This window comes from Acinonyx jubatus, chromosome B2, assembly GCF_027475565.1.
Source record: "Acinonyx jubatus isolate Ajub_Pintada_27869175 chromosome B2, VMU_Ajub_asm_v1.0, whole genome shotgun sequence".
NCBI lineage: Eukaryota > Metazoa > Chordata > Mammalia > Carnivora > Felidae > Acinonyx > Acinonyx jubatus.
In genome coordinates, this window is record NC_069385.1 from 36,776,242 (window position 1) to 36,891,525 (window position 115,284).

At 38.2% G+C, this 115,284-nt stretch overlaps 2 protein-coding genes across 9 annotated transcripts; both read left to right on the forward strand.

Annotated features, from left to right (window-relative positions):
- The first annotated feature begins 5,433 nt into the window (after window positions 1-5,433).
- SOGA3 (SOGA family member 3) lies at window positions 5,434-49,792 on the forward strand. Of its 4 annotated transcripts, XM_027056955.2 has the most exons (8): window positions 5,438-6,293; window positions 8,224-9,424; window positions 9,884-10,108; window positions 12,137-12,295; window positions 41,175-41,246; window positions 47,051-48,226; window positions 48,987-49,025; window positions 49,654-49,788. In XM_027056955.2, exons 2-7 carry the CDS (start codon window positions 8,330-8,332, stop codon window positions 48,996-48,998), a joined length of 2,739 nt encoding a protein of 912 aa, XP_026912756.1. In that variant the 5' UTR covers window positions 5,438-6,293; window positions 8,224-8,329; the 3' UTR covers window positions 48,999-49,025; window positions 49,654-49,788. The 4 variants fall into 4 exon arrangements, with proteins under 4 accessions (XP_053078237.1, XP_053078238.1, XP_026912756.1 ...); XM_053222262.1 differs by lacking the exon at window positions 48,987-49,025 and having other exon boundaries at window positions 5,434-6,293; window positions 47,054-48,226; XM_053222263.1 differs by lacking the exon at window positions 48,987-49,025 and having other exon boundaries at window positions 5,436-6,293; window positions 47,051-48,217; window positions 49,654-49,792.
- Window positions 49,793-49,817: 25 nt separating this feature from the next.
- Window positions 49,818-84,409, forward strand: KIAA0408 (KIAA0408 ortholog). Of its 5 annotated transcripts, XR_008298346.1 has the most exons (7): window positions 63,046-63,600; window positions 68,812-69,050; window positions 74,017-74,379; window positions 74,469-74,548; window positions 76,741-78,061; window positions 79,271-79,570; window positions 80,842-80,976. XR_008298346.1 is itself a non-coding variant. In XM_053222266.1 (6 exons), the coding sequence occupies exons 2-6, from the start codon at window positions 68,916-68,918 to the stop codon at window positions 81,013-81,015; spliced, it is 2,073 nt and encodes a 690-aa protein (XP_053078241.1). In that variant the 5' UTR covers window positions 49,818-49,960; window positions 68,798-68,915; the 3' UTR covers window positions 81,016-84,409. The 5 variants fall into 5 exon arrangements, 4 of the variants coding, with proteins under 4 accessions (XP_053078241.1, XP_053078242.1, XP_053078239.1 ...); XM_053222266.1 differs by lacking the exons at window positions 63,046-63,600; window positions 79,271-79,570 and adding an exon at window positions 49,818-49,960 and having other exon boundaries at window positions 68,798-69,050; window positions 80,842-84,409; XM_053222267.1 differs by lacking the exons at window positions 63,046-63,600; window positions 79,271-79,570 and adding an exon at window positions 49,822-49,960 and having other exon boundaries at window positions 80,842-84,409.
- The last annotated feature ends 30,875 nt before the right edge of the window (window positions 84,410-115,284 follow it).

The following is a 115,284-nucleotide window of genomic DNA, read 5'->3' on the forward strand; positions in this document are numbered from 1 at the left end:
AAAAGCGTTTTTAAAATGTGCTTAAAAAGAACACACTTTTAATAATAGCATAAAAATATCAAATACTTAGGAACAAATCTAATAAAGCATGTATAAGCTTTTTGGGAAAACAAAAAATTATTCATATTCAGAAAGACAATCTAATTAAATAAAAAGATGTACTAAGTTAATGTAAAGGTAAAATTAATATCATAAAAATTATAATCTTTTCAATTGATTAATGTGCAATTCCAATGAAAATGACAATAGAGAAAATTCATTACCAGTGTTGAAAGTAATATCTCAAAATGTATGCTTTTTCTGAAAATGGAAATTTTAAGATTTCTATCACATATGAAAAATATGAGTTGTGAGAAACAGTAATTTTAAAATCTTTGAGTTCTTGATCATATTGTTGCTTATTTGCTGCATATCTTTTTTATTTATTTATTTATTTTAACTTGTTTTGTTTTTTATTTTTTAAAATTTACATCCAAATTAGCATTTGGTGCAACAATGATTTCAGGAGTAGATTCCTTAGTGCCCCTTACCCATTTAGCCCATCCCCCCTCCCAAAACCCCTCCAGCAACCCTCAGTTTGTTCTCCATATTTATGAGTCTCTTTTGTTTTGTCCCCCTCCCTGTTTTTATATTATTTTTGATTCCCTTCCCTTATGTTCATCTGTTTGGTCTCTTAAAGTCCTCATATGAGTGAAGTCATATGATTTTTGTCTTTCTCTGACTGACCAATTTCACTTAGCATAGTACCCTCCAGTTCCATCCACGTAGTTGCAAATGGCAAGATTTCATTCTTTTGGATTGCCGAGTAATACTCCATTGTATAGATATACCACATCTTCTTTACCCATTCATCCATCGATGGGCATTTGGACTCTTTCCATACTTTGGCTATTGTTGATAGTGCTGCTATAAACATGGGGGTGCATGTGTCCCTTCGAAACAGCACACCTGTATCCCTTGGATAAATGCCTAGTAGTGCAATTGCTGGGTCGTAGGGTAGTTCTATTTTTAGTTTTTTGAGGAACCTCCGTACTGTTTTCCAGAGTGGCTGCACCAGCTTGCATTCCCAACATATCCCTTTTATTTTAATTGAAGTATAGCTAGCATATGACATTTGATTAGTTTCAGGTGTAAAGCATTAGTAATTTGACAATTACATACATGACGAAGTGCTCACTATGATAAAGTGTAGTTACCATCTGTACCATACAAAACTTTTACAATATCATTGGCTATATTCTCAATATTGTACTTTTCATTCTGGTGACTTATTTATTTTATATCTAGAAGTTTATACCTCCCAATCCCCTTCACCTTTTTTGCTTATTGCCCCATTTTACCCCCTCCTTCAACCAACAGTTTGTTCAATTTATGACTCAATTTCTGTTTCATTTGTTTTTTAGATTCCATGTACAAATGAAATCATATGGTATTTTTCTTGCTCTGTCTGACTTATTTTACTCTGTGCTGAATCTTATATTTGACTACTTTGAATTTGCTCTCCAACCAGGAGAAGCAGGCATGAGTGGATCCACATCAAATACTTCCATAGTCCTCTGGATTTAATTGGTTCGACCAAGGAGAGCCCCAGCAGAAGACCAGAGGCAAGGAGAAGAGTCAGGTCATCATGAGCTGACTATGTCACCCAATAGAAAAATCACTGTTCTCCTCTTTAAAAAAAGAGGGGGGTGGGGGTGGGAGGAGCACCTGGGTGGCTCAGTTGGTTGAGCATCGACTCTTGATTTCAGCTCTGGTCATAATCCTAGTGTTGTGGGATTGGGCCCTGTGGTGTCAGGCTCCATGTTGAGTGTGGAACCTGCTTAAGATTCTCTCTCTCTGGGGCGCCTGGGTGGCGCAGTCGGTTAAGCGTCCGACTTCAGCCAGGTCACGATCTCACAGTCCGTGAGTTCGAGCCCCGCGTCGGGCTCTGGGCTGATGGCTCAGAGCCTGGAGCCTGTTTCCGATTCTGTGTCTCCCTCTCTCTCTGCCCCTCCCCCATTCATGCTCTGTTTCTCTCTGTCCCAAAAATAAATAAACGTTGAAAAAAAAATTTTTTAAAAACGATTCTCTCCCTCCCTCTGCCTGTCCCCCCAGCTCGTGCTCTCTCTCTCTCAAAACAGAAAAGAAAAAAGAAAAGACAAAGAAAGAAAAGAAAAGAAAAGAAAAAGAAGAAGAAGAAGAAGAAGAAGAAGAAGAAGAAGAAGAAGAAGAAAAAGAAAAAGAAAATCACTGTTCTCAAGTGGCATGCTCTACACAAAATTCTTTTTTCTGGGTTCCAATGATCACTCTGTTCTCTTATCTTTTTAATACTATTGTCAATGGTAACTTGATTTTTTTTACAAAGTGTGTGGATAGCTCCAGCCTGGTATTCAACCCCAAGTTATTGAAGTATCCATTATGGTTTCCCCTATATCCAATCTACATCTTATAAATAATCTCATTTAAAAAAACCCCATTGAGTGAAGAATAAATCAAGTCAAAGCAATCTAGGCTCATCAGATAAAAGAATGCCCTGATTTTTGCATAGCATATTATAATATCCAAAACTTTAGTGACTAGACATTGAATAAAAACCTCACTGACATTTAAGAACAACAAAAAACTGCATACTAGATCATAAAATATAGGTGGGATTTTCCTTATTTTTCTATAACTGGATCAAATAAATGTTAAAATATTATTTTTGCAGCTTATTTAACAAATAGTCAGCATATAATAACATAAAAAAAGAGCAAATCCATTTGCCATTAGTAGAATCTTTTCTCTATTATGTCTATGCAGAGGAAGACACTTAGAAACTTTTTTTAGACAGCATGGGGGAAGGTAGGAAGTAGAAAAGAAAAACTTAAACTAAAATTTCCTAATGAAGTGTAAGGTAGTTTAGGATGCCATTCTTGTTGGTTTGGCATAATGAGAATTAGCCTACTATATTTATATTAGGTCAGTTTAATTATTGATGAAGAAGGATTTAGGGGTGAGGTAAAGAGTTATTAAGACATTGTTATAAAAATGAATGATTTTGATATTAGGGGAAATTTAATGGTGATTTTAAATATGTATAGCATTTGCATAATAACTAGCAGACTTCTTAAAATTTTCCACTGAGATTAAGATTGACAATGTGGCTATGTTGAAATCAGACATCTGACAGCATTTCGGCTATGATGAGTGCCTAGACACTGGTTTGAATTACCAAGGGTGAATATTCATGAGCATTTATAGAAGTAATGCAACAGAATTTTGAGTATGCAATACCTAACTGCAAACTTACACAACAGCAAATGCATGAGTAACTAAAGCATTATTGTAGAGTAGCAATTTCTGCCATTCACAAAGCAGCCTGAATCCAAGATATGAATTAAACTACTAGTTTTTGGTCACAATGTTAAGTTACAACATGCATATATTTACTTTGAGAAATTGTAGACTAGAAATTAGACTAAACAATATATAATATGGTGGATAATCTGTTTAGAAGGAAAAATGTGAATCATGATGTTTACAATGCAAGGAGTCTAGGATTCATAAATCATTATCTGAAATGTAGTCCAGAGAACAAATGTGACTTGTGACTGCATACATATGTCAGTAAAGGTCAAGACAATAGCATATCTCCAAGGTAAAGTACTTTCTAAAAACAGAGGATGGATCTGAAAATATCACCTTTCTTCTGTCACTTGAAGCCTACGAATAAAAATCCAGCCCCTGTACTAACTATGTGCTAGAGATAATGAGAGAAACAAGAGTATTATTTGAAAACATTTACTACATTTACAATTAATTTTTAGTATAATTATAGTTAACATATAATATTACATTACCTTGGATGGACAATTATAAAATAACCCAAGACTAACCAAGTGTCCTTAAGAAATTCAAGAATGGGAGAATTTGTGTAAACTAATGTAATAATATCCTGAAAATATGAACAACAATAATAGTTAACATTTAATGAGAGCTTACAGTGCCAGGCACATAGTAGTTATCACTTATAATTTGTTAGGATTAGTACATGTCCCATGCATTGTGATAATAATTACCTTCACCAGGACGCCTGGGTGGCTCAGTCAGTTAAGCATGCGACTTCGGCTCAGGTCATGATCTCATGGTCCATGAGTTCAAGCCCTTTGTCAGGCTCTGTGCTGACAGCTCAGATTTGGATTCTGTGTCCCCCTCTTTCTCTGCCCCCTCCCCACTCATGCTCCATCTCTCTCTCTCAAAAATAAACATTAAAAAAATTTTAATGATATTATTTTATTTGTAAAGATTAATGTGAAAAAATATTTTTATCCAATTTATCCAGTTTGGTTGAATGATACCTGTGGATCTTGGTATTTCTTAAGGAAATTACAACTCAAGTTTGGGTACATAATGACAAATTGTCTACTATAAATTCCAAATAAATTGTGATTGCATTTTACTTTGCTTTTTTTCCCTTTATATTTAGTACCCTAGTTGAGGTCTGAACTATTCATTATAGATGTCACAGATACTGCATTTCCACTTTCAAAAAGTACTCAAAGGATTATATGGAAATTATCCTAATTCCTTTCAATATGCTGGAGCCTCGTTTCTTGTTTTAATCTTTGCATATTTAGCACCTTGGACAGTGCCCAGCATATACTAAGCACTTCTCTATTCTAGAGCAGATGAATACATGAATGTTTTTGTCCTGATACTACATTTGTCTTATAGATGGCTGGAGATACTAATCACCAGGACTTGAACATCTTTTTATTTTGCTGTAATTATGTTACTTGTATGCAAACTACTCCTAAATTGTTTTTATTTTATTTTTAGTGCTAGATGTTACGCTCAGAAAATAAAATGTCTTATACTAAAATTCATGTTAGCATAAAAAATTATTAGTTCAATATATTGAGCTCCTTATACCTACAAAATCACATATGAATATGGGAAAATTTTTAAACAAAAAATACCCTTTCTAAAGCAATGTTTACTTTTATTCTCCTTGAAGATGAGAATCACCAAGTTCACGATGGAATCCTTTGAGGTAGGAGGGAGATCTTCATGCCAACCCCCCCCCAAAAAAAAAACCAGGAAAAGAATTTCTATTCGGATTTTTAAAAATATTACTGTGGAACAGTATGGATTAGTGTACATTGTAAAGACATATATTCTGAATTACCTCCTTCCCCCATGAGTTGCCTTTAATCTCACATTTTATAAACACATTGGATGATTCCCGTTAATCACATGCACTACGGTAAAGATTATGGATGCTAGCAATTACGCCTTGTATTCACAGTTGAAATTAGAACTCAATAAAGGAGAGAAGGAAATGTACCGAGGACAAACCCGTCTGTAAACGATCTCTGTAAAGGGATATTTAGTCGGTTTGTACTAAATTGGTCGAGGCATCACAAGAGCCCTTTGTCTGTGGGACGGTGGGTCTGGCAACCATTATCTACTGGGGAAAGCGATGTGTGATGACTCCGCCCGGGCTGGGGGTGGGGAGGGTGCACCGCGTGGAGAGCTCTACCGGAATTGAAGTGAGCGAACAAAGAGAACTCCCAGCAGCCGTCCGCCAGCTCCTCGCAGCTGCATCAGGAGACGTCAGTCACGCCAGGAAGGCTGTTCGAATACGCCTCCCTGAGAAAAGAGCTCAAGTAAATAATTGATGGAGATTGATCGGTCCAGGACAAAGCTTTGCAGAAAACCAGTGCATCCGATTTCGAGCGGTTTTGGAATCTTCTGCCAAGTACGGGATATGAGAGCGCAGCACGGACTTCGAGCGCAGCCACGGATCTTCCATTTCGGGTGTGGCTCCGGCCTTTTTGTCTTCCTGCCACCTCCCCTACCATCCTCCGCCCCCGGCCCGTCCCCGCCTTCTTCTCTTTCCTCTTGAAAGTAGCCTCTCTTTGGTTACTTCTAAGCTATCCTCCCTTGCAATCCCGCCCTCTCCCCTGCCCAGTCCGGTGAGGTCAGCTCATGAATATCAGTGCACTTCCTGGGGAGCGTCTGGCACGGCTTGGTACCTCTCGTGTTCGCCTGCTCGGAGCCGCAGCTCCAACCGAGTCACAGGCTGCGGGAAGTAACCGGCTCTGGGGGCCGCCGAGTCTGCACGTTAACGCCATTGTTTGGAGAATTGGGTGTGGAACTGAGGCAAGACAGCCCAAAGTCGTGCTCAGCCAGAAAGTCGCATATAATACCACGAAGTTAAACTTTCCTTGTCTTTAAAAGGCATAAAAATAAACCCTGAGGTCGCCGGAAGAACAGAAGGAAAGCGCTGTTCATTTGCATCAACTTCGAAACATCGCGTCTGCTGAGAAGTGAGCAGTTCTTCTGGATTTCTAAAAGGGTGGGGATGAGAGATGGGGTGGGTCGGTGGGCTGATAAAATTTGAGATTAAAATTGTTGGTTTGTGCCCATCCGGGGTTGCGTGGTCGGCTATTTCCACGGGGGAAGCCTTGAAGGGGCACAGCATCTTGTCACTTTGTGAGAACCACGTGACAGCGTGGTACCTTTGATTGTGGGAGACGAGTTCCTGGAACCTGAACTTTCTCCTGGGTTAAAGCAGTCTGAGAACCGAGTTTAAACGTTGTCTGGTGGCTCTCAGCTCCGGAGTGATTATGCCTAATACAAAACAAAAATAAGGTTGCTTTGGCAATATAACTTGTGTAGGTGGTCCATATTAGTGTGACCCATGACCATGAACTAGGCCAGACATTCTAGGAGCATGAGGCTCCAGAGAACATATAGAAAATAAGTTGGTGGATAACTTTTCTCCCCCTAATGTCTTCTTTATTCACTATTATTTTTCAAATTGAGTTGGAAGGAGACCTTGAAAAAGAAAGACAGGTGGAGAAGGAAACTTCCAGTAATATTTCTTCATAAAATGAGGAATTGATGCATGTTGACTAAGTTATGATACTTAAAATAGGCCATAACAGGAATAATGCTAGTAAAGTAACTGGCAAGCATCTCCTCTGCTCATCGGAGGAATTTTTTAAAGCAGAACTTTCTGCCTAGTCATACTCTTTTCAGTGTGTTAGAGAGAGATGATATTTCTAAGGAAAAAGCACCAAACTGACTAACTAGGTAGATGGATCACTAGGGAGAAGAACCTCATAAAGCAATGGCTTGCTATTTTCCGGATTTTAAAAGCCAGTGATGGATTTATCTTGTAAAAAAAAATATAAGTATATAAGTATATGTATATACTTATCTTACCACCATGAGTGAGGATGCACCAGGTTTCTGGGGTGCAGGGTCATTCTGTCTCAGAATTTGTCTCCATAGAAGGAACTGGGCACTTTAAAAGTACAACTTTATCTATGATATATAACATGTAATAAGATGCTTAAGAATGAAAATATTTTCTATTTAGCAATTACACTTAAAACCAAAATGACTCACAAAAACTATAAAATTTGGATAAATATAGATGTCATCACCTATAATTTAAGAAATTGTGCAGAGCCACCAATGAACCTTTCCAAAAGTATATATATTTTTTAATTATTTGCCAAAGCTTAAAGAAGAATACCTTTAGGGGTACTAATAACTACACCATATAGGTGATTCTCAATGCCATTACTTTCTTGAAACTGAAGTTGATTTAAAGTCATTCATTACTTTTATTTTAGCTCTAGTCTAAAGGAAAATGGGTGCATTTCTCTAACCAAGAACAACATGAAGAGTTAAAGGTGTCTGAGAAAAGTACCACATATCCACGGAAAATTTTCTCTAGAAGCCTACATCATGACCCTTTTCCTCTAATTGAGAATAATAATTAAATAAAACATTTTCTACTAAACTAGGCTTTAAAATACAGATTGAATGACGAGGAAATCCAAAGTTAAAAAAGGGGATTCACCTTTAACATGTGGACACATCCTTTTCCTTCTGAAGATTTTGCCTGACTTAAACCCCTAACCTTTTTCTCCCCTAAATCTCCCTTCCTACCAATTCCTTTCTGATCCATATCTCAGCGTTGCCAGAACCTGCAACCATGAGAATGTTACATTAAGCTGCTTTCAGATCGTCACCATTTTACTGAGATGGAATTAAATGGAGATGGCGCCTCCCTGGGCAAAATGAGAATTGACAATTCTGCACCTATTTCTGAAGTCGGGGTTTCTATTAAGTGCTTTTAAAATCTCATTATTTTCTAGGACTTCTCTTTTCTAGGGAAATCACCCTTTGCTCTGTAACAATGCAGACATGTTGTGTGCTTCCCTTCTTTTGTTTCTACCCCAGATTAGAAAGGAAGGTTGGAGGACTTGAGGAGGGAAGAGAATGAGAATGATCTGGTGATGGACCATTCTAAAATAAATCTCATCTGATAGACTCTTCCTAGACCGCCATGAGTCAGCCACCGACGGGGGGCGCTGCCCCTGCCACAGCTACAGCTTCTGCCGCCACCTCTGCCACTGAGGCTCGCCTGCACCCAGAGGGCAGCAGCAGAAAGCAGCAGCGTGCACAGTCACCTGCTAGACTAAGGGACAATTCGGTCCGGCAGACAACTACGACCACCCGGTCCCCTGTGGGGACCGGCACTAAACTCAATTCTGTTCGACTGCAGCAGCTGCAGCAGCAGCAAGGCAACAAGACCGGGAGCCGCTCTGTGCCTCCGGCCAGCGCCCGCGGAGGCGGAGGCGGGGCCGAAAAGGCTGCGCCCCTGGCGCCCAAAGGGGCCGTGCCGGGAGCTGTCCATCTCGCGGCTGGTGCTGAAGCGGCCCCCGCGGCGACCCTGGCCCCGGTGGGCGGCAGGAGGCCTGGCCCGACGGAGGAGCCTCCCCGGGAGCTAGAGCCCGTGTCCGCTAAACTCGGGGAACCCCCTCCGCTAGGGGAAGGAGGAGGAGGGGGTGGGGAAGGAGGAGGAGCCGGCAGCGGCTCCGGGGAAAGGGAGGGGGGCGCTCCGCAGCCGCCGCCGCCGCCGCCCAGGGGCTGGCGAGGGAAAGGCGTACGAGCTCAGCAGAGGGGCGGCAGCGGCGGGGAGGGGGCCTCCCCTTCACCATCCTCCTCTGCGGGCAAAACCCTAGGCCCCGGCAGCAGAAACTCCGGAAGCGGTGTTGTGGGGGGTGGCAGCGGTGGCGGAGGGAGCTACTGGAAAGAAGGATGTCTGCAGTCTGAGCTCATCCAGTTCCACCTCAAGAAAGAGCGGGCGGCAGCGGCGGCAGCCGCGGCTCAAATGCACACTAAGAACGGCGGCAGCAGCACCCGCAGCTCCCCGGTCTCTGGCGCCCCTGCCATTTGCGAGCCTCTTGCAGTCCCTTCCGTCTCCCCAATGGCGGCGGCAGCGGAGGGCCCCCAGCAGAGCGCAGAGGGCAGCGCAACTGGAGGGGGCATGCAGGCGGCGGCGCCTCCTTCGTCGCAGCCGCACCCGCAGCAGCTCCAGGAGCAGGAAGAAATGCAAGAGGAAATGGAGAAGCTCCGAGAGGAAAACGAGACTCTCAAGGTGAGAAGGGTGGGGGAACCCGGCTGGGGGAGGGGAGGTGTGGGCTTTGGAGGATTAGGGCGTGTCTCGCGAGGGTGAGAGACTGTTAACATGTTAGGGAGCCTTAAAGAGGGAAGGGAACAGGAAATGAGAGGAGGGGGTTCCTAGGCCTTTTCCAGATTTAAAGCAGCCTAAGATCAGGAGCCTTAGGTTTAATTTAAATCCAAATTTGGTCCTTCGTTTCTCTAATTATCATGGGTTGTCCCACTTTGTCATGGAGAGAGGTTGAGTAGGAGAGCTGGGGAAGGCCCAAAGAAGGCCCGTTTTTATAGTTTCTTCTTCATGCAGCTCTGTCACTCCTGTCTTATGGAGAGGGGGCAATAAAACGGAGAATTTGGAGTTGGCATGGGGTGTACACTTTACCTGTCCGAGTGCCGGGGGGCGAGGTTAATTTTGACCCGCGGCCTGTCACCGCTTCAGAACGAGATTGATGAGCTGAGGACCGAGATGGACGAGATGAGGGACACTTTCTTCGAGGAGGATGCCTGTCAACTGCAGGAAATGCGCCACGAGTTGGAGAGAGCCAACAAAAACTGCCGGATCCTGCAGTACCGCCTCCGCAAAGCCGAGCGCAAAAGACTCCGCTACGCACAGACAGGGGAAATCGACGGGGAGCTGTTGCGCAGCCTGGAGCAGGACCTCAAGGTCTGCAGCGCTGGGGCTGGGAGGCGCGGGGTAGGGGCAGCAAGTGGGGACCTCTTTGCTATGAAAGGCCTTCAGTGGTCATTGGCAAAGACACGGAGTTTCGCAGCGCTGACCACAAAGTATCAGGTTCCGGGCAGGGGAAGGGAAAGAACAGACCAGTGGGTCTGAGGGGTCTAGGGTGTGTGGAGTGCCTCGCGGAGAGCGAGCTCTGGGAGCTTTCTAGGGAGTCCCGGCGACTCTTCCAGAGACGGTGGCAGAGGGCGTCTCCCCTCCCCCCCCAGCAGAAACGCGGGTGTGGCAGAGCGCAGGCTCTGGCGTCGACCTGGCCTCCAGAGGCTGTCTTCCAAGTAAAGGCCAGGTGAAATCGAGAGCAGCGGGATGTAGACTCCTGCGGAGAGAGGAATTAAAGCCCAGAATAGGAACAGCATTGGGACGATATCGTAGTTAAGGTCTCTCTCAGCAAGTCTCCCTAACCTCCTTCCTTTCTGTACTCACCACTTTGCTAACTCCCTGAAAAGAAATCTGTCCCACTTGCCGCCCCTTTTGGAAAAGTAAAGAGTGCAGTAAGTGAAAGAACCTCGTTTTTAATATGAAGTTGTTCCTTTAGAATTTCCCCCAGTGGAGAAATTTTAACCTTGAAATAAGTTTTGTAAGTAGATGAGGTCTGTTCAGTTCAGTTTGACTGTAGGCAGATCCACTGACAATGCAAACCCAATGTTATCTTCATAACCTTGGACCACCAAACATAATTTTAATTATGTTAACCTCATCAATATATAAAAATCAAGTGTAATTTTCCTATGTTTTAAAGAAAGATGTGAGAAAACATTTAATGAAAGTCATTGTATTATTTCTTTTTGTTTTTTCTTTTTCTTTTCCTATCATTTGTTGAGTGCTCACTATGTCCCAAGTACGGTGGGAAGCATTGTTATATACATTAACATTAGTTATCTATCTAAATGTTAGCTCAAGATTAAAAAAAAAAAACAAAAACACCCATGAGGTTAGGATTAGTAATCCTATCATCATCTTATACAGTAGCTGAACCTTTTACAGAGGTTATAAGTGCCCAGTCCCTACCCATGGATATAGGCTAGTAGGTGGCCAAGCTGTCTCCTCACCCAGTATAAAACCACAGTCTATGTCCTGAGCCACTACATCATACTACACCATAGGGTTTTGTTCCAAACCCTAAATTTCCAAGATAATCTCAAAACAAAAGGCAAAAAGGTACACTGTAATCAAAAAACAAAAACAAAAACTTAATCTCAAGGACTGACATATTTCTTAAAAGTAAGCACCTGACATTATAGGATTAAAATTCAGGTCCCACTCCCACTAGAAAACTTTGTTTTCTAGTTTTTAAAAAAAACTCCTTAATGTTTACTCATTTTTGAGAGAAAGAGAAAGAGCAGGAGAGGTGCAGAGAGAGAGGAATACACAGAATCCAAAGCAGGCTCCAGACTCTGAGCAGTCAGCCCAGAGCCCTCCACTCGGGGCTCAAACTCAGGGACTGCGAGATCATGACTTGAGCTGAAGTCAGACACTTAACTGACTAAGCCACCCAGGCACCCCCGTTTTCCAGTATTTAAAATGAGTGATAATGGAAACATCTTGTTTTGTTGTAGAATTAGAGGAGATATGTGAAATTTCTATACACATGATAAAGCACGATTGAACATCTATTACCATGGTGTAGTGTAGAGGTTGAGGAAACAGAGTGGAGAGCCAGACTACTTGACCACTTGTTAGCTGTGTGACCTTGAGCGTATTACTTCACATCTCTGAGACTCACTTTCCTCACCTGTGAAATAGGAATAATAATAGTACTTATCTCATGGGATTGTTGTGAGGGTTAAATAATTTATATATGTGAATGACTTATATGTAAAGCATCTGGAAACATGCCTGGTATAGTATAGAAACTATTTGTGTATTGGCTTTTAGTACTTTTAATGTGAGTATAAGTTTAGCTCACTTATTGTACTGTCTTTAACTATATTTTATTGTTAAAACTCTTCAATTTAGGTTGCAAAGGATGTATCTGTGAGACTTCACCATGAATTGGAAAATGTAGAAGAAAAGCGAACCACAACAGAAGATGAAAACGAAAAACTGAGGCAACAGCTTATAGAAGTTGAGATTGCAAAACAAGCTTTACAGAATGAACTGGAAAAAATGAAGGAGGTTAGTATTTGATTATCTCATGGTATGCAACATATATATTTAGCTTTTTTTTTAAGTTTATTTATTTATTTTGAGAGGGGGAGAGAGAAAATGTGGGCAGGGGAGGGGGAAGGATCCATGAGATCATGACCTGAACCAAAATCAAGAGTGGGACGCCTAACCAACTGAGCCACCCAGGTGCCCCCATATATATGTAGTTCTTTACAAAAGAATCCCCAGGACTAAAATGACTGTTAAAATAATTCTGTTTTTTAATGATTATAGAACAGTTCATTGTTCTCACCCAATATGCTAACAGATACATGATTTCATACTAATTAATAATTAGCAAAGGAAAACTGACCTCAGGCCTGCCTCTTGTGTAAAATATATGAGCTCTGACTGAGGTTTCATCCTGTCATCCAAATTTGTGTTAAAGAAGTTACACAGCTATACCAGACACGCAGGATGTCAAAAGTATGAAGGACTAAGCCTTGTGTTAGTTGAGAGGAAGAACTGGTCCTGTGATTATTAATGAGTTCATAGAACCACAGACTTTTGGGGTAAAAAGACCATAAAAAACCATTGAATCGAATTGAGTCAAATCATTGCTTCAATCCTCTTTATAACAAAGCCCCCAAATGATCTAATGCTTAAAACATCTCTTGCGACTAACCTTTAAGATCTTTTGCAGTATCCAATTCTGTCACAGTGTATCTCTGTTTAAAGGTTTTCTTTGTTTTGAGTTGAAATCTATTTCATTGTAACATTAGCCAATTCATCTTAGTTGTTTCTCTTTGGTATAGAAGAGTCAAGAGTTCTCTTCCACATTAGGTGTTTGAAGTTTCTACCATATTTCTCCTAGATCTTCTCAAAGAACAAAACTAGTATCAAAGGAAATAAATCGGAGGAGAAAAGACACAGAAAAGATTTATGAAGAAGTAATTAGCTTTGTGATTAGTAGCAATTTGAATTAAAATAATATTATTTGAAAACCGTCTGAGAATGCAGTGCATTTGTGGAAGCTATTATTGAGCATTAGCTGATACACATGTGGTCCTCTGGACATTTCCCTCTGCTTAACTGTGAAGAATTTAAATGAAAATCTGAATCTTTCCATGGACTAAATGAGATATTGTACCTTTCATTGCTATGCTTATGTCAAAATGGTATAAATATATATTTACCATGTAACAGTGAAAATAATCAAGTCTGCTTAAGGTCAAGGGCATGCCTGCGTGGCTCAGTCGGTTAAATGACATACTCTTGATCATCTTGGCTAAAGCCATGATCTCACGGGTTTGTGGGATCGAGTCCTGAGTTGGACTCTGCTGAGAGTGAGGAGCCTGCTTGAGATTCTCTCTCTCTCCCTCTCTCACTGCCCCTTCCTTCCCCATCTCTCTCTCTAAAGACATAAACTTAAATAAAATATGTCAGGAATTTGTAGAAGATGGTTTCAGTGGGGTAAACTATTTTGTGATCTAAGTTTCTACTTGTTGTTATATTATCCTGATTTTAAACATTTTTTAACATGACAAATTAGGGAAAAACTATTTTAATGATATATAATTCTTGGTTAATGCCTAAGGATGGTTGTATGCTCCAATATGGAAGCTGGGAGCCATGTGACTATCTTCACCAATAACCAATGGAGTGATTTTAAAAGGTTTCTAACTTGCCTCAGTTTATTCAGTTGTAAAATGTTGTTTTAATGATTCTCAACATCTCCTGAAGCTATCATGACTTTTATCATCAAATCCAGAACATTATCTTTAAAGAGTAGCATAGATTTTTTTTTCCTGAAGTTAAGAGATCAAATATGAAATTATATATGTACAAGTATATGTTTCTTAAACAATAATATAGAGTTGAAGTGTGTCAAAAAATGAAAGTTTAATTTGCAGGAAAAAAAAAAATGAAGTAGGTGACTATGTTAGTTTGCTAGGGCTACCATAAAAAAACACCACAACACGTTGTGTGGTATAAACAATAGAAATTTGTTTTCCTCACTGTTTTGGAAGCTGAAAGTCCAAAATCAAGGTGTAGGTAGGGTTTACTCCTTCTGAAGTCTGTGTGGAAAGGATCTGTTCCAGGCCTGTCTCCTTGTAGATGGTCATCTTTATGTTCACACTGCATTCTCCCTATATCTATGCCCAAATTTCCCCTTTTCTGGACGCCAGTCGTTGTAGATTATGGCCTACCTAATTTTAGGTTGTACATTGTAGATTGATTGCTTCTGTAAAACCCTATCTCCAAATAAGGTCACATTCTGATATACTTAGGGTTACAGCTTCAGCATGTGAATTGAGGAGATACAATTCAACCACAGCAATTAAACAAAGGAAAGAGAAAGTTCTTTCTTCTTATAGGAAAGCAAAGAGAAAGTTCATTGTCAGTTCCATTAGGCTTCAAGTCAGAACAAACTTCATTTGATTACTAAGTATAAAAGAGAATTACTTTGTGATTTGATATCATGTAAATGTTTTTTAGTGAAGATCTGGAAAGTTGGATTTAAGAATGGTATAAGAGCTTTCTGATTTTATTCTGTTTCCAGAAAAGGGGGAAATGCCTATAGACTGCTGTCCATTAGCCAGACACATGGGACCTCTTCCATTGTAAATAAAGCCAAAACAATCTGGCTACCAAGGAGAAGGGCTGGAACCTGAGAATGTCCTCAGGAAAATCATTATAAAAATACATTTCCTTGATTCTGTTCCCTATGCTTTGCCTTATAACTATTTCCTCCTTCAGGGCTCTAACTCTGATTTGGGAAAACAGTCTTACAGCACCAAGCAATGTGGGTATAAGTTCATGCCAAAAAGGAAACTCACATTCTCTTGGAGTTATAAAAGCCAAACTCCAATCCCTAATTGGAAACTACAACAAGAAAAGTATAAGGAATGTAGGAACATATATTGGGGATGTCAGCATTTAAAGTAACCTTTTATTAAAAAGATGGGCTCTAAACTAGCATTCCCAGTTTGAGAAGGTGGGTGGCAGTCAGGAAAACATAGAAATAGAGAGGAAAGACAAAAGAGTGGAAGATAAATATCTGGGGGTTTCTAAATGTAATAAAGGAAAAATGGAAAGTATCCTGGCAGGAAAGTTCTGTAATCATTTATCTGAGGTTGACATTCATAGTGTCTAGAAAAGTGTCAGGAATAGAAAAGGTAGTTTTATTTGGAAATCAAAAATGTTTCATTAAAATGGGATGTTTGTAATGGTAACTTTGTTATCTGCCAAGAAGATGAATATTGAAACTGAGTTTCAGTAATAAGTGGCTCACTTTGTGGGGTAGGAGGTGTGAGTTTGAAGCCTAACTTGGCCTCGTATAACTGTGACAGCTTCAGTTAATCATCTGCTTCCTTGGTTGTAAAATGAAAACATATTCAAGTCCTTGGATAGGGTTAAACACACAACTGTCATCCCTTTGTGGCATTCTAATCAGTGGAGAAAATAGAATCAGGCCAAGCTTTGCATTATGAAGAAAAGACAAAAGTTATGGAGTAAATTATAAAATGGTAAGTAGGATATACTTGAGAGAAGCAATCCTCTAACTCCCAGTTTTTAGTTTCTTATATGGAGTCATATAGATGTTGAACTGCGCAACTGGGACCAATAGGCCATCTGCTGGAGTTTGGAAACCATTTACTAAGAGTTTAATTGGCTTCAAGGGTTTTGACCAATTGCTCTCAAGGCTAGTGGTTGCACAAGGTCCTGTGCACCTGCTCACATCCATCTGCTTATCTTCTTCCTCTGAGAGTATGGAGTAGGCACTGGGGGGTAAGAAGAGTTGTGTAGAGGCAGGATAGACATAATTAGTTGAGTCTACTGCAACTCATTGCTTGTATTGAAACAGTTGGTTGTCTGCCAACTGCAAACAAGAGGGACCTCTTAGGATGCTGCCTTAGAATCTTAATGGTATTTTCATCCGATTACAAAACATTGATTGCTACTAGCTCTATGCTTTCTTGCAGTAGAAAAATGCCTTTCTTTTATATAACCTGGCAAAAATGATGGTCTTTCAGCATCACAAACACTCAGAGACTGGTTTTTGCAAAAGTTTTTTCATGGAAATTATGAATAGCTTGCAGTTTGAATTCCTGGACAGGTTAATGTACAAATAGCATAAAGTGAGGAAGGATATGGAGAAAGCTCTGTGTGGCATGGGTCTCTGCTACAGTTAATGGGAGGTCACTGTCCTTCATGAAGTCCTTCTGCTGTAGGAAGAAACTTTGCTTTGAGAGCTTTGAAACACTGTTCTCTTCAGAAGGGAGGGGTCTTCTCACATCACCTTTAAGATCTGACACTTGGAAAAGCATTGATGACAGACATTTGAGGGAAAAAATAACCAGTAGAGACCTTTGAAGATGGAAAGGAAGAAAGACTGAGATAATGATGACAAATGTTTATTTGATCTTTTTACTTTAAGAATCTATACTCTTTGTAATGTTTTGTCCCTTAACCTCATGCAAGTCTTAAAGTAATCTTCTTAACTTTTCCTGGTCTTTGCTCTAGAGGGCTCTTAACTTGCCTACTGCAATAGCACTATCTATCTTGGGACGTTTATTTTCTGTGCACTTGGTTAATATATCCTATCTATTACAATGAACTCTCATTCTAGAACACAAAAATAATTGGTACCATAAATTTCAACAGTAGCCTCTCTCTCTCTCTCTCTCTCTCTTTTTGAAAAGAATATGTCTGCTCAGACTCTCTTTATGGACAGAACACTTTAATAAACAAATGCTTGTCTTGCACATTTACCATTGCCTATTTATTTTCTTATATAAAATAATGAATTGAGTATAACTTTACTTGGTTTTGGTAGGGCATGTTTATCTAAGTTATAAAGTGCAAAAAAAAAAAAAGCTGGGTGATAAATCAGCAAAGACGCAGCCCTTTAAGGGGGAATTTCTTTGGCATTCAAATATTTTTCCCCTGGTTCTGTGAGTTATAATTTGAAAAATAGAAGAACAGTCATTGACCTTTTTAAATGAAATTACCATAAATATTTTTAAATGTATCAATTAAACACTATTATTTTAGTCACATCTTTTCAGAGGTGGTAGTTTGTTGAATAACACAGGAATGAATAATACAGACTAAATTAAAAGCAAAAAATAATATGCCAGGTAAACAGAGGAAAGTTCGTTTTCCAGGTTACTGTATGTCGTGACTGTATTTTCAAAGTCGTATTTATTTAGGACTCATAAACTCCGTTGGATTTTTTTTTTTCATGAAATTGCATATGCAGCTGTATGCACAGTGAAGTGATTCCCAGGACTCGGTCCTATGTAAATGGCTCTTTTCTCTCACCCAGATGCCAGGCTCCCAGCAAAAGCAAAGTAGTATACACAGATAAGAAAATCAATGTTGGTGGAGTATTTTGTGAGACATACAGAACTTTTATTGGAAACCTCAAATTTCTGTATATTTATGTGAAGAGCACAAGGGTTTCAAAGCTTGGAAAGTAAAGGTTCTTCCTACAGCCAGTTTGTGTGTTGGCTGGAATTTTGCACTTCACATTCTTGAAACAGTAGGGCACTGTATGAATATAAGTCTTACCTAATTAGGCATCTCCTTTTGGTTACATATTAGGTTCCCATTTCAAATATCTACTAAGTTCAATGTTTGCAATGGCATGGCTTCACAGAAAATGTTCAATAAATGCATGTTGAAATGTTTGTTGCATTTGCTGATAAACCATATTGATGAGAGCTAAGTCTCCAGCCGTGGACTCTGCCAGTTTAACAGGGGTCCTGGGGCTCTAGGCTGGACTTTGAGTGATCTGCATGTAAGAGATGAGCAGCTTAAGTATGTTTAAATATCTCCATGGGGCTACTTTAGCTACACAGGTATTAAAGAGTTGTTCACCTCTCTGACTTCTTTCTCCCACCTACCTTAAAAAGGAATTTGAAATGGTTCTCAAAAAAATCATAACTGTTGCAATCAGGGTTTAAAATGTTGGTCAAGTAAGAATTCTGGGAAGATGAGGAAACACTTACTCCAAGAGGTATGCATTGCTGGGAAACAGCTCTGAGTTTAAGAGCAATCAAGGTAGGGAGAGAGATATTGAAAGTAATTCTTTCCTAACTGTGACTGGATATGGAGGCAATACCAAGTTTCATAGCAGGTCTTCAGAGCAATCATGAACAAAATTAATCATAAACAGACCTCACAGGACAACCAGTGGATGGCTGAGCCTTCATAACAACTGTCAATTTTCATTTATAGAATCAATAAACTAAGAATTATAGTTTTGCAGAAAATAAAATTTAGACATCTTGTCATTAGCTGTGAATTTGAGTGTGGCTTGTTAGAAAGCACATATGTCATGAAGTCTAGAAACTGACTTTGAAGCCCACTTCCCATACCCTGTGACTTCGAGCAAATATCTTGAAATTTATAGGCTTTGGTTTCTTTTTTCATAAATGTTGAAGTTAAACTAAATACTCTCAAAGGCTCCTGTGAAAATGTCATTTTCTGATTTGTCATTTACTCATCTCTGTTCTCCCCGTTTTATTTATAGCCAGGTATGCCAGTCTGTTTCACTACTATTATTTTATTACTATAATTATTTTCTTTCATTTATTCAACCAACAGATATTTATTGAATAGTAACGTATTACCCACTGAAGTATGGCCTACAGACACCACAGAGGATACAAAGATACAGATATCAGGGTGTTGCATTACACAGACTTTGTACTAAATGAGTACTGTCATCAGTGAAACATCCAAACGTTTTTATTTTGCTATTATTGAAATAATATGATTTTTCTGAAGGTGAAAGTCTTTATGTTTCCAAAAACATAATAAAAAACTCTTTGAGATCGTTAGGCCTTTGTATGTGTGTGACAGACAAAACCCTCATGTAGAACGGATCCCCATTAAACAACCTAGTCTTTTCCTTATGGGACTCTGATGGGTGTAGCTGTGACCTAACTGGTTCCCGTGATGCCTATAGTTTTGGGGGCTGTGGTTAACACTATTCCCTACCACTCCCCACAACCTTGGCTGCCTGATAAGGGCTGTGCTTCTAGTGGTGGAGAAAATTGCGTCTGCTGTCTGTCTCAGCAAACCTTTGATGTGACTTTAACTTAGCAAACATTTACTGAGTGTGTATATATATTACGTATAACAAGATAACAGTGTAACTATGAGGGTAGTCTCTACCTGAAGTTAATTACTTATAGAAGGTGTACTTTGACAATATTTACACATATACATTACTGTACTGAATACTTTGATGTTCGTGATCTCAGAAGGGGAAACTCTTATAACTAGATGAGGCCAACACCTGTTTTGTTCACTGTGGCACCCTCAACAACCACTTCAGTACCTGGCATGTAATCAGACCACATTCTTCTGTAATACTATAACAACTGTTATTCCATATTTAATTTTTAAAAATCTTTTTCCCACTCTAGACTGCAAATCCCTTGGGAGTAAGAACCGAATCTTGTCTTACTCATCATAGTGTCCACAACAACCAGAAATTGTTGACACAAAGTTGATAAGCGCTAAATAATTTTGAATGAGAGAATGTAGTTAGGAGAGGTGTTTTGTGGAGAGAACAAGAACTATGGCTCAGAAACAAGGCTTTTTTTGTGGGGCTTAATATAATACAAACACGCTACAAAGGAGCTCCAGCCTCACCCTGCTTCCAGAACTAGAGATCTCTTGATACTGGTATCTCTTAGAAACTTCTAGTCCTCTACCATGCTTCTCCCAAACCCCAGTAATTCCCCAGAAACAACAAGTCTTCCCTAAAACAAGGTCTTATAGGCTTCTCAGGATGGGGAATGAGTACAAGGGCTCAAAAACGACAGGACAACTCTGACACCCTAGACCTCAGCTCTGCATCTGACTTCTGTATCCTTTGGTGAGACAATATGAAATGCTGCTTTACAGAGTAAGAGAAGGCTGCAGGTCTTGTCATTCCCAAACTATTTGCTTTAAATCTTCAGTGTTGGGATAGTCAATTTAGCAGTTAATTTGACTGGAGAACTAAGGAAAACTACCCCAGGGCCGCCGCTACCATTGATGAGTGCCAATCATTGTGCCAGATATTGTAGGTATAGTTATGTTGCTAACAGTTTCATTTTAGAGATAAACACTCAAAGCTCAACAAGGCTAATGGCACTAGTAAGCTGGCACGGTCCATACTGATCCCCCTGCCTCCAAGCCCATGGTCTCCATCGGCCAGTGCTGCACAACTGCACTATTGGGACTCAGAGTCCCCTCCGCATAGCCACTTCTATCTTCCTGACCCACAAATGACATGCCTTCTTTAGAGACCTCGATTCTCCTAGAATCTCCAAGTCCTGAATCTCTAGCACACATTTAGAAAATGCATGGAGCAAGGACTTCCAAGGTATCTAAAGGGAAACTATTTTATCCTAAAGAAAGGAAGTCTTTGGAGAGAACAAAGAAACTGGGACCATAGGTCTAAAAAATGTGTTTTCAGGTCTGTTGATGCTGTCTCTTCTTTTTATAGACTTAATACGTGTGTTATTTCAGATAAGTCACTTAATAGCTGACTCTCAATTTAATCACCTCTTAAAGGAAAATAAATATTTTCCCTAGGCAACCCATTCACAAGGGCAACAGAAGATAATATGTGTGGCGTGCTTTATAAACCGTAAGGTCGTGTGGACGTCAGACGTTCTTGTTATCACATAGTTCTAGATGAGCTGATTAAAACTTAACTCTGCGAGAGAATGTTTAAATCCATGAGAGTGAAATTTTGGATTTACCCAGGAGTCTAATTCTTTTACAGTGGGCTTAGAAACACTTTTCCTTTCTCTTTCCCCATGAATGTGTATGACCGTGAAGTTCCTCTTTATAGGTCACTTCACTGTAGAGCCATTCTAACTTCTATGTATCCTGTTTTGTCTTCCACAAGACATGTCCTTAGTCCTTACTGCTTCACCATCCAGGACCTTACATTTGCAGAGGTCTCAAGGGAGGTGCAAACAATGCAGTTACACTGTCTGCCCCTGCACTCGCTAACGGGACTGACCACTGATTTGTCTGGATAAATGCCTCTCCTACCTTTGCTGCTCTATAAATATTTTTCTTACAGAGAAACATCTTAGCAGAGAGAGGAGGGCTATTGTATTCAGGTTCAAGATACTTTAGATTGCTTTGTGTGTTTTAGTGACTCCACAGCTAAATTCTATGCTCTCTGAATTTAAGAACTGTATTTCTATTTAATTCACACACAAAGACTGCTATTGATACAAAAACTGTAAATGCTTGGCCAAGAGAAGAGGTGTTTAGGAAGATATGATTGCTGTCAGAGGAGCTCATCTTTAGCCCTTAAATTAGAATTTACTCGGTTCCTTTGTTTTCCAATACTTGTGTTACATTGGAGTAAATATACCATGCAATTTCGCTGTATATTAGGAAGTATTTTCCAAATTGAAAATTCAGTTATATCTTGAAGATTTTAGACTTCATTGCATTTTAATGGAAATACAATCACTTATTTGATGTCTCCATTCTAATTCCATTTTTACATTTCAGGGTCAGTTAAACTGATCTTTATCCAGATGGTAAATGACATTTGGAGATGACATTTAAAGATGTCATTTAGCTTCTCTCCTGACATTTTCCATTTTATGCTTATATATTTCACTTAATGGGGTCATTTATATTCAGCGTGATTCAACTCAGAACTGCTTAAAATTAAAAATTCAAAGTATTCTATATTCATCTGCTGGCTAGCTCAGTTATTTCCAATTTGTCTAGCCAATTAATCATGGTGGTAAGTGGTTAATAAAATTAACTACATTATTTTTTCTTTCCTTCACAAAGTAAGCGTTCTTACCATTACATTGGCCAGCAACCTTGAATAATAGCAGAAATAACTAGACAGCCCAATTGATTATTGTATTCAAGTGCATAATGAGTGGCTAATATGTTGGTATGTGGTTGTATCCACCACGCCCTCGCATATAGTAGAAAAGATTTTCATTCAACTTTATCAAACGGTAGCCACCTGTGTGTATTCAAGAGGATCTGTTTTATGTAAAGTATTGTTTTTCAAGGATAAAATACAGCTTTCAGGTTCATTTCTTTAGAGACATGGCTACATTTAAAATAGAATAATTATGTTCTACAATGATTTGGAAGGTAGTTATTCTGTTATTACTTCCACTAGTATTAACCCTAAGGGTTTTTTGAGGTGTTTTTTTTTTTTTTTTTTGGTAATACATGTATGATTCTCAATTTTCTCAACTACTAAAATCAAGAATAAAATAAGGAATTAAGAGTTATTTCAGTTAGCCCAACCCCTTGGATTACTGTCTGATCTTTGTTAACATAGGATTATAAGATAAGATTGTTACTATTATTTATTGTTACAGTATATAGTTTGAATTTAAAGAATGTCTTTTGCTTCATATGTAATTCAAACAATATACATTCAGTTTCAATACTTAACTATCAATGATTTTAAACTACAACTAAATTTCTGAAACCTCAGTTTTAAATAATCTTTAATTGATTAGGTAATGATCTTGAATTTTTTTTTAAACAGGAAAAGTTTGTAGAGGATATACTTTTTCTGAGTTTTTGTACTTTTGAAAAGAGCCTTTGTACTTTTGACCTGACACAGGAATGACAAGATGGCATTACTGAGTCAAAATTTTTTCTTTTCACATCATACACTCTGCTCCATTATCTTCTGGCATTTGTTTTGGAGTGAAGAAATATGAGACTAGTCTGACTTTGATTCCTTTGTGGGTCAGATTGTTTCCTCTCTACATATTTATGGATATTTTGTCTTTACCCTTTCTATCAATCAGGATCCTCCAGTAGATGGATCATGTAAATAAGATTACTCACAGTGGTGTGGGCAGGATTAAGGGAACATGCTCTTAATTTGGGCTGGTGAGGCATTCAGAGAAGACTGGCAACACATAGAAACCATCACCACCTCTAGATATAAAAATGCTGCCAAGGAAATGATGTTACAGGGGCTGGTGTAAGCTGGAACTGTGGAGGAGGGGCTACCTGGTGGGAGTTGTCCTCTGGAGGGTTCTCAGCAAGATATGGTGTTGACAAAGTGAGGGAGTGAGGAGAGATACTGTGAACTATCTCTCCTCCTACCCTCATTGCTCAGCATTTCTGCCAGTGCCTTCTATTGGCCAAACTCAACCAGAAGGCATGTGGCAGGGAAGAGAGCCTGGGCAGAAATATATGCAGAGGGCAGCCTCCTGAAGCACAGAGCAGGACAGAGAAGGGGCAAGAATGAGTCTGGATACCTAAGGAGAATAACCAGTTCAAAATTATTGCCGGGACATATCTAGGTGATGGTCTTTGTGGACTCTTTAATCTGAAAATTAACATTTATTAATTATCTCAGAGGAGCGTTCGTGTAGTATAGGCTTGTCAATCACATATACTCTATTTTCTCTCCTTCACATTTTCTTCACTTTGTGCCCCTTATGACTATCTTCTCATCCATTCACCTTCTTTTTGTCCTTTTAACCTGTGTCCTTGGACAATTTCTCAAGTTTGTTCTCAGTATCAGGGAGTTTATTTTCTGGTATGTCAGTCGTGCTGTTTGAAGACTCCAGTGCAAAATTTGATTCTTGCATTGAAGCTGAGTGTTCTCTGTGAGGTTTCTTATTCCCAACACCTTCCTATTTTTCAGATCTTAATCTCCCCTATCATCTTCTACTTTTAGTTTATAGAGGCCATGTTCATTATCTTATTAAGGATACAATATTCCTAAAGCTATCTTCTGTTTTCCAGAGTAGTTTTTAGACATATACTTTTTGGGTTTTTCCCCCCTTTCTCTTTAACTGAATACCTTTTTCTTACCTTCCCCAATATATTTTATTGCATACAGCTTTATTGAAATGTAATTTACATACCATAAATTCATTTTAGGTATAGAATTTAATGCTTTTTAGCAAATGTGCAGGGTTGTGGAACCATCTCCATAATACAATTTTAGAACATTTCTATTGCTCCCAAAAAGATCTATAGTGCTCACTTGCAGTCACCTCCTGTTCTCACTCCTAACCGCAATCAAGCACTAATCTGTTTTCTAAATCTATAGCCTTGTATTCTATGAATATTTCATACAACTGTAATCATACAAGTTTTGGCCTTTTGCATCTGGCTTCTTTCACTTAGCCTAATGTTTTTTAGGCTTACACATACCTTGTAATGTATATCAGTACTTTATTCCTTTTTTATTTCCAAATAATATTTGAATATACATGTATACATACACCACATTTTGCTTATCCATTCATCAGTCGATGGACATTAGTTTTCCCCCCCATTTTTATGAATAATGCTACTGTGAACATTCACATAAAAGTTTTTGTGTGGACCTCTGTTTTGGTTTCTGTTGGGTAGGTATCTAAGAGAATTTATGGGTCATACGATGAAGTTACGCTTAACTTTTTAAAGAAACTGCCAAACTGTTTTCCAAAGTGGCTGCATCATTTTACATTCTTACCAGCAAAGGAGGAGGGTTCAATTTGTCAACACCCTGGCCAACTTTTGTTGTCTATCTTTTTTATTACAGCTCTTCTTTTGAGGTTTATTTACGTGGCATGTCATTGTGGCTTAAATTTGTGTTTCTCTAATAATGTTGAACATCTTTTCCTGTGCTTATGTTCCATTCATGTATCATCTTTTGTGTAATATCCATTCAATTTTTGGTTCATTTTAGTTGGATTGTTTGTCTACTTATTCTTGAGTTTTAATATAAACTTCATATATTCTGGATACAAGTCTTTTATCAGATGTGTGATTTGCAATGTTTTCTGTGTCACTTGTCTTTTCACTTTTTTATGATGCCATCTGCAGTGCAAAAGGTTTTTATTTTGATGAAGTCCAACTTATGAATGGTTTTCTTATATCATTTATGCTTTTCATGTTATATCTAAGAAATCTCTGTCTAACCTGCAGGAAAATGACTACTGTTTTTCTAAGAGTTTTACTACTTTTGGCTATTACATTCAGGCCTATGATCCATTTTGAGTTAACTCTTGTGTATGGTGTGAGTTAGGCATCTGAATTCATCTTTTTGCATGCCAATCTCCAATCGCCCCAGCACCGTTTGTTGAAAGATCCTTTCTCCACTGAAATGCCTTTGTCCAATGCACTTTTATCTCTTTGTCTACTTCTTTTTCCTTTTAGAAAATATCGTTGAATGTCAAACTTTCTTTGTAAATTCAGTGTTGGCTTCAGATACTCACTGTGCAATTTTTGCTTCGTTCCTCTCACTGCTCGCTTTCAGACCCAGAGCTATAGCACAACTTGATATGCACAGCCCTAACTCAACGTCCGATGGCTGGTAGACATCTATCTAGTTCTGGCCTTTTCTGAAGGATTATGAGAAATTCTACTACTGTAGCGCTCAGGCATGTTATGAGGAAAATTTGAATCTTAGAAAAATTTGAAGCATCTTGTAGTTGTTCTTTTCTTACCTTCAGTATGTGAAAAATAACAAACCCCAATTTGGGTGTTCCCAAGGCTTTTCTGCCTGTGTTTCTACCCGTGAAGCCCTGAGTAGGAAAAGAATATATCTGGGGCGCCTGGGTGGCTCAGTTGGTTGGGCGGCTGACCTCAGCTCAGGTCATGACCTCTTGGTCCATGAGTTCGAGCCCCGAGTTGGGCTCTGTGCTGACAGCTTGGAGCCTGGAGCCTGCTTCAGGTTCTGTGTCTCCCTGTCTCTCTGCATCTCCCCCACTCGCACTCTGTCTCTCTCTCAAAAAAAAAATAAACATTATTTTAAATATATATATATAATGATCCATTGCCCAATTAATCATCTAGCTCTTTCCCTGCTAGAGTATTGGAGTATTGCAGTTTTAACAGCCTGAGAGCTGCTGATTGCAAATGAGCTGAGCTCTTTCTCCAGATACATGATAAAGCAGTACCTATGCAATATCTATGCATGTGCTGGGGCAAGTAGGGTTGGCCTCATAATATCTCTCATACCCACTTACTGTTAAACCCCATCCTTCCCTCCCTCTTGCGACTCCAGACAACCATGAATCTGCTTCCTGTATCTATTGATTTGCCGTTTCTAGACATTTTATATAAATGGAATCATACAATATATGCCTATTACATCTGGCTTTCACTTCACGTAATGTTTTTGAGATTCATCCATGTTATATCATGTATCAGTAGTTCATTCCTCTTTACTTTTTAAAGTTTATTTACTTACTTTGAGGGAGAGACAGAGGGTGTGAGACAGAGAGAAAGGTAAGGGCAGAGGGAGAGGGAGACAGAGAATCACAAGCAGCCTCTGCACTATCAGCACAGAGCCTGATGCGGGGCTCGAACTCAAAACTGTGAGATCATGACCTGAGCAGAAACCAAGAGTCAGACGCTTAACTGACTGAGCCACCCAGACATACCATTCATTTTTTAAAAAATTTGCTGAATAGTATTGTATTGTATGGACCCATATTTTATTTATCCATTCACCAGTAGGTGCACATTTGGGTTGAGCTATTATGAATAATGCTTCTAGAATATTCTTGTGTAAATCCTTATGTGAATACAAGTTTTCATTCCTCTTGGGTATATACCTGAAAGTGGAATTGCTGAGTCATATGGCAAACTTGTGTTTAACCTTTTAAGAAACAGGGATGTTTGGTTTTGATTGGTCTGCATTTCCAGTTCTGTTTCAGACAGTAAAGATTACACATAGATACATTATGTTTCTTTGTTGAATTCCACTGATGCTACTGTTGAAGGAAATTTTTCTCAGATTCTGGAAAATGCTTGACTGTTAACCTCAGTTACCAGTGTTACTGCATCTATATTTTTATCTTTGTGTTCAAGTATATCTTAGTAGAGAGAAAGTGATAAATTTGTGTTATATTTGGCCAAAATTCTTTTTTTATTGTTGTATTTACTTTTGAGAGAGAGAGATAGAGAGAGGGAAGAGGAGGGTCTGAAGTAGGCCCCATGAGCACGATGTGGGGCTCAAACCCATGGGCTTGAACCCATGAACCCCAAGATCATGAACTGAGCCAAAGTCAGCCACTTAACCAACTGAGCCACCCAGGCACCCTTATATTCACCCTAAATTCTTTCTAATTGACCAGCAATGTAAATGGTAAGTTTTCTTTAAAAAATAATACCTGAGGGAGCACTTAGTCTGTTAAGCATCCGCCTGTGGCTCAGGTCATGATCTCACAGTTCGTGGGTTCAAGCCCTGCATTGGGCTCTGTGCTGACAGCTCGGAGCCTGGAGCCTGCTTTGGATTCTGTGTCTCCCTCTCTCTCTCTGCCCCTCCCCAACTTGTGCTGTCTCTCTCTCTCTCTCAAAACTAAAGAAATAAACATGAGAAAAAAGAAAGTTAAAAAATAATAATACCTTAAGAAATGAATCTGGTTCATCTGTGATTCCTATCCATAACTTCCTTAATATATGGAATATTTTATTTTTATTCCATTTATATCTCATGCTCTTATATTCATGCGTGTATTCCCCCTAGGTAGGTACTTATTTATTATTTATAGAGGCACTACTGTGTGTGTAGCTGTTAAGTTGTTCTCATGTCTAAAAAAGATGCATGTCCACATGTGTATATCCTTTAGGATTATATCAAGGGACTAAGTAGATTTACTTAGCCTAGACTATGGTCCTTGTTTTTGTTCAAATTCAAATTTCAGAAATCTAGTGATTGTCCATTTATTCCAAAATTACTTTAAAATGAACTAATTTGGTCAAATACAATACAGTTCCAAAGGATATTACAGTACCTCTTAATATGAAGTAAAAGCAGATTGTAACATTTCAATGAGTATGTGTTCTCTAGTGATGTCTATAATAGGTTTCAAATTGTATGGTATATAGATAGAAGTTGCAGAGATTCTGTTTGTCCCTGTGTTTTATAATCCACTGAGCAGTGTTTAAGATATGCTGAAATTCCTTCCAGGACCTAAAACACATACGTATACACACGTGTATGTTCCAACACATATATACATATATTCACATATGCACACAGACATGCACACATACTCATACTCGTTTGCTCTATGAATGTGAACATACACATAAACACAAAACACACTCCATGGATGTATTATTTGATTTTAAGAGCTTGGGTTCAGTTTTTTCCTGTATCTATTGATTTGCCTTTTCTAGGCATTTCATATAAATGGAATCTTACAATATATGTCTATTATGTCTGGCTTCGGATGAAGCTTTTTAAAACATACTCTGTGTTTTTTTTTTATTAAACCAATTACTTCTGCCCTTACTTTCTCTGTCCTTAAAAATGGAAAAGGTCCAGTTCCCAGAAATAGTTCATTGTCACTGAATTAAACCATGGAAACAAGATTTTTCTTTTAATCAATTTAAGAGTTGCAGAGAAAATTCTTGTAATCATACTTTATTCATGATTTTTATTTTCTTGGCACATCAGAGAGACTATAAAGACTGTGATTGTCATGCTTTAGTCATAAATATTTTCATGTTTTCATAAATTCGTTAAAAGAAATTAACTCAGTCTTCTTTTTTTTAAACTTAGTCTTTCTTCTTAGGCCATTTGTTTTCACATTATTTCAACTATGTCATAAATACCTATTATACTCTAAAGCATATCTAAGTGGAATCCTCCTTAGTAGCAATCAAGAAAGATACAGGCAGGGGCGCCTGGGTGGCTCAGTTGGTTAAGCGGCCCACTTCGGCTCAGGTCATGATCTCGCGGTCCGTGAGTTTGAGCCCTGCGTCGGGCTCTGTGCTGACACCTCAGAGCCTGGAGCCTGTTTCAGATTCAGATTCTCCCTCTCTCTGACCCTCCCCCGTTCATGCTCTGTCTCTCTCTGTCTCAAAAATAAATAAACTTTAAAAAAAATTAAAAAAAAAAGATACAGGCAAAGACAATCAGAATGATGTCGACATAAGAGAGTGCATATTAATAAGATGAAATTTATATGAATAAATGTGGAGGTCCTATAATGTGATTTTTTTTTAATTTACACAAATACAAAAGGATAGAAATATAGCTATTTACACAAAAAGAGGCGAAGGGAGTTTCATTGACCAAAAGCTATGTGAGACCATGTCATATGATGAATGCTTAAAAGAACTGGGGAGTGGGGTGCCTGGGTGGCTCAGTTGGTTAAGTGTCCAACTTTGGCTCAGGTCATGATCTCGTGGTTTGTGGGTTCGAGCCCCACATGGGGCTCTGTGCTGACAGCTCAGAGTCAGGAGCCTACTTTAGATTCTGTGACTCCCTCTCTCTCTGCCCCTCCCCCGCTTGCACTCTGTCTCTCTCTCAAAAAAAAAAAAAAACATGAAAAAAAGAAGAACTGGAGAGTGTGTTTACATATGTATATGTATATATATATACATGTATATATGTGTGTGTATATATATGTATATACATGCAGTATTTATGTATGTATATATATATACACATACATAGATACATACACACACACAGACACACACAGAGTAAAATCTTGGATTGCAAGTAACTTGTTCTGCGAGTGTTCTGCAACTAGCAAACATTTCTAATAAATTTTAACTTGATAAACGAGCCATGTCTTTCAATACGAGTAGTACATGAGGCCAAACGTCACATGATCACAACTGAACCAATGGTTCTTGAAATTCACTTTGGTATACAAGTGCTTTGGATTACAAGCATGTTTCTGGAATGAATTATGCTTGCACACCAAGGTTTTACTGAATATGTATAACCTGAAGAAGAAAATACTTGACATGTGATCACTCTCTTCTAAAGTTTGAGGGGATTTAATATAGAAGGAAAGGTAGATTTATTCTTTGAATCACTTTAAGTGATTTTTAAGTAGATTTGGGATCAAAATACAGACATTTTATCCATCAGAGCCATTTGTAAAGGGATTGGGTGACTTGCCACATGTAGAAGCCCAGCTCCTGGAAAAGCACAAGAAAAGACTAGGTGGTATATAAAGGATTCCTGTAGGATGCTGAATGGAAGATTGCTTTTCTTAGTCACCTTTCACATATGTGACGTTAGTGGTCCAGGTCCACTGCCACTGGAGGGCCAAGCAGGTTATATAAATGAGGGAAGCTGCTTTGTTAAGAGTGATGGAGCAAACTGGATATTGTATGTCTTAGTATTTAGTTCCAACCCAAGGATGTCATGCCATAATCAGACCTAACTTTACCAGACCTTCAGATTTTTCAAGCACAACTGGAGATCTTGATTTTTAAAATGTAAATTGTCCACATTTTAAAAATTGGCAACTAATTCCAAAATTTTTAAGGCACAACTATGGGCTGTCACCTTTTAACCTAGGGTAGGAATTATTCCATAAATTTACATCTGCTCCTTTTCAGTACATTTCAGGAATGATGGAGAGTTCTGACCTTTAAAATTTCATCATAAAATATCTTAAATGTGTAGAAAGAATCATTTTAAAGTACCTAAGTACTCACCCCTTAGCATCCTGCCACTTCAGTGGCAATTGTAATGCACTTTCTGCATATTTCTCACAAGATTCTGAACAAAATCTTCTGTATTAATAAGGTAGAAGCTATTGAGACGCCATATAAAAAAGAGAGGACAGGGGCGCCTGGGTGGCTCAGTCGGTTAAGCGGCCAACTTCAGCTCAGGTCACGATCTCGCGGTCCGTGAGTTCAAGCCCCGCGTCAGGCTCTGGGCTGATGGCTCAGAGCCTGGAGCCTGCTTCCGATTCTGTGTCTCCCTCTCTCTCTGCCCCTCCCCCATTCATGTTCTGTCTCTCTCTGTCTCAAAAATAAATAAAACGTTAAAAAAATTAAAAAAAAAAAGAGAGAGGACAAATCATCATTTCAACTTATAAATGCTGGCTGCAGGTTTCCCCCCTTCGGGTCATTATAGAAAAAGGCCATAAAGACCTGCTACCACTACAGAGCCATAATTTTCTAAATGCATTTTAGCTGCCAAATGCAATGGTGCTTAGAAATCAATTCATGAGCTATAGCAAATTAGAAGTGAATATAAAGCTTTGTATTTGCTGAAGATAGTCATAGCTTAGTAAGTATACTAAGTAAGTATACTATATTGTGGATTAAGGGTTTAAGGCATAAAATAATTTTTTAACAAATATTATTTCAAAAGTGATTAACCAGGCTTTCAGATTTAAAAAAATAAACTCAACTCGGAAAGCTTTGTGTTTAAATCTATTGCTTGTGTGAGACTTTCTGAGGCATTTGCATGGCTCCTATCCAAGTGTAATATATGATACGAATAGCAGAGAAGCATTTATTATTATGTTGTCTGCTTTTTAAAAGCAAGCTGGTCTTACTTTGGGATCAATTTACTATCATAATTTGGAAGACCCACTAACAACCTATACCCTGCTCCAAAATAGGGTTTCTACAATGATGTGGGAGCTTCTTATATGAGAAACTCTCTTGGGGCGCCTGGGTGGCTCAGTCGGTTGAGCGTCTGACTTCGGCTCAGGTCACGATCTCGCGGTCCGTGAGTTCGAGACCCGCATCCGGCTCTGTGCTGACTGCTCAGAGCCTGGAGCCTGCTTCAGATTCTGTGTCTCCCTCTCTCTCTGACCCTCCCCCATTCATGCTCTGTCTCGCTCTGTCTCAAAAATAAATAAACGTTAAAAAAAAAAAAAAGGAACTCAACAGTAGCCTTGAGCCCCTTGGGGGTCCCTACAGTAGCTCAGAGAATACAAAGACTAAGTCTTTCTAAGGATCCAGGAGTTGTTTTGATCATATGGTATGAAGCACACAATGGATAACAAGCAGTTATTGGTTCTATGCCCAACGTGGGCTTGAACTCACGACCCTGAGATTAAGCGTTACGTGCTCTACTGACTGAGCCAGCTAGGTGCCCTTATTGGGTCCAAACCTAACTTTTAAAAGGGATATTTTTCATAAAAAAGTTTTTTATAAGACCCAACTATTACAATATGAACTCCAGCTTCCTTCCAAGTTCACTTCCTCTGGTTCTATAGTAACCACATCCCATTAAATAATGAACCTCCATCTCTCTCTCTCTCTCTCTCTCTCTCTCTCTCTCTCTCTCTCTCTCTTTCTCTCTCTCTCTAATATTTCTGGGATTAAATTCAAAATTAATTTTCTGGGATTAAATTCAATATTTTGCTCTTCAAGTTACTGGCTTACCTGAATTTCACTGTACTTACTAATCATGGAAAGTGAGTTCCAATGTAAAAACATTGAAGCGCTATTAGCAAGCAATATGCTAGGAAAAAAGCAGAAGAGTTCCAAAGTAATTATTCGTACCAAACCATGACTTTCATGAAAGAAAGATACTGTGCAGCTCTAGAGCCATTCAAAACCATGTGGCCCTGAGATAATCCTGATTCTTAAAAAGACAAAAAGATTCAAATGTTTCTCTTTCATTGGTAGCCTGGCTTCCTAGCATGCTCTGCAAAGTTCATTCATTAGTATTCCCTAGCAATAAAGAATTTATACAACTCTCTAGTCAACCTGACCTCTGCTGTAGATATCTACCTTAGCACAAAGGGAGAAAGGTGAAGGAGTCAAGGAAAGGAAAACTTAGTGGATTCTTTTACTTAAAAATAAAATAACAAAGCAAATCTGGCACTGGTTTAAGGTTTTACAGCAAGAAAAGGAGCTTTTCCAGCTTTTAAAAGTGTTCATTTAGGCATTCACTGGAGGTAAAAAAAATGAACAACAACAACAAAAAAAAACACACAAGGTTTGGAAGCTTCATAACTCGGAAGATAGGAATGGGCTTGTAGGATAGAAAAGGAGATGACCTCCTGGCAGAAGAAGGTTGATTTATTCCTGCAGAACTGGGGCTCCGCCTCCATGATATACACTTCTGTATGCCAGATCTATCTCTCCACCTCTGTGACACGTACCTCTGTGTCAACATGCAGAAGGGGATCACTGTCTTTCCTAAGAATGAAAAGTGCACAGCTTTTTAAATTTATTAGTATCTTATAGGAACAAATTCCGGATTTAAACTATTGATCAGTTTCCTTTTCTGAATCTTCCAACGTTGTTTCTTGGAATAAATGAATTATTGGTTTCTTTCTTTTACTCTCTTCTCCATTCTGTTCTTTTCTGAAGACTCTGAGTCTTCAGACTCAGTCTGAAGACTCTGAAGACTCTGAAGGCAGAGAAGACTCTGAAGACCAGAGTCTTCTGAACTAACAATCATTAGAAATTTGCAAAATCTAATCCTTACGTTACAATTAAGGATTGTCTGGGTACAGCTTCCTTTAAATGCTTTATGTTTCTATTCTGTAAATTGGCTTAAGTAGAAAGTCTTTTAAAATTAAAGTTATTTTTCTTCCCATGCCTGGGAAAGCTATACAAACAAAAGAACAAACAATTTGATAAAACTTTAGTTTTAGTGGAATTGACAGATATATTTAAGAAACCTAGATCTAAGGAAGCACTGTAAATGTTATACATCATTTCTCTCTTAAAAGGAAGAATAAAAGCTAAGTTCAAATGGAAAAAATACTTCAGAAATGTGCCGAGACAGACTGTGTAATAAACTTGACTGTTAGGATGAACTTTATTAGCTTTTAACTCCTGTCACACCTTTGGTGCTAATTGAACACCTACTTTTATTAAAAGAAGCATCTGCAGTATAGAACTGAAAGGTGACCTTTTATAACAATTTATTTAAAGCTCAGTTTTATTAAAAAATACTTTATGGAATCAAAATATTGTCAAAGGCAGGGGAAAAATAAAAACAAGGAAAGTACATTGAGCTTTATTAGTTCCTGTGTTTGATAATCCACTTCTACTCTTTTTCTTGACCTTTTACATGGGCCATTTGCTTTTCTGGAATTTGAAAAAGGGATTTTTTTTTCTTTCATAAATATCACCTGGGGCTTTTTCAATTCCAATGGTGAAACATAGTTGATAAACGTATCCACTTTTGCTTTGTAACAAACCATCCCAAAATTTAGTGGCTTAAAACAACAGTCATTTACTTCCATAAGTCTATGGTCCTCTATATGGATTATTGTGGTCTCAGTTGGGTCCTGGCATTGACTTTTGGCCAGCTGACTGTCAGCTCAGAGGCTCTGCATCTGGAAGTTTGCGGACTATCGTCCAGGTCAGTGGGAATAACTAGGCCATGTGACTCTTTGCGTCCAGCAAACTGTTCCACCCAGGCTTATCACATGGGGCAGCGTGTGTCCAAGATACAGTGAGCAGAGTGTGCAAGCGTCTCTTGAGGGTAGCGTCAGCGTCACCTCTCCTACGACATTTTACTCCTGCCGTATTTTATTACTCCAAACAAGTCCCAAGTCCAGCCCTGTTTGAAGAGCCACGGAAAGAGACTCTGCCTCTTAATGGGGCACATTGCAAATGGACTGCCTACTGGAAAGGGAGAAATACAACTAATTTTGTGAACAGTCTTACTGTGGAAAACCTTAATCACTAATGTAAGTCTTAAATCCAACGTATAATAGACAGTGGTTGCAACCCAAAGGTTAGGTGCTTTTATGCCGATAATTTCCAGACTATTTTTTGTAAACCCTTGGTGAGTTAGATAACACGGAAAATAACTTAGTTCACATCAGAATATTCACATTGGTGAATATTGGTGAATATTCACCTTGGTGTTTCTCCAAGGTGAGGAAAAGGGAAAGAGTGGGAGAGTCATTGACTTGGTCCTTCCATGAGTGAGAGCAAAGAGAAGGCACTTTAGAAAGCAACTTGGAGAAGAGTCTCTGTGACCTGGGCTTGAAGCCAAGGCTCTGGAGACTTTGAAGGTCAGCACCAGAAGACAAACTGTGTGAGAGGAACTGCTGAGTAGAAACCACAAAATCGGCCACAAAACCAAAGAATGTTGGTATCAGGTATCCTTTACAAAATGAATTTGAGAGCCAAAATCTTCATTTTTGACACTGGGAAAAGTGGGATTGGTAAAAATCAAGAAAAATATTAGAGTGCCGTGAAGGTATATCGTATGTCCCATTTTAAATACTTTTCAGCTCATACATTTTTGCTCTTTAGGTTTTTTCTATTGAAAAGTTTTATTTTTATAAGCTTTAAATGGAACTTTGGACTTTTATTTCTTTGTTTTAACCTTCCACCAACTTCTTGGATTCGAATGCTTCGAAAACAAGTGTGTAAGAAACCAGGTCTAAGTGGTCGTCTCTGCATTCAGTTGATGCTGTCTGAGCAACTACTTCATACCAGGTATATTTCTTAGAGCCGGAGCTGTAAGGAACAACACATAGTTCCTGCGTGGGTGGAGCTCATGTTGCAGAACGAGGAGATAGGCATGAATCGAATACACAAGTCAGATGGTGAAAGGAGCTATGGAGAAAAATAAAGCGAGGTTAGGCCGACAAGCAGTGCATGGAGCAAGAGACTAGAGGAGGTATTTTGTATGGAGTTATTTGTTGTTTTGTATGAAATGGTTGGGGAAGGACTCTGATTAGGGACCCCGAAGGAGTTGCTGGGGTGGATATGGGAGTGTAGGAAGGAAGAGTGCTTGTAGGCAGAGGAAAGGCCCCTCTTTGGAGCATGCTTGGCATGTCTGAGGAACCGCAAGGATGTTGGTGACACTAGAGCAAGGAAAGCAGGGGAGGAGAGTGGCGGCAGATGAGGCCGAAGAGCTTGTTTGGAGGAGGTGACGGAGGGTCTACGTGGAGCAGAACAGTGATTCTCAGAGCACACTGTACTCACCGTGGGAACTTTGGGGAAAAAAAAAATGCCTGGGCCTAACAGTGAAATATTTTAATTGGTCTTGGTTGAAGTCTGGTGAAGTCTTTTTAAAACATTACCGGGATAAATCCAGTGTGTAATTGAGGTCTCCTGTGCCTTAGTAAAGCATGGCTCTGATACTGAGTGAGGTGGAAAACTGCTGGGAGATTTTGCACAGAATGGCACGACCGGATAATCCTAGCTCACTTCTTTCACCCACATTCCTTTTGGGCCCCAAGATCCTGTCTTCGTATAGAGCTTGGGATCCTGCTTCACCCTTTTAAGGGAGATGGTGGAGAATGTTTGTGAGCAAGATCTCTGGGCACTCTTGCCAGTCTATCATCTGCCAGACTCTCTGGTAGGCATCCAGGATATAATAGGATGGAAGGAGGGAGGACTCCTAGAGCCTCTCCTGTTCCCCTTCAAAATGGGATGAAGCCTGTTTTAGTCCATTTCAGCTGCTGGAACAAAGCACCACATACTGGGTGGCTTATAAATGACAGAAATTTATTTCTCACAGTTCTGGATCCTGGAAGTCTGATATCAGGATGCCTGCATGGCCAGGTGAGGGCCCTCTTCTAGGTTGCAGACTTGTATGCTCACTGGACAGAAAGGACTGGGGTGCTCTCTGAGTCTCTTTTGGTAAGGGCACTAATCCCATCCATGACCCATCCATCCCCTTATGACCTAAGCACCTCCCAAAGGCCCCATCTCCAAATGCCATCACATTGGACATGAGGATTTCAAGATAGGAATTTGGATGGGGGCGGGGGGGGGGGACATAAACATTCAGACAATAGCAAAGCCAAGTTCCTGCTTCTTTCAGTTTTCCCCCAGTCTTAAATTGGTAATCCCCATTTCTCCTTCCCAATGTTGCCCTAAGTCGCAATATTTATAGTACAACTGTGAGAATCAATGAGTGTGTATGTCACTTCTGGTGACTCCTATGTTAAAAATAGAAAAATACATTGATTGTGTGTAATGTATATAAACTAGTGCCCCAAGCCCATGCAGCAGTGGTGGAATAGCATAGAGAAGAATATGCTCAGAAATAATATAATCCTGTACTTTTCTTCCTTTGGAGGAACATTGTAACGTCATTGTTCAGAACAAGAGCTCTGAAGCTAGTAACTTACCTCGGGATTCAGCCACTTATTAGCTGATGATTTTTCCTTGGTGTGCTTCAGATAATGGTGCCAAACTCCTAAGACGGTTGCAAGATCAAATGAGTACTTTACATACTAAACAATTAGAAATGTGCACAGCAGACATTTAGTGCTCATAAATCCTAGATATGAATATAGTTATGGTTTCCTTCTTGATTTCATCACTGTACAAATGGATCTCTTTAATTTTATCAAATACATAGGAGACTTTTATATATACTCTGTCTTTCGGTGCCATTTCAGACAGGTTGTTTAATCGCTGAGAACATCAAGATGCTACCTATTAAGAAGCGGACCGAATTTCAACCGAGGAAAAACGGCAGTCTCAAAACAAACAATTGTTTGTTTAGAACACAAACAACCCATTTTATATAATTGCTGTGCAAACATGCTTTTTGGGAAAAAGTCTTGAATTCCTGGCCTTCACATGGATAAAAAGAACAGCAGTCTCTTTTGGGCTAGTTGGGGCAGGGAATGCAAAGAATTAAGACATGGGCAAGACATGTTTTCAACATATTTCTCTAGTAGGAAGCGCCTACTTCGAGAGCAAAGATGAAATGTGAGATTTCGTTCTAGCATCCCAAACTGCTTCCCTGAAGAGGTGCCCAGATGACAAGGGGGAGATGATGAAAATTTATACTCAAGAAAGAGACGGGATTTACATTATTTCTCCAACTTTCCCTATCCAGATGAGCCTCATCTTTGTTTTATTGGAGTCAGAAAGTTAATAAAAACTTGCTGGAATATGAAAAGATGATGAAATATTTATTGAACATTTAAATGTGATTATTAAAGGTACTTGGACTAGAGGCGCCTTAAAGGCTGTGTACCTTTATTCAGGAAGAAATCTTTTTTCAGGGCTGTGGGTTTGACACCTTGCTTGATTGCTATTCAAATAAAAGTAAAATAGAAAATGCCTCTTAGGAAACGATGGCCTGGTTTCAGCATTTCTCCTATATTAATTTAGAGGGCTCATTTTAACATTGCCCACAGGATAAAGTCTAAATTTCTCAGCTCCACAAGCTGACCTCAGCCCTGTAAGTGCCTTCTTCTGCCTCACCTCTGTAGTGCCTCTGCCTCCATTACTTTTTGTCAGAAAGGCAGTGAATGTATAAAGACACACCCATTCTCCTCTTTGCTTCTTCTTTTATTTGGTTTTATGTTTGTTGACATTTTGTACATCCTTCAAAGATCAGCCATCTTAGATGATTTCCTCTGGTTTCTCCAGATCTGGGATCATATCTGCTTCTTTGTCCTCTCGATCTTTTGTTCTTCATTTATTGCCCTTGGTTAATTCTGTCTACTGTTTTAGTTAATTATCTGCATGCTTTTAGCCATCGTAAAGTTAGCTCTTTGGTGGGGAAGAGAATAAAATGTTGCTCAGTCATATTTGTATAACTATGTAGTATCATTTATATGCCAGAACCCAACAAATATCTATGGAATGAATGAAAAATAAAGACCCCCTCCAAAAAGCTCTCAGAATTAGAACATACCTCCCCTCATTTCCCTTGTATGATGGCCCTTTACCTCATGGCCATTGGAACTTCTACTTTTGTGTGTATGTTTCTTCTGTGACAGTCTGATTATGGACGCTTTTTTCTTGAAACAACCCTATTCGGTATCCTTCAAGATCTGACTCATGCCATCACTGTCATTTATTCTCCTTACATTTTGTTACAGACATACTGAATTGTTTCCCAGAAATGGTTTTTCCACATGGAAGGCTTTGCTCTACCCTTTCTGCTCTTCTCTTTGACTGGCTTACTCCTCTTTTTCCAGATTCAAGATAAGATATTACTTCTTTCTGGAAATTATCCTTAGCTCCCCACACCATCTCCTCCCCAGAATGACTTAAGCCTTTCTCCTTATGATCTAGTATAATAAAGATCAAAATGACTTGGGTCAAAACCTGATTCTGCTACTTATCAAGCAATGATTTCAGACCAGTGCTTCTCAAACTTTATCATGCCTCAGGATCACCTGGAGAGCTTGTTAAATTGAAGGGATGTTTTAAGAATTAATTGAGATAATGTGTGTAAAGTGTTTAACATGAATTCGTGCTCAGTCGATGCCAGTTAATATTATCTTTACATTATCATTGCTTTCATCACACTGTTGTAAATTGCAGACCGAAAAGACCATTTACCAGGTAAATTAGGAACCTCATAATAAGCAGTGATCATGCTGGTTTTATTATTATTGTATCACAGGTACCTTATGAAGTGCATTAGTAAGCACTAATAAATGTATAAAAATATATTCAAAATAAAAGTATTCAGTAAATATTTAATAAAGTGAATTTGAGTGCTTCTTTGTAGGTAGCCCCTACGCAGACTGTTCCAGGATTCCCTAGTTCAGCTTGCTATATTCTTGGGTTTTCTTGGGACTGTTTTTGCTGATTGGTTTGTAAACCACTTTTGGTTATGGCGAATCAGTCCCGACAGCTTTTGTTTCTAAGATTATACAAGCAACATAGCATCTTTCTGTAAAGAAGTGGAAATAAGCACACAGGCCATTCATTTGGCTCTGTAGTTTAAATTTCATACTGAATGAAAACAGTTGCAGCAATGCAGCCTCTGCCTTCTGGGCCTGAACATATGCCTACATTGAACACTGGATATGGGTTAGAAAGGAACATGGGAAAAATGTAATTTGAAGTTCTTTGCAAATTTCATGAAGCCTCCTCTTTTGAGAAGCCTTTCCTGCCTTTGTATTCGCTCTATATCCCCATCTTCCTCTTTGACCTCGCAACCTCCTATTTTATATTTGTTCATTAGTTCAGCAAATATTTTTCCCAATTTCTGTCATGTGATGAAGTACCATCCTAATAGTGGTGATGCCACGCTAAGACAAAGCCCCTGCTTCACAGAACCTAAAGCATGGCATTTACCAATCAGTATAATTGTTTGCTTCTCTGTCTCCCATGGTGTATTCTGAGCTTCCTGATGATAAGTGTACTATTTAATTGATATTTGGATATCCAGTACAATATTAGGTATATGGTAGGTATTCATACATATGGATTATTATTTATACAGAAGGACCCTTCTTATTATATTGGTGCTGAGAAATGGAACAGAGTACCAGAGATCGTATATTGCTGTTCCGTGAAAGGATTTGGCACTAGATATGTATTTTTTGACCTACAAAGTGTTGTTTGTCTGAATTTCATTTAGGGCCAAGCAATACAAAATCCAGATTCCTAGCTACTCTAGGAAAAGCCCACATTCCTGTATTGTACCAATCAGCTGAAGCTAATTCCCACTCAGCCTCCTCCTTTATTTATTTTTTTAACTTTATGTATTTATTTTGAGAGAGAGAAGGGAGAGAGCATGCAAGTGGGGCATGAGAGTGAGGTGCAGAGAGCGAGGGACAGAGAATCCCAAGCAAGCTCCATGCCATCAACGTGGAGCCTGATGCAGGGCTTGATCCCACAAACCGCAAGATCCCGACCTGAGCCGAAATCAGAGTGAGACACCTAACCGAGTGAGTCACCCCGTCAGCCTGCTCCTTTAGAAAGAACATGTCCTCTCCATTTCACTGTAACCATCCCCTACATACTACACATTTGTATGGGTATCTGTGTGTTGTATTTGTTTGCGTAGATGTGTGGTGAGGAAAGAGTAAAATTGTTCCAATTCTACACAAACCCAGTAAAAGTTTGTCTTTACAAGCTTATAGAAACCTGCCTTTGACTGGAAATACCCTATTCCTCTTTTTTTCCCCCTTCGGTGATGTAGAATGCTAACAAGGATTTGCTTTCATTTGGAATATATCGCATATTAGGTCATCAGTCTGAATTTTATCCAGGTTGTTCTCTGCAGCTCCACGGTAGATTTCCTGCCCTTCCTCAGATTATTTAGATGATTGCCACTTACTCTTCTACTGTGAAGTATTTCCCAGTCCAAAGAAAAAATCTACCTGGTTTGGTGTTTTTTCCTCCTTTATGATTATTGAACTAACACTTTTTATTTGGCTTGGCTTGGTCACATGACATTAGACACTTAAAAACATAAAATGGAGTTAAAATGATAGTTCGCCAAACTAAATACATCCCTGCTTTGTTTCAGCTATCCTTAAAAAGAAGAGGAAGCAAAGATTTGCCAAAATCCGAAAAAAAGACTCAACAGACTCCCACAGAGGTATGTGGAGATAAAATTTCAACTGGTACATCAAGTATTATGCAAATGTACATAATAACGATCTTCGTCTGTAAGTGGACATGGTAGCCAGATACACTCATGCAAAGGAAAGTTTACATCCATTATGTACTATACATACAGGCAGTATAAAGCATTCAGTATCGTTGCTTGTAATGTTAACAGTAACTAACATCCCTATTATTGCTTTTACACAATAAGCACATAGCAATATGCCATTTGTACCTTATGTATTGCTGTGTTTGAGAAATGTACGCATGGGGCTAATCTTGTTCACTCATAATTAATAAAGTCAATAGAATGGGTGTTCCTATAGCATTAGGAGTGAGTAAAGAAAGGAATGTTGTAGGAAGAGGTGGTGAGGGGAGAGAGAGGCTGGTGATGAGAGCCCTAGAAGGAAGTAATTACCTATGCCGGTGATTAGAGAAGCAAAAAAAACAAGGAAACAAAGGAATAAAAATAAAACTTAAAAGATGTATTCAGGGGTGTCTGGCTGACTCAGTGGGGCATGAGATTCCTGATCTTGGGGTTTGGGGTTGTGGGTTTGAACTCCACATAGGGCGCTGAGATTACTTTAAAATAAAATCTTTTAAAAAATGTATTCAACATGGGCTTGTTAAGACCTTTAGAAATATAGCCACAGTAAAGACTCTGAAAAGACTCTGAAAGCTCTGCTTTCAGGGTGAGCAGAAGGTACTAATGGATGTAATGAAGGAGATTTTAAGCCAGAAGAGGAAATATTTGGGGGCAGAAGTGACATTATGGCTCTCTAAAAACACTTGGCTAGTCATGGACTTTTAATTGCATAAGTTGGAATCTCATACTATAGCATACCTTTTTTAAAAATTCTTACAAGGCGGGGCGCCTGGGTGGCTCAGTCGGTTAAGCGGCCGACTTCAGCTCAGGTCATGATCCCGTGGTCCGTGAGTTCGAGCCCCGCGTCGCGCTCTGTGCTGACAGCTCAGAGCCTGGAGCCTGCTTCGGATTCTGTGTCTCCCTCTCTCTGACCCTCCCCCGTTCATGCTCTGTCTCTCTCTGTCTCAAAAATAAATAAACGTTAAAAAAAATTAAAAATAAATAAAAAATAAAAAAATAAAAATTCTTACAAGGCATTTTCTCATTAGATAATAATTTTACCTGAAGCAATGTTTAAATATCCAAAATTTGAAAAAGTTTACCTCCATTTTTTTAAAGCACAGCATAATGAATGTTTATCTTTCCTTTTCTTCTCTCTTCCTGCTCTGTTCTTGGTTAATATTTCTCCTGGTTCTGGCACAAGGACATTGATAGACTTCAGCAGTTCAAAAATCCCAGACAGTCTCATATTAAGATCATTACTCCACTTTCTATCTTTCTCATGGTTTCCTTAATAAATGCAAATATGCTCTATCACTACAACTTTCTCACTCTGTCTTTGCCAGAACTTTAGCCACCTGTCTCCATGTGTTTTGCTAAGGATCATTTCACATGTTGCCATCAATTCTCTCCACCTCATTGAAGGAGAAGGGGCTATATTCTCCCTGTTCTAAAATCCTAAGTCAGCTTTAATCAGCAGTTTGCTTTTTAAAAAACCCACATGTGGCCTATTCTTATACTTCCTGTGTTAAAGTTTATTTTTTTCAACCATACTCTCTTATCCAGGAATGCTTATCTGTTTCTAACTCTTTTGTTTCTAACTTGTTTGTTTCTAACTCTATGACCCTCCCACTCCATGTGCACTTGGGTACCTTTCTGTAAAAGACATCCACAGCTTTCATCAGTTTGTTAGTGGGACCTGGGATCTTACAGCAGTCAAGAAACATTGCAGTTCACCAGTTGTTATGTCATGGCCCAAATGCCTGGGAAATTCCTAAGTATGCTGTTGTGGCCTTTGAAGTCCCTGCTAGTGTTTCCGGTTCATTTATTTTCAGAGATTATTACCTGTAGGGTTTTTAAAAACCCACCCCAGCAGATTGGTCGAAACTGTCTCGGGTGGGAGATTTCAATTATAAAGTAGTCACAGATCATTCTATTGCTCAGTCAGGGTTGAGGACCATTGATTCTTAGATTACTGCAAGCATCCCATTCTATTGTAATTCTTGTTTACATATTCAGCTCCCATACTTAGCCAGGGGAGATTGTAGTCATGGGTCATGTTATTCATCTTTAACTTGTCAGTGTATCTAGTGTCTGACACTGCCACATGTTCAATATGCACTTTTGGATACTCCTGTGTCCCCTTTTGCTAGGTTATGCCAAATGAAATTGTCAACATGCTGTGATTTTGACCCAAGCGGTTTCATATGGTTCAACCTCCGATTATTTGTACAGCTTTGTACTTCATTTTTATTTGCTTCAGCTTCTCTGATGAATTGTTTACATGCTCCTTCAGCAGCACAGTGACTTTAGTGAGAAATGGTTTTGCATGACAATTAAGAACAGTAGCATGCCAGCTGTATGGCCTTAGATAAGTTACTTATTCTTTTTATGCCTTTGTTTCCTCATCTATAAAATGGGATCGTAATAGAGCATTCTTGTACAAATTAAATGAGTTTAATGCATGTAATTCATTTAGAGTGTAATGCAGCTTCTGGCAGTGGCTGAGTCAAAGCCAGACTCTTCTCACTTCTTTTGGCCCCTCATCATCTTTATGCTCCCCTTCTTCACAGGTCATTTGTGCTTTCTTAAGAGTGAGTCTTTGGGTGCTGGGGTGGCTCACTTGGTTAAGCATCCAATTCTTGATTTCGGCTCATGTCATGATCTCATGGTTCGTGACTTTGAGCCCTGCATCAGGCACCACGCTGACAGAGCAAACCCTGGGTTTCTCTCTCCCTCTCTCTCTGCCCCTCCCCCTGCCTCAAAACAAATAAATAAATCAACTTTAAAAACAAGAGTATGTCTTTAACATACACAAAAATAAGAGGCAACGTGCTTCTCATTTCAAAGCATTACAATGTTTCTTGCCTAGCATTCACTGTGGAAAATGAGAGCAAGCATGTACTGCTCAGTTACTGTCAACCAGACACTTTCCCTACCATCTCTGATTTAACATTTTCAGCATTTACATACAGTATTTCCCTGCTCAGTTGCAAATGCAGCTACAATAGTTAGGTTACAGGCTGAGCCTGCAGGGCACATTAGCATACAGGGTTCTTAAGTTCTCAGCACTGCAGAAACTATCATTTTGTATCTTGAGAAGATTTCTTTTAAACAAATAAAAAATAGTGACTATCGTGCCCATCATTCTCCTTCCCTCATAGTGACTTTGTTACATGTGGTATATGTCCAAGTCTTAAAATAATATTTATGTTTTCATTCCTTTGGGCAGGAGAGCTTACATATACACAAATCAGATATCCTTCTTTTTTATACTTGCTTAACATAGCCTAGTAAGGTGTTACTCTGCTCCAATCTGTGGCTTATATCACATCCACTGCTGTTTGGGTTAGATTCAAACTGCAGCATTTTACTTTTTTTTTTTTTTTTTACTAGCAAATAAATGCCTTGCCTTGCAATCAAGGAGTTCTATCATACGTGTAGCTCAACCTAACCCCCAGGTCTCCCCTACTCTTACTTCCTAACAAAGCCTAGTCTATATAAAAGCATATTTGATAAGCATACTGCTGCATCACGTTTCTATTCAAACATCGTTTCAAATTCTTACATGATATTTGACTCCTGCCCCCACCAAACCTTTAACCATTTCTTCTGGGTCTCTCTTTTCCTCCTCTCTTTGGTTGCTTTCAAAGCCATTGTCATAGCTTCAGCCATCACCTCTACGCATTCTCATGTTCTCCCCTTTGGACCTGAAGTCTCTGCAGGGTCAGAGTATAATCTTTGTCATCCTGGGCCTGAAATTCCACTTGCCTGTTGATAGATGTTTCCACTAGATGGCCCTCCACTGACATCCCTCAAAGACAGCAGTTTAATACACTTAGATCTATTGTGTTCATACCTGCTCCTCTTGGCTCATTCTCTATCCCTGTTATTAGTGGCCTCATCCATCAAGACACCTAAGCTGGAAACATCAGGGTTGTCTTTGCTCCTCCTGTTGCTGTGCTATTAAACATGGTAATGTGTCCTTGCTTTTATCCTCACTGAATTAGTGTGAGGGCCCAACACATAGTCTCTTGCAAAGCACCTTCTCTCTTCCCTTGTGAAATGGATTCTCATGTCAGCTCTTCCTGTGACATACATTCTCATTCTTCTCTCTTGCTGTGCTCCTGAGGTTCTCTCTTGTCTTTTCTCTGCGCTTCTGTCCTTTCTTCTAAACCTCTTCTAGAGGAAAGCATACAGGCCAACACATCTAATTTTTTTTTTTTAATTTTGCCCCAATATCCTAATTTTCTTTTCTTGGGCTGCTTTTCTAGAGGCAACATGTACAGTGGAAAGAATAAGAGTGTTGGAATCAGTCAGAATACAGATGTGCTCTGTCACTTATTAACTTGTGCTCTACTGGTTTACTAACCTCTCTGAAGCTCATCTCCCTTTTCTATAAAGTAGACCTAGATCACCTTCCTCACAGGGCTAATGTCAGGGCATAATAATATAAAGAATGGATGGTCAGGCTCTGCACACTCAGCAGCTCTCAACTCTTCCGTACTAATTCTCATTAGCAGATGGGAGGACAGAAGACCTGTGCCCTGCTCTCTCCGTCTCTTTCATCTCTCTCCATCTTGTCATCTCTTTCATCTCATATTTAATGAGCATCTCTGGCAGAAGCTTATTATTCTCACCTTCACCACCAGTGGTTGCTGCTACTTTAGCACAACTCATCTCAAACACCGCTGACTCATGGCTGAGAAAGGAAGGCATTTTTATTTCCATTTAAACATGAGGAAAACAAAACCCACAGAAGTTACATAAGTGACCCAAAGTATGTACTTAGAAGAGAGTTTTGGGAAACTGTCTCTGGGAGATGTGTCCATGGACAAATGTGCTTTGATATTAGCTCTGAGCCTGTGCTACCGTCCATTTACCAGACAGAACCAACTTTATCCATTTCAGGCTGATGGGGAGTACATTTTACTTTTCAAGTGATCTGGATGAAACACTGTCCAGTTTCTCCTTGGACGTGCCAGGCCGGTGTTAAAATTCCCTTACTTTAATGCCTTTAAAAGGCAATTCTGCTTTGAATAAAGATGGAAGAAGAGATTACCCTCTTTGACCATTTAGAGTGATCATAAGCTTGAGAGTCAGGCAGAAATGAATTCAAATTTCACCTTTGTCTTTTGCCACTTACCAGCTCTGTAACCTTGAACAAGTTATTGAACATCTTTAAACCAAGTATTTCAATGAATACCACTTAGTAAGTTTACTGACATTAAATTAGGTCACATGTATAAAGAACTTTACAGAAAATGGCTGAGAGTCAGTGCTCAGTAAATGGCAGTGAGCGCATGTTAAGTCCACGTTCCTTCCAGGGAATAGGTTTCACATATATTTATAGACAGGGGAATTCATATCATGTAAAACATACGAAACAAATGTTATTGAAATGACATCCCAACAGTTGTGTGCAGTTACAACATATGATAATCGCTGAATAGTGATGACCACAGTGTTTCTCTTTTTATATTTCTTTCTCTTTTTGTTTCCAGGATGTGCTATTGTCCTAATTTTTTATCTGCCAAATAATTTTAAATGATTTGTAGAAAGTATACGTCATCTACTTTTCTCTCGTGCTTTGTCGCTCTCTCGTTGAATCTTAATTACAAGAAAAAGCCATTATTTTTGCAGGTGTCCTCTTTGTTTTCTCGATTTACATAAAATGATCTATTCCTCTTCCCTTCTTTTCCTCAAATGAGGAGGACAATGAAGATCTAAAATGCCAGCTGCAGTTCGTGAAGGAAGAAGCCGCTTTGATGAGAAAGAAGATGGCCAAGATTGATAAAGAAAAGGACAGATTCGAACACGAGCTTCAGAAGTACAGATCCTTTTATGGGGATCTGGACAGTCCTCTGCCTAAAGGAGAAGCGGGGGGCCCTCCCAGCACCAGGGAGGCTGAACTCAAGCTGCGGCTGCGACTGGTGGAGGAAGAAGCCAACATCCTGGGCAGGAAAATCGTCGAACTGGAGGTGGAGAACAGAGGCCTGAAGGCCGAACTGGACGACCTGAGGGGGGACGACTTCAACGGCTCGGCCAACCCCCTCATGAGGGAGCAGAGCGAATCCCTGTCGGAGCTGCGGCAGCACCTGCAGCTGGTGGAAGACGAGACGGAGCTGCTGCGGCGGAACGTGGCCGACCTGGAGGAGCAGAACAAGCGCATCACGGCGGAGCTCAACAAGTACAAGTACAAGTCCGGCGGCCACGAGAGCGCGCGGCACCACGACAGCGCCAAGACCGAGGCTCTGCAGGAGGAGCTGAAGGCGGCACGCCTGCAGATCAACGAGCTCAGTGGCAAGGTCATGCAGCTGCAGTACGAGAACCGCGTGCTTATGTCCAACATGCAGCGCTACGACCTGGCCTCGCACCTGGGCATCCGCGGCAGCCCCCGGGACAGCGACGCCGAGAGCGACGCGGGCAAGAAGGAGAGCGATGACGACTCGCGGCCGCCGCACCGCAAGCGCGAAGGGCCCATCGGCGGCGAGAGCGACTCGGAGGAGGTGCGCAACATCCGCTGCCTGACGCCCACCCGCTCCTTCTACCCGGCGCCGGGGCCCTGGCCCAAGAGCTTCTCCGACCGGCAGCAGATGAAGGACATCCGCTCGGAGGCCGAGCGCCTGGGCAAGACCATCGACCGGCTCATCGCCGACACCAGCACCATCATCACCGAGGCCCGCATCTACGTGGCCAACGGGGACCTGTTCGGACTGATGGATGAGGAGGACGACGGCAGCCGCATCCGCGAGCACGAGCTGCTCTACCGCATCAACGCGCAGATGAAAGCCTTCCGCAAGGAGCTGCAGACCTTCATCGACCGCCTGGAGGTGCCCAAGTCTGCGGAAGACCGCGGCGCCGAGGAGCCCATATCCGTGAGTCAGGTACAGTTCTGCCTATTGCGAGCCACGGCGATGGCGAGGCAGGTCCGCGGATTCGTGGTCCCTGACGGGGCGTCTCCGCGCACCGACCTCCACGCCCCGCTTTAGGGACCCCCCCCCCTTCCCCCCGCTCAGAGCCTCACTGGGCTTGGTGGCCCCACAGCACACTGTTTTCTCACACTGTCCTTCTTCAGGCCTCAGGTCTCCATAACCCAGTCACTTAGTAACGACCTCCCCGCTGTTGTGTTTAAAAAGGAAATGTGCACACACACCCTCAGTTTTTGTGTCAAGATTAAAGGATGTTGAAGATACATCATTATTTGTCAGCATGTTCGGTACTACTCTACTGATTCTAACTGATCAAGCTGCAAGAAGATCCCAAATGGGAATCTTCAGTTGTAGATTTGCAGGTTCAAGATTAAACCCAAGATTCAAGTTGGGTTTAAAGTAATTTTTTTTCATTAATAAATATCCAGGAGTATTGTATAACTACTGACAGATGTACAAACCCGCAGTAAAGAGAGGTGATATTGTGTCTAGAGCCCCACCAAGAGGAAAAACTGGAAGCCTCTCCTTTGCCACGAATGGTGGTAACATGATCATTATTTCTAGAAACACATCACTGCCAGCTCTCTAGCTGAGAATCTCAGGACTGGGGAAGGAGTGTTTTACGTTAGCTTTAACGCAACGCTAATTCAAAGAAATAGTAATAACTATTCCCGAACAGGGAAAACCAGCATTTTTCCTTCATCCTAATTTGTAGAGGCACAACTGATGAATTGGACTGAGCTGCTCTAGCCAGGTATGGTGGCCAAAGACCCATGCATTTTGTCAGAATTAACCACATAAAAGAGAATTTGTAAAACATAGGCACTGCTACCTCTCTGGCAAGCCTCCTGTCCAGTATCCATTGGAGAAGCCACGGAAGTACAAGAGCATGCATGGCTTTTAAGACACGCAAGAGATTTACACTCAAAAATCAGTCTCTACACAGAAGCATGACATTAAATTAACTGCCTGTTGGTCACAACTAGAAAAATTGCAACCCTATTGCTTATTTACCTTGCATGTTGCTCTGCTTTGCTATGAAAAAAAAAGTTTTATGATACAACTTGTTGGATTTTGAAATGTTAAAGCTCATTTTTTTTCTCTAATTATGTCAAATAGTTGGTTTTTAGTTTCCTTGTAGCAGATTTTTGAACACGTTGAGCATGTGGGTTTTCAATTATACCTTCAGGGGGAAAAATAGAGATCAGAGTGGGAGAAAGCACTGTGTATAATAATAAGAGGTTTCAGATTTGTAAGTCTAGGCTTAAGGGAGGGTTCTTCATCTTAAATTGGATGAATGCTTAGATCAGTTAATATAAATTTAAGTTTTAAAAATTATTATTAATTAACTCTTCTCTTTGTCTCTGCATTTACCTTCCCAGATGTTCCAGCCTATCATTTTACTTATTCTCATTCTTGTATTATTTTCATCACTTTCTTACACAACAATATTTAAACTTGTCTTCCTTTTTACACTGTTTTTTGTACTGTAAATATTTCATCATTTACCATTCATTGTAGTATTTTCAGTTTGTTTATTTTGTTCACCCTTCAAGACAAGAAGTAAAAGAAGTATAATTTCTGTAGTAATCAATGCTATAAAAACACTGAAGACTGCTTATTTCTTTAAAAAGACACCTCTTACCACTACCAAATTCAATAAGAAGCCCAAGCATTAAAGTATTTCAGGTAAGGACATAATTGTGACTTTTTTTATATAAGTCATTGTAATATTTTTCTTTTGCATGTTAAGCTGTACTCTTCTTGATAAATAATCGTAAGAATGGTTGTAAAAATTGACTAAGTCTGTCAGTTATTTCTCAGTAGTTGACTATTATGATAACTGAAAACCTAGACATTCACGAGTTGGTGTCACATTTCAAAATATAGACAGATTTATAAAGTAACTTTGCTAGATTCTATCAGACTAACTAGTTTTGATATCCAGTAAATGGCAATGAAAACTATGGTGAACAAATGAAATGTGACCATCACAGAAACTCAATAATTTATTGCAATGCTGGTGGTATTCTGTCTAAAAAGATGTGTTCAGAAGCATGAGAGCGAATTAGGCCTTAGTTCACTGAGAAAATGGTTATAGCCCTCCTACTGCATTTAACCAGTTCCAGTCAAAACAGCCATTTCTGCCTTTACCTATTATACTTGGACATTCATTGCTGATTAGATGTGTTGTCTGGGGTTCTGTCCTCTATAATAAATAGATTACCACACAGAACTGCCTCCATAGCAGACAGTTGAGTAAGGAAAATATGGTCATTCTCTAGAATTTCATTAAATCGCAATCCAAGGCCAGTAGCAGAGTTCCAGCGGGAGTGGATCTCTAGTATAAACTCAGGTGAAACTGAACATCCCCATTTCTCCTCATCCTTAAAATGGCCCAGATAGGTTCCATATATCTGAAATGTCCTATTCTGTCCATCTTATTGACTATTTACCCAATAGAAAGCTGGAATGCACCACTGCCACCAAGATTCAGAAATACCAACATTCGTGGAAGTTATGTACTCAGAAATGTTTGCAGGTTGGTTGGTGAATACGAAAATCTGTGGTAAAGTGAGGTATCTTGCACTTCAGCATCAAGAATAACATTGGAAAATTTTTGCTCTACTACGAAAATTGGTTCTAGTAACAATCTCCTGAATCCTCATCCCCCAGTACCTCCATTTCCCTTTGAGTATTAATTAAAAAGAAGAAGAAGAGGAAGAAGAAGGGAAAAAACTTCACAATAGTTGACAATTCAGTTTAAAATAACTGCTCTTATTCAGTCATCAGTTGATGAACACTTGGGTTCTTTCCATAGTTTGGCTATTATTTATAATGTTGCTTTTGAACTTTGGGGTGCAAGTGTCCACTGACTGATAAATGAGTAAAGAAGATGGAATGGAATATTAGCCATCAAAAAGATGAAATCTTGCCATTTGCAATGACACGGATGGAAGTAGAGTGTATTATGCTAAGTGAAATAAGTCTGTCAGAGAAAGGCAAATACCAAATGATTTCACTCATCTGTGGAATTTAAGAAACAGAATAGATGAGCATATGGGGGGTGGGGGAAGAAAGAGGGAAATAAACCATAAGAGACTCTTACAGATAGAAAACAAACTGAGAGTTGAGGAAGGGAAGTGAGTGGGGGATGGTCTAGATAGGTGATAGGTATTCAGGAGGACACTTGTGATGATGAGCACTGGGTGTTGTATGAAAGTGATGAACCACTGAATTCTACTCCCCAAACCAATATTGCCCTGCATGTTAACTCACTAGGGTTTAAATAAAAGTATGAAAAGAAAAAATAAGAAAAAAAAGGGAAAAAAAAAAAGTGAAAAACCACATCCTTTTAAAAATACATGGATATATATATATATATATATATATTTAAACTTACAAGGGAAATCTCAATATGTATAAATTACTAATAATTAAAATAAATAGTAAGTTGAAGAAAGGGACCTCCTCTAGAGAGCTTTCTAACAGTGAAGGTAATCCATTTACATGAAATAGCTTTGCCAGATCTGGTCAGAGCCTGCTCCTAATCCTTTATCTACATGATGCTGAAAGAGAACATAAATACATCTTACTTTAACAATCAAATAACTAGATGATGATAATAAATAATAGCTAACATTTTTTGAGAACTGAAATTTGTATGTTAAATTTCATTTAATTCTATAAAGCACAGAATTGTACTAAAAATAACTGCTCTTAATCTCCATGTTTTTAAATTTCTTTTTGGTTTTTATTTTGTTTTATTCTGGAAGGAAGAGAGATCTGGAGTGAGGAGTAGTTAGTCAACAGAATCTGTCACTATGTACTTCTGACTTTTCATCTTAGAGATTCAAAAGGCTAGGTAGATGGGACGCCTGGTGGCTCAGTCAGTTAAGCGCCTGACTTTGGCTCAGGTCATGATCTCATGGTTCATGAGTTTGAGCCCCGCATCAGGCTCTGTGCTGAAAGCTGGGAGCCTGGAGCCTGCTTCAGATTCTGTGTCTCCCTCTCTCTCTCTGTGCCTCCCCCACTCACTCTCTGTCTTGTCTCTGTCTCTCAAAAATAGATAAACATTAAACAAAACAAATTTCAAAAGGCTAGGTAGAACATCACGAGCCACTTGGGTGGCTCAGTTAAGCATCTGACTCTTGATCTTAACTCAGATCTCACAGCCACGAGATCAAGCTCTGTGTATGGCTCTTTACTGACAGCACAGAGTCTGCTTGGAGTTCTTTTTCTCTCTTTCTCTCTCTCTCTGCCCCTCTCCTGCTCATATGCACTCTCTCTCAAAATAAATGGATAAACTTAAAAAAAAAAAAAGAACTTAATGACAAGAAGAAATGAAATAAGGTAAATGCTATATTTAATCAATCATTCAATCACTGATTCGATCAAATCATTCAAGTTTACTTTACAAAAAAATCTCAGTGGAAACAACCACTTTAAATATCAAAGTCTGTGTGTTAGATCCGTGATAAGCCTCAAGTCTGCCATCTCAGCGAGACCATTTTGTCAACAGAACTGAAAGTAAATATTTAATGGCTGAAATGTATCTGAAATGTTTATTGCCTTTGAAGCCAGATACATCCACCAAAGCAATGATTCTCAGGTACTTATGGAACATTTGGTGGTTAATGGAGGTGTTATAAGTTGTGACAATGATGGAGAAGCTCCATTGGCAGTAAGAGGAAACGAGTCATAATCTCAAATAATTGTCCCACCCAAATTGTTAATATTGTCCCTCTGATGAAGCATGATATGCAGTGCACATATTCACTTCAGAAGTATCATGGATATGAACTACACTGTGTGGCTTTAAGAAACAGGCTTGAGAATTTTAACTTTCTTTATTGTGAGAAGAAGGATCAAGAACTAAGTATCTAGATCAGTGGTTTTCAATCCTATCTGCACATCAGCATTCCTGGTATGTTTCTAAAATTGAGGCCCTACCTCACTAACTGAAACTGAATTTTTGAGTCCAGGTATTTGTATTTTCTTAAACCCTGAAGAATCATTTCTTGAGATGTTTGAGTTATCTAAAATATGTACACACAGCCTAAACCAAAGCTAGGGTAAGCTATGTGATACCCACTATATACAATCAAAAGTTGTCTAGGTTTGAGTAGACCTTAAAGTTTCATTATTTGCCCTTGCCACTATGACAAAGTGGTTCTAATTCCACAGTGGTGCGGTGTTAGAAAACTCTTAATACAGGTTCTCAAAATCAACATACATAATTAGAGTAGACAAATAGGAATAATATATGACAGAAAGGAAAATGAACATGGGCAGTGTGTATGTGCAGGGTCATGCACACACCTGGCGATATAGGCACATGCATGCGCTCCATTAAAGCCTCAAGATGACCCCACACATACACCCTGACAATCTACCATTTTGTGGATTTTTATACAGTTATCTCTGCCACAAAGCTTCCCATGTGGTGCACTACAAACGCTCCGGGAATGATGAGTGCCAACTGACTCTACCATCCAAACCAAGATGAGAAATCATACACAAGAGATGTGATAATGCAGCAGATTACATAGATCCTTTGTCTGTTTAACAAACATTGTAAAGTGATGGCTGTTAGGTACAAAGTAAAATTTGGTTTTTACTCTTTTAGCACTTTTTATTGGTTGCCTGACCAGGACAGATATGTAAACAGCTAATTGTTTAAGTGTAAAACCAGTGTAAAAACAAAAAGGCTCGTGGTTGCAATTTATTTTGGACACTTGACAGCATGTTAGATTTCCCCAAGAAAACAATAAAATCCCGAGGCTTTCTTGGATGGAATGATACTGTAAATAAACAAATACAGGGGTGCTACATATACCTCAACATGTCTTGTGGCCTGAATAAGAAAGGAGAGGCTAACCAAGACAGGTCTGGGCTGATCAAAACACCAGCCTCATCCTTAGATCTGAAGATAATTCAAACAAGTAAACCTTGTTGTAGAAAATTCCCTTGCATGCACATTCTTGGGCGTAGGAAGGAGTGTCTTTGGTAATTTGGCCTGGATTTAAGAAAAAAATTTAGTTGGCTATTTTTAAGCAGAACTACTCAAACTCATAAAACAAAGGAAAATTCAGTGCTGAGCCTGGAATGTGTATTGGCCTGCATTCTCCAACTTTCACTTCAATTCGTGTGGTAGAGTGGGATATGGTTATTTAATCGGCTGCCAGGGAATGTCAGCTTGGTAACTAAGTCTGAACTCCATATTGGTGCAGCATTCGCAGCTGTCTTCCAGTAGAACTACAGCCTGCTTCCATCTCGGAGTCATGCTTCAGGTCAGATGCACTCATTGAATGCAAGGATTGAGGAGAACGAGTGGAGGATGATATCACAAAGTGAGAAAAGTTGGCTGCTCGTTAAACTGCTGGAATTTGGTACAACTCAAAAATAGTATTCACGAAGACACTACTGCTTAAACTCTAGTTATAAACCAATCAGGTCTAATGAGAGATCATTTTGATTCTCTGTAGTTTTGAACTAGCTTTGGTAGGGGAAGTGATTGCATCCATATTTTGATTAGATTAACCTTTGAGTACGTCCTGGTATTCTCAATAGCTTGTGGGATTCCAAAGGGAAACTCATACAGAGTAAGAAAGCTTTATGGCCTGGACATGACAGGAAATCCTTTATAGAGGCAATAATAAATGTGATAACATACCAAATGCTTCTCAGTAGTACTTTTGTGTGATCAGTTGGGACACGGGGAAGTGATGGTAGCTGTTTTAAATGTTGGTCCTTCTGACAGTCTGTTCAGAATCATAGAATCTTTTAAGATCCTTTCCATAGAACCTAATAAATACATTTCAATCCATGCCTTCTCTGCTTAGAGACTCAGTCACTCACTCTACACTACTCACTCTCAGTTTTAAAATAACTCTGTGACTTTCCTAGTGAAGCTGTGAGTTAATTTTTAAACATTTCCAGGAGCAACTTTCAAGTACTGTTATAACTTCACTTGATCAGAGAATAGGAGCAGTAGGGGTGACAACCACCTCTTTAAAAAAAGAGGAGAAATTCAGAAATTTCTACTTTTCACTGCCCGTTGTTAAGCCAGGCTATATCATCCTAAAGAGCTTCATTGTATATCTCAGATGTTTATATTTAATAAACATAAATATGCTGACATTTCCTGATTATTCAGTTTCATTGTTAAAATTACAAAATGCTTTTAGTTCATAGTTGTATAAGTTTTTCTGTAGCTATTTTTCAAAATAGGGTACCATCAAAACTCAATATCTGAAAATAAAAATCACAAAATTTTATAAATATAAACTTTACTTGATATAAGAATATATAGTGAATTTTAGCAGTTATTCAGCCTTTTAAAAAGTATTCATGTTGTGTTTTAGAATGTTCTAAACCATAATTCAAGCTCAGTTCATAATATTTTGCTTTTGTTTTGATTATTTTTCTTTTAAGTTATTAGTATATTCTTAGATATGTTAAATAAATAAAAGTTTTTATCTTATACCAAAATAAATATTAAATATTAAATATGGAGGATAGCACAAATTTAAAAATTAGAACCTTTTAGAAAACTTTAGAACCCTAATTCACTTCCTAAAATGCAGATATCCTGACAGCATTAAGAAAAGGTGCAGCAGGGCACTGGGGTGGCTCAGTCAATTAAGCGTTTCATTCCTGGTTTCTGCTCAGGTCGTAATCTCGTGGTTCATGAGTTTGAGGCCCGTGTAGGGCTCTGCGCTAATGTTCAGAGCCTACTTGGGATTCTTTCTCCCTCCCTGTCTCTGCCCCTCCCCTGCTCTTGCTCTCTCTCTCCCAAAATAAATAAACTTAAAAAAAAAAAAAAGAGAGAGAGAAGAAATGATTTAACTATTTCAGGAATTTTTATACTGCATACGCCAGAGATGGAGCTCTGGAAATGATTGATTCTGAAAAAAGTGTGTTTTTTATTTTCTGTAGTCCCTTCTGAGTTGAGTTGAGTTGCTTAAATGTGTACATTAACAAACAAGACGCATTAAGTGATTATCAAAGGCTGGCAAATAGCATTTGTTCCTCTCTGAGGTTGTCCAACATAATGTACCCTGAAAGTCCACAAGTCAGCTCTTTTAAGTTCATGTTGAAAGTACCTGCCTTAACCTATGCGTTGAAAATTAAGAGGGTGTGAGGGGCAGAAAGAAGCATATCAGTTTCCCTACTGGCCTCAAATTCCCTCAAAGGAAAGGGAATTTAAGAGCTTGTTTTTTGAAATATACCTGATAGAGTCTATTATTTCTTAAAGTCAGAAAACTCCACTTAGCATCTACTTTATAATTCCCTTTCTTGTTTTTCATGAACATGTGCAACTTTTGCACAATCCATCTCATTTCCTCTGTATCATTAACTCCCGGATAGGGAAAACAGACCTCAACTTTTTAAATTTTTGTTAATGTTTATTTATTTTTGAGAGAGAGACAGAGAGAGCATGAGTCAGGGGAGCGCGGAGAAAGAGGGAGACACAGAATCCAAAGCAGGCTCCGGGCTCTGAGCTGTCATCACAGAGCCTGATGCAGGGCTCGAACTCACAAACTGTGAGATCATGACCTGAGCTGAAGTCAGGCACTTAACTGACTGAGCCACCCAGGCGCCCTCATATACCTCAACTTTTTAAATAGAACAACTTAGGTGTCAGCTTCAGTCAGTCATTTAGAACTTCAGGGGGAGAAGTTAACAAGTCAGCAAAACTAATTTACTCTGGATTTTAGGTGACTCCCAGGAATCTGAGCTCCTATACCTTCTGAAAGGAATTGCATATCTGCTGAGGCACCAGGGCCACTGCATGGAGGGTCTTAGCATTACTCTAACTGCTTAGATTCCATGTAGGGAGAAAAGCCACAGTGAAGCAGCCAAAGGAGGTATTGATGGAAATTAAGGATCCCTCAGCCTTGGATGTCACAAATCTTGAGGTGAGAAAGCTTTTCAAGAGAACAAACTCATGTCCTCACCTTAGAGGGAATATAGTTTGTTCATAAGTAGCTATTTGTTTGAAGTACTGATATTTGTAGAAAGTGGATAGATTCAGACAAGCAGGGTAAACTCAGAATAGATAAGAATGAAGTCATGGGAGTTTTCCTGTGCAAAATATTTCAATGGCAACAACATCAACAAAAGAATATAGTGTCAGGGCAAGCACAGCCTTGTGGGTACTGTGTTTTTGTCTCATGTGGACTTATTGAGAGGCCTTGGTGTGGGCCATGAGTCTGGGGGCTCCAGAGAGTGCTCTGATTGAGTAGGGGCAGGGCTGCACTGAACTGGGGCTTATGGCCTGTCTATACCCTTATCTTTAGATTTTTTTACTGTAGCCTTCCCACACCATGATGTCACATTTCTTTCCACCTGGGCACCCACCCATACAGCATCCTGTTCTGATCTTCCCTCTGTCTCCCCACTCCATGTCTTGTGTAATGGATTCTTTTCCCAGGCTGCAGTCAAAGCTTACCTATATTTATTTGTTCCTTCCAGTCACTTCTGTGTTCTAGCTCTTCTTTTATGTGCCAAGATGTGACTAGCCAAGATGTAACTGCTTCTTCTGTCAATGAAATTTTATTAGACAGTCACAAATGGGAAATATAGTGCTACCACCTAATGATGATAAATTGAACATTTGTGGTAGAAGATATATGTGGGCTAGCAACTCTCGGAGAAGGCGGGGGACTTATTGCTGTATCTTCAGATTATACTGGCTAAATGGCCTCTCTCAGCCCCACAGTATTGCTAGAACTTCCTTCCAGACAGAAGTGACTCAGGGCAGCCCTCTTGTGGTGGACCGACGTTCCCAAGGTTCTTTTCTAGAATAAGAGGTAGCCCTAGAACAGTCAGTCCTTTTATTTAGATATTGTTGTCATCATTATCAAAATCTCCTAATTCAAGAATCTGGAAATAATATAATGAGATGCTAAAAACTAATTTAAGAACAGTAAGCAAGATCTATCTCTAGTTTTAAATAGCCCATACTTCTAAAATGTTTTTATGTTTTGTTTCTTCAGAATACAGACCAGTACTTAAAAAGAACAGATAGTTTAAAACTGTTTCTTTTTTTAATATTTCTGTCATCTGGAAATGCCTGTACATAAGCCCCATGACAGATCTGCTTGGCTAAAAACTCTGTTGACATGCCACCAGCCCTCAGAAAGAAGAGAGAGCCAGCATCCCATGATTCCAGAGGGAAGACATCCAGCACTGGGAAAATAAGCACATTCACTGAAACACAACAATCTAAATATGTAACTTTCATGGGTAATAAATACTCTGTGTGTGACTCTTATAATTTTATAAACCAAAACAGACTCTTGTATAAGTATCAAAATTATATTTCTATCACTAACACAAAATCCAAACTCTGTCATTCTAGGACTAAAATAACACAGGACCAAATTTGACAGAATTAGCTGTGGAACTTTATAAAAATTAAGAAACCTTGGCCTCATCACTGGATGACCTGATTCCAAAAATCTGAGGGCAAGTTCCAGCTTTCATAATTTTTTTTTTTATATATAATTCTCTGAGTGATTGCAGTGTCCAGTAAGTCTGGGAGTGCCACAAGTTTGTGGTCACCTTGATGGAATGGGGACCACCAGGAGAGGCTCTTTGCTTTCATTTATAAGTTTATTTCAAGGTCGTGGGCTGCTCAGAATGTGGACAGTCAATGCCACAGGTTACATTTCAGGAATCTTCAGAGTTGACCAAGCTTGCTGCAAACAAGGATTTATCTTATTCTTCTTCTGGGCCTTAGGGTCTGACAGTATACCTGGCACAGAGTTGATGCTCACAGATATTTGTTACACGGAATGCTAATTGGAGTGCCCAAGACCTCTCCCTAGAAATGGAAGATAATTTAAGAGTCAAGAGAGTCCTGCTAAGCAACTGAGATCCTATATCATAAAGTATTATGAAAATTGCAAAACGTGCATTATTCTAAAGGAAAGGATTATTTTAAATATGACATCTGTAAGAGCATCTAAATTTTAATATGCATTAGAATGGGTTCAGTTTTTTTTTTTTTTAATGTTTATTTTTGACAGAGAAACAAAGCATATGGGGGGAGGGGCAGAGAGAGAGGGAAACACAGAATCCGAAGCAGGCTCCAGGCTCCGAGCTGTCAGCACAAAGCCCAACGTGGGGCTCAAACTCACAGACTGCAACATCGTGACCTGAGCCAAAGTCGGACGCTCAACCGACTGAGCCACCCAGGCGCCCCGAGTTCAGTTTTTCAAAGTCATCACTTTTCCAATTGTTTCCATCTGCTTGCCAAGGAAAGTAGAAACACAGTACCCTTTCAACTGGTAGATATGGTTCAAGAAGAAAAGAAAAGGAACAGAAAAACTATACAAGCAAGAAGTCAGAAGCCACCCAGCCTCATACACAACCGTAGTTGTCACAGCATAAAGAGACTAAATAAATAACTACTTTGTGATGCTTCAAAATCATCACTTAGATGCAAACTATAAATTAAATGTGTACTGGCCTGCTAAAGGCAAAATTGGAGCGTCTATTTCCAGATTTCCTTCAACCACTAAATGAAAATCCATTTGTCTTTGCATTTTGACCCAAGATTTATATTATCTCAAGACACAGCCTCTTTAGACAAGCTGTCATCAAGGTAAATACTCTGCTATTTGATTCCTGTGTTGTACTTGGAAGATGGAATGTCATCTCCCTCGTATGGACTTAACAGAAGACTGCATTTAAAAGTTGACAAGGCCAGAATTCAACCTCTCATGCCCCAACCCCCTATCCCTGGGTTCTGTTCCCTTCCCTTGAACTCCATGGAATTTTAAACTTCAAGGCACTCCACCAAGAATGAGAAGACCAGAATTCTATTCCTGGCTTTGCTAGTAAGTGGCTCTGTGACCTTAAGCAGATGACCTAACATCAAGGCCTCTTTCCTCAGCTATAAAATGAGAGGGTTGACTAGATGATTTCAGAGGTTCTTTCTGGCTCTAGAATTCTCTAAATCTAGAAACACCTTCAACAAGAAACATTTATGTAGTCAATATTCCTTTTTCACCCTTTCCAAAATGTTTTAGTTTGTGGCCTAATATCATTATGCATGTAGACCTTTTCAAATCCTTTTCAGGATTCTCTTTTATGATTCTTGAAGCAGCTCATGTTGCTGCATTTACTTTACATTAAATATTATGTTATACATGTCCTTATCCCTTAGCTATACTTTGAATTAGGATCAGTATGTCACCAGATATGCATGATTCTTCCAAATTCTCTTCAATATACAGAGCAATTATTTGGGCCAATTTCATATTTGAAGGTGTAAATATTGAAATGGTTTAAAGTAATCTAGAGTATACAACAAATTGCATTTTTGCCATAATGTTTTCAGCCATTCTGATAGCTGCTTGAAAATGTCAGGCACTTCAAGATATCTGAATATCATTAAAGGGCTGAATATACCAGCATCGGTCTTTTTAATCCATTCGTTTTATATACATACCAGTAGGAATGTTTCTCAAAGTTTTCTTAAAAGTTTTTAGTGAAAAGATTCAAAAGCATCTGCACTGAATATTTATTGCCTTTGTATGCTTTCATCTTCTGGGTATATAATACAGCATGGAAATTGAAGCTACTACATACAAAAAAAAATTATTCCACAAAAGGGTTGGTAAATACTAGAATAAGTGATATACCTGGAGTGAAATTCTTGTCAGTGTCTCTCCCTAGTTTTTGATTCTGTGTAATTTAAGGTCGGTTTTACCATGAAAAGAAGCAGATGGAAGCACCTGCAATAAATAATTATTGGGGCTTCCATGGAAGGGGGGCATTCGAATAGGTACTATTGAGTAATACTATAGAGTATAGCCCAACATCATTTCTCCCATACTTAGCTGCATATTATCTGAAGTTCTGATAGAATTTAGAAAAGTCTTGATTCAATTCACAAAGGACTCATGGAAATTAAGAGGTTTGGAATGGAAGAGAGTGTAGGGGGAACAATGTTATTAGATAATTCTGTAGAGGTCCTTTGGGGCAATCCCTTGCCCCACCCCAGGATTATCCTCCTGTCCTGGTAAGGTTAGAGGCAGAAATAAACCAACTTTTTTTGTGTGCTTGGCACTAAAAGTGTCCCCTCATACTCTTACAACAACCTCATGAAGTAAATATAATTATCCCTTTACAGACGAAACACACTTGAAAATTCACACAGATAAGTGGTGGCAATAGAATTGAAACCAAGACCTCGGGGCGCCTGGGTGGCGCAGTCGGTTAAGCGTCCGACTTCAGTCAGGTCACGATCTCGTGGTCCGCGAGTTCGAGCCCCGCGTCAGGCTCTGGGCTGATGGCTCAGAGCCTGGAGCTTGTTTACGATTCTGTGTCTCCCTCTCTCTCTGCCCCTCCCCCGTTCATGCTCTGTCTCTCTCTGTCCCAAAAATAAATAAACAAACGTTGAAAAAAAAAATTAAAAAAAAAAAAAGAAACCAAGACCTCTGTGGCAAAATTCTCGCATCTCCAGTTAGAAAAACCAGTTCTGGGGAGCCTGGGTGGCTCAGTCTGTAGGCATCTCACTCGATCTCAGCTCGGGTCATGATCTCACAGTTCAGGAGTTCAAGCCCTGCATTGGGCTCTGTGTTGATCGTGCAGAGCATGCTTGGAATTCTGTCTCTCCTTCTCTCTGCCCTTCTGCTGCTTGTGCTTGCTCTCTCTCTCTCAAAATAAATAAATAAATTTTTAAAAATTTAAAAAGAAAAGAAAAGAAAAACCAGTTCCAAGCTCTATTCCTCCACATGTTTTTCTACAAACTTCAGCAAGATACTTGACATCTCTCAGCCATGGTTTTATCAGTAAGATCAGGGTAATAATATCTACAGATATATTTGCTATGAAGGTGAACTAGGATAAAGATATATTCTAAGTACTTAGCCCAGAGCTTTGCAGAGAGCTGTCTCTCTATGAGTAATCACTATTATTGCTATAACTATTATTACTGTTATTGCTTTTGAAATTATGATGCCAGGCTTTCAAAACACAGAGCATGATTTCCTTCAATTGTACTATATGTACTAAAGTGTTACCATGGGCAGGTTACTATAATTAAACTTTTGAGGTCCCCATGAAATATTCATATGGAAGCAGGCAAAAATAACGTGAAAGTGAATATGTAACGTTTTAATGACCACACAGAGGAAATTCTTCAGACTTGAGGATAAGATCTTAGTATTTAAACCCTTAAATGGCTTATTTGCTAAAATAGACACAGAATTGTGTTAGACACTTTCTTTAACTCAGTTAAACCAAACATGAGCAGATGGATGCATGTACAAGTTCACATGCAACCTGCAAATGTTGCTGGAGAGAGGCATCTTCCCTGGCATTTCCAGGAGAGATCAATTTGGCCATGGTTTAAGGAGCCTCTCCATATACTTGGGCTGTGGTACACCTCAACTGAAAACAAACACATGGGCATCTCATTGGTTTTTTTCCCTCCCATAATAAGTGTTATTCTTTTCTATGGTCTCTGGTTTCCTCTGGCAGAAAGACATCACTATTGTAGATACAGACAGCAAGCTGTCATAGAAACACAAAGAGTTTGAGGCTGGTCTTTATATATGTCCCACTCCTACTTTATTTAAAGACAGAAGTTTGATACGTTTTCATAAATCTTTGGAGATTAAACATATTACATACATATATGTATATATATATTAAATATATTACATTATATATATGTGTATGTGTGTATGTGTGTGTGTGTGTGTGTATATAATTGTTGCACATGTTGTTATGCCACATCCAGACACCAACTTCTCAAGGCACTGAAGAGTGCATTCTGATTCTCACTGAAAAAGGGAGAGAGAGAAGTATGCAAGGAAATAATTCTTGACTATAAAAAAGGAGGTGACTTTTTCAAATAACCTCTAAAATTGGCCATTGTCATTGTGTGATATTAACACCAGCCCTTTTGGCAAGTTTGAAAATAGTGGGCTCCATTATAAAAGCTAAAAATGTCCTGGACCTGGAGTTGTTTACCCAGAGTATGAGCTGCTCTAAAGTTACAGAGCTCTGGTTGGAAGAGTGGCTTGAAGGCCGCCTCCAAGTATCTGACGTCACAGGAGTCTCAGCTGCTGCTGTGACACTGACCTGAGCGGCTTCTTGATTTGTGAAAGGAGTGAAGGTTTAAAAGGGATTTGCCAGTACTGCTCTCTTGCATGGTTGGATGTATTTTGCATTCCCATTTTCTGCAAAGAAGCAAAATTCACCGAGCTGAGACTTTTGTCTTTAAAAAAAAACCTAGCTATCCTTCCATTGCTAGATTGACCAAATGGTGGAACATCCATAGGATTTCTCCCCAGAGCTAAAAGGTATGTTTCTTCCTAACCGTTTGAAATCAAGTGATTCATTGTGGCAAAATATAGAGGGGCTACTGCTGATGTGTTTTAAACTATGGGCACTGTTTAAGTGCAAGATTATTTCAACATCCGCCTGTTTCAGTGTCTGCGTCTGGGCTGTAAAAACAGTGGGGCGGGGTGCATAACGGATTTTACTGACGCCCAGGGATGAGAAGGTCCAGCTGTTGTGAGTGGATTTCTCAACTCTGGACTGACAATGACATCCGCCCTCTGAAACTGTTTTTAAAACACTGCTTCTCAGTACTTTGAACAGCACTTTGCCTACTGCAGGATTTCACTAAATGTATTTATCAGAATGTTGTTTTTAATTAGGATGAAGACTTCTTACGTTTGCAAGTAAAATTCAAAACCCATGAGGTTATTGGTATTTGAAAATTACAAAGAAAAATAAACGTAGTTCATTCAAGATGATGGCGTTTGCTCACTACATGAGTAGTGTTTCTGTAATTTTAGTGGAAGTGTGTGCCATGCATAACCAACTAATCTGTAATTAGAAGGGGACCTTACCACTACATCTTCTATTGTTTAAGCGAATTAATTTTAGATACTTAAAGTCTCTTTCAAAGCTTTTCTTTTTTAAGAGATGTAAAATCAGTACACCTATATTTTGGGTGTTTTCTAGTTTGAGTGTCTAACTGGGGGAAAAACAAGGAAGAAGAAGGTAATAAAATGAGAAGACAAAAGTATTTCTTCAGACTTGCATGTAGTAGTATCTCTTTGACCCTTTTGGAACATGAGGAACATGTTGAAATAGCAAGAAATAGCAATAAAAAAAATATTCCTTTTTGCCCTGCAATCAAATCAAATCATTGTCTTTGGAAAGATGCATTTGCTAGTAAAACAATAGGGTAGGAATAGGTCTGTTAATTAGCTGAAATGATGCAAATGATTGATAGCCTGGAGGAAGAGCTAGAGAATCTTGATGCATAACTCTGATGGGTATAGGCATGGGAATTCTAAATCCCTCAAAGTTAGAAGCAAAGCATCTCTAGGACCAATGATTCTTCTAGGAATTTTGAGTAGCACGGTGCGTAGCATGCCAACATTCATTTGTAACCTCCTACAAATGAAAAATCTTTGATGATAGGAAAAGTATGTTTAGAAAAAGGAGATGGGAGAGCAAGAAACAATACTCTGAACAAAAATCTCAGAAGAGAGAAGTAGCGAGTCAGCTCCCGTAATGCTGATTTGTTTGGCTAGTGTCCAGTTTCCAGTTGGGGAGATGGTGGGTAAAATGGTACTGACCCAGGTGTAGTGAGAATGGAACACTCCTCAAAGAAGTGTTCCTATGACCACACGGAGGCTAATTTGAGAAATTAAAATAATTTATTGTGAGACTCCTAAGTTGCTCTTAAATGCTGCCTGCTAGTGGGGCCTAAGTAAGCAGAACTATTTTCCTCCCATCACCATACTCATGCAACCCACTCACAACCCAACAATTCTGACTTCCAGCCTCGGCCTCAGGGGCTCGGAAGTAGGTTACACGGATTGTATAATGCTACCTTGGAGTTGTTGAGAAAAGAACGTGTGCATGACTGAGTAATGCAGCTCACTCTACCCTTTTACAGGTGCTCTAATAAATTTTTATTCTGAATGAAATTGTGCATGGAGTGAATTGATAGCGACACAGGGAGGGATGCAGATAGCAGTAATCCTTCCTTCTCTCCCACATAGATGCCAATATCTGTGGGTGAAAAAGAGTGACAACTAGAAACAAAGAGAACTTTTGTATTTGCATCAGTAGAGAGCAGTGAAAATGAGTTTTAGAATCTGCTGAACCACTTTACCCCATAACTTCTCATCATAGAACATTAAGTCCCTCCAAAGCTGCCCCCATTAGTTGATTTTTTTAATATTTAAGGAGAATTATAATAAAAGCAGTTTTATATAAGATTTATCTATCCAAATCTTTGCTAACAATACAAAATTTTCTGAATATTCAACCTGCCACGTATCCTAAAATACTTGAAAAATAACGAGGGCAAACGAAAGTCATTGAAAACATGAGCGTTCACACAATTAGATTTGCTTCTCTTAATTTACTAACCAAAAAAATGTGAAAATCTTCAGTTTTATTCTGGAGAAACAAAACATAAAGAAGGATAATTGAAGGCAAGGAGGGAGGGAGGGAAGAAAAGAAAAAGAGGGAAGGACAGAAGGAAGAAACCAAGGAACAGGCATTTATTGAGCACCCACTATGGTTCAGAATGATGTGAGAGACTTTTATTAAGCATTCTCTCTCTTATGTTCATGTAATCCCTGCAGTGACTCTCTGGACCCCATTTTACTTTTGGAGGAGAAAGCAATAAATTCAGTCATACTATATTTGACATTTATAACGAGACATAGATGCTAGGAAGGCAAAATAAATCCTCCCACAAAAATTGGCACAGATATTGCTCTATAGGAATTTTCTTTCAAAGGCTTGGTTTTGATCCATAACCATGACATTTCCTGGCACTAGATAGGGGCCTGGCCCTGGAGAGGGGAAGCTGTGTGGATTGGCCCTTGTCCATAGTAAATGATGAGTGGTCTTTGCAGTTAAGTGCAGGATTCTGTCTGCTTTGGGAACATTACCTGGGTTCATATATAGTGCTGTTACAAGGAGCAAGCCTGAGTTAGACTGAGTTAGACTGTAAAGAAAAGAAAAAAAGAAAAGAAAGGAAAAGAAAAGAAGAAAAGAAGAGAAGAGAAAAAAGAAAAGAGGAAAGGAAAGGAAAAAGAAAAAAAGAAAAGAAAAGAAAAAAAGAGGAAGGGTCTGGCATCTTTTAACCTTTTAACCCTGGTCTGGAGTGGTTCTAGAAGAGTTAGCAATAGAAAGAAAAATTGGGGCCATTTGTACATAACTATAGGAGAAACTTTATGATGATTTCTGAACATCTACAGTGCTTAAAGACGGGATGAATCATGGATGGTCATAGCACCTCTTTTCCAGCTAGCCTGAAAGAAGTATGCTTTTTTTCTATAATTTCCTTGGTTCGTTTCCAACTATCTCTTGAGGTCTTAAACCACTCATTCCACTCTTCCTAAGAAGTCCTAGTGTTAACTACCTGCTAGTGAGCAAGATAGTTTCAGCTCACAGTTAATTACATATGGTTTTAAAGCAGTCTACCAGTCTAAAAATAAGCACTGTCTGCATTTCCTGTGAATAATTATTAGATGAACTTAAAAGATTACTAGGTAATCAAGATTAATGACAGAGTCTCCAAAACAAACAAAAAACAAAATCATGTATATTCTTTACTGTCTTCATTTTGTTAGGTCTTCACTGACATATTTATTTTGGGCAACTAGCATTGGTAATGGCAGGTACATGTGGTCCCTGGCTCATTGGTGTGGGAGGTAGTCAAAGGAAGGAAGGATGACAGAGAAGATGGAAAATGGGATTAGAAAAAGAGCATGGCTAAGTGGATAAAATGAGACATGATAACATCTCAAGTGGCTAAATCTGAAATTACTTCTTTTTCTTGACTGGGTTAGTCATAGTATTGGGAGTGTCAAGAAGTAGGTAAAAATGACCAAAGTGTCTGTGGGAAATAGTTTAAGAGAAGAATAACAATGTAGATCTCAATATTTTTAGGCTGTTTTTGAAGGTGGAGCCCTCATATAGCACTGACATTTTTTTATCCTTACTAGTCTGTTATAATTCATTGATAGATTGCAGCTCAAACTATGTTTGGAACAGTTTACCACTCGTATATGCATGTTCAGAACAGTCTGATAAAAATAAAATTAATCTTCAATGTTTATCTTATATTTGGGACACGAAATATGCAGCCATTTTCTGCAACTACAAAATGGGGCTTGCTGCCTGGTTATGTTGGCTTCATTCCACAGCACCAACATCCGAGCAGCTATAGACCCTGGGGGCACTTTGCTCATGATTAGCATAAGCCACTACCTGGTAAATTAACACATTTCGGTCATGGCCTAGAAACCTGAAGATACAGACTTTTAATAGACATGATTATCTTAGATGATGGTTTAAACATTTTAAACATGCTTTTCTACCCACTAATAAATGTCTATGTCTTTCTTTCTTTTTTTTTAAGTACGCTCTACACTCAACTTGAACTAATGACCCCAACATTAAGAGTCGTCTGCTCCAATGACCCAGCCAGCCTGGCACCCTATATGACTTTCTTAATAAAAATTATTTTTAGTAGAAGTCAGACCAATATCTTTTAAAGCAAAAAATAGGGAAAATGTTTAAAATTTTCAAACTATCTTGCATGCCATATGTCATTTAATCTTTATAACAACCCTGTAAGTATCTTCCATTTTAACATAAATAAACTAAATCTCAGAAATTTTAGATGACTTATAACAAAGTTACCAATGTGGTATTTTAAATTTCGTCTTCAAACCCTAAATACGCATACCCTAAAAGCTAGAAATCTATTTCAGTCACAGCTTAATGTGATCAAGGATATCCTTGCAAAATGAGCAAAACATTTTCTTCAGTGCTCTGTATTCAGTAGCCTAAACAGATTTGAATATATGGTCCATTAGAAGAAAATGAGAGATAAGTTTTAACATGTGGCTCCCAGGATAACTTTGTTTTTACATTTTCCTTGATGAAGTAAAATAATGAAGATATTTTTATGATTTAGTTTGTCTTTTTTTGCTGATACATCAGTCCCAGATCAACTGCCAACTCAGGTTTCTTATTAATACAATAATCCCATTTGGCATGGGCTTTAACTCTGAATATAAAATTGAAACTGTAGTCCAACACTGTTTCAGGACTTTAATTCATAGAAACATGTATTCTGGTTGCAACAGAAAAGGAGTAATTCTGTTGCAGTAGAATTTACCACGGTTGTGTAGATATATGGCCATACAGTTGAATTTCATACTACCACTCTTAGTCACAGAAAAAAATCCATCTTTAGATTAGATAGTTTAAAAAAATGCTTACATGTCATGTATGTAATTTTGCTGTCTGATTTCAGAAAGGGGGAAAAAGCCTTTGGACAATACTTACTTTTTGACTGTGCTAGTCCTTCTTAAGCAGATTGTTAATCATCTCTCTTCTTTTAAGGGCAGTGTTCCTATGGTTTGTTTATGTCATGGCTCTTAATAAAATGATAATGTGTTTTCAAAAAGCAAATGGATTTGGAACTCTTTCTTGTTATGTTTATATTAGGCTTTATTTTAAAGGCAAGTGGGACTGCTTCAAATAAAACAACTCCAAGCTTCCAAGAAACAGTTAAGAAGGCAGAGACAAGCAGAAATACCCCTTCACTAACACTCACACGGTTGCCATGGACCTGCATAAGCAGTGGGAGAACACAGAGACTAACTGGCACAAGGAAAAGATGGAGTTACTGGACCAGTTTGACAATGAAAGGAAGGAATGGGAGAGTCAATGGAAAATCATGCAGAAGAAGATAGAAGAGGTACAAGTTGATTTGTTTTGAATATATTGAAGCTTCAAGCTCAGAATGAAAATTCTGTTTCAAATTTGTGTTGTATTGGAAACTATTTCTTTTTTCCTTATTCCGCCTAAGAGATGCATGTCTCAGTGATATTTGCTAGATCAAAAATAGCAGAACCTTATCCAGTGGTATCCAAAGGACTATGCTTTTTTATAGCCCTGCATGAAAATTAAGGACTTAAAATGTCAATCTAAAGTATATCAATTTATTATTTTCTGACTGAGGTGCCTTGGTATCAAAAGTGAAGTATGTATTTTGCATGAGTTTTCAAACACAGGGTGCAGGAGGAAAATCTAAGAAAGGCATAATTGGTGGAACATATATTACAAATTGGGCATTAAAATACAGATCTTTCTTGAGATGATTTATGGATGATATCTACTAAAGGAAATTACATATTAGATAAGTCAGTATAGTCAAAAGGAGTGCCATATATCAAACAGAAAATGGCAGCGAGCGTGATATTTAATCTGGCAAAATGTGCCAGATTTATTGGCACATTTGTGAGGAAAGGGTTATGAAAAACGACGTGCCGTGACTCTGATACAAACAGCCATTTTATCCCCCATTAACCATCCCTCGGCTTGTTGGCCCTGGAATATTTCCTCTAAGTGTTTACATTGATGTATTTTTAAGCTTGTTTCAACCGAAAATTATTTATACTTACCTTGCTTTCTTCTAGTGACATCCATGGTATTATATGGTTTGTGCACATTGCCTAAGTGATTATTTTTAACAGACACTTTGGCCTTTATTCACAAGCAATCACAGCTGGTGCTTTATGTGTTTATAGCACAAATATTTTTCTCATTAACAGCCATGTAATTGGTTGTGAATAAAATATAAATTGGCACACTACAAGGAAAAATTAAAAGGGGTAGCTATTAAACTGTTTCTCTAACATAGAACTGAGAAGGCAGGTATGTAGTACATGATTATATTAAAAGAAGACTCCACTGCTCATACCTCTATAGTTTAGAAAATGTGTTTTGCTTACTCTCTTAACTCGTTTACCCAAAGACTGAGATTGCATCAACATGGAGATGTCTAAGTCAAATAAGAATCCAAAATTCCAAACAGAAACCTGAAGTCATGGGTCATTAGTTCCCAAAGGCTTGGAAAGTCAGTAACACTCAGATAAGTCTAGCATCAAAGCAAAAAAATTTAAGGAGTCAGGATTAGTCTAGCCTATTGTTTAAGCCATGTAGCTAAAATAATCTGCTGTCTGGTTAAATATTTTAAGGTCAAATAATTATTCTGAAAACTCTGTAAATTCTATCTATGGTAAATATTACCCTTTTGATTAGCAGGCATTAAACATATTTTAAAAATAGGATGATGGTTTGTAGAAATACTATTCCTTTCTGCATCAAGGAGATAGAAGGCTGTAATATTTTTTTCTTCATCTTGGATAGTAACTGTAAGCTATTTATGTCTTGCAGCGTGAAATATATAGCTCCATTACTGAGAATATGTTTGGATAATGTGCTTACCCCAGAATACTGATAGACAATGCTTTCTAATACCTGAATACTAATATTGTGCTCCCCTTATCATTCTAATATATATTTTTCTACTTCCAACTTTGTAGCCTGTGAGAATGTACTTTTAATACAACCATCTTGGAGTACCTGGGTGGCTCTGTCGGCTGGGCAGTCAGCTCTTGATCTCAGCTCAGGTCTTGATCTCAGGGTCATGAGTTTGAGCCCCATTGGACTCTGCGCTAGGCGTGCAGCCTACTCAAAAATATATATACTCATCTTACAGGCTACAAATGGGGGTAAAATAATTTTGATGAAGACAGGAGGAAAGTATTTTCACATGTCACAGAGAATCAAGACATTTTTTAAAACTAAAATTAAACAACACTTGAAAAAATTATATAACATGCCACAAGCATAACAGACTGTATTTGTTTAGCATATATCACTAGGTTCTGTGTATTAATTCAGACACAAGTTATTAAGCCAAGTACTAGAGAATTTTAGATTCCCTAATGTGCCCATGTAACCATAGTGATTCCAAGTGATATCTTCTAGTGAGAGGACCCAGTGTTGTGTATTAAGATGCTAATGATTCTTTGCTCAGCCACTATCCACAATCATTGCATTTGCTATTGCAGAACCAACATGTACATACTTGGATCATTTGAAACCTGGACTAATCCAAATAGAAGCCCTAAATAGAGTTCTTATATACCTGGGAATTTTTTTTTAATCATGTTGCAATTTTTCCTATTTGTTGCCTTGTTTCAAATAATCAGATAACCATTGACAATTTTTGGGGTATGAAATAACACAGATTTCCTTATACAAAATAAATTTGTTTTTCATCAATAGCATGATATTATTTGCTTCTCCATACCTCACTTAAATCTCAAGAGAATTTAAGGTGGGATATAAAATGTTATATAAGGTAAAGTATTTCAAAATAAAAAAAAGAGATGAAGACAGGAGGATTTTATGTGAAATGCATGCAGCTAGCCTTTCTAGTAACTAACAGAAAAATTGTCAGAAACATATTTCCCAATATTCAGAACAAGCAAACCAATTTCCCAGAAATAGCACTTTTGTTCCTGATTTTGAAACTAAAGCAATTTTGTTTTTCACCCATAGCTCCTCAAAAAAAAAGAACAATGTCACCAATGTCACGATAAGCATCCTTAGATTCAACAACTAAGGATTCCCAACTTTTGTGGGTTGCTTCTTATGATATTTCTCAAGATCAGCCCAAATCATAATGCTCACAATAGCTCAGAACAAGTAAGTTTATGAGGGCTAAAACAATTGAATCATGGCTGTAATTTGATGTTATCCTGAGATTATCCAATGATAGATATGTAAGTATCCGTAGAAATAAATATATTGTATATCCTTCAGACACCAATTATGTTTAGTGCTTCCTTCATCTGAGATTTGGGTAAATATTGAGCAGCAATAAATCTTTTGTTATACTCCTTGACTAAAAGATGTCTGTAGATATAGGTTGTGGCTGTAAAATGTAGTCATTTTCTTCAATAGTTATCTGACAGAAGCCTTTGAAATTTGCCAAGCTTTCCCACAACTCAAGCCTGAGGAGAAAGCCACTTCTTCTATTTAGGGGTAAGCTGAGTGCATGCCTGCAGATTAAGCTAAACTTTCATCAAGAAATAATTTGGGATGGGGGCACCTGGGTGACTCAGTCGTTTGAGTGTCCGACTTTGGCTCAGGTCATGATCTCACGGTTCGTGAGTACAAGCCCCACGTCAGGCACCCTGCTGTCAACATAGAGCCCACTTCGGATCCTGTGAGCCCTCTCTCTCTCTGCTCCTGCCCTGCTAGCAACTCTCTCTCTCTCAAAAATAAAGAAACAAAAAAAAAAAAAAGAAAGAAAGAAAAAGAACGAATTTGGGATCCACTCTAACATAGACTGAAAGATAATAAAGCCTTAGAATTCTAATATCATATAGCACAGGGTCACATTTGTTTTAATCAAGGTAAGAAATCTTTTTTGAATGTGTATAGGCCTGCCATTAAAAAAATCTTAGTAATACCTAGTGTTATGCCCAGAATTCGTGATCCCCAAAGACCACCGGGGAGCCGAGTCTGATGCAAAAGCAAAGAGCCTTTATTCGAGCTAGCTCGAGCTCAATCCCCTACCTGCAAGGACGCAGTGGTGAAATACCAGAGAGAGAGAGTTTCAAAAGGACAAAGGTTTTTATTGGGGCCTAGGGGCATTTGGTGAGGTAGTGGCTGTGGCCTCAGCCGATTGGCTGGGGAAGGGTCAGAGTCCTGTTAGGCAGGTGAGCGGGAGGTTACTCAAGGGGAGGAGGCATGGTCAAGGTGAAGGACACAGAACAGGATGGAGTTGGCGTAGGCCCGCTCTTTCACCTAGTAAATACCTGAATAACACCAACATAACTTCCAAAGGAAACATCTTTTGATTTCACAATATCTACTTAGGCGATGAAATGAACTGACATACTATATGATATTGTCAACTATTTAGACACTGGAATGTTGGCATACAAGTGCAATCATGCATTTTTTTAAGCATTAATATCAGTTAAACTCTTGCTTTTCTCCAAAAAAAGTTAGAAAGCATGACTTGTATGCTCTCTCTCTCCAAAATAAATAAACATTAAAAAGAAAAAAGAAAAAAGAAATACTACTCCTGAGATCATGATTACACTATGTGTTAACTTACTTGGATTTAAATAAAATTTAAAAATTTTAAAAAAAGGAAAAAAAGGGAAATAATGTGGGATCCACTCTAACATAGATTAATAGATGATCAAAGCCTTAGAATTCTAATATCACATAGAACAGGGTCACATTTGTTTTAATCAGGATGAGAAATCCTTTTTGAATGTGTATAGGGTTGCTATTAAAAAAAAATCTCAGTAATTCCTAGTAATACTTCAGTAGCATCAACACAACTTGCAAAGGAAACTTCTTTTGATTTCATGATATCCACATGATATTGTCAACTATTTGGCATACAAGTGGAATCATGTATTTTTAAAACATCACTTTAATATCAGTTAAACTCTTGCTTTTCTCTGAAAGCAGTTAGAGAGCATGACCAGTAATTGATTCAGGACATTTCAACTTGGTAACAGTGCTTCTACATCATCATGATGTACCTCTATATACATTTATATAGATACAAGTTGTTTGTTTTTAATTTTTGAAGAGTTGATTTCTACACAAAGATACAAAAATTACCATCCATACCTTGACCTACTAAAATTAGTCTTTATGGTTCATCCAAGTTGTTCTGGCTAATCACATTTGAGAAGCACTACTCAGAGGCATGAACATTAATACCCCAGAGCAGTATATCATGAAATGGCAAAGAGAACTCAGAATGGTGTGCTTAGTATCAAAAAAAAAATTGACAAAGTAAACTAGGGGGATAAAAAGTTTTATCTTTGTTTTCCTTACAGCTTTGCCATGAAGTAAAGCTTCGGAGGAAGATCAACATGAATGAACGTGCTAAGATCCTTGATCATGATCGTGAAAAAGCGATTCAAGATAAAGTGGTGGAATCTTCTCCAAATTACCCCAATTCAGGACAATGCGAATTTACAGGGATGAATCACGGGGATGATCTGGAAAAAGAAAATAAAACAGAGCAGAGCTTACTCTGTGAAGGAAATCAAATGTGTAAGGAACAAAAAACAACAAAAAAGTCAAAAGTAGGGATTATGGATCCTTTGGCCACAGATAACCAAAAACAATGTGGGGCGTGCCCTGGCCTGAGGCCTTCCAGGGTAGAGGACAGGAGCTGTTCTGGCGCCCTCAACACAGTAAGTAGGACTGTGATTAGCCTAGAACTGTTTCTGAAGAAATATTTACATTTCAAAGTGCTAACATACTATTGCTTATATGTATAAAGGCTCTGGAAGAACTTGCGAAAGTTAGTGAAGAATTATACAGCTTTCAAGAGGAAATCCAAAAGCAGTCTAACCACAGAAGGTATGCTGGTACATCTATGATTATCTCATATCAGAAAATCAAGAAAAATATTGTTTTCAGTTAAGGAATCCCAACTGCCTTTTCCTTACACTTTGTTAAGTGAGAATTAACAATGAGTTATTAAAGTCTGTTATTTTAGATAGGAAATAAAAACCTTAATTGAATATATCTCTGTTTTTGATTAAAAAAATTTTTTTTCAACGTTTATTTATTTTTTTGGGACAGAGAGAGACAGAGCATGAACGGGGGAGGGGTAGAGAGAGAGGGAGACACAGAATCGGAAACAGGCTCCAGGCTCTGAGCCATCAGCCCAGAGCCTGACGCGGGGCTCGAACTCACGGACCGTGAGATCGTGACCTGGCTGAAGTCGGACGCTTAACCGACTGCGCCACCCAGGCGCCCCAGTTTTTGATTTTTAAACCAAATCTTCTCATTCTTTGTAATTTGTTAAGAATATTGTACTCTTTTGGTATTTGGTTAAGATATACTATGCACAATACATTAACAACTATATTCTAATGTAGTTCTTTTTCATTTTGAGTGTTTGGCCAGTGGAAGAGCCTATAGCTGGGCTAATCCAGTTAAATACACCTGTAAAACATGTCAGACTTAACAATGTGGAATTTTAATTATATAATGATGTTCTACTGCAGTCTTTTGTACCTAAGAGTCGTTTATTTCCCTACATTTATTTGGTATATAATGGAAGCATACATAATTCTCAACACAACATATTGTAAATATGTGTACACACACATATAATGATATGTTAAAAAGCCGTTTCAATTTAGAAGCACCTATATAATTGTAACTTTTCACCAAATTGAAAAATAAATTGGTATGCTCTACAAGGTAAGTAAAGATAGACTGTTCTAGGATCAATATTTATCTCATAGTGAGGGAATGTGCTTTTCTTAAAAAGCAACAGCAATGTATACCCATATTTTTCTTTAGCTGTTAAGAAGCTCAGAAAGAGGGGCGCCTGGGTGGCTCAGTCAGTTAAGCGTCCGACTTCAGCTCAGGTCACGATCTTGCGGTCCGTGAGTTCGAGCTCTGCATCGGGCTCTGGGCTGATGGCTCAGAGCCTGGAGCCTGCTTCCGATTCTGTGTCTCCCTCTCACTCTGCCCCTCCCCCATTCATGCTCTCTGTCTCAAAAATAAATAAAACGTTAAAAAAAAAAAAAAAGAAGCTCAGAAAGAATTTTTGTATTGACCTCAATAGATTTTCTCATATAACCATGTTTTATACATAATTTTGCCCTCTACCTGCCCATTTCACTTTTGCCTACCATTCTCTACTAATGAGTATTTATCTATATTGTAATCTGTTTCATAATACTTTACAAGTTGAAGAAATATAAATACTATCTATATTTATCAGTATGATCAATTAACTTTAATTGATATTGTTGAATTTATATTGTTGCTATATTTAGGTTTTTTGTTTTGATTAAACTTAGAAAAGACTCACCTGTCAATTTTCTTTTACAAACCACACTTGGTATACAAGTTCTCCTTGCTACTCCATAAACTTTAGAAAAAAGTTCAAAATCCTTAGTATGTAATTCAAATACATTACAATGTAACTTAATGTTTCTTTCATCCTCCACCCTCTGCTTTATGATCCATCCATACCAAAGTGCTCCCTATACCTTGAAGAGCCACCCTATTTTTATTGTGGCTCACTTTGCCCACATGATGCCCAAATGACATCTTCCATTTGGTAATACTTATGTTTCACTGAACTTTTATTCAGATTTCTGTCATACTTAGCTTAGAATGTCATTTCAAAGTCAAGAGAAGGAACTTGAGCTCACGTGACATAATGAATAGGAATTGAGCAGGTAGAGCAGAGGTAAGGAAATGGCTGGAGGGAACCCATAGAAATGGAAATCCCAGTAGCAGACACTCAGGAGACTACACAGTATAGTCTAAGTGTAAGAGACAATTTGAAAATATAATGGAAAGATAGTTTGGGTCAGAGCATGTAGGCTGTGAGGGCAGTACTGAGAGGTGGACTTGATCCTACAGTAAAAGGACTTGGGGGTTTTGACTAGAGAATTTATATGAAAATGCTGTTTGGGAAGTTGTGAGTCCTTATAGCAGAAATTCATTGCTTATGCCATGGTTTCTTTTGAGAACTTGTCCTAAATAAAGTTATCAGTAATATATCTTGTTTTATAATTGTTTAGAATGAAGTCAGATTCTTTTCTTCAGGAAATGCCCAATGTAATTCATATGCGTCACAGAGACCACATGATCAACGATGGCCAGGGCATTCTTCCGATTGATTTAGAAAAAGAAAAGCAGAAAAATAGAAAGAATCTGAGCTGTTCCAATGCGCTCCAAAGCAATTCTATGAAAAAATATGAATTTGATACAATTGATCTGCAAAGAAATGAAATTCCACCACTTCCTCCTCCAAGAAGCACATCTCGAAATTTTCCCAGCTCATTTTCTGAACAAGCTCATGAAAGTTTGAAGGACAGTTTAGACCACAACAGCCACGTGGCCCAAGAGGGTCAAGGTGAAAGGAACTACAGTCCTGATTTCCTTTTGAGGCTGTGTCTAAATGAAGAGAAGACTTTGAAAGATGGTATCATGTTTCCTTTGTTGGCACCCAAAACCAAAATAGATAACCAGCATCCATGTGATGAAAGTGTTGGACTTGGCATGTGGTCATATGACACAGGGATCAGTGCAAAAAATAGTGCCTCTGCATTGTGGTATCAGAAAATCTGCTCTACTCCCAATAAGCCAAAATGTGAAAAGATGATTCCAGATCATTCTGCTAAATCTCATCCTGATCTTCATATAAGTAGTGACTGTAGCTCTTCAGTGACAGAGAGCAGTGGGTCACTTAGAAGTTTCAGTTGTGACTTTAAGAGGACAACTAGGAATGAAAAGCTGGCAGCAAAGACTGATGAATTTAACAGAATTGTATTTAGAACAGATAGAAATTGTCAGGCAATACAGCAAAATCAAAGCTACTCAGAATCATCTGAAGATCCTAAGCCCTGTGATACCTTAATTACTCATACAGGTAACATATCAGAAAATGATGATGTGTCTGATATTCTGAAAACCAGTGTCCACGTGCCCGTGCCTGTGCCCAGAGAAAATGTGCCTGACAATCCCACCAAAAAATCCACAACAGGCCTTGTCAGACAAATGCAGGAACACATGAGTCCTAGCAGTTATCGGAGTATGCTCCAAGAGCACGACTGGAGACCAAGTAATTTGTCTGGCCGGCCAAGATCAGCTGATCCTAAGTCAAATTATGGTGTTGTGGAAAAGCTGCTGAAAACCTATGAGAAGTCAACAGGGCCTGCATTGCAAAATTCTAAATGCTTCCAGGATAATTGGACCAGATGTAATTCTGATGTCAGTGGTGGGTCCACATTAAGTCAGCATTTACAAATAGTTCAATTAGAACAAGAGCTTCAGCAAAACACAGCTATGTATGGAGCACAGCAAGTTAAACTACGAGTAGATTGGAAAAAGATAACAGAGGTGAGAAAGCAATTAACATATGTTGGTAGAACTGTGTCCATATTTAGCAGTGGCTCAGAGTTCAGTCAATTGCCCATTTCTATAAATAAAATGTAGGCACATATTTTGGCATCTTCTTAACTTTTCAATCCTTTATTTCTGAATAAGCATAAACCTTAGGACTGTAACTTAACATGAACTTCTTAAAATACAGTTTTTAAGACTGGGAAGAGTACATGACAACTCTTTTAAAATTCTGAAATGGGACAACATAAGTAAAATAAATGGGCTTCAGAACCTCAAGAAGATCAAATGTTTGTTTTAAGTTTCTTTCTTGAAAAAACATTCCAAAAATGCATGGATTGGTTTATAGAATTTTATTCTTCTAAAGTTTTTATATTTTTAAGAAAAGAGTATTGGAAATATTTTTAAAATAACTCTTCACTTCTTGGCCATGATTACTGCAGTCATTCCCAGCATTTGATTCATTTTCCTTCTCATGGGATTAGTCACATGAATGTGACTATGGGTATAACACATCATAAAATAGTGCCTCATAGAGTTCTCTTATTTGTGGAGCAGAAAGGCAGTACATGGAAATAAAATTATGTTATAGCTTAAAATTTTTTAAGGCCATTCTTACTTGTGTAAATCCTTAGCATGAAAACTGCTCCCCCAAAATAAGTATTTAAAAAACTGTTATTCTTTCTTTGTTCCAATTTGTTCGCAAAAGAATATATTCTTTGTTAGTTATGGGAGAAAAAGAGGTTGAAGAGATTGGTGTTTACAAAAAAGAGCTCTCCAACAGTCCCTTTTTATGCATAATTTACAAAAAGTTACATGGTGACATATTGTTATCATTTGCTAATGCTTCAAAAAATCCTAGTTTTGCAAAGCGCAGTGTGTGTGCAGCATAGTTTTAAGCTATGCAGGTTGCCTTCTTCTGGTGTAAAAAAATTATTTTTATATGGCTTTCAGACCCCATAAAAATATCAGTTTGGGGGTGCCTGAGTGGTTCAGTCCTTTAAGCATCTGACCCTTGATCTCACCTCAGATCTTGATCTCAGGGTGGTGAGCTCAAGCCCTCCCTTCATGCTGGGCGTGAAGCCCACTTAAGAAATAAAATTAAAATAAATAAAAACATCAGTTTTTATCTATTTTATCAGAAACCTTGCCTGTTTGTACAAGGTACAAATAATTACCCTGCTTTTGTATTTCTCTGTGTTTCAGTTGAGCCCATAAATACCTGGAAAGCCCTATAGCTTCAGACGGCAAAAGGAAACGTGTTGTAAAATAACCAGCCAAATATTGATCCGCTACATTTTTGCACTGGTCGAGAATTTGGGAGGGGTCCTATAGTGTAGATTCTTAAGAGTAGTTCTTCATCCCCTCCCTCACCCTGCTGCTGGTGGAAATTTTAAAAAAATAAGATTCCAAAGAGAGAAAAAGAAAATGCAGATTATTGTCATAAGAATAGAGACCATCCTCACTACCCATCTCAGCTGAAAGAGCACAGGCTTTGTTAAGAAGGTCAGTAATAATACTCTGGTATAATATGTGTCATGGAAGCTTTAAAAAAATTTTTTTTTAATGTTTGTTCATTTTAGAGAGTGCAAGTGGGGGAAGAGCAGAGAGAGAGAGGGACAGAGGATCCCAAGCGGGCTCTGCACTGACAGCAGCAAGCCCAGTGCAGGGCTAAAACTCACAAACTGAGAGATCATGATCTGAGCTGATGTCAGCTGGACACTTTGAGCCATCCAGGCGCCCCTTTTGAATTTTTTAAATATTTTTTTTATATTTTTTAATGTTCATTTATTTTTGAGAGAGAGAGAGAGAGACAGAGCGTGAGTGGGAGAGGGTCAGAGAGAGGGGGAGACACAGAATCCAAAGCAGGATCCAGGCTCTGAGCTGTCAGCCCAGAGTCCCAAGTGGGGCTCAAAACCAGGACCCTTGAGATCATGACCTCAGCCAATGTCAGACGCTTAACCAACTGAGGCACCCAGGCACTTGAATTTTTTTAATTGCAAGGGTCTAAGAATGTTTTTCTTCCATTAAAATAGAAAGAGAGAAAACAAGGAAGAAATGAAAGAAAAGAAAGGGAAAGCAAGGAAATGGTTTAAGTCTTCAGATAATGACCAATATAGTGATTCTTTATTAGCATTTATAATAAAACTATATTTTAAAATATGTTAATGATAATTTTGAAACTTGAGAAATAGTGACAACAGCTCTTGGAAAAAAAGATAGCATCAGATAAATCATTTGGTGATCTGTGTGCAATTTTCCTTATGATTTCTGAAAGTTCCAAAAACTTGACATAAATGAGCACAGTTTCTCCTGTAAATTATTATCTTTTTGTTTTTAATAACACTAAAATATCCTAATATCCTTCTAAGAAACATTTAGGGCTCCATCATCAAGTTTATCTAACATAAACTTTTGAATCCTGAACTCATCGTTTTAAAAAATTGTATTAAAACAGTTGTATTAAACTGTATTAAACTTTTGAATCCTGAACTCATCGTTTTAAAAAATTGTTGTATTAAAACAGTTGTATTAAAATTTGGCAATGTGAAAAGATCTACAAGATTATCAAATGTCATATTCCATATTAAAAATGAGCTGCTTTGATTAAAACATTTAAGACCACAAATATTAGACAATTACCCTCTTTAGTTATTGATGCTTTTACTTGCTTATAAATATGCTAATACATTAACCCTGTAGTTGGGATCCATTAACATATTAAGCCCATTTTTTGTGCTTGTATAGTGAGATAAATGTCTTCCTTTGTCTCCTAGGAATCCATGGCAGTGAAATCTTCACCTGGAAAAGGATTTTCCCGACCTGCTAGACCAGCAAATCGCCGTCTCCCATCCAGATGGGCCTCGAGATCTCCATCGGCGCCCCCCGCCTTGCAGAGAACTACCCCCAGCTATACCATTTCTCTGCAATCTGCAGCATCGATGGTCTGAGTCTCTGGCCTGGATTGCTAGATGACAAAAGTCCTAATTGCCAAACAGAGCATTCCGAGTGTTTACAGCCAATCCGGTCTCTTCTCTGTCTTTCAAGATCACTGGGACAGACAGTTTAAATCTTAACTTCCCATCAGTCTTCAGTGTTTTTAATCTATGGAATAATTATCTTCCTGTATTTTGATTTCTTAGATCAGAATTTTTTAATGCCATCTTCATTAATTTGCCAATATGATTTAAGTCAAAACAATGTACTATATTGTATATTCTATCTTTCTTGCAAGTGGCAGAAAGCAAGGTTATGTGCATGGCCATGTGTTTGTAGGTGCATGTGTTGAAACAGGAAGTATCCTAGTATGTACTTAGATAAGAAAAACTTCTGTGCTAGTGTTGACTTTGAAATTATAATACGTATACCTATATATTCTTTGTGTTTATTTAAAATTTTTGAAAATATACAGTACTATTTCTATTTTGTATACCTTTTAATAGGTATCCACTTAAGGCATTTGAGGTACATATATTAACTAACCACTTTCTTGGTCCCAACTACATTGAAAAATAAGAATTATACACATTAATAACACTTGGTAGATTTCTATATACAACTCATAGTTTCTTAACCAATGTAAGGATGGACTAATGCCATTGATCTCCTTGTTTATTCTTTTAATAAATAAAATTGTCACAGGTTTAATAGATCAGACTTCCAAAGCAAACATAAAATGTTCACAAAATCTTTTGTATATCATTTGGTAGTCTATTATGGCTTTAACCGTGTACTTGATCCCCAGAGCCATATCATGAGACTGCCTTAGAAACAACAGAACTTAAAAATGAATTTATTTTGTCAACTTCAGTAACAAATAATCCTTAAATAGGGTATGAAAATAAATTCAGTTATGTTGAATTCTACTTTTTTCTTAAATTGTAGTAAGCTGTTAGTTAAGCTCCTTCATTTGAAGTCATATTTAGAGGTAAGTCATTTCCTTTTTTTTTTTCTAATTTTCTCTAAAATTAGTAGTAAAAAGCTAATTCATCTTTTTATTAACAGGGAAGATTAGAAATGATATTTCATTGTAAGCCGAATTATAATATATTTCTTATAGTGTGCTACATTAAAAAAAAAAAGCCTTAAAGTAAACTTTGGCATCCATGAGTAGGATAAGGAACAGAAATGTGTATTTTGGCCACAGTTTACACACAGTGAACATGTAAGATCTATGTTGAGAACTGAAAGAAGTATGAATGCTGAGGTGTTTGGAATTCTACATGGACGATCTTAGAAGCACCTTTGCTCTCTCTGGTCTCTCTATAAAACCAACTTCGTTAGTAGATACTTCTATGTAAGCTTTTCTTTTACTACCAGAAAGGTTAAGAAATTCCTGTGGCATAAGCACCCATGACCTTCTTCTTATGATATATTCTAACAATTAAGAGTAATTCATTTCATTATACATCATGACTTGAGGTAAAGTAAATAACTTCCAAGTCCCAGACTGCCTTAAAATGCTCAAGACTGTTGCTTGATGATGGACAGATTTGTACTTTCCAATAAGGAGAGTTTATAGGAGTTGAGCTGAATTAAACTTCTAGAATGTGAGGATGGAGCAGATGGTAAGTAAGGGCTATAGATCCATTCTTTTTTGGAATAGTTTGAGAAGAACAGGTATAAACTTTTCTTTAGATTTTGGTAAAATTCGCCTGTGAAACCATCTGGCCCTGGACTTTTGTTTGTTGAGAGTTATTGGTTACTAATTCAATTTCTTTGTTGGTAATTGGTCTGTTGAAATTTTCCATTTCTTCCCTGTTTCAGGTTTGGTAGGTTATATGTTTCTAGGAATTTATCCCTTTCTTCTAGGTTGTCCAATTTGTTGGAATATAGTTTCTCATAATATTCTCTTATAATTGTTTATATTTCTGTGGTTGGTGTTTAGATACACTCATTTAATTCTTGTTTCTTTCAGGAATATCCTTTTCCATAGGAAACCTATCAGAGACAAGTAACCTAGATGCCAACTGATGTCATTTATGTTTTATGCTTTTCATCTAGAAGTGGGGAAACACTAGGACAATGGTAGTTTTTGGCATACAATAATAGACCCGCTAGGAAGGTGCTGCTACGCCACAGTGGAAAGACTGCCCGAGAACTGGGCAACATCCCTGCTCCCCTCCATCACTGTATCCCAGGTAGTCTGATGTGGATCTGTAGTTCCTATCTTTGACTACAAGTCAGAATATTGAGGATTTCTTTAAAAAAAAAATTAGATTCCTGACCTCATTTCATATTTACTAGAGCAGAATTTCCAAGGGTGCAGGGTGGGAATCTGGAGTCTTTAATAAAACAATAACAACAACAACAGCAACAAGAAAGCAAAATATCTAATGATTACAGAGATTTGGAAGCAGTGACATTGATGCCCCAATAGATGGGTACTATTGGGTAGTCACATTGCTTCCCTGGGACTTGCTTTTGTTACCTATAAAAGAAAAGGATTATATTATCAGGCATACAATTTTAAACCACCTTTTCTATTACCATTTGAATGAAACAGTGGGACATATTTTAACACCTTCCTATGTTGACTAAAATCATAGCATGGTAGAGTTTAAAACAAAAAACTTAGTATATAGTCCAACTCCTTGATTGTAACGATAAACTAAAACAAAAGTTATTGAAATATTCTGTTTTCTCTTTTAAAATATTTTATAATTTTTTATGAAAAACCTATCAGGTAGATGGCAATTATCCTTGAAAAATATTTTTTTATGTATTGTGATTTTTAACTGGTAGTTTTTCTACTTTGGATGAGCATGTTCTTCCCAACAACATACCTTTCATTATGCTGTCATTGCTGGATTTAAGACATTTGTCAACATTTCAGAAATATTTGCTTAGAAACACTTGTGTTAATAGAAGTTTTCCTGAGCAGACTATTGGGGAGAAAACTTACATTATTTCAACTGAGGAGTCTGCTCTCAGAAAGGAATAAGAACAAGGCAGAAAAAGTGCTTGAGTTTTTGTGCATGTGTGTGTGTGCACACAATCCTTGCACGAGTTCTGTATATTGCCTTATCACCAAAGCCAAATATAAATATGTACATTATGTTTGCATAATTCACTTTATCAAAAATTAACCTTAACTTTCATTTGTTTTTACGTAGACAATGAAGATGACCAGATATTATCATGCATGATTTACCTCTACATGAGGATTTAGCCAGACTCCATGTCATTCTGAGAAAATATCTGGACCTAAAAAAAGAATCTGTTTCCTTACAAAGATTTTTAAAATTATTTCCAGGCATAGGCACATTTACTGACAAACAACTACTTGACATTAAAATCTCCTTCAGTGATTGGAAGTTATCAAATAAAATAGATATGGAAACACCTGCTGTGGCATGTGCATACATTGAGAACATTTTGATTTTCCTCCTTTTCTATAGTGATCTCCAGTAAAGCCGAAAGTTTTATGAAGTCTAAAATCACACTTCAGCCTAGCTTCTCTTAAAATATCTCTACATAATAAAATCTAAAAGCCACGTCTCTATGAATTCCTGCACCTGGCCACACAAAACCCCATATGATTTCTTATACCGGACAGCCACTCTGCCCATTTAACCACTTATTGAATTTTTGTTTGAAAAATATTACTCCTTTGAAACTTGCCTTTACACGTGGAATTAGTTTAATTATTTTTAGATAGATTCAGATTTCTATTATAGTACTATTTTGCTTCCAATTCTGCATGTTTCTTCTTCAGTAGCAAGTATCATTATTAGAATTTACAACTATGACATGCTTAATATAGCACATAATGTGGTCTTTCAAAAAAATTGGCTTCATAAAGTAAAAAAATTAAAACAAAAAAAAAGTTGAGGGGGCAGCTTTCATGCAAGTGTCTACTCAACATTTTTCATGCAAGTGTCTACTCAACTGTAGGAATTTTTCTTCTCATAGAAAATAATTTTTGTTCCAGTGAGGGAAAAAACCAAAAAATTTAAAATCTGATACATATTGCAATGATCTTATTAATCCAAAATGTACAATTTGGCAAATTCTGAAAAAAATAGTATGCTTATATGAAGCTGTGATGTAATCTAGAAATGAAGGAAGAGTCAAGAATGGGAAGGACCATAAAAGTCATGCAGAACAATCTCGTGGAGATGGGAGAAACTTGAAACTCAGAGAGGTCTGTGTGCTTGCCAAGGTTATAAGGATGGGCAGCAACCTGGCCTCCAACACCAGTGTCCTGCCTTCCTTGTACACCTATGTGCATCTATGATTTGGTGGTTCACAAAGCACATTTATATTCCTTGACTTCTTTACTTACAACAAACTTCAGGTTGGCCTCTGTGATTTCTCATTACAGTTGGAGAAATTAAGTAATGAAGATAATAGAATAAATATTTCCCAAGATAATACTGAGAAATATATAGGTGGTTGCCCAGACTCCTGATGCAAGCTCTTTCCCAAAAAAAGAGGAAGAGCAGTTCTTTTCCACTTATGTTTTATGCATGAAACAAGTTGTTTATTTTGCTTTCATTGAGAGTTTCTCTTAATTTTGCCTTTCAATTTTCTTAATCAAGGTTCATCATTCATGATTTATATGGTTTCAATGGTTTCAAGAGTTAGTATTAAAGAAGTCATGAAGAAGGCTCACTTTATCAAAATATTTTTTTCATTTTTTGATGCCTATCCTCTAATATTGTATACATTTTGTATGTGGGCCAAAATGTTGAAGGTAAACTAATAAGTAGCCAAAGCAATCCTTGTCTATAGTACCAAGTGAATCCTGATCTCCTCAACCTTCAAAAGAATCATAGAAAAATTTTCATACTATAGGACTTAAATGTACTCCAAAATAAATGAGAACTTTCCCTTCAAGCTTGCAGTTATTTCCAATTTATAATCTTACTCTGAAATAAATTGTATCTGCCAATTTCATTTTGAGGCTTTATCCTCTAATTACTTATGTAATTTTATAAAAATCATTAAACAAATTCAATCCAGCTATTTGGGATCTGTAGATTTTTTTCCTATATAATGCCGTTCAGCCTCAAAATAATGCCAAATTATCTAACCTGAATTACATACATTTTTTAATCTTTGCACAAAATTTTGTGTTAAAGTTAACCCAGTAAAAAATTCTCTGAATTGATACCTGGAGTGAAATATTCAATATGCAATGAAGGCCAGAGAACCATTTATAATATTTTTTAAAAGAAGTCGCATGTTGGAGTAAAAGTGGGCAATAATACAGTCTCTACCTGCTAAAATTCAAGAGGTGAATTGTTGGGAATAAAGATTCTTCCTAGGAGATCCCAGGCAAGGAGAGAGGAGCTGAGACTAAGCATGTCACTTTGTTAAAAAGGAAGCTGGTCATGGTGCAGCCCAGGGAGCAAAAACTATACGAATTCATAAGTTACTCAACTCAGCAAAAGCAAGCACTAGACTTTCCCAGACAAATCGAGGGTCTGGGGAAAGCTCAACATCAAAGATTCCAATGCTTAATCCATGCTTAGGATTCAGGCAAGTGGTCATCTACAAGAAGATTCTTCATAAAGCAGCTAAGACCCAAAACTGGTGCTTGGGCCAAGGTAGGAATGAATTGACTCTGAAAGGAAACTGTCAAAGACAGGACTCTAGATCAAAGAGCCTTGTCCTAGGGACCAACATGTAAGAAATTGAAGAGATGCTGCTAGAGGTAGGGAGGGGTGTTTCCATTGGAAATAGGAATGGACAGGTCTTCATCAGCACACCACATCTTTACTGAAGTTGGGAGTCAAGGAGACTTGGATAGCAAGTTAAGGACCCAGTAATTGCTAGCAGACAACTAGCAGTGTAATCGCTGCAGAACTGAAATAAATGGAGTTTCAGTGCATCTTGAGCTCTCATCCAGAATATTTTTAGGAACTAGAATTGATAGGAGGGCATCAGAAGACCTCACTATGAGGGATTTAAAAAGACAGGTAAAGATGATTACGTGTGGACTGATACTCTTTTCTCTCCACCTTTGCTTTATTGTTGTGACTGTATCAGCAAAATCTAAAAATTTTATCCAGACAATCTGATAAAATAAGCCACTTATACCTTCATATAATAGACCATAAGAGCAAAATAGGTATCCCAGAAATTGGAAGCGGTATTTTCCTCCAATAGTAATATAGAACAGGCACGTAATCAGAGTAAGACCTTTTTTTAAACTTAGAAAATCACTAAAAATTGTCTGTATACATGATAGGGGTAAGCATAGGGAACACCCAAATTGCATCTGAGAATAAAATATTGTCTCAAAGAAAAAGAAATACAATGCAATTAAAACTAAAGATAAAACTTAACTACTCCAGGGGCGCCTGGGTGGATCAGTTTATTGAAAGTCTGACATCAGCTCAGGTCATGATCTCACAGTTCGTGGGTTTGAGCCCATTGTCAGGCTCTGTACTAACAGCTCAGAGCCTGGAGCCTGCCTTGGATTCTGTGTGTGTGTGTCTCTCTCTGCCCCTCCCCTACTTGTGTGCTGTGTGTGTGTGTGTGTGTGTGTGTGTGTGTGTGAAAAATAAATAAACATTAAAAAAAAATTACCTACTCTAAGCTCTGTCTGAATGGAAAAGACATGGGCTTCATGGAGCCAAAGAAAAGGTAGCCCTAGAGAAGAATATTTAGTATTGTTCCACTGCCCTCCAGTGGAAAAGGCCCGGGTCTGAAAAGATGAAATTCCTGGCCATGGCCGATTCTATTCTGGTCATGGGAGCAGCAGAATGATCTGTGCCACACAGATATCCTTCAAGGTTCCCCAATACCCGAAACTCACTTTTCCCACTCACACTCAAGGAGTGTCAGAGTCTCAAATTAACTATCTAGGTATTCAAGGAAGTAAAAGAGCATCTAGACCAGTGTTTCTTGAATGTTTCAGAAAATGCTATAATAGCAGAGAAAGGAAATGGGTACCCAAAGGTCTGGGATGGTTTCTACAATTCTTGAAATGAGCGCGGGGGGGTGGGGGGGGGAGAGTGGTTATAACCTGAGCATTATTCAGCTCTTATTTTTTTATTTTTATTTTTTAGCTGCTTGACTTTCTAATAACTTTATTTTTATTTACTTATTTTTTTCCATTCTCATCAATTTTACTTATTTATTTATTTTTAGCCTCCAACCCTTTTGCTTCTCTTTCCTTTTTTTTTTTTTAATATACTGTTTTGTCAAGTTAGCTAACATACAGTGTATACAGTGTGCTCTTGGCTTTGGGAGTAGATTCCCATGATTCATCGCTTACATACAACACCCAGTGCTCAACCCAACAAGTGCCTTCCTCAAAGCCCATCACCCATTTCCCCCTCTCCCCCAAGCTTCCAATCAACCCTCAGTTTGTTGTATGTACTTAAGAGTCTCTTATGCTTTGCCTCCCTCTCTGTTTGAAACTACTTTTTCCCCTTCCCTACCCCCATGGTCTTCTGTTAAGTTTCTTAAATTCCACATATGAGTGAAAACATACATCAGTCTTTCTCTGACTGACTTATTTCACTTAGTATAATACCCTCCAGTTCCAACCATGTTGTTGAAAATGGCAAGATTTCATTCCTTCTCATTGCCAAGTAGTATTCCACTGTATATATAAACCACATCTTCTTTATCCATTCATCAGCTGATGGACATTTAGGCTCTTTCCATAATTTGACTACTGTTGATAGCACTGCTATAAACATTGGGGTACATGTGCCCTGTGAGTCAGGACTCCTGTATCCTTTGGATAAATTCCTAGTAGTGATATTGCTGGGTCATAGGGTAATTCTATTTTTAATTTTTTGAGGAACTTCCACACTATTTTCCAGAGTGGCTGTACCAGTTTGCATTCCCACCAACAGTGCAAGTGGGTTGTCATTTCTCCACATCCTCGCCAGCATCTGTTGTTTCCTGACTTGTTAATTTTAGCCACTCCAACCAGTATGAGGTGGTCTCTCTTTTTGGTTTTGATTTGTGTTTCCCTGATGATGAGTGATGTTGAGTATCTTTTCATGTGTCTGTTGGCCATCTGGATGTCTTCTTTGGAAAAGTGTCTATTCATGTCTTCTACCCATTTCTTCACTGCATTATTTTTTTCTGTTTCTTGGGTGTTTGAGTTTTATAAGCTCTTTATATAGTTTGGATACTAACCCTTTATCCAATATGTCATTGGCAAATATCTTCTCCCATTCTGTCAGTTGCCTTTTAGTTTTGTTGATTGTTTCTATTACAATTCAGAAGCTTTTTATCTTGATGATGTCCCAATAGTTCACTTTTATTTCTTTTATTTTATTTCTCTTGCCTTTGGGGACATGTTGAGTAAGAAGTTGCTGCAGCTGAGGTCAAAGAGGTTGTTGCTTGTTTTCTCCTCTAGGGTATTGATGGTTTTCTGTCTCACATTTAGGTCCTTCATCCATTTTGAGTTTATTTTTGTGTATGGTGTAAGAAAGTGGTCCAATTTCATTCTTCTGCATGTTGCTGTCCAGTTCTCTTAACACCATTTGCTAAAGTGACTGTCTTTTTTCCATTGGATACTCTTTCCTGCTTTGTCAAAGATTAGTTGCCCATACATTTGTGGGCCCAATTCTGGGTTCTCTATTTTATTCTATTGGTCTGTGTGTCTGATTTTGTGTCAATACCATGTTGTCTTGATGATTACAGTTTTGTAGTAGAGGCTAAAGTCCGGGATTATGATGTCTCCTGCTTTGGTTCTCTTTTTCAACATTACTTTGGCTATTTGGTGTCTTTTGTGGTTTCATACAAATTTTAGGATTGTTTGTTCTAGCTCTGAGAAGAGCTATTGGGATTGCATGGAATGTGTAGATTTCTTTGGTCAGTATTGACATTTTAACAATATTTATTCTTCCAATCCATGAGCATGGAATATTTTTCAATTTCTTTGTGCCTTCTTCAATTCCTTTCATAAGTTTTCTATAGTTTTCAGCATACAGATCTTTTACATTTTTGGTTAGGTTGATTCCTAGTTATTTTATCATTCTTGGTGCAATTGTAAATAGGATCAATTTCTTGGTTTCTCTCTCTGTTGCTTCATTATTGGTGTATAGAAATGCACCTGGTTTCTGTACATTGATTTTATATCCTGTGACTTTGCTGAATTCATGTATCAGTTCTAGCAGACTTTTGGTGGAGTCTTTCGGATTTTACATGCAGAGTATTATGTCATCTGCAAATGTGAAAGTTTGACTTCTTCTTTACTAATTTGGATGCCTTTTATTTCATTTTGTTGTCTGACTGCTGAGGCTAGGACTTCCAACACTATGTTAAACAACAGTGGTGAAAGTGGACACTCCTGTCGTGTTCCTGATCTTGGGGGGAAAGCTCTCAGTTTTTCCCCACTGAGGATGATATTAGCTGTGGGATTTACATATTTGGCTTTTATGATGTTATGTTCCTTCTATCCCGACTTTCTCGGGGGGTTTTATTAAGAAAGGATGCTGTATTTTGTCGAATGCTTTTTCTCCATCTACTGACAAGATCATATGGTTCTTATCCTTTCTTCTATTAATGTGATGTGTCACATTGATTGATTTGCAAATATTAAACCAACCCTGCAGCCCAGGAATGAATCCCACTTGATCATAGTGAATAATTCTTTTAATATACTGTTGAATTTGATTTGCTAGTACCTTGTTGAGAAATTTGCATCCATGTTCATCAGAGATATTGGCCTGTAATTATCCTTTTTTTGTGGGGTCTCTTCTGGTTTGGGAATCAAGGTAATGCTGGCTTCATAGAATGAGTCTGGAAGCTTTCCTTCCATTTCTATTTTTTGGAACAGCTTGAGAAGGATAGGTGTTAACTCTGCTTTAAATGTCTGGTAGAATTCTCCTGGTAAGCAATTTGGCCCAGGACTCTTATTTGTTGGGAGATTTTTGATAACTGATTCAATTTCTTCACTGGTTATGGCTGTATCCAAATTTTCTGTTTCTTCCCATTTGAGCTTTGGTAGTGTATGGGTGTCTAAATTTGTCCATTTCCTCCAGGCTGTCCAGTTTGTTGGCATATAATTTCTCATAGTACTCTCTGATAATTGTTTGTAGTTCTGTGGTGTTGGTTGTAATCTGTTCTCTTTGATTTGTGATTTTATCTATTTGGGTCTTCTCTTTTCTTTTTGAGAAGTCTGGCCAGGGGTTTATCAACTTTGTTTATTCTTCAAAAAACCAGCTCTTAGATTCATTGATCTGTTCTACTGGGTTTTTTTTGGACTCTGTATTGTTTATTTCTGCTCTGATGTTTATTATTTCTCTTCTTCTCCTGGCTTTGGGGTTTCTTTGCTATTCTGCTTCTAGTTCCTTTAGGTTTTGTATTTGGGTTTTTTTCTTGTTTCTTGAGATAGGCCTGGATTGCAATGTATTTTCCTCTCAGGACTGCCTTTGCTGCATCCCAAAAGGTTTGGACTGTCTTGTTTTCATTTTCATTTGCTTCCATAGATTTTTAAATTTCTCCTTTAATTGCCTGATGACCCCATTCATTCTTTAGTAGAATGTTCTTTAACCTCCATGCTTTTGGAGGCTTTCTTGTGGTTGATTTCAGGTTTCATAGCATTGTGATCTGAAAATAAGCATGGTATAATCTCAATTCTTTTATATTTATTGAGGGCTGTTATGTGACCCAGTATGTGATCTATCTTGGAGATTGTTCCACGTGCACTCAAGTAGAATGTGTATTCTGCTGCTTTTGGATGAAAAGTTCTGAATATATGTGTCAAGTCCATCTGGTCCAGTGTATCATTCAGGGCCATTGTTTCTTAATTGATTTTCTGCTTAGATGATCTGTCCATTGTTGTAAGTGGAGTATTAAAGTCACCTGCAATTATCATATTCTTATCAATAAGATTGCTTATGTTTGTGATTAATTGATTTATATATTTGGGTGCTTTCAAGTTGGAGGTATAAACATTTATCATTGTTAGCTCTTCTTGATGGATAGACCCTGTAATTATGATATAATGCCCTTTTTCATCTCTTATTACAGCTGTTAGTTTAAAATCTAGTTTGTCTGATATAAGTATGACTACTCCAGCTTCCTTTTGACTTCCAGTAGCATGATAGATGGTTCTCCATCCCCTCACTTTCAATCTGAAGGTGTCCTCAGGTCTAAAATGAGTCTCTTGTAGACAGCATATAGATGGATCTTGGTTTTTTATCCATTCTGATATCCTGTGTCTTTTGATTGGGGCATTTAGTCCATTTACATTCAGAGTTATGATTGAAAGATATGGATTTAGTATCATTGTGTTATCTGTAAGTTTCATGCTTGTGGTGATGTCTCTGGTCCTTTGTAGTCTTTGCAGTGGAACACTCACAAAACTCACAAAGTGCTCCTTAGAATCTCTTGCAGGGCTCGTTTCACGGTCATGAAATACTTCAGTTTTTGTTTGTCTGGGAAAGCTTTTATCTCTGCTTATATTCTGAATGGCAGCCTTGTTGGATAAAGGATTCCTATTCAGCCCATTGAATATTTCCTGTCACTCCCTTCTGAACTGCCAAATTTCAGTGGACAGGTCTGTTATTACCCTTATGTGTCTACCCTTGTAGGTTAAGATCCGTTTGCCCCTAGCTGCTTTCAGAACTCTCTCTTTATCTTTATATTTTGCCAGTTTCCATGTGGTATGCCATGGTGAAGACCTATTCTTTTTTTTTTAATTTTTTTTCCAACGTTTATTTATTTTTGGGACAGAGAGAGACAGAGCATGAACGGGGGAGGGGCAGAGAGAGAGGGAGACACAGAATCGGAAACAGGCTCCAGGCTCTGAGCCATCAGCCCAGAGCCTGACGTGGGGCTCGAACTCACGGACCGTGAGATCGTGACCTGGCTGAAGTCGGATGCTTAACCGACTGCGCCACCCAGGCGCCCCAAGTGAAGACCTATTCTTGTTGAATCTGAAGGTCGTTCTCTGTACCTCCTGAATTTGGATGTCTACTTCCTTTCCCAGATTAGGGAAGTTCTCAGTTATCATTTGTTTAAATAAACCTCTGTCCCTTTCTCTCTCTTCTTCCTCTTCTGGAACTCCTATGATTTGGATATTATTACATTTCATTGAATCACTTACTTCTCTAATTCTCCACTCGTGGTCTAGTATTTTCTTATCTCTCTTTTTCCTGGCTTCATCTTTTTCCATAATTTTATCTTCTATTTCACTTATTCTCCCCTCTGTTTCCTCCATTCTTGCTGTCACTGCACCTATTTTATTTTGCATCTCACTTACAACATTTCTTAATTTGTCATGATTATTTCTTAGTTCCTTGATCTCTGCAGCAATAGATTGGTTCTCTGCTGTCTTCTATGTTTGTTTCAAGCCCAGTGATTAATCTTATGACCATTATTCTAAATTCTTGATCAGGTATATTGTTTATATCTGTTTTGAGCAATTCTCTGTCATTTCTCCCTGGAATTACTTTTGAGGAGAATTTTTCTGTTTCATCATTTTGGGTAGTTCTCTGTCCTTTACGTATTTTAATAGCTTGTTATGTGTCTTGCACCTGTGAGTGCTAGTATATTAAAAAGAAAGGGGTTATAATCTGTCCAGGCCTGTCCCTTCAGGAGGTATTTTTGGAGTGTGTTGTGTGTTTTCTGTTGTTTTGACTCTGGTTTCTTTAATTTCCCTACTCATAGTGGTGGTTTGGATCTTCTACCAAGTGTGCTTTAATTTGTTCATTGAAGTAACCCTGGAAAAAATTTAAAAAGAGGATGGTGGTGGAAGAAACCTTATCCCATACAAAAAGAGAAATGACAGGGGTGGGAAAAAGAAAAGAGAAAAAAAATTGTTCAGGCAGAGAATCAGATAAACTATACAGCTTAGTCCAGAGATAGAGAGAGGAAAATAAAGAAGGAGCTACAGAAGAGATGTAATAAGAATAGGTATAAAATGTCTGCTTAAACAAACCAACAACCAGAATAGAGAAGGGAAGAAATAAGAGAAAGAAGAGGAAGAAAAATGAAAAAATATATATATGTCTACATAAAATAGGAATTGACCAAGAATCAAATCAGAAAATGCAAAACAACTGGACAGATATTTGATGGTGCCTTGGAACTGTGGCTGCGGTGGTTTGGAGGAGGTGCTGTCTGGTTCAGTCAATGTCAGTCTCATTCTGGTAGAGACGCAGTTTCTGGACTTGGAGAGGTGGGGTTTGGTGTAGGTGAGTCCATCTCCACTGTGGGCCCGCTATCCTGTTCCCTGAGGCCCCACCTTGTTGCCAATGGGAAGAAACATGGTGACACTGCAGTCTCTCCTCCCTGGACTGGGTGTCCCAGACCACTCTGTTCAGGCCATCCTCACAGTGCAATGCAAGCACAAGCAGGCTGGTTCTGTTCTGCTCCACTATCTCCTGTGCCTCCCAGGTGCTTGGCTGGAATTCAAGCCCTGATGTCTTAAAGGATCCTGCTCTGTTCCCCCGGGTTCTGGCATAGTGCCACTCTGCCTAGTCAGCTGACAAAGCACCTCTGGCTGGAAGGCACCTGCAGGGTCTTTAGTCTTTGGAGGGGCCTATATACCTTCTTCCCACAGCACTCAAGGGAGGGGATTACTTTCTCCAACTGTGCCTCTCAGCTCGCTATGGAGGCTTGGGCTATCCCTCCTCCCCACCAAGCACACATGCAGGATGGCCTGCCCCAGTCCGGACAAAGTCCCAAAACCCTGGATCGTTTGCAAGTTAAAAATTGGTCTTTCTCTGTTTTTTTCTGTTCCCCTGTCCATGGTCCAAAGAGGTTTTTCTCTTGTCCAAATACAGTCCTACACTTCCATAGCCTCTCTTTCTCTTCCTTTTGTCTCTTCACAGAAAGGAATTCCTTCCCTCAGTACCTATGCTGCCTGCTTTATCTCTCCCAGTTCGCAATCATGCACCTATGGCCTGCCCATCTTCGTGGGCCCCTGGAGATGTTTCTATTACTCTGTAGTCCGGATTCTTGGAATTCCAAGTCTTCTGGCCTCAAAACTGCTATGTTTGAGAGACAAGGGAACTTTGGATCACCCTACTTGTCCACATTTGGCTCCTATCCCCATTTTTTAGCTCTTAAACAGGGACTTTTTCTGCTTTTTCCATTGACTGTGCCAAACACTTAGAAAAGTGTCAGCAAATAGTAGGCTCGTAAATATTTGTTGACTACATTAATACAAATTTTAAACACTTCATAGTTTGCTATCAGGAAAAACAAAAAAGGTTTTCCTCTCTGCTTCCCTATTTAATCACAGCTGGTAATATACTTATTTTATAAAATTGAGCCAATCTGAATTTACATTGTATAGTAACTTCTTTTCCTGTCATAGTGTCATTGTATTTTGAGACCATGAACGCGTTTAAAAAATGTACACACAAATCAAAATAGTTTAGGGCACCTGGGTTACTCAGTTGGTTAAGGATCCAACTCTGGTTTTAGGCTTAAGTCATGATCTCATGGTGGCGGGATCAAGCCTCCTGGGGGGGGGGTGTTCTGTGCTGGTGGTGGATTCTCTTTCCTTTCGCTCTGCCCCTTACCTCACACATGCGCATGAGTGCACACTCTCTCAAAAAAAAAAAAAAAAGAATAATCCTTTTCGTTGTTTTGCAAACTTTATAAGCATAAGTATGATGACCAGAACACTATTAAAGTGATAGTACACTGGAATATTTGACATGATTACTGATGAATAATTTAAGTATCTTTTAACTGAAAAGTCAAGCGATTCATGTCATAGAAAATATTGTAAGGATGTCTCTTTTCTTGTCTTGAAGGAAGAATAGTTGAAGGGCCTCTTTTTTCTTTTCTTTTTTTCTTTATTTCTTTTTATTTTTTCTGGGAAAAGCCGACTGCTTCATGCAGTGCCTCATTTGCATGTGTCTGGAGTCTTGGAAGTTTGACTACCCTACATTCTCCTACAAATGGACCTTGAGAGCTTGCTGGAAGGTTTCAACAGGGGAGCACAACTACTTCCATCCCATTTATGGAAGACCCATCCTCCTCTATCATGGAAGTTCCTCCTCTTTGACCCAGCATGCTGCCTTGGGAGGGACACCCAGGAGTGCTGAGGGTGGAAGGGGACAGCTGCCTAACCAGTCAGATGAGCCAAACAAACCCTGGTTATCCATGGGGTAATGGATGTCACCCACACATCCTGAAGGCCCTTTTCAAAGGAAAAACAAAATAACTTTTATCAATATAATTGAATTAAGTTTCCAAAATTTCATTGTCAATAAAATCAACTCATTATCGCTCTCACACTTTAATTCTGCTGTGTCTTGTCACACCCAGTGACAACTTACGTGATTTCCCATCTACAATTTACCTTTGAAGTGTTTTTGCTGAGCAAGCCAACACTGAGAATTGTTTATCATTAGGCAAAAATGTAATTCAGCCTTCTAACCCATGTTTTAGCCACTGTTACAATGTTTTTAATTCTCCATTAAGAAAAGTATAATTTCACTAAATTAAAAATTCAATCAGCATTTTTCTCTGCCTAAGTCAGCACATATATATGTCAAAGAGCAAGTTTTCAAACTCACTTCCCATTTCTTTACAAATTTATCTAAAAATATAAGCATCTAAATAATTATTTTTGCAAATTTACAACAAAAGCCAGCATTTTATTTTTTTTTATTTTTTATTTTTTGGCAACCCATTAATACACAAGGAAAATCAAAAAACAAACTCTTTGAAAGGAGATATTATTGATGCGCCGGTCCAGGGCTGATGACTCATGCAAAATACAAAAGGGTGACTTTTCTACCAATGTCGGCATCATAGTTTTTTTTTTTCTCTGCATGCATCTATCAATATGTGTTTTTACCTTCATTAAAAGTAAATATCCTATATCTTTTAAAAATTATTTGTACTGGCTATTATACTATAAAGTATCCTTTTAAAATTAGGGGAAAAAGTCAATAGCTGATCAAATTGCTAGATTATTAGTGTCCATCTTTCCAACTTAAGATAAAGAGCAAAGTTAGCATTCATCTCTCAACCAGCACATTCTAAGATATCCTTCTGAAGTGTTAGAACTATTGAGCACCAGTCAATAAGGGTATCATTTTCACCTCTTTTTAAGCTCCCAATAGATTTGACCATAACTATGGCATGGAGTCTAATGAAGATTTTTTTTTTTTTATTTAAATAGACTTTGGGGCACCTGCCCTGGCTCAGTCAGTGGAGTCTGGACTCTTCATCTTGGGGTTGTGGGTTTGAGCCCCATGTTGGGTAAAGATTACTTAAAAAATAAAACCTTTAAAAACAAAAACAAAAACAAACCTATTGAGCAACAGCCAGTAAGGACATCTTTTCCATCTCTTTTTAAGCCCCCAACAGATTTGACCATAACTATAACATGGAGTTTTAGCAAGTTTTTTCTTTTTTCTTTAAATAGACTCTAAATTGATCATCAAGCAATTTTGTCTTTTTAGTTGTGCTTTCCATACCTAGCCAATATTGTTGTTTCCTTTATTGGTGCAACATTTTCTGGTTGTTTGAATAGTTCATTTTTAATGTTACCTAAAAGAGCAATGATGGCTTATTGCAATTATTCCAGGGTTGTATCCACTGAAAGATATAAAGGATTAGACCCTTTGGCAGTGCTACAATATCACAGCTCATATTTTAAATATGCTTCTAAAGGTATCCCACTATTTTTAGTTGACAGCTACCTACTACCCATTCACTAGTGGTCTATGATCTTTTTTTACCATCAACGTCACTGGTAAGGCTGACTGCTGACTTCTGGCTGTACTAAAAAATTGAAATAACTTTTCCTATTTTACCCAATATCCAGCTTGTGGTCCAAACTTCCTGTATTAAATCATATATTTCTTGTTGGAAATCGAATTTTAAAATTATTATACTTTAAATGTATCAGTGAAAAAAATGGTAATATCACACACATAGTACAGACCTTTGGGGTACTTATTTGCTATTGGCAGGAAGAAGAACTAAAAGAAATCAAGCATTTGTAAAACAAAATATATAATGAAAGTAATGGTTACAAATCCTTAAACTACATTTTGGAATCAGTGACTTTCCGGGCTGGGGTTGTGGGGTGTGGTGGTATAATCTAAAGTTTAAAAACCAAACACTGATTCCTGCAATTGACTGTGCAGGTCTCTGAGGACACATGGGGAAATCACACTTTTCAGCTTTTTCAATCTAGCAGCTAGTGCCATGAGCAACCTTAGCACGTTCTGTTCTAGTCGCAGGTCCGGACCAATTTATTGGAGCTGCAATATTGACATTACTTTTTTCCCCAAGCACAGAGGTATCACATTTTTCAGTCAATAATTGTGCATAAAAATGTTATGCTTTCTGGGCTTACATAAAATTGACAAAATATTCACCAACAAAAAAAATGTAGATTTTTCTTATTTTCATTTTTTTGGCAAGTAGAAAACACAGTTTTTTATATTTTTTATTTTGAAATAATAATAGACTTATGGGAAGTTGAGAAAATAGAATGAGTCCCACGCATGCTTTATCCAGTGCCCTCGATGATGACATCTTATATAATAAAGCTGTAGCATAGTCATTGACATTGATACATTACTGCTTTAAAATCTGCATTCATTTGTGTGTGTTTGTGTGTATAACTGCATGCATTTTCCATGTATAAATGTGTGTAATTGTCATCACAGTCAAAATTCAGATTTTTTTTTCTGTTATCACCAAAGAACTCCCTGTGTTACCTCTTTGTGTTTGTACCTACCTCCCACACTACACCTGTCCCTGTGTGCTAGCAACTGCTAAACTATTCATCTCTGTAGTTGTGTCATTTCCAGTATGTTATATGAATGGAATCATCAATATGTAACATTGTGAAATTAACTTTTTTCACTAAACACCATGTCTTTGAGACCTACCCAGTTTGTTGGATATATCATTATTTCATTACTTGTTATTGCTGAATGGTATTCCATTGTGTGGATCCACACAGCCACTTAAAGACACACGGCCACTTAAAGACATTTCAGTAGTTGCCAGTATTTTACTATATAAACCACCCTGCCCATTCATGTACAAGTTTTTGTGTGAACATAGGTTTTCTCTGGGGTAAATGCCCCAAAAGAGTACAATTGGTGGGGTCGTATGGTAAGTGCATATTTAGTTTTGTAAAATCTGGAAGACTATTTTCCAGAGTGGCTGTGCCATTTTATATTCCCAACAGCAATGTATGAGAATTCCAGTTTCTCCACATTCTCACCAATATTTATTATTAATGTTTTTTATTTTAGGTGGTCTTATAGGTATGCAACGATATCTCATTGTGGTTCTAGTTTGCATTTCCTTGCTGCACCAGAATTGAGGAAACCAGAGTGGCATCCAGCCCACCTTATACCACCTTGGTCTACCTTGATGTCAGGTGAGGGTGGAGGCTCGGCTCCCACTGGGTCCTGATGACCACAGGGTGAGTGGGAATACAGAGTAAAGACCAGCCCAGCTGGCTCCTCCTCATTCTACTTCACTGATGCCAGGTTAGGATGGAGGCCTCCTCTCAGCTGGACCCCAATAACACTACTGTGGCAGGACTAGCAGATCATTGCCATCTGTATCCATTGAGTAGGAGGGAGAATTGGCTCCCCACTCATCGCTGCCAAAACCATGGAGTGTGTGCTGTGGGTGAGGTGGACAGAGTATTGAATGTTGATTTTTTGCTTGAGTGCAGTAGAATTGCCAAAAAGGTTTTCTGTTCTGTTGTTTTTTTTTCCTGGTTCTTTGACCAGGGTAAATAGTCTTTTCTTGCAGTTATTTTTGTTCATGCCGATTGATAGTTCAGGTTGCAGGCTTCCCCCGTGCCCTGTCTGGGATGTATGGAAGGCAGAAAGAAAATCCAGGGAACTCAACCTTGTATTGTGTCTCAAGTCCCAGTAACTGGTCACTTTTCTGTCTTCATCCCAGTTTTCAGAGACTTCAGATATTTATTTATAGTATTATGTCCAGGGTTTTTAAAGAAGAAAGACCTGGAAAGAACTGGGCTATTTCATCTTGGCCAGAACAAGCAGTCTTTCCAAAATGATTTCTTTTTTATAATAGCTTTATTGAGATGTAATTCATATGCCAGACAATTCATCATTGTAAAATGTAAAGTTCAATGGTTTTTAGTTTATTAACAGAGTTGTACCACCATAACTACTATCTAATTTTAGAACATTTTCATCATCCCCAAAAGAAATCATAGGCTAATAGCAGTCTACACCTCACCCCCAACACACACAAACATACATGCCTCAGCAACTCTAATCTACTTTCTGTCTTCATAGATTGGCTATTCTGGAGGTTTCATATACATGGAGTTATATGCTATGTGGCTTTTTGTAACTGGCTTTTTTTTTTTTTTTTTTTTACTTACATAATGTTTTCAAAGTTCATTCACATTGTAGCACACATCAGTACTTCACTTCTTTTATTGCCAAATAATATTTCATTATATGGATATATCTTTTTTCCATTTATTAGTTGATAGACTATTGGGTTGTTTCTATTTGGGGGTTATTATGAATAATGTTGCTAAGAACATTCAGAAACAAGATTTCATGAAAATATGTGCTTCATGTCTCTTGGATAGATACCTAGGAGTGGAGTTTCTGGGTCATAGGTAAATCTGTTTAACATTCTGTGGAGCTGCCTGATATTTTTCCAACATGGTTTCATCATTGTACAATGATCCCTCCAACAATGTGCAAAGGCTAAAATTTCTTCACATCTTTGGCAAACACTAGAAATTATCAGGCTTTTTTATTTTAGCAATTCGTTTTGAATTCACATCCCTGGATGTGAAGTGGTATCTCATTGTGGTTTTGATTTTTATGTTTCTAATGACCAAAAAATTTGAGCATTTTTCATGTGCTTATTGGCTATTGGTATGTCTTCATTGGAGACCTGTCTATTCAAATTTCTCCCAGTTTATAATTGTGCTGTCTTTTATTGTTGACTTCTAAGAATTCTTTAAATAGGCTGGATATAAGTGCCTCGTTAGATATATGATTTGCAAATATTTTCTCTTATTCTGTGTGTCGCCTTTTTATTTTCTTAATGGTGTCCTTTTGATGTGGTTTTGGAGTGGTGGTGGAAGCCCAGAGCTGACGGCCAAGAATTCTTGAGACATCTTTGGTGCAAAAGGTGATTTTACTAAAGCACAGGGACAGGATAGTGGGTTGAAAGAGCTGCACTGGTGTTGTGAGGAATGGCTGATTATATGCTATGGAGTTGGGGGAGATAAAGGCAAAAGGGAAGTTTTCAAAAGGACTTTCATATGCTAAAGCAGACTCAAAAGATAGAGGCCTAGCTATTGTCAAGCTAAGGTGGTTTTTCTGTCTAGCAAAGCATTACCATTAAGACAGTAGGGAGTTATACGCCTCCATCTTAGGTATTTGTCAATGGACTGCAGGTTATAAGAAATTTAATTCTATCTACCATTGCCTTCTTGTCTTTGTTTCCCACATCACCATGGAGTGGCCCCCAGGCCACAGTTTCCAGGGCCCCAGGAAACTGAGTCTATGGGTTTCTGGAGGCTAGGCTATTGATAAGAGTGACTTTTTCTTGTAATTTACAGTATTAAACTGATGGAGACTCAAGTCCTGTGTGACTGTGATCTCTATCAGTTAACCACAGGTTTTTCCCTTTCCTTTGTTCTTCTGCAGCCAGGAGTGCCTGAGGAATGTCATAGGTGTCCCTCCGAGGGGCAGTGGTTTCCGGGGTGTCAGCTTGCCTTATGCTCCCTCTTCACTTTGAAACACAAAAGTTCTTAATTTTGATGCAAATGTCCATTAAGAGATTATTGTCCTTTAACACTTGTGCTTGGTGTCATATCTAAAAAACGATTGCCTAATGCAAGGTCATAAAGATTTAATTCTATATTTCCTTATACACATGTTGTTGTTTTAGCTCTTACATTTAGGTTTATTATTGATTTTTAGTTAATTTTTGCATATGATGGGAGATGGGGTGAAACAGTACATGATTTTGCATGAGAATACACAATTTCCCCAGTATCCCTGATAAACATTAATTAATTTCTGGATTATCAATTTTATTCCACTGATCTGTATGTCTTTGTGTCAGTACCACACTCCCTTGATTACTGTAGCTTTATACAGTAAGCTTTTGAGTCCCTTACATTTCCAGATTAATTTTAAGATCACCTTAGCAACTTCTGCAGAAGAATGCAGCTGGGTTTTTGGTAAGGATTGTACTAAATCTGTACTAAATCAATTTGGAGACTATTGCCATCTTAACAATATTACATCTTCTAATCCATAAACATGTGATGTCTTTCAATTTATTTAATTTCTTTCAATAATTTTTTATAGTTTTCAGTGTATAAGTCTTGTACTTCTTATGTTAAAACCAGTTCTAAGTATTTTATTCTTTTTGATACTGTTGTGCATGGGATTGTTTTCATCTTCAAATTGTTCATTATTAATGCACAGAAATGTAATTTATTTGTGTATATTTTTCTTTTATTCTGTAATCTTGCTGAATCCATTTGTTAGTGCTAGTATTTGTATGTGGGGGGAGGTAGGATTTTCTACATACAAGATCATAGCATCTGCAAACAGACATAGTTCTACTTTCTTTTCTTATCTGGGTGTCTTTTCTTTCCTTTTCTTCACTAATTGACTTGGAAATCATCCAGTATAATAGTGAATGGAAATGATAAGAGTGGACATTGGATACTTTGAACAGTTGATCTCCATGGGAGACTAATGGAGCTCCTAGTTGTAGCAAGATGATACTGATATATATTTTGCAGGGTAAAAATTCTACAACCTGCAGCTCAGAAAAAATGGAACAGTGTCCAAGTCAAAAGATTTTGAGCAGAGAGGAGCTTATAGCTTAGAGTAGGGTAAGTCATCAAAGTAGTTACAAACTAAGAACAAAAAGATAAAGAAATCAACCTTTAGGAAAATGAAAGCTAATTATAAAATAAAATATTTTTCCATTGCAAGCATAATAAAGCTCATTACATAAAATTTGACATTGTTGGGACACCTGGGTAGCTCAGGTTAAGTATCTGGCTCTTAATCTCAGCTCAGATCTTGATCTCAGGGTCACGAGTTCAAGCCCCAGACTGGGCTCCGAGCTGGGTGTGAAGCCTACAAAAAAAAAAAGAAAAAAAAATTGACATTGTTGAAGAAATATAATTTAAAACACGATGTTTTCCCAACCCAAAACACTAACGGAGAAAGAAAGCACTTTTATTACTGAATAGGTCTTAGACCAGAATGCAATGCACATCAGAGGTAATCTGCTAAGAGACTGCAGAAACAGAAAGGAATCTCACTCCCTTCTATAGCAAAGCTGATCCAACTCATTTCATAGATGTTATGTAAAATAACAGTAGTTATCAAGGTGACAATAACTAGTCCTTAGTACGAGAACTGGATAGCACCATTTGTCACACGTTATTTTGTCCTAAATTCACCTGGTAATGGAGTGGCCATATGTACTAGTTAACCAGCCTTATCCAGAGCAAAAGCAAACCTCTTATATTTTTATAACAGAAGGTATTCTTGCAACTTGGAACAAGGTGCCCACTAAAAGTGAGTTTCCTGCCTTCCCACTAGGGTGCTATCTTCTTTGATGTTTACATTTTCTTTTGCCTGCACGGATGGGTGTAGGTGAAGGGGGAAGGGAGGTGTGGTTTAAAAACAATCATGTATTTCTCACAGTTCAAGAGTATAGAGATTGGGAAGTCCAAAATCAAGTAGCCTGACAGATTCCCAGTTTGTTGACAACACACTTGCAGGTTCATAGACAACCAGGTTCATCCCCACTGTGTCCTCACTTGGTAGGAATGTTTGATGTTTACATTTCAAAGTGATGGTTCTCAGATCCCTGAGAGAGATGTTCCAGGGTCACAGAGCTGACAAAAGGCCTTTCAAAAAGAAGACAAAGTATTTACAATTACAAATTTTCTAAAGTAAATGTTCTGAGAAAAAGGAGGGGAGGGAAATTTCTTTCCTTAATTTCAACAGGAATAATTAGGCCTCTCGTTTTAAAATTGTATTTGTCCTGATATAATACACAGGAAAGTTAAGGAGCTAACTTGATACTGTCTATACCTAGATATAACCCAATCAGCATTTTGGTATATTTTCTTATAATATTTTATATATCATTTTGTTTATATTTTAGAGCTTTAATCATACAATATAAACATAATTTTATGTCTTCTTTTCCTCTTAACATTATCACATATTATTATAAATATCGCATTTAATGTCAGTATTATAAGAGCCACATTATAGTTCATTTATGTTAGGTAATATCTTGGTGAATAAACCTCTAATTCTTATTATTTCCTTTGGAAAGATTATGAAGAATTGGATTTCTAAGTAAATACAAATAAATATTTTAAAAGTTTTGATGTTGCTGAATTGCTAAAAGTTAGTTTTCTAAGTAGCACAAAATGTTTTTATTCAGTAGTTTGTCTTCCCCTTGTTCCTCAAGCAATTGTAGGTTCCTATGATTTTTTTCAAGTAATTTTTTAAAATTCCTTCTTCTCGTTTGATTAAATAGTCTGAAACATTCAAAATCATTGGGAGTCATGGATAAGAATGTCCCTGTTATTTTTTCCCCTTCTTTTAGGGAGAGCCCAACCCTCTTTGCCATCATTGGAAGCACAGTGAGCCATCACCAATGACCCAATAGAAGCCATCAAACATAAGAGGAGAAGGAATACTTGGTGAATCTGTGGCTGCCTTCAACTTTAAAGCCTTAATGGACACCTGTGATAATGTATAGAGAAACAGATTGTTCAACTTTGTATTAATAACCAAAAGGTAGCCTTTTAAGTAATATATTGGCTGTGTTACATATTTTTTTTGCTCTGCTCCAGACTGTCACATTTCTCCTAGAAACCTGATAAATTAAATCCTAGCAACTCCACTAACCTGAGTCTCTGAAGCAGCCACTGATATCCTGTAAGCAATGGATTAAAAAAAAAAAAAATACGGGGGCGCCTGGGTGGCTCAATCAGTTAAGCATCTGACTTTGTCTCAGGTCATGATCTTGCTGTTTGTAACTTTGAACCCTGAACCCGGAGTGGGCCTCTGTGCTGACAGCTTGGAGCCTCGAGCCTGCTTCAGATTCTGTGTCTCCCTCTCTTTCTCTACCCCTTCCCTGCTTGATAGCACTCAGTCTCTCTTTCTCTCAAAAATAAACATTTAAAAAAATTAAAAGAAAAATAGATCCCTAAAAGAAACTATCTTTTCTCTTTTTCTCTATCCCATCTCAAGGTTTTCCACTTTTTTTTTAATGTTTATTTATTTACTTTGAGTGAGAGAGTGGGGGAGGGGCAGAGAGAGAGAGGGAGGGAGGGGGAGAGAGAGAGAGAGAAAAAAAATCCCAAACAGGCTCCTCCACACTAACCCACGAACCATGAGATCATGACCTGAACCAAAAGCAAGTCAGACACTTAACCAACTGAGCCACCCAGGCACCCCAAGCTTTTCTACTTTTATCAGCTGCTTAAAAGCTCTAATTAAAGCCATTGTGTTTTTATACATAGCCAGCCCCTAAAAGCCTGAATTACAAGTCGTTCTACAGAGACTCAAGGCTGGGTCCTGGCTTTTAAAAACTAAAACAGTTGGGGCACCTGGGTGGCTCAGTCGGTTAGGCGGCTGACTTCCACTCAGGTCACGATCTCGCGGTCCGTGAGTTTGAGCCCCATGTCGGGCTCTGTGCTGACAGCTCAGAGCCTGGAGCCTGTTTCGGATTCTGTGTCTCCCTCTCTCTGACCCTCCCCTGTTCATGCTCTGTCTCTCCCTGTCTCAAAAATAAATAAAAACTTTTAAAAAAATAAAAAAAAAAAAAAAAAACCAAAAACTAAAACAGTGAACAACAGGTGACATTTGATAAAATTCAGCCCTGGTTTTCTAGTAGAAATGAAAAGGAGGGGAATGTAATATTTTTACTAATGTATACAACATAGCTTTTCTTTGTCACAATGATTGTTTTAAATTATCCCAAATCCACTGTAATTAACAATTACAAAAATGAATTAAGCCCTATATAATGAATAAGATACCACATGTGAGCTACTCTGGCAGCATTTCATCACCGTATCAAATCCAGGCCACCAGTTGACAAATGTTTATGTTCATGTAGAGCAAAAAGGATACCTGGCCAGACATGTTAGGGACACAAAGTATGAGAACTATACAGCACTCTCAAAGATTTCAGGCTTTAGATGGATAAATAAGATAATTACACATAGAATGATAACTAAAAATGATATATGATACTGAACAGAAATTATGATAGACCTAATATTTTTATAACTTCGTAGGGTTTAGAAACTTCAACCTTCACAACTCTGTGAGTTTGGTATTATTATGCCATTCAACAGATGAAGAAATGGGATTTAGGGGGACATGCCCATCATTCCACTTCAATAAAAGATAATTCATGATTCTGAAGGCTATTAAATATCTACAAGATCAAAACTGGAGCATGGCCCTATCAGGGGAACATTTATGATGGATGCTGGATTTGACTGGACCTAAGCACATAGGTTGTGTTAAGTCCAAAACACGTTTGTTGCAAAGGTCTGGCAATGGGAATTCTAGAGGCCTACATTGGAATTTGGAGAAAAGTGAGTAAAACAGCTTGGCTGGAGGGATGCTTCAGGTGAGGCTGTAGTGGTAAGGCTCAAGTTATTATAAACTGTATTATAAATAAAGGCTATGCTTTATTAGGTATACCAATGGGTAACTAATGAAAATGAAAATTTTAGAATAAGGGATTGACTTTTATCTTTGAAGAAAATGACAATAGGCATCAATAAGGTACATGAGTCTAAAGGTGTTTCCTTTTTTAAAATTGAATTATTTCTAGGAACTCAGGACTGCCATACTATGACAGAATAAATTTTCAGACCACTTAATATTGGCAAAAATTGTGCAGATATCATTGGGCTGTCAAAATCCCTTCACAGATACTTTCACTCTGTTTGATACTAGCTAAAAGATGCCCATGTAGGTCAACTGTTTCTTTGTAACAATGCCCAGATATTCTAAGTATCATTTTTTTGAAGAGAAAACTGGGGCCATTATCATCTCTAATAAATAGCCTTTGATTCAAGGACTTAGAACATTTTTTGAGGTACAATGTTGTTTCTTAAAAGACTTGAGATTTTCTAGAAACAGGAAAGGCATGGCAGAAAGGGAGTGAATGACATCACAGTGACACTGGTGTGGAGTCCATGCAGTGAGGTTTTAAAACCTAAGGATAGATTCAGATTTAGAGTAGGGAACATTGCTTCTATGTCTTTCCCTTCCAGATCAGAGCTGAACAGTTAGCTTACATTTTGCTGAGGCAACAGAATAGAGGCCTTCACCACCGGTACTTTCTCTAATAGAACTTTGCCCTTCTTATAAAATTCTTTGTTGGTGAAGCACGGAATCTATGGGTTTGGAGGATTCACTAAAATTGTTCTTATGAGCATTATACCAATCAATTTTATAACAATATATGGAAGCATGACATACCAGGATGAATAAAATTAGTGAGCATCTTCAAAATGCTCTCAATGTTTAAATAATTGAAGATAAACATTGAAGCAATAAAACAGAAAGTTATCTTTTTGTTTATTCCTTTCTTTCCATTCTCTGATGTCACATATCATGATACTTTAAGGACATACAGGATTTATTTGTTATACAGATCTTGAAAAGCTTGCTATAATTGATACTTATGGATGATGATTATAATTTCTATGGCATTATTTGACTCTCATAGTTAAAAGACTATCATTACTGTACCAAGTCAACCTATATTTACTGAACCTCTATGCACACCACCATTTTAGACATCATAGAAACCTGATCTTTGATCCTCAAATATTAAAACTTAGTTATGCTTTGAAGCATTTCCAAAGTTAGCAGTCAGTGAGCATAAAACAATATTCAATATTCAATAGCACAAGTTCAATACACACACATAAAATAGAATCAGAGCAGAAATAACAAACTAGACAGATTGGGGAATAATATTTCTGACTGCAGACAGTATCTATGTCTCATTCAGCAGATGGAAATTATTTTCAAAGCCTTAGGCTTTGACAAGCCCATTCTACGACCTAGAAGTAATAAGTCATTTTTATTTAGTCAGACTAAAACCCTGTTGATATTGCCAGTCCTGAAAAGGAAAAAAAATAAATAAATAAATAAGTGAAGCCTCTAATATTGCAACCCAAAATGCTCAGGGGAATGAAGAAATTTATCGAGATTTATAGAGATTAATCAGAAGATTATAATTTCTTTAACAAATGAAAACATCCAAAGAAATTCTATGCTCAATCACTGGAGAATAAAAGACTTCATTTTTTTCACTCAACAAATATCTGTTGGGCACATGTACGTATCAGGCACTGTTATAGGTCCTGTAAAATATAACCATAAGCACAAGTGATGAAGTCTCTTCCCTTGGTACTAACAGTCTAGTGGCTGAAGAGAGACCAAAAAGAAACATATACATAAAAGACATAAGATGCTACGTGGTGATGAGTAGTATATTGAAAAATGAAATGGAAAGAGGAAAGGGGATTCTATTAGAATAGAGTGACCATTGAGGCCTCTTTGAGAAGAAGATACTTGAGCAAACATCATAAGGAGGTTTGGAGGTGAGCTTATAGTCATTTGGAAGAATTGTCTAGGCAAAGGGAACAGCACGTGCAAATGTCCTGGGACAGCAGTGTGTCTAGTGTGATGGAGGCACAGGAAAAAGTCCAATGTGGCTAGAGAAGAGTGAGAGTGTGTGTGTGAGAGGGAGAGAGTGAGGGAGAGAGAAGAGACTAGGAGGGTAATGATGAACCAGGTTGTGTAAACCCTCTGAGATGTTTTAAAAAATTATGCTTTCACTCCAAGTAGAACAGAGAGCTATTATAGAGTTTTAAGCAAAAGAACAACATGATATTACACATGTTTTAAAGGGGTTTCTCTCACTGCTGTGCTGAGAATTACAAGTCTAAACATGTAATTCTCCTTTGCCTTGGAAATAGAGAATCCATAAAAGTATTATACATGAATTGGAAAGGAAAATGTCGTGTCTTTTGTACAAAGATGTGGCTGATTCATCCTCATTTAAGTATATGGCTAAAAAATGGTGGTGAAGTTGGAACTGGTCCATCCACCCTCTCTAACTTTGCCACCCTTGTGACCGGTTGTGCACACCAAGGAGTCAGCTGGCAGATTATGTGCTTCCTGCCCACACTGTGGAATGAAAGGAAGATGTGGGCCTCAGGAACTTATTACTGGCACATGCAAATTGCATTTCTTATTTCTCCTCCTGCTCCTGCTAAGAGGAAAGTCAATTTGCTCTCAACAGCAAATAAACAGTGAATTTATTAATAAAAAGTAAGACTACTTTACTTCAATTACTTTCTTTAAAAAATATAGCACATACTAAGTGACTCTTGATTTTGGGGTTATAAGTTCAAGCCCCACATTGGGTGTAGAATTTACTTTACAAAAATATACAGCACATCCTCATCAGAGTAAAATGCAAACTCCCAAACCTGACATCTAATGCTTCATCCACACAGCACTGTTCTTTACCACATTTTCTATTTTTCCTGAACATGGACAGTGAACTTTAGCCAAACTGAGCAGCTGTTCTTTGCTTATGCTGTTTGCTCTACCTAAAATGCTTCCAGAATTCCCCTTTCTCCTGTTTCCTAAAAGATACTCAAAATGAAGCAACAGAATGAAGTAGAAAAATCAAAACGTGGGTGACTAGTTGCTAAACTTTGGTCATGTCACTTAAACTTGCTCAGCCCATTTCTTTATCTACTATTACCTACCTCCCAGAGTATGTTATGTATCACCTAGATGATGCATGTGAAAGTCCTTATAGATTGCAGATACAAAAACACCACATTAATTTACAGAGTCAGTAAATACTTCTTTCATTGCAAGGGAAAAGTTAGGGAGAATAGGGGGAATGTGGGAAGGTAGTTAGCAATGAGAAGAGCAGTGGTAAGTGCTGTCACAGAAGGAGTCCATGATACTCATGGATTCTGGTCATAGGGTGAGAGTAATCAAACCTAACCCTAACATTTATGGGGCTTGGGGGCAAGAGATCAGGCCCCAAGTGCAGGGAGCCTTTGGGACTCTCTCGCTCTCTCTCTCTCTCTGCCCCTCCCCCACTCACACTCTCTCTTGCTTGCTCCCTGTCTCTCAAAAATAGATATATAAACTTTAAGAAATTAAAAATAAAAATAATTACAAATACAGACAAACACAATTAATAAATTATCATAGATTCCATTACACATACTTTTCTTGCCTTCATTTTGACAAAACCACTAATAATGTGCACACAGAATACACACAGAATTTGAAGATTTGTTACCAAAAAAAGAATGTTAAATATCTCATTAATCATGTTGGCACTGATTACTTATTGATATTATAATATATATTGGATTAAGTAAAACAGTACTGAAATTTAAAAAATATATATAGCTCCCATTTACTTTCACAGGTTTCAGATAAACCTGGGTACTAGGTAGTCTAAAGCTAATGTGAGACAACCGCTTTTCATTTTATTTCTGCAGCAGGACAGATAATAGAACATTCTTAGTGATCATTGCTCCTTCAATCTTTTTCTTGAACAGACACAAGAAGAATGAGCCTAGAGGTCAAGAAGATCCTGGCTGATGATCAGGAGGGTTAGGTGAGTCAAAGTCCACCTTTTCCTTGCTGTGCCATGATTTCTCCCTCTCAGTTACCATGAGCTTGATTTTTAGACTGTGTAAATGGGAGGTGGGGAGGAAGCTGAATCAACATTGGCTCTGTGAACAGGAAGAGGCCACAGCACCTGAACGTGGCATGACCCCAGAGCCCCAGAAAACCTTACTCAGAAACACTTCCTCACAGAAATTTGAGATCCTGGAAAGAATTGCTTTCTAACTTAACAGAAGACCAAGGTGGGGCGGGGGGGGGGGGGGGGGGGGAGGGGGAAAAAAAGTTACAGAGAGGGAGGGAGGCAAACCATAAGAGACTCTTAAATATTGATAATAAACTGAGGGTTGATGGGGATTGGGGGGGGGAGAGGGGAAAGTGGGTGATGGGCACTGAGGAAGGCACCTGTTGGGAGGACCACTGGGTGTTGTATGGAAACCATTTGACAATAAATTATATTAAAAAAAAAGAATTGCTTTCTAAAGTCACAGGAGGAAAGGAACCGCATCCAAACCACCTCCCATAAAACTGTATTTCATGGGTGATGGGCATTGAGGAGGGCCCCTGTTGGGAGGAGCACTGGGTTTTGCATGGAAACCAAATTGATGATAAATTTCATATTAAAAAAAAACTGTATTTCAGGTTTTACAAGAGTCAATGAGCAACTTGTGAAATCAAGGACTTAAAAGTTCGAAGAAATACCCTTAGAATTGAAATGTAATTGTAAGTGATTTATTGTCTGTCAGATAGAGTCTATATCTGTAAGCATAGCACTGATATGAATTATTACCTCGCTAATTCAAGTAAAAAATAGCAGATTCAGTAAATATAGCTTTAAAAAGGTAAATCTCTCTTTAAAATCTGGGTTATTTAGAGTATGGAAACAACCCAGGGATTTAGAATATTCAGGTTTGATCACAGAGGCAGGTGAAGCCTCCCTGCCAGAAATAGAGGGCTTTAGGGAAACATGCTGAGGAATCTGTGTGGCATCTGTTTTTTCTCATGGAGAAGGTTGAGAAGCAGAAAGAAGAAAGGTTGAAGGTTGATGGGGGTGTGCGGTTGGGGGGGTGGGGAGAATGGGTGATGGACATTGAGGAAGGCACTTGTTAGGATGAGTACTGGGTGTTGTACGTGAGTGATGAATCATGGGAGTCTACTCCTGAAGCCAAGACTACGCTATATGTTAGCTAACTTAACAATTAAAAATAAATATATAAATAAAGTTCTCTTCTCTCCATGTCTGCATGGCCTCAGAGCAGAGTAAGATTAGCATTGAGTGGGAGAAGGTAAAGTCATAACAAGAGAAAAGGCGGGAAACCTACTTTCTTTCTCAATGTCTTCCCTCCCCCGCTTCCAATCCATAAACACATATACACACCCAGCTCATGGGAGAAGTACTTCCTGAGAGTTTAAATGCCAGGACTGTATCCAAGACACAATTTTATTTTGTGTCTTTATTTGTGTCTTTATTTTATCCTTTATCCCTAAAGGATATAGGTGAGAGGACTTCCCCTTGCCCTTACAAAAGTGGTAATGAGGTACTTATTATTTTTTAATGTTTATTTATTTTTGAAAGAGAGACAGACTGCAAGCGGGGGAGGTGGGACACAGAATCTGAAGCAGGCTCCAAGCTCTGAGCTGTCAGCACAGAGCCTGACGCAGGGCTTGAACCCACCAACCGTGAGATCATGACCTGAGCCGAAGTCGGTCCTTCAACCGACTAAGCCACCCAAGCGCCCCAGTGGTAATGAGGTACTTAAAGAAAAGCTCATGGTGGAGTCCACAAGAGGTGACTAGAGATGTTGAAAGCAGAGTTATCAGATTCAGGGCTCAGTGGAGTCAGGCAGGGATTTTGTAACAGGCCAGGTCAGAGCCCAGGAGGTCAAGCAGCCAAAGTAACAGAGAGAAATCCTACTGGCAGTGAGTTGCTGACCAACTGTATAAGAGAATGTTGTTTGCCTAAGTGGGAGGCAAAGGAATAATACAATTGGCCTTCTAACAGGTGGGATGCAGGACTCCTCTTCCTGAGCTATTAAATTCAATATGCAGCTCTAGGCAGGTAGAGACAATTGAGAGGAAAAAGATCAGATTAGGAGGGATTTAAGAACCTCATCCAAAGTTGAGTTAAATGTAACAAAAACATCAACAGATGTTCATTGGCCTTTTTCTTCTCACTAGATCACAGTGAAAAACTAAAACACCAAACTTTCTAATTTCCACTCATCTTCTTACCATATCATGTAAAAATAATTCTAATCAAACATTTCTAAAAGAGATGATATTTGCATGAGTAGTTTTTGAATATGGAGATTATTTATTTTGCTTTTAAATTCCAGTCTAACAGAACAATTTGGAAAACTACTAAAAGCATTTACAAGGTCATGTTTGGGCAAAAGATACTGCTTTTTGTGCTTGTGTGATTTAAATTCAGATTTAGATTTTAAGAGATGGTAATTGGTACAGTTTGAAAAACATGTATTGCTTGCCTGTCTACCCCTTTGAATTTGGAATGAGGAAGGAACAATTTCCAAAAAGAAGAGCAAGCTGCCATTAACAGACATCAGAAAAATTGACGAGGGGACATCTGCAAAAAATAACAGATGTCCAACACCTTCACTTTACCATGATGCAGAGTGTTTCTTTAGTTAAGCGCTATAATAGACTACAAGATACAGGCCTATGTAGGCTTCGGTTCAAGAAAACTTCGAACTGTGGGGAGACTATTATCTATATTTATGCCAAAGAATAAGTATTTATAATTAATCATTTATTTCTAATTTTATATTATTTATATTTAAGTGTAGATCAATGGGATGGATTCTAAAACTGGCTACAAATTCTTTCTCTCCCTAAACCCATGTCATTGCAATTTGGCTTTACAGATCCTCCTATCAAAGGGTGTAATCTATTTTTTCACCTTTGATTTGAGCTTTAGTGAAGGAGACATGAGGAGAAGAATCTTGACAGGCACTTGTGGATTGTAGCTTGCCCCGGTGAACAAGCTCATGTGGCTGGTCAGGTCAAACATGACAGATGGCACAGACAAGAGGTAAGCCATGCCAGCTGAGGCCAACCTGGGTTCCCTGCAGACACCTGAGTAAGGAAGGCCTCACCTCCAACCAGTGAAAGCCAAACAAAATTTCAGGAGCCAAATAAGCATTTGTTGCTTTAAGACACTAAGTTTGGGTGCAATTGGCCATGAAGCAAAATCCAACACATATAGTCAATAAATTAAAATTTTACACGTAAGGGAAAAAAATGAACAAAAGCAAGTAAGGCAAATCCCACCATAACCATGTGTGTTGCTCTATTCCTTGTCTGACCCTGATAAGTGTCTTTAAGTCATCATAGTATGCAACAGTAATAAAATTCTAAATTAACGTATTAATCTCATTTTGTTTTTCACATATTTATTTACTTATATATTTTTAGTTTTATTTATGAGAGAAAGAGAGAGAGAGAGAGAGAGAGAGAGAGAGAGAGAGAGCAAACAGGGGAGAGGCAGAGAGAGAGGGAGACAGAGAATTTCAAGCAGGCTCAGTGCTGTTGGTGCAGAACCCGACATGGGGCTTGAACTGTGAGATCATGACCTGAGCCAAAATCGAGAGTTGAACACTTAAACAACTGAACTAGCCAGGCACCCCTGTGTTTCATTCCCTTAATAAGCATCATAATATCCTAGATTTCAGGTAATCCAATTCTTTTGTTTTCAGAATAAGTTGTACCTGTTTGGTTCTAGGGTATATTGTTTGTTGGTGCTTTTTTTTTGTTTGTTTTAATTTACAAGATGAAAAAAGAAAAGCTGCACTACCTCACTGATCTTTAAAAGAAAAAATACTTTCCAGAGCTTCCTCCCACAATTCTTTCTAGGGCACAGTCCTCCATCTGATAAAGCAAAAAGCAAACTCTCTTTCAGCCTCTCCTTTGCCCTTCTTCTTTCATGGTGATCATCTTTGATGATATTCTCAGTTGTTCACAATCATGTTCACCTGATGAGCACTCCCAACCCCACTCAGAGTTTATTATAGCCCACGGAAAATTCTTTCCTCTTATAACATCTCAGCTTTCTTCCTGTTGTCAACGTAAGTTAGCAAGACACATAACAAAGTTAATATTGAACACAACATTTGATGAAGACATAGTCCAGCAGATGTAACTTCAAATCCTAGCTTTGTCACTTAAAGACTTTGGGCACATTATTGAATATGTCCACTCCCAATTTTTCTCATTTGCAAAATGGGAATAACTTATAATTTATAGGATCGTTAACAATAAATGGATATTTATAAAAGTATGTTGATAGTGCTTGATGTAATGAGGTTCTTAGTCGAGGTGTTTTATTGCGGTTTTCATTTGTTCAGTATTTGTCCAAGTGCGTTGATTCCAAGTTATTTATTGACCATCCAGAAAAGATGAAGACACACCTATAATGTTAACATTAATAACAATTATTATTATAGTAAAAAGAAGCAGCATATGTAACACTTCAAAATATTCAAAGCACTTTTATTATTTTATCTCAGTTAAACCTCAAAATAATCTTATGAGGTGGTTACTCTCAGCCCCCACTTAATACTCTAGAAGAGTGAAATTTGT

Coding starts and splice junctions, on each gene's coding strand:
- SOGA3 (XM_027056954.2), top strand. CDS start 8,330: ATGAGTCAGCCACCGACGGGGGGCGCTGCCCCTGCCACAGCTACAGCT. Junction 12,296..41,174: donor AACTGGAAAAAATGAAGGAG/GTTAGTATTTGA, acceptor GCTTTGTTTCAG/CTATCCTTAAAAAGAAGAGG. Junction 48,227..49,653: donor AGCCCATATCCGTGAGTCAG/GTACAGTTCTGC, acceptor TTACCTTCCCAG/ATGTTCCAGCCTATCATTTT.
- KIAA0408 (XM_053222266.1), top strand. CDS start 68,916: ATGGACCTGCATAAGCAGTGGGAGAACACAGAGACTAACTGGCACAAG. Junction 74,549..76,740: donor AAGCAGTCTAACCACAGAAG/GTATGCTGGTAC, acceptor ATAATTGTTTAG/AATGAAGTCAGATTCTTTTC. Junction 78,062..80,841: donor ATTGGAAAAAGATAACAGAG/GTGAGAAAGCAA, acceptor TTTGTCTCCTAG/GAATCCATGGCAGTGAAATC.